Source organism: Zonotrichia leucophrys, chromosome 1 (genome assembly GCF_028769735.1).
Source record: "Zonotrichia leucophrys gambelii isolate GWCS_2022_RI chromosome 1, RI_Zleu_2.0, whole genome shotgun sequence".
Classification (NCBI taxonomy): domain Eukaryota; kingdom Metazoa; phylum Chordata; class Aves; order Passeriformes; family Passerellidae; genus Zonotrichia; species Zonotrichia leucophrys.
In genome coordinates, this window is record NC_088169.1 from 112,116,445 (window position 1) to 112,245,141 (window position 128,697).

At 41.2% G+C, this 128,697-nt stretch overlaps 1 protein-coding gene across 9 annotated transcripts; it reads left to right on the forward strand.

Moving 5' to 3' along the window:
• Positions 1-18,043: 18,043 nt before the first annotated feature.
• Positions 18,044-119,596, forward strand: POU2F1 (POU class 2 homeobox 1). Of its 9 annotated transcripts, none has more exons than XM_064727691.1 (16): positions 18,044-18,125; positions 77,972-78,037; positions 84,683-84,783; positions 87,617-87,670; positions 89,307-89,462; positions 91,085-91,264; positions 97,356-97,482; positions 104,292-104,386; positions 106,395-106,568; positions 110,260-110,401; positions 112,491-112,636; positions 113,132-113,311; positions 116,109-116,214; positions 116,637-116,982; positions 117,734-117,822; positions 118,953-119,595. In XM_064727691.1, the coding sequence occupies exons 1-16, from the start codon at positions 18,062-18,064 to the stop codon at positions 119,261-119,263; spliced, it is 2,337 nt and encodes a 778-aa protein (XP_064583761.1). In that variant the 5' UTR covers positions 18,044-18,061; the 3' UTR covers positions 119,264-119,595. The 9 variants fall into 9 exon arrangements, with proteins under 9 accessions (XP_064583761.1, XP_064583770.1, XP_064583779.1 ...); XM_064727700.1 differs by having other exon boundaries at positions 18,052-18,125; positions 97,365-97,482; positions 118,953-119,596; XM_064727709.1 differs by having other exon boundaries at positions 18,054-18,125; positions 89,307-89,426; positions 97,365-97,482.
• Positions 119,597-128,697: the final 9,101 nt, after the last annotated feature.

The following is a 128,697-nucleotide window of genomic DNA, read 5'->3' on the forward strand; positions in this document are numbered from 1 at the left end:
CAGCGATCCACCCTTTGTATCTCTGATGTTGGCCACAACCAGATTCACCTCAGAAGATATAAAGAAAGTTTAAGTGGGTAATTATGGAATAACCTGCCCTGAGTAAAATTTTCTTCCCTTCTGGCCCAAAGCCCTCCTTCATCTCTCCTCCTTGGTTAGAGTTCAACTCTATGCCCTGAAGCATGACGGCTTCTCTCCCTTCCAAACCGCTTTTCATCCTGGCCTGTCTCATGTAACTGCCTGTGACAGTGATGGGATGTATAGGTCTTGTCCACTGAGAGTCTGTGACAGATCATAGCCTTATTGGCAAGAGAGGCAGAGAGGCTGAAGAGAAGGCGAGGGAGGAGAGCATAAACTCAGATGAAATATCCATCAGGAAGATGGAAAGAAGAGTGAGTGCCCGGGAAACTAATTGCTGCCTGCTGATCTGGGCTGTGGAGATAGCTTGCAAGTGAGCATTTTTGGTTTTCAGAAATTTCAGCCTGGAGCACACTAGGAAAGTCAACTCTTGCTTGAAACTACTGTTCATCAATATTTCCCCTTTTATATATCTATATGTTTGTTTTTTTTTTTTTTTTTTAAGCTGTAGAAGTATGACAGTAGTCCGGAGAAAACAATTCCATTATAATCTAAGGGAGCTTTTTCTTCCACTGAAGTTCACTACTTATTTCTGAAAAGTTATTGGCATAATTTGGGGCTCTTAGGCACTGAACATGTATGAAAATCAGGCTATTTTTCTGCTGCCCGAAGACTATTTAGGATTCCAAAGTTAGATATTCCTGCCTAGGTCCTTATCCCTATCACACAGAGATGGCTGCTCATAATCCTGAGTAGAGCAAAGCCCAGCTTCTGTGGATTTGTTTGGCCATCGCATAGGGCATCAAAATTTGTGTGACATAATGCCAGATGCTCCCAGGTAAGGATTAGAATTGTCCAGCACATCAAGGCTCTTGACTTTTTAGATACTGTCAACAGTATTGCAGGTGATAGCACTATACCACAAAAAGCATTAACAAAGTTCCAGGGATTGCTTAAATGTACTTTCTAGATGGACACTTTCCAGTTGTATGCAGGTTCAATGACAGCTTTCACTTATTTGTCCAGGAGCTCAACAATTCCTAGGGAGAGGGAAAGAAGAGCTAGCTTTTGGATCATATTCAAGTCTCAGTAATGATTATTTTCACTCCCACACTATCCACTGTTTCCCATATCCCTTTCCCTCAAAAGTGTGGCAAAGGGATCTGGAGTTTTCCGAGTTATGGGTGTTGAAATCACACCCAGTCTCCTGGATACCACACTGAGGTGTTCAAAGCATCCTGCTGGTGTTGGCTGAGCACAGAAGATTGTTCATTAAGAAAAATGACTGTATCATTCATACTGGGCACAGCTGCAGTGAGCAGCTCAGTGGCAGTGTTCAAGGCTCTGTAATCTCCTGTTAGTTGCCACTTGCCATTAGATTTTTTTACTGGCCATAAAGGAGAATTGTAGGGGAAATGAGACGTGACGATAATTCCCTGTTCTTCCAGCTCCTTTATCAATTCAGTAACAGGACAAATAGCAGCAGAAGGTAATGTGTATTGTGGAATATTAACTGCCTTACTATGGGGTAAAGGAGCAGCTGTTTGCAACAGATTAGCAGTCAGAGATGCATCTGTAGGAGATAAACTCAGGGACAGAAAGGGTGATGTCCCTATTTCCCATTTTCCCCACGACTGACCCTTCAGTACATCCATGCCCAGTATATTAAGGGCACCCAAAAGTAAGATCAGGTGGATTATCTGTCCCTTAGACAGAATCAGCTTTGCCCTGACCAGAGGGTGGTTGGTGAGTTTCCCATTATTGACTGCTTGCAAAGCAGAGGCTGCCCTTTGTAAGTGTCCTTATGTACCGTGGATATCCGGATTCCTGTGTCAGTGAGGAATGTTGTGAGGATGGATCATTAATTTGGGACCATCATCTTGGGACTGAGATCCTCAGCAGTGGGAGTAGCACCCACCTTAGTTTCCTAAAAATCCAGTCTAGGTTTAGTGCTGGTAGGTTTGGATATATCCCTGAGCTCACAGCACTTGCATGCTCTATCCCTTTGAACCATAGGGTGTCACCCCGTCTCCAAACACAGATCCCAGAGGGTTGTGAGAAGGAAATGATGAAAACGTGTGCATTGGCATAAAAGGAAAGTTGGCATCTCAGAGACAGCTCCTTCCCTAAACGTATTTTCCATAATCTTTTACACTCAGTAGTAACTGATCACATTTCTCAATTTCTGCTTTTGTCTTTCACACGGAGGCAGGCTCGCTCTTTTACATTTTCTCTAGCTGAGGATCTCCCTTGGTTTTTACCCTCTGGTAAAACCCTCTGGTATAGTGGTATATCTGCCAGCCTACTCTGAAGGACATCTTGGAGAGTAATACCATTTAAGCTTCTCTTACTGGCCAGTTCTAAAGATTCCCATACTTCTCCTCTTCCATTAGACACACATCAGACATGTGCAGGCTCCCATATCCCAAAGGATGCAGTTCTGCTGGGAGGGGTTGTCAGGTTCTTGGGGCAAGGGATGCTGGTCCTTCTAATTCAGCTAAAATCACTGTTTTCACCATTGCTGCATAAAGGTCCTTTAGTTCTTCCTGGTACCTGTCCTGCCTACCTGGCTCTGCTTCAGTCCAATGCTGCTGCTTCCAGCACACATCAGGCCTTTGCATCAGCTGGGTTGGCCAAACCAGGAGCCTGAGTCACAGACAGGCCAATGTCTCAAGCAAACAAACAAAAACAAACAAAAGAGCTTGTTTTTATTATTATTTATCAGGAAGTGTAGTGATAGGAAGTGGCGTAACCATTGAAAAAGTGTAGATTTATATTAAATAGTGGAGTAGATTTCTATTAAATATTGCGAAGAAATTCCTTACTATGAGGGTGGTGAGGCCCTGGCACAGGTTGCCCAGGAAAGTTGTGGATGCCCCATATCTGGAAGTGTTCAAGGCCAGGTTGGATGGGGCTCTGAGCAACCTGATCCTAGTGGAAGATGTCCCTGCCCATGGTGGGGTGGTTGGAACTGGATGATCTTCACAGTCGCATCCAACCCAAAATATTCTGTGGTTCTGTGACTGTTTTCTTCTAATCCACTTACACAGTGCCACTGTCTGGTATGTACATGTCCGGTTTTTGGCTGTTTGAAGGGCCTGGAAAGGCCCGGAGTGGCCTTGGGGCAGCCCGCGTATCAAAGGATGAGAAGAGGCTTCAGTTCTTCTTTTGGTCTTTATGTTTATTAATTGTTTATCTAAAAGATTTTCTTTCGGCCCGACAGAGGTCTGCTCAGCAGTCAGCCATGAGCACACTGTGCTGCCCTCCGGACAGTCACCTATCTTTATACCCATAGTTACGTGTACAATATTTATCATTTTTCCCCAATCCTTTTTATTCTTATTGTCTGGTGCACTTTCAGTAATGACCAATCCCAAAGTGCCACCATCACCACAGAAGATGGAGGAGAAGAAGAAGAAGAAGAAGAAGGACAGGACACGCCCCAATTCCTCCATCTTACTTCTCTAAACCCCCCTGTACAGAAATCCTAAACCCTGTGTCTCACCCTCTAATTAACTAATCCCTTCACCCTTCACCCCGGTGAAGTCCTCCTGTCCTCATACAGGTGTCGTCTCCCGTGTAGGATCAAAGTCCAGCCACCAGACACTTCTGGCAACATTCCAGGACTCCCGAGCCCCCCAAGGGTGGTCTCGGTGGCTCGGCACCTCAGTTCTGAGGTGCTGAGATCCCACATGTACAGGGTGATAAGAATATTATTTCACTGAACTCACCTTATACATGTGTCCACAGCTTGGTCTGTTGATGCTTACACATTGTAAATAATCCCTTGTTTCTGTGGCAAATCTCTCTTGTGTCGACAATTAAGTACCCTTTAAAATTCCATTTTTTGGCTATGCTTACATCAACATAGCCATTACAAATGTATTGAAAATGTAAATAACTTAGCTAATATTTTTGCTAGCCACCTTTCTCCTTGCCTCTCCTTCAGTTATGAATGCCTTGGAGAAGAGATCATTCTTGCTTAGTGCCTGAAAATGCCTGAGCTTCTAGGGGGAGCTGCAGTAAATAAAAAAAATTATGCTGGATTCTATTTTCACTAAAAGAAAAAAAGAAAGGCATGTTATAACCCTGATTTGGTGTGATTATACTGTAAATAGGCCATAAACAGTCAAAGGGAAAATAACCCACAATATTCACACCTTTGAGACACTGTGAGGTGGTAATCGCTATTCTTCCCTGCTGTTCAAAATATTTTCCAAGTGTCCTCGAAACTGCACTGGCAGCAGAATGTGGCCCAATTCAAGGGCTTTAATGCTACTGCTAAGTAGAAATGATTTTTGTCCTCGAAATTTTCAGTGAAATAGTCTGTATTTTGCAAAAGAAAAAGCATAGCTATTCACTGCAAAAGCACTAAGAAAAAAGGCAGAGACCATCAGAAATCTTTCTGACAAGACAATTCCATGTTTTAAAAAAAAAATTGTCCAATTAAGGAAAAAGTACTAATGTTGAATTTCAAAAATAGGCATGTTCTATATGAAGATGACAGAGAATTTCAGAGTTGCTTGCTGAAGTTAATAGGGAGCATAATGCCCACTTTATACACAGGGAAACAGGAACAGAGATTTGCCTTCAGCTCATTTTTTCACTTTTCCCCAAGAACTGTTGCACTTTCCATGCCGCACAGAACTGGCATTTTAAATGGATGGTGTAGCTTACCTTTAAGACCACAGCCCTTCTTTACAAGCAGCATGGCTACCTCTGCCTGTCACAATGCCACAGAAGAGCTCTGCCAGAGAATCGGTCCAAAACCTTGCAGGGAGATGCTGTGCTTTTCCTGCCCTTTGTGGTCAGAATCTTTTTCATCTTATATCCATGCCCATACTCAACACTTTAAAATCTTTCACCTTTATGACCTGTTATTTCTCAGCATCTTTTTGGGCTGATAGGTAGCTAAGGATATAGATATTTACTGTCACTATGTTAATATCCAGAGGTCTTAACTAGCACCAGGACCCCATTGCAGCACGTACAGCATGCAGCACAATTGTAGATGTTCTTGCCCTAAAAGACTTGCAAGTTAAATAAATGAAACAGACACAGGCTGGGAGAAGGAGATTGCATCTGTAAGTGTGTTTGAGACCCAGAAACTGAGCCCAGTGTTGTACATGGATACTGCAGCAGCAGAAGCCTGCAGGAAATTTCAAAAGATAGGGCTAAATTCATCTTGCTAACAAACATTCTCCATCAGCAATCACTCACCTCTCTGTGGTGCAATTAAACACTCACTGGCCTCCAGAGAACAAGCACAACTTTCTAAACTGGTGATTAAGGTCGTTGTCTGTGAGGGGCAGACATATGTTTCAGGCCTTTTTCCAGAGAGTGTGTGATGTGAAAGTGTATAGCATTTATCAGTGCAGGCTTTTCCCCTCCCAAGTCATGGCTGCTGGCTGCCACCTTGCAAAGCAGCAGTGCTGTGCCTTTTTGGCCAAAGAATTTTAACCATTTCAAAAGGTAATAGTTAATTTGGGACTCTTTAACAGAATAATCAACAGCACAGGGAAAGAGCCTGATGCTTCCTTGGACCCAGATTCAGGTTCTCTTGAGTTAAAATGCTGTATTCTGAGATGGCCTGAACACTGAGCTACTGAGTTGAAAAAGGCCCCTCTCTGCCTTTTGTCACCTGCTGCTTATGGGCTGTGTCTTGTCTCTGGATAAGGTTGGCATTAGAACTGAAGGTAACTTCAGGTCTGTGAGCACAGGCTGGGGAGAAATTCCTCATTGCAGTTTCATGTTTATCCATCATAACCTAGTGTAATTGCAGACTGTCCCTAAAATATGCTGCACTGAATTTTGCAGCGGTTCAATCATCTTTTGCATCTGGGTCACACTGATGGTACAGGTGGTTTCAAATATAAATACAGGCCATCACATGGATGGGACACACTCTCCTGGCAAAACTGGGAGCTTTACCTATGTTTTTCTGTTTGAGAGGTGATTCAGAAACAATCAGATTGGTTCTGGCTCTGTGTGGCAGATTGCACTTGAGCATGCAGCAGCCTCCTAGCCAGCAGAAAGCCGGGCTAAATCACCCACTGGAAGCCCAAGCCTGCTTTAGCATTTAACACTTCCTTAGCATGTAACAGTGAAACTCAGCAAAACGTCAGCTTTTATTTTTGCCTTGTCCTAGGCTCAAAGGCTCCCAAGGCTCAAAAGATTGCAAATGCCTCTGGAGTATCAAAGCTTCAAATCCAATGTAGCCTGGCTATTATTCCCTTCAGCATGGACAGTTACAGAGATGGGATGAATGCTCCCCATCTAGATAATTTAAAACCTGTGTTTAGCATTAATTCTGTCAGTTTGGAAAGCAGGCAGCTGACAGCACAGGGCAATGCAATGCCCTGGGCTTCTGCTGGACTTGCACATGGTAAGAGACCATGGTGTGTGCTTGCTGGAATGGGAGGGGATTAGGTGAGATTAGGGAATGGGCAGAAGAGCCTGCTCTGAGGGAAAGGTCTTGCCAAGATTCATGCAGGCAATGGCATCAGAAAGGTGCTGCATGTGGGACATTACAATGGACACACTAAAAGTCTTCCTATTCCCTTATTCTACCATAAGGATTGAGTTACTGTGAAAATCATGTTCCCTGCACAAAGGGGCAGAATAAAATACTGTTTGGCTTAAACCTATTCCTGCTTGAGAATGTAAATTAAATCTGTTCTCCTTCAAATTTCTTTTGTTCTGCTGCTTTTATCTTTGTGGAAATTTTCTTTGGTGACTCCTCTGTTGTTGTCAGCGTCGCCCTTACAGGTGAAAATCGTGAACCCTTCCGAAATTAGAAGCTCTAGGAACATATCCTAGAGGCAGCATGGAGTTACAGAACCCCAGTGAGAATGCACTGGTACACAGGCTTTTCCCGCCCTCCTGTGCAGTTATTTGGGGAAAAGTTCTGTAGGCCAGAGAAACTATATTCATAACATCCACTATTTAAGCCTCTCACTTGGATTCTTTCCTTGCAGTGAGAACTGACACACTGTCAAAGTTGACAGCACTATGCCAGTTTATTGCACCAGAAGACCTGGCTTTTCCTTTCCTCCCATCTGCAGAGCTTGGCTGCTCCCATTATAGGCACCCTTTCTCCCTCCTGCCCCTAATAAAATCTCCATGCTTCACATGCTCCCTCAGCCTCCCTTTGATTCGTGCTCCCAGAGTCTTCCTCGCTGCTGACGTCGGGAGCCTGCACAGCTCTGTAATTTCCCGACAGCCCTTTTCAAACACTGCCTTTTAATCAGGTGCTGTGTTTTACCAGCACTTCCTCCTCTCACTGAACGCCTTTGAAGCGAGGCTGCCAACGCTGGTGGGGTTCCTTCTCTGCCGCCCTTTTTTGTTGTTTCCATACAGAATTCTAGGACAGAATTTTGTAGATTTTTAGATGCTCTGATTTTTAATTTTTTTTTCTGTGTTGTGATCCTAATTTCCTGCAGGATTTCTTCTTCCTCTCCTGGGAAATTTGTCTCTATTTCTGGCATCTGTCCTTCCTAACCCTTCCCACGTTTCTTCCCTTCTAAAGACAGGGGAAAAGAATCCATTTAATATTTTTCTGTAGTAACGTCTATCTCATCTGTCAATAAATTACCCTTTGCCATCTCTGGGAGACCCCTTTGTCTCCCTTCACTGACCTTATTCTGTACCTTGCCTGTTTTTTTTTTAAGGGAGGATGCAATATCCCTGGGCTGTCATTCCATGAAGAACAGCTGTCATTCCTCCCATAGTGTATGCGAATGTGTTTGAGGAGGGAGGGGAAAGGGAGGGGGAAATAGGGGAGGATGGGGTTCTGCTGTTGGGAAATATGATGGTCCTATTCAGGGTGGCAAATGTTTTTTCATTCATGATATTCCACTGCAATTCTGTCTTTTTCTTCAGTGGTTTTAGACATTCATTGTCTTATTAATCTAACACACATCTATCTGACATATAACTACAAGAATATCTATTAAACATCTTTTTTTAACTCATTATGCATGCATTTTAGAAATGTCTAATTTCTGCACAGTCTCTGCAATTGTGAATGCTATCTCACAGAGCTGCAGTCTAATACTACAGAGGTGGATTCTGATAGCATTATCTGTGCCTCAAAAACATGAGTTTGCCATATATTTTCAGTGTTACAAACTGAAATGCTCACTGAGAGGGTTAAACACGGTATAGTCCTGCATGTAACTAGCTGGTTGTGCAGACCTGCAGAAGGAAGAGACAGGTCCACGAATCCAGCAATTCCTGCCATGTTCTTATTCCTCCTTGTGTTTTTGAAGCACTGCAGACTCCCAGATAACTCATCACAGAGCATTCCCTGCATTTCTCGTGGTCCAAGGGCTTTGTGCATAGCACAGGTACAAGCTCCTTTCTACCTGCTCCTGCTCCCACACAAAATCTAACCATAAATTAGTACAGCTTTAAAAAGCAAATACTAGTTTTGATCAAATTCTACCAATGTATTTTAAGAAACAAAGGAAGTAAATCCACCAAAGATGCTCTCACCTCTGTACCTTCTGGCAATTGCACTTCTTAATGCATTTATTTTCACAATATGGGCATGAAATAAGGAAATGCAGTTATTATCTCTGGTGTGCATAGAAACACACCAAAGCGACCTCAAGGCACAAGACACAGCATATGCTGGGGCCCTTAATCTCTGAGTACCTGAATCAAAAGCCTGGTGAAACACACTGTGAGTCTTGTTTGACCCAGCCTTGGGCTTTCCTTTGTTTGGAAGCCAGCAACAGGCACCGTGTTTGTGTCACAGGCCAGGTTCAGCCATGGCCCCTGGACCTGTGAGCTCAGAGCTGTTCCAAAGGCCCAGATTAGCAACACTAGAGAGAGACTGAAGAACTTGAGACAAAGTCAAAAAGAATGTCTACATACAACATACGTGCCAAGCTCCTCACTTCCTTGTCCTGTGCTAGCAGGACATCAGCAGAACATCTTTTCTCTTAAAAGCACTATAGTAGTTGTTTCACAACTGTTTTGTGATTGATGTCCACTCTGGCCCTTTCTCCCCCATCTGATGGCTCTGGCAGTCCCTGCTTGATTTAGCCATCCCAGCTGAAAAGGTAACCCATCTCCACAGCTAGAAGTAATAAATTCTTTAGCCACCACAGCAAAATACATTGATATGATCTTGAATTAAATCACTCATGTCTGCAGTTCTCAGTCCAGGATATCACAGTAAATTGGTATCAGCTGAAATCAGATTTACATTAGTAAATGTATCAGGCTATGAGCTGAACAGTTTGCACTGGCCATACCACTCATTCAGCCACCTCTTCTTTGGGATAACTACTTCCAGCACCTTAGTAATGCAGCCAGCTGAACAGGGATACCAGACTTCTCCAGGGGGAGTCACTGGGGCTTGGCAACCAGAGCTTTTACTTCCCTAGAAACAATCTGTGTCTTCAAGGACTAAGGCTCTGTCTGCATATGGAAATCGAGTTTTTAAATGTATTCAAATGTTGGTAATACCAACCCTGCTCCAGCACCAGGAAGAAGGTGTGGAGTCTACTGAAGAATGGCTCTTGGCTACTGCCATCTTCAGGACTATCCCATGTTAATTATTCAGGTCTCTTGTAAAAAGACCTGTGGCAACTGGCAGAGTATCTGCACAAACATTAGCAGCCTTGAGGCTGAGAAACTGTTAAATAGCCTTAGTAATAGAATATTAAAACCTTGATGATGAGCAAGCTAGCGTGGGTGGAATAATTGTCTGCTCAGAAAGAGGTGCCTTTTTCTCATTCTATTCCTGTTGTTGAATCCTTATCTCCTGGATAAATAAAAACAAACTCCCCAGTTATTGTTCTCGTTCACCTTTTGACTCTTGATTAGATTTTCTGCAGATACATCCCTTTGGCAATGAAAATGGAATCAACACATTTCTGATGCACTCCAGTGGAATTCTCAGCCCCTGCTCCACCCTCAGACCACCAAGGTCCTCGTTTTCTGAATGGCAGTTAATTACCTGTCCTTCTAGCTCATGGATGAGATACAACTTTCAGACAGATCATTTGCTCTGATTAACAGACTGTTCTGTTTCACTTTGAATCTTTATTCTCCTCAGCACTTGGAGCCAAACCTGGTACCTTCCTGAAGAGAGAAACTCAGATGATACAAGCTGCCTTGCTCAGGCTGCTTCTCTTTTCTATATATTTCAGTGTTTTCCCAGATGAGGCCCCAGGATTATTGCAAACGAGTCCCAGGAAGAAATGCTGCTCAATTAGGCGAAAAGAAACTCGAAGGAAAAAAGGAGTAGAGCCAGCAAATTGCTTGAGATAACAATCTCCCCCCACCCGTGTGTCTCTGTAACTAAGAGGATTAGCTGAACTTTCTGTGTCACACCAAAACTGACAATAAGCAACAGTGACTTCCCCCCGCTGGCACTTGTACCTTCACATGTTTCATTTTCTTGCCCACACTACTGCCTTGCCCCTTGCTGATTGTATGACAAACTTGGGGATGAACATGATGGCTCTTTCCTTTCCTTTAAGATTTATGACTCAAAGCCAAATAAAACCCAACTCAAGTTATTACATGCTCTGTTTCCTCCTAACAACAGCTCACTTTTAACAGTGTAAGCTAAGCAAGGAAACATGGAAATATGGTCTCCTTGATCTCACCTGATCTATCTGCTGCTAGAGATGCAAACAGCAGCCTCGGGTCTGCCAACACGGTCCCTTGGGAGCAGGACCAAACATCAGGAATATATAAAGAAGAAGTCCCATCAAAATTCAAAGTAACTGGGGTTCTGTGTAGATACAGCACTGCCAGCAAGGAGCTGGATGTTTGTTTCAAGTTAAGATTTATCATTCTGTGGTAGGAGGACTAGCCAGGGTAGTCTTGCAGTGAAAGGAAATAAACTTTGTTAAAGGACTCTGTCGCCAGTTATGGAATCAGCCCCATGTTCCTCTGACAGTGGTGTACACATGATGAAAAGAATATGGCTTGTGGCTGAAGATGATCAAACATCAAATTATTCCAACTTCTAAAGTAAACTAATTCCTTTTGCTTATGTAGACCTGTGACCTGTGTAGAACATCACTGTAAACCTGGTGAACAGCTCCTTTCCCTGAGCTTGCCAGAGAATGTGAACACAGAGACGAAGTTCTATGAGACAAGGCAAAGGAGGAGCATTCTCCCAACCCACACGTGCTCCCTCCCTTCTCTTGCCTGAGTTTCCACAGAAGAGCACAGCAGAAGGTGGTGAAAAATCTGAGAGGTGAATGTCTCTGATACCTGAAGGGCTACACACAGGCACACTGACTAAGTAAGCACCTGTGCCAGAGGGAAGAAGGAAGTTGAAAGCAAGAAGGAGGTGGGAGAATTAGAAATGATTTCACACTGATGTAAAGCAGGTACCAGCGCACAAAAAGGAAATGTTGTGATAAAACAAGTTGGGATGTGGGACTCGGGTGATCACCACCAGTGTAAGGGTTGAAGGGAAATGCTGACACAGCAAAACCTGCAGCAAGTATTGGGGTTGGGTCATAAAATGCATGGGACTTGCCAGTTCTTGTAAAGCATTTTAGTGAACTAGGCATCTGTGCTGTGTGCCCTCTCATTGCTACACAACTCCCTGGACCTAAATTAAATCACTATGGCACTTCTGCCATGTTAAACGGTCCGAGCAGGTACTCTCAGGCCACATAAATTCAGTGAAGTAGTGTTTTGGGTGTCCCTGTACAGCTTTATTTGTGATCAAAGGGTATGGTGTTGTGGGGGAGAAATACTTCCAGACAGATTTAGACTTTTACTTCAAAAATCTGTTCAGACTGCGGCATTGTGTAAACTGCCCGGTGTATTGCCACGGGGCAAGACTGCCTTGTCACTCTGCAGCAAACCCTGTCTCGCCTATATGGAGGAGCAGTTTTAGTTCAAAGGGATCCAGGTCCATTCTCTTTCCCCATTTACATGAAATGGGACTAGAGTGGAGCGTGGCAGCCTATTAACAGTGCCCCACAGCACTGCAAGAGTTCTGCCTAGAGAGTGAAGGACACCGTGTCCAATTGAAATTACAGAGGAATTTGGGGTAGGCAGAATGTAATTACACAATTGGAATTTAAACTGTGAAATTAAAAGGAAATATTCAAGGATGAAGGGGCAGAGAGAATCCCTAATCTCCAGCCAGGCTGGGCTGTGTGACAGAAAAGTCCCTTTCTGAAGAGGGAATAAGCAAAGAGCTGTTCTGGAAGAAAGGGAGGTAGAGAATAAAGACAATGTTTTCAAAAGCACCCTAACTCCAGCTGTGTGTTTGTTTCATAGGCTATGTCTATTCTGCAGAAAACCTTGCGGTTGCTAAAAGGCATCAGATGTGTCCCTCTTGGCCCCCTCTTCACTGAGGTCAAAAACAATTTGGTTCCTCATGTAAGCAGCACCAAAGCATTCCCAAGGTCTACAGCAGAAAGCGTGCTGTACAACTGGTCAAAAAAAGGAGTTCAGCCCTGGTTTTCGTATAGCTACAAACCAGAATTTGCCCTTCTGCCTGAGTTTGTCACACTGCTGGCACTCTTGCTTTAGTATCTGAGCTTTTCCCAAATCTTAGCTGGTAATCATCCTAACAAAAACCAGGTATTTTTAAAGGGTTTTGCTGTAGCAAGGGGAGGAAGAGAAAAACGCTGAAAGCAGATCTGTGACAGTTTGGAGTGGCAACTCGAATCAGGCAATTGCAAATCCCACTCCTTAGAGATCTGAATCAAGTTGTAGGACCTCATTGTTGTCCCTCTGAGAGCAGAGAAACAGGTAAAGATGCAGCCAGCCCTGTGGGTCTCTGGGAGAGGAACAAAAACTGCTCAATAGGGTCCTTCAATCAAGGCACAACAGAGAGAACTGGGGGCTCGTCGTCTGCGGCTGCCCAGCTACACATGCAACCAAAGACAAGTTTCTGCATTTCTCTCTCTGCTTTAGTTTGCCATTGCTAAAAAAACACAGCAATCATTTTCTAAATCCTCAAAGCTGGTGATTTGTAAGATGTAACTGGTTAAAATTGGAAGGTTCAGAAGCTGCATTGATGACAACTATTGAAATGCATACAAAAAACTGAGCTAGAGCGAAAGTAAGTGCAGGCAAAGCAGCAGAGAGTGAGAAATAGATTGAAAAACCCACCTGAAAAGATAAGTGTCCTTTTAGTAATTACCTCTCCCTTTCCTGAGGATGTGTGAAGGTTCTGAATTACAGGGTTTTTTTAAAATATGATAATGAAAAACATGCTTCTTTTTGTCCATGCTCCCATTTCTTATCTCCAAAAAAGCAGTTAGCTGCACTTGGGAGGGGCAGAGTATTATGAGATGATACAACTTTCCTGCTATAATTTTATTATTTTTAAGATTCAGAGGAGTGGCAACAACTCTGAGAAATACGAGATTCAGGGTCATCCTTTCTCCAGTCCAGAGACAACAGAATAGGGTCAGAACTGAAGGCAGAAAGCAATCTGGTCAAAGGCAGCCAGAGGAGTGTGCAAGGGGAAAAAAACCAGCCAATATATGCAGTGGACAGTCTCCATTTCTCTTCTGCTGTTCGTGCTCAGCACTCACAAGGTGCGTAGGAAGGAGATCTGAAGAGGGGGAAAAGTATAATAATGGAAAGAGACAGGACTGGTGGGTCCCAAGCCTTGGGGATAAGGGTGGACTCTTTTCCATGCCTGAGAACAGGAGGAGGGTGGGGAACAATGTAGGAGAGAAAGGAAAACCAGCTTTGTGGCTAAGGTACTGAACTGCACAGCCTCCGAGCACCTGGGTGCGAGTCTGTGTCCCACTAATGTCAGCTCTGACACTGGAGGGACTAGGCACAGTCTTTACCTTGCTTTTCTTCACTTCTCCTTCTCAATCAAGAAGGTACAAATCCTATTTTTCCCTCGTTTTTTCCCTGCCAGCTCTCTAAATTGCAAGCTTTTTGAGAGGCAGTGTCTTTTGCTATCGATAGCGTGTTCACAAAATAACACTGTAGCAGGAAGGCTGCTGGTTCCTCTGTCAGGTTGTGTATGACAATGAGAAATAGGAAATGGACAGAAGCACACAGATAAGTTTAATTAAATGTGAGACAATCCGTGCAGTCCCCAAGTGAAGGGAATACAGAGATTTCTGAGGACCTATGTATGAAAACACAAGGGGTGAAGAATGACTGTTTTGAGGCAGAAGCCTCTAATTATCTGGATGACCAAAGGGAAAGCAGAAGTAAACGTGATTGTAGTAACAGGCCCTTCTGTAGGGGAGAAATCTCATGTGAAGAAAACACGATAGAGAGAAGGGGGACATCGTGTGAGAAAAGCAGCATCTGGGATTCACATCTGAGTGGCACGGTGGAATTGGAGCAGAGCAGATAAGTTTGCTCTTAATTTCCCTATACACTAGAGCTGTTTCATGAAAAGGATAATTTCCTTCCCTATGTGCTTTTTGCTTAAATACTGTGATTTGTGTTTCTTTTGCTCCCTGCCTGCCCGCCTCATGTTTCTTTTGTCCTCTGCCTCCCTACCTTAAAAAAAAAAAGGTCTGTGAAGCACTACTGAATTAATTCTAGCAGGAGACAGAAAATTCAGAAGGTCACATAGCAATCATAGAAAATTTGGGGTTATGGGCACAAGTCAAGCAGGCCAATTAGGGTTAGGAATTAAGAGGTATCTGGTTCGACATCAAAACAATGGACGCAGATACGCTGCAGAGCTTTAAAAGATCCTCAGATACCATTGCTTCCCTTTACATGTGGTGTTGATTTTGAACACTGTATTGTTTTTCACCACCAGAAAATCTTTTTAAAGCAAAATCCCTGCGAGAGGCAATTCTGTGTGGCTGACAAGTCCAGCCAGAGAACAGAATCACAGGGTGCTGCTCGCTGCTCACTGCTTTGGGCTCTGTTTCAGCGCATACTTCACCACCAGTGTGAGCCCAGTCTCACTGACTGCAGCTGAACAACCAACTTTCTTACTTATGTATTTTTGTGAAATGAATCCAGGCTGCTCAGCTCCTCGCAGGACTAAGCCTTGTATCATCTTTGTGTCCAATTATCTCAAATTTCAAGTATTTCCAGCAAGTTGCTCATGAGTAAGACACCAATCAGGCACTATGTGGCACTCACAATTGAAAGAGAGGTAAAATTTATCTGATAAATTATTCATCACTAATGATTTGGCCAGCTTTCCTGGATATATAGCCACAGGGATGTATGACACCTTGGGGAAGGCATCAGATAGAGATGCATTCAAAGAAAACTAGAGGAGAGGATGCAGACATAGATCCAGACTAATCTTTAGAGGGAGAGGGAAAGCCACCACCTATGTGGCTTGAGTGAATTAAGTTCTCTTTATAGGTGGTCAATTAGAAAACACAGAGCAGATTAATAACTCCCAGAAAATGACCAAAAAAAAAAAACATCAAACAAACAAACATACAGAAAAAAACCCACAAAAAATAAAAACACCAAACCACTAGCAAGTACTTGTTTTCAGACATCTTTTCTGCGGTAGCTGTGGGTTCCAGCTAAGTGTGCAGAAGCTGAGTGAGAGCAAAGGCTAAATCAGGTGTGGTAATGGGAGCAAATTCTCCCCAGCAAGAAGCTGCTGGGATCAGGGAAGAGGTTACTGGGAAGTGGCATGCCGGACTGAGAGGAGTCTTTGGGTGAGATAGGGAGATACGGGAGAGAATATTCAGCGTAGGCAGGATTAGAGCTGTGCAGAGCCTTAATCTAGGCAGCCCTTTCTCTCCTCGTTTATCTGTCCTGGTGCAGCCCCTGCGTGCTGCAGTGCTGGTATAACCTGGCCATAAAACTGGATTAACTGGCCCGCGAGGATCATGGCTGAACTGAAGAGGAGCACGACAATATGCCTTTGTTTACATGTTCGCTCCTGTGAGTGCAACACAGATCTTCAGGAGACAAAGTGCTTAATTGCTGGTTTAGGGTGTCAGCAAATGAATGTGCATGAGTAGGACTGGTGTTAGAGCAAAAACCTTCCCCTTTCACAGTGCAGTCCATTTCTGCTAGTGTTTTCTGCAATAACAAGAGGTTATTTTATAGGATGGCAAGAAAAAAAAAAAATCCCATTACCAGAGGACCTTATTTTTAAATAAAAATGACAAAATTACCTTTCTGATTCACCCCTTGGAGATACACCCTGCTGTCTCCCTCATTCAGCCTTTCCTTTTTGGCTCTCTCCTACCAATGAAAAAAAATCTAGCGGCTGTCTCTGATACGACTCCTAATTTCTTCAGCAACAGCATGCAAGAACAGATCCCCGACAGTTCCTCTTACTCCACGATGTTTTGCACCCCAGAAGGAAATCCAGCTTGGACTCTGACCCATCTGAGTTAATGACTCTTGGAAAACGTTGAGACCGAGTCCTTAATGAATGCCATTCTACACCAGCCTCCCTTTCTTTTTTTTCTGGAAGTACATTACAAAGCTCAGGGATAACGTGTATTTACGCAATAATAAAATGTAAGTTTTATTTTTACCCTGCCAAATCTGTCAGGAATTAACAAAGTTTTGCCACTCTGGCTAATTGCTCATCCTGATTTGGAAGCTTTGAATCTCAAGCTAATTTTATTTGTTGGTCCCTCTGGTCTCATATTTACTCCCCTTTAACGAGGGAGGCATGAAACCCGACTCCCTTTCCAGGACAATTTGACGCGGGAAGTGTAAGAGGATAAAGTATTTGAGAAAAGCACCCCAGGAGCATTGGGCTGCCCAGAACGAGGGAATGTTGGGGTGGGGTTTTTTGAACAGAGGAGAATCGCTTCTGTGCAATCGCTCTTTTCTGGAGGAAAACCAGACCCTCGCTCAGGCACCCTCCTCCACGGGAACTGCAGGTTCTGCGATTCCATTTTCCGTGGATGCAATTCCTCTTTATTCACAGGGGCTTAGCCCTGCCCAGGCTGGGGCAGAACCTGGGTGCAGGTGCAGTGCAGACGGGCATTTCCACAGCACCACTCACACACACAGCGGGGTTCAGCGGGAGGCTCCTGACAGGCACCTGTCCCCCACTGATTATTCCAAGCTTAAATCCCCCTACCTGGCCACTGCTGATTGCCTCAGTTTACCTCAAAATCTTCCTTCTCTCCCCTATAGATTAGCTCAGATTTTACCTCCAAAATATGAATTTTGTCCCTGACAATTATCTAGATGACCCAGCATGAAAAGCCAATGGCTACATTTATCCCCAAATTGTTCATTCTGGCCCTAAAGATTCAGTTAGATTTTTCCTGCAAAATACTTCTTTTTCCTTACAGATGACCTTAAGATTTCCCTCCAGATTTTTCCCTGTCACTAGTGATTACCTCATTTTTACCTTAATATGTCCATTCTCTCCACTAGAGATCATCTCAAGCTTTAGCCCCACAATTTTCCCTTCCCATCCACTACTGACAGCTTTGGTTTTACCTCAATATGTCACTTCCCTGCCCTACAGATTAACTCACATTTTACCCACCAAATTCCCTCTTCCTCTCCACTACCGATTACCTCAATTTTACCTCAAAATGTTCATTCTCTCCCATCAAGTTTTATCCCCAAAACCTTTCCTTCCTGCCCACTACAGATAAGCTTGTTTTCACCCCAACATATCCATTCTCTCCCTCCTACTTCATTTGCTCCCCAAAACATTCATTTTGTCCCCTGTAAATTACCTAGATTTTACAACCATAAAAAAAAACTAATGACCACGGGGTGGACCTTTATTTGGGGGGGGGGTGTCGGACCGCCCCGTGCCCTGAGGGGGCGCGCGGGGGGCGCCTCAGTGCGCACGCGCCTCCCCCATCGCCCGCCGGCGGCTGAGGGGGAGCGAGACGGTCCGGCCGCGCTGCGCATGCGCGGCGCCGCTCCGCGCCCTCGCAGGGAAAGCGGCTGAGGAGAAGTGAGGGGAGGGGGGAGCGCAGAGCCCGGGCCGCATGCGCGGAGCGGCGGCGGCGGCGCGGGCAGGGAGGGAGGAGAGAGGGAGGGGAAGGGGAGGGGGGAGGGTTTATCGCGCGGCCGATTTTTGGTTAAAATATTCAAAATGGCGGACGGAGGAGCAGCGAGTCAAGATGAGAGTTCGGCGGCGGCGGTGGCGGCGGCGGCAGGTAATCATTACTGCGTTTTACATATTCATATTCATACTCGCGCGCGCGGGGCGCACCCCCCCCCCCGCCCGCCCGCCCGGCCCCGCTTAGCATAATTTATTAGTACTCAGGATTATTATAATTAACGGCACAGGAGGGAGCGGGGGGGGGGAAGGAGAAGGAGAAGCAGAGCAGCCTCCCCGCGCTGGGGAGACACACACACACACGCACACACCGTCCCTCCCGCACACGGAGCCCGCACGCCGGGGCACCGGCCATGGGGGCGATGGGCGGCGGCGGCGCGGCGAGGCGGAGGGGTCGGGGCGGGAGGGAGGGGGGACACACACGCCGGGAGGGAGGGGGAAGGCAGCCCCACACCCAAAAGCGTTCGGGGGTGGCTTGGCCGCCACCCGGCCCGCACGCCCACAATAAACCCGCTTTACATATTCATGGAGTGGGGGGGGGGAAGGGAGGGATGCTGGAGGAGCGATCCCGGCGGGTCGCCCGTGTGGGGCAGGGTCCCCCCGGCGGCGGGGCGGAGGGGGCCGGGGGTGCTGGCCCCTGGCTGGGGCCTGGGGAGGCAGATAGACTCGGTTTCCTTAACGCTGCCCTCGTTGCCCCCCTTCCCCGCAGCACACCCCCCCGCCCCCCCCCCAAGCCGGGGTTTATTTCCCCAGAGCCTGGGCCTTGCAGCGTGGGGTGGGTGGGTGCGGGGAGGGGGGCAGGAGGAGAGCGCGGTTCGGCTTTTTCATTTAAAGCTCCCCCCTCCCCTCGCAAGGGGCGGGTTCGGTGGGGGGTGGCCGCGGGGTGCACGGGCAGAGCCCCCCCGAGCCTTTCTCCGGCGGGAGAGGCACCCCCGAGGGCCGGGTTCGCCCCCCGCCGCCGAGGGCCGCGTCCGCTCCCCCTGAGGGCCGGATCTGCCCCGGCCGTGTTTGCCCCGCTCCCCCTTTGCCCCAGGGCACGGCGGTGCCGGTCCCGTCCCTCTCCCCCGCGCTCTCCCTCTCTTCCCTCTCTCTCCTTCTCATTTGAATAATGTCTAATTCGGGGAGGTTTATATTATTGAAATGGCCGCCCGGCTTTCCCCGCCTCTCATGTTTAGTAATTCAGACCTTTAATAACAGCCACTCAGAGCCCAACGCCGTGTTTATATTTTACATTCGCCCCATGTGCTTTTGTGGTTCAATATGATTCTTCTTTCTCGCTCTCTCGCTTTTTTTTTTTAAATTTTCTTGGCAAACCCACAGGGCCCCGAGATCAAACCCAGGCTGTGTGAGGAGAGGAGGGGGAGAGGCAGGCCCCGGCTCCTCTGGCAAGCGCCTAGGCCTCACTCTGCTGCTTGATTTATTTACTAATAACCAAAATGACCCCCCCATCTCCGCTCCACCCCTGCCAGCAAAAACAAAACCCTCCTGGGGCTTGAGCAGCATCAGATCTGCTCATAGATTCTCAAACACTCATGTCTTTTAAATAAGGAGCTTATTTTTAATTTATAGCAACTCAAGACTGTAAAGCTGTTCCTTTCATATCTGCTTTTCAGAGGCTTGGGCATTTTTGGTCCCTTTGTCCTTGATTCTTTTCCTTAAAGGAGAGTTGCTTCTAATTTACGTTTCCTGGCACTGAGAGGGCTATAGAAGACACACTCAAAATCTAAACAGCTTTCCTCCTCCCTCTGAACACAAACAGAATTGAATACATTGAAGATAATCTTATTCACCTTCTTTTTGCTTAATGTGGATGAGGTCTAACAGTGCACTGTGTCAGATGCTTTTGTCACTGCTTGTATCTTTGACTGTTCTGGGTTGAGGCTTTTTTTTTTTTTCCTCTCTCTTTCATTTAGATTTTGCTTTCAAGACAGAAGATACCACTAGGCAGTGCAGGGTCTAGAAAGGAAGATAAGTTTTCTGTGATTGTGCCATAAGAACGCCAAGTGAAAATTGAAATTAATCCTCTTAAATTGTCTGGAGTAATTCAGTTTTAAACCAGATATTAGTCTACTTAGAAATAAAACAAATGGGCTACTTGATTAGGGGGCGGCAGTAATTTAAAATAGAAAATATTTATGCGGGGATGTGTTTCAAATAAAACTGTGTAGGTTTTCATTAGTGACCATTGTTTTCACCCTGTGGAGAAAAGCACGGAACAGCAGGGTACTTGAGGGTAGCAGTGCCAGATTAGCATGTAAACATCTCTGAAACACTACTAGGAGGAGCGTTCACGTGCAAGTGCAGATGGTGTATTTCGTAGTTTGGTTCTAAATTTAATTTGTCACAAAATACTGCACTGCAGCTAATGAAAAGCATTTTGATTTCAAAAATAACGACTCTGATATTTATCCCTTTTTCTTCACCCTCAGCCAAGACAGGCCTTGAATACAAGAGGAAAAAAAAAAAAGCTGTAGAAGCTGTAATGAGACTGTTCAGGTGACTGACTGTTTCACAGACCAACAGCACAAGGCTGGCTGGACAAAAAGCACTAATATGATTTCATGCCTTAAATAGCATATGTTTTTGCACTCGCTTCACAAGATGTGGTCAAGCCGATGATGTCATTGGCCAGAGGACAAGGTGCAGTTAATTTGATTTATTGACCTGGGGTGAGGTGTAGCACTGAAACCTTCTCATAGGGAAACCATTTATCTGAGGACAATTTCCTTTATAGCAGCAATTTAACCACTGCTGAGACTGTAGATATTTTATCCAGCATGATAAAAATGTACATTGCATCTTGCGAGCAAAATTTCTTTGTCACTGGTGTTTTAGTAATTTTTATAGAATGGAGTACTGGACAGTGGCCTTGTGCAGTCTTATGGCTGAGCTGGGGTTTGTAACGCTGAATTCAGGTATTTACATGCCAAAATACATATCTGTTTCTCTCAAATATGTACCTGTGTTGCAGTTTAAAATTTCACTGGAATGTGCTGGTGGTAGAAATGTGTCTTCACCAGTGAAGCCCATAGGTAACATGTTAGCAGAATGCACCTTTTCCCAAACCTTGGCATCACCTTCACTTGTCAGAAGGTGCCCTGACTGCTGTGTGGGTATTACTGCTCAGTCTTGAGTGTTTGTCTGAGTCTCAGACTTCTGTGTTACTTTGTCACAGGCAGGTGTCAGATTTTAAGCTGCTCCTTGAACCATCTATGTGTGTGTTGGATCAGAGAATAAGAGAAACTTTTTTTTCTCTATTGTCTACCTGGCTGTTGTGAGAACGGAAGGTTGTGCTACTGTTACATTGCTTCCTCTTTTTTATCAGGAGAATATACTCTATTTTGGCTGTCTTTTCAGCTTTTAATTTATTAGAGACAGAAGGAAGTGTCCTCCTGTGAAACAGTTCCACTGCCTGATTACATCTACTCAGTTATTAAGGTGATGCTGCATTTTTTGTCTTTTTCTTTCCTTCTCTTTTTCAAAACTGACCAAGACTTAGCAGTCTGACACCTGGCTGGAAAACAAGCCAGGCTATGCCAGTAGCCATGCTGCTGCATGTGAAGCAGAATTGGGAAGGTGTGTGTCAGGATGGTTTTAAAACAGGAGAAGCTGGAGCTTCCCTCTTGCTTCCCAGAAAGAAATGAGGGAAATCTATGCTTCCCACCCTGTTATTTAAATAAGAAAAAAAGATCTCAGGTTTGCTGTCAGTATCAGTTTCTCCAAGATTAGCCTGCAGCCGTAATTGAGGCAGTGAATTGCCGGCTCCCTGTGCTGGCTGTGATACCTGGTGAGCGCGGTGGCGATGGCTGGGGTGCCTCGTGTGACAGGGGCAGTGAGGTTTCCTTCACCTTGCTCTGCCTGCTGAGCCCAAGGAAGCGCCAGCACGCTCTGTGCTGGGAGTCCCTTTTGTGTGAGGAACTGCTCTTCCTACTTTGGCTTGATCATAATAATTTATTGCCCAGAAAAATGAGCTTTGGAATACCATTGTCACTGAAATAATAGTTGTCAGATTTCAAGCGGTAAATTCCACATTTAGAGTAGCACGCTTTTGCTGTTTTCTTTGTATCTAGATGTGTGAGGATGCAAGGAGTTCTGGAGTAAATGTTTTTCCCATGCTGTTCAGGATGTTTTTGTTGGGTTGATTTGTCATCCAGTGTGTTGCTGTTAAATAGGGTGCAAGTCCCTCTTAGGCAGGTTTGTTTATTCTCCTGGTTCTCTGGCAAATTAGCAGTAGTTATTTGTAGCATGCACTGAGTTTTCATTTGCTTTCCTTAAATTTTGACTCCTGTGGAGTTCAAGATTTCAAAACAGGTTGCAGCATCATCTTCTATTCCTCTTAAATTCTTGTTGCCCTCAGGACAATAATCTCGATATTTCTACTTTATACAGCTGACAATTAGGCAGCCTCTGCTCCTTGCACTTACAGCTTTATTATTTTTATCTGGAGAGAATCAGTGACAGTCCTGGCAAATGACTGTCTTTTTTGACATACGTATTTTGAGTCTTGGTGACAAAGCTGTTGTCAAAAGAAGGTGTTGAACAAAATTAAGTATGACTTGAGCGTCCCAAATGTGATGTGCTTAAGCTGCAGTGTGAATGAAAGACTATCTCGTGTTGCTGGATAGACTTACAGTGCTGGCTGTTCACTGCTGCAGAGATTTGCTTCTGTTTAACAAATCCCCCCCTTTTCCAAATGTGCTTCATTGTTATACAGAGCAAGTTAAGTGTGGGAATTGTTGGGCTAAGTGTAGGAGATAAATTTAAGGGAAGATACTGGTCTCAGGGTGTATTAAATAATTGCTGGCACTTCACATGAAATGGTTTTACAATGGAAATCTAAAGGAAAAAGAATCTGTAGATGTATTTTCCTTTCTGTAGCTCTTTGCATTAAATTTCTTGAATTGTGTGAATAGGCCCTCATGCTGCTTCATGTGCACTTATTTTTCTCTATAGAAAAGGAAATAATTACTTAAGATCTCAGTATTATTCCTTTCCCCAGTTTCTTATTTCACAACTATCTAGGAAATACCTACATTTGTTAACTGTATTATATATGTGAACTTTATAGTGCATTAGAAAGTCTTTGCAAAAGGAGTTTTTTATGGACTGCTACTGACTAATTGAATTCATTTAGGGTTAATAACACAGTTGAGTGTTGAAGTGTTGGTTTGGTGTAGAGGATTTACTGGGCTCCAATCCTGAGTTTGTCACCAATTTTGCTTGCTTTGCTGTTCTGGGCTAAATCTGTGTAATGGGAATTATAGAGCACATTTTCACAGGGGTGTTGCTGGGAGAGAAATTAGCTAATGTTTCGTTTCCTAGTGTCTCTGAGGGTAAGAGAGCTGTGATTCTTGCGCTTTTCCATGCAGTCATCCAGGCTGGAGCCCGGGTGGAACTTTGCCGGGGATGTGTGAGCGCTGGCACTGCTGGCACACTCCTGTCAGCGGCGGAGGCCTCCCGGTGTACAGGCCCAGATTACTGTCAGTTCTAACTATGCTGTGATGCAGATCTGCTCCAGGGGATGCGCTGCAGTGACAGCTTAAATCAGCCCCAGCCCGGCCTCATCTCCCTGTGTGTTCCTGCCTCCTTCCCTGCACTGCTGCAGATGCTCGCTGGATTCCTTTGCTGAGCTAGTCCAGGGAATTAAATTGGCAGAAAACAAGCCTAGCCAAAAATAATGAATAGGTTTTTTGATGGTTTAGCTCTTTGAACTGGCTTACAGTAAGATTAGACAAATAGCAGTACCAATCAAGGAAGGGAACAAGAAGCCCATGTGTTGACCCAAGTCTTCTCATAATTCCATTCTCTCTGATGACTTTCCCATTGGCATAGATGGGGACTCATGCTCTCAGCCATGTGATCCTGCCATTTACTTGGTGCCTGTCCTAGGACTTTACTGGATTCCAGGATGCCCCAGGTTAACTTGCTAACCTGGTGGAAAACTAGCTCCAGATCATTTTACGTCTTTGCTTTGTGAAATTGGCTCCAGAAAGACCTTGAAGTGCAAGAAAGGGGGTAGGAAGAACCACTGAGTGAAAGTGGAGGAAAGGAAAAGAAGGAAGGGAAAGGAAGCTTCCTCCTCTCACAAGCAGCAGTATTCTGGTTTAGCTTCGTTATAGAGCTTTGCTTTTAGATTGCCATAAACCACTGTGAGACCACAGTTGATTGAGCTGATGAGCTGCACTTGATTTAAAATGGTACTGGCCAAAGGGAAGCAGTGGGAATGTACAGCTGTGGGCACTATGCTGGCCAGTAGGCTGTGTATGGATGATGGAACTGCACCTGAGTAGAATAGCAGCTTGGAAACCAATAGATGCTGAAAATGTGGTGTGGTTTGTACTGTCATAGGTGTGATTGCACTAATGGTAGCAAGAGCAGAAACTCCAATAAAAATAGTGGATGAGACTGTTAAGTAGTTCCCATTATTTTAGTGCTGCTTATAGTGAGACATCTCTAGAAGGGACTGTGGCTTTAAAGGACATGCTGACAGAAGTACTTGGGAAATTACAGACACCATTACTTCTGCTAAATTTTGGACTGACATCCTTGTAAAGCAACCTTAAAAAAAACCCCACCAAACCGAAGCATAAGTGCTTCAGCCATTTAATATGATCACTCTGAGGCAGATTTATCTTTTCTATAAATTGTAATATTGTGACAAGAAACCTTTTGCTCATCATTCCTTTTATTTTTTTCTTCCCAGAAATCTGATTTGGCTGTATAGAGATGAAGTAGCATATACAGCATGTTTGACACTGTATGACAGGGCATGAAGCTTTGGAAAAGGAAGATATGAACATCTGAGTTACTAAAACAGTAAATACAGTTGAAGACATAAAATTAAGTGTAGAAAAACCTGTTGAATCAGGCTAGAGGTGCAGCTTGCTCCTTTTTCCTCCTCCTTTTCGTTGAGGGCTGCTAGGAAGTCACCATCTTTTTTGCAGCGAGCTCCTTCGCTGTTTGTTCTCTTTGTCCTTTCGATGATTCAGTTTTATTTGAAAAATACCACGTGACTTAGTAATTTGTGCCTGACCATAGCAGTGTGAAGTTGTGGCTTTATACTACTGGGCTGCAGCAGAGGGAGAGGAGTGTACAGTGAATACAGGTAGAAATGATTCACGTTTGAATCACTCGTTTCTACATTATTAGTTAATGCAGTCTGCTGAATGGGAAATGAGATTCAAGTTTCTTTCAGGAATTCTGTTGGCAAAGATTTGTTTCTAAGTATTCATAATTTTGTTTCTTACCTGCTGATCTTTAGTAGGTTATTGCTTTTATTTGAAATTTCAAATGTAAGTTTAAATAGACACTTGAATTTTTCTAAGGCTGCAGAGAGATGGATATGCCAGTAAATGCTGCCTCCCCTCCCTGCCAGCTCCTCTGGGAGCATTTCCCACCCCATCTTCCCATGCATGTACACACAGCTGCATGCACATATGCTTTGGAAAAGGTACCAGAAAGCTTGGGCTGGGGACAGATTCTTCTAGCTCGGATTGGAGTAGTAGAAGCCCTTACTGTTTCTGATTGTTGGTGTTTTCTGTTCCTCTGCACCTGTTAGTAGGTATTTCCATTTGGGTACTTTGCAATCCATTTCAATGAAAATTGGCTCAGTTATTAAAGGCTGTGATTTGAAGTGTCTAAAGTAGCCCAGATCATTCAGACTGAAACCTGTGAGGGATGCTTGGAGTTGCTTTGTCCTCACACCTGAGGGTGCAGTTCATGTTGCACTTAATCCAACTGAGGGGTGGGCTGCTGCCCAAAACCAGAGGGAACATGAGCATGGGAAGTTTTGGCCATGGCTCTGTGGACTGTTGCCCCTTTGGATAGGGGCTCTGTAAAACTCTGTCCTGGCTTCTTGCAGAAATGTGTTGGGACTGTGTGAGGAGATGGGAGGTGGGAGTGCAGAGGGAGCAGTAGCTTTCCACTTGGAACATTTGTTTCTGAATGAAGGTGTCTGTTGACTGTGTTGGAAATATGCGGCCCTTTTAAGGTATTATTGACTTTGCAATGATGCTTTCCTGGTTTTAATGAATTTATGTTGATCTGAACTACACATTTTAAATTGTTTTATTTCCAGTATCCCAAGTGAAGCATGCAACTTAAAAGTAATTTCCCTAAAATGGATTTTATAATAAGAGCATCTTTACCTGCTGTTCCATCTCAGTCCCATTACAGATATTTTAGACAGCTTATGGCAGCAAAGTTAGCTAAACTTTGGAGTTCAGAAGTATCTTTTGGAACAGTGCAGAACTTCTGCATATTTGGTCTGAGATTTAGTAGCTTGTGACTTCAGATCAGTTCACAGTGTGTCACACATCCCAGCTTGAATCTCTTCATCACAGACCGCAATTCAGCTCCTGGTTTCCTGCCAGGATGGCTTTGCTTTGGTTGGGAGGGCTGTGCCAAGGTGAGGAAGAGAAGGCAGCAGCTGCCAGGCTGCCCTGCTGCCCTAGACAAACATGGCCATGATTGTAGGACAGGCTTCTAGCAAAAGTTCTCATGGGAGAGCACATCAGGTGGAAGAATGTAAGCTAGAAACCTGATTGTTTTCCTGATTGGTTTTACTCACTTTTGCAGAAGGTGAGTCTCCTAAAGTTGCAGAATTTTTTCATGTATTTGTTCACCCTTTTTTCAGTTTGTGCAAGGAGGTACAAAGAAGGACTAAGCACGTTGTTCTTTACCTGTCTCAGTCATGTGTTGGGCTGCAGCTTGGCTTTTGGGAGTGTAATGAAAGGAGCTGTCCCTGTGCTTGTCCTGTTTTTATGGTCTTTCATTGTTGCCTGTTGTTGGAGGAGAGTCAGGTAGATAGATCCCTGGTCAGAGCCAGGATGTGATTTCAGTTCTCTTCCAAACAAAAAGAAAATACCTTCCCCATGTATTTCCCAGTGCATCCTAAGTTTTGTACCTGGCTCCTTTCCTAAATTGTTCAGGAGCACGGTGAAGGAGTTGAAGCAAGATGATGTTCCTTGTCTGCTCTGCGCATTTTCAGCTCTGGGGAACCAGTGTGAGGGTGCTCCAAGGGCTTTCCTAATCATTTTTGATTCCCTACCAGGGAGTTGGAGAACTGGCAGCTCCTTTTGCTCTCAAAGCTTGTGCATATAAGAGGGTGTGTGTTAAAAATTCAGTGCCTCTGTTACTACTTTATGTAAGAAATAGATCCACAACTGAGCAGATTCTCAACTCCTTAAGACAATTTGAGGGTCTTGAGTAGGAGAATTATCCTACAGACAGGGACTGCAGAAACCTGTAGATTTTGAGTTATTTTTATTTCCAAACAATTCCTTTACTCATTACACTGGGAGATAGTGACATTGTGAAGAATATCTCCTCTCAGTTCTAAGAAACGAAAATGCTGTGTTTTATTGTTTTGTGATTCAATTTGGTTTGGAACCCAGTTGCATTGTGGGTGCATCTTACATGGTTCAGTTCAGTGGTGCATAAGGGACTGGTTCTAAATGTACTAAGGTGTGAATAAAGGCCAGTGCCTCTAAACTTCCTTTAGCCATGCCTGGTTAGAAAAAAAATATTTAAATCATTCTCAGCACAGTTAAAATTGAAAATAGATCCAGGCACATGTTGTAACTCATATTAATGGTATTTAGAGTAAACATAACTATTTCTAAACTACCAGCTAAATTTAGTGTACATAGCATTGTATTTAAGTGCTTTTACACTCAAGTTTCTTTTAATTGTGGATGATGGACTCCCAACAGTGGAAAGAATTTGCTATATGGAAGTTTGAATAAAGGAGTTATAATAGTTGTTGGCACCTTAAATCCCCTAGCCTTTCTCAACTGGATTTCTGGGGGAGAGAGGTGGTGTTTTTTGTGTTATGCTGTCTCTAGTTAGGTTTCCAAGTAGTTTGGGCTTCTCTACAGATCCTAGCAGGACATTTGTAGTTGTTTAGTTATTTTGTTACAATAGTGATACATGATAATAGTGACACAAGAAAAAATACCACATGCAGAGGTGGGCCAGCACCTACATCTTTGTATTCCCCTATCTAGTATTAACATAAAAGTTAGACTTAACAGAAGGACTGTTGGGGAAGACCTAATTTAAGAAGTTCATTTCAAAGTCATATAAAAAGCTTTGTAAAGTCTTGAGATAATCCATAATTTTCTGTGTGCACTCAGAGAAGACACGTTAGTTGCTTAAGGGATCAATTAATGTGTCAATCTTTCAAACAGCAAAATCAGCTGCAGACACAGTGGGGTTTTTATTACTTATTAAGCAGTGATTTCATATTGTGTAAGAGCTGGGAATGCAGTGTGTACTAATGAGGAAGGGAATGCCATTGCCACTTGTCCTGTGTTTATATCACAGCTAGGTTTGTGAATTGTATAATACAGACACTTCAGTTTGTACTCAGTTACAGAGAAGGGGGTTCTGCATTTGTGATGTACCTTGCTTGAGGTTTTATCAACTTCCTTAGTTTTCTGCATTTGTGGCAGTTGTTTTAACTGAATTTGTTGTATTAAGCTGTGTGGTTGGAATCACAGTTGTACTCACCAAAAGCAGCATCTGTTCCTAAGGTTTAAAAAACCTGTGAAAGACTGTTCATTTCCTCACATTTCTGTGGGAGGGAGCACATTGGCACACTCCGTGATTTCCTTACAATGTGTTGTCAACTCTAATAATTTACCAAGTACACTTGATATTGTGGAACATGAGTTAAACTTGGGATTGTTGTGGTGTCACCATTCAAGCAGCAGTCACTGTTCTTGCTTGTGTGAGGTGTCATTAAGAGAACACTGAGGACAGAGACATATGGCTTACAGCTGTCTACTAATCCTCAGTATCTGAAACTCCTGATTTTATTGTTTGTGTTCTCTTTGTCCAGTGCTCATTTGTTGAGACAGTCCTTAGAAAGAGGCTGGAGAGAGCAGGTTACTGCAGTAATTCTGGCCTTTCTTGTTGGTGTCATCACTGTGCTTGCTACCACTAGAGAAAGTGTCCTACAAAGGTACCAAGGCAATGTGGAAATGTGCTGTTAATTGATAACTAGGGCGGTTTTCTTTTCTTAGAAGCTGAGAAAACCCCATCAATGTGTACTGAAACGGTTTAGACACACTGACTAATTACATGTAGTTATGTATAAGTGTTCTTTGGTCCAGCAATAATTTATAGATTGCTCTTTAAGAACCGTTGAGGTAGCAAATAAGTATACTTTACTGTATAGCGTGGTCTGTTTGTTAAAATTTGTTTTGAAACAGTTTCTTTGGGGCTAATCAACCATAAGGTTGAACTGTGAAACACTATCTGCTATTACTGACCTACAGCTCTTGACTTGCATTCAGCAGGTTAATTTGAAGAAGTTAATTTTCAGATGTGCTTTCCTTCATGTGCCTTTTTAATACTGATTTATTCCCACGTTGCAACATCAAATGGGTCACTTGCACATTTTATGTGTAAGTGCTACTCCAAAACATAATTGTGACCTGATAAATTGGCAACTGCCTCTTTTTAGTTTTTGGAGCTTTTTTATTGTGAACGAGGAGGAGCTGGAAATAGCAGATCTGCCTCATGTGAAATAGGAGTGCTCAGAGGAAAAGGGCTGAGGGTTTTTATTTACAGGGAGCTGTTGTGGGAGCCCTGCAGGTTTGAAGCTCTGTGTTCAGTCAGCGAGTGAAAAACCATGACTGGGGTTTGAGGGCGCTGCTGGTGCACTCCTGAAACAAAGGGAGCCATGGGCTCCAAAGGTGGAATATGTTCTTTATCAGTCACTTCTGCTGCTCTGTGGCAGGTGCAGTTTGCCTATCTCTGGCTTGTTGAAATCAGAAATGGAAAATGTTGTTTACTGGAGGATTTTTGATTCTTTTTTCCCCTCTGTTTCGTGTCTAAACTGAGTTTTGTTCTATATGACTGCAGTCATATGCATAGGAGAGGAAAACACAAGAAGAACTACTCTTCTGGAAAAACTGAGCAACACTGGAGGAAAACCACAGTTTTTTCAATTAGACTCTTTTTATCATGTATATCAGACCTCTTTATATGTGCCATTGTGTTAAAAAAGTCTCAGACCAGGTGAACAAAACAAGAGGTATAGAAAAAGCAGCCCACTTGCAGTAATATCTTATTTCCTGTGTTGTTGACTGGATTTTTGTTCAAATAAGAGCATTTATTTTTGTGGCAGCACGGGTACTCCTTGATTCTGCAGTGAAGGCAGTATTCTGTGCTTGATACTAGCTAGTTGCCATGGCAACAATTATGATGTCATGAATTCAGTACAGTGACTTCACTGCAGTGTATTTTATCTCTATTCTCAGTTTTCTTCAGATCTTTCTAGCAAGCCAAAAAGCACCTACATGTCATAGTGTGACTTGTTTATAATGTGATTCAGCCCAGAAAGTTTGCTGATAGGCAGGAAGAGTAGAATGCATTTTTTAATCACTCAAATGTGGTTTTCATCTGAGAGAAATGTATTTTTAAAACTGAAAACATGAGAGTAGCATTGTCCTGTTATGTCTTTTCTATCAGAATTGCTTGTTCAATCCTGGCTTGCCTTTCTTGTTCCTGTATTCTGTAGAAACAGGTGAAATGTTTTCTTAGTCTCTTTTTCACGGGTTTGTTGACCAGCAAATTGTAGCTGGAAACTTCCTGCCCATCAGCCTTTGGAAATGGTCAGCTGCTTTCAGCCCTGTGAGCACTTCCATTTATCACCAGGTTGTGTACCTCCATTTCAAGGTAGCAGAGCTGGCTGTTGAGTGCATGCTCTGTCCTCTATTGCTTTCTGATGGTCAAAGAGAAGTATTTAGCTTTTTTTCCTATTTCTGAAATTGATACAATTTCCAAATTTAGCCCCAGTAAAAATGCCAGTAAAAACACCGAGTTTGACTAGCCTGCATTTCTTTTGTTGACTTAACTGTGTGTCTGTTTAGAGCTGGCTTATTGGCTTAACTCAAAGGTTGCCTGAGACTTCTGGGCCATCTGACTTTACATTATCAGTGAATAATGCAGAGTGTGTTAAAATGGTATGCCAGGTATTTTTTGTATGGGTTTTTTTCTCCCCCCTTGGTATGTAAATAGTTCTTCACCTTTGGCTTAGTTTGACAAAGATAGTGAGGCCTCATCTATATGGAGAAACTATGTTGTAAGTGTCCTGGAAAGCCTGGAGAAAATGTGGGATGTGCTGATTTTTTTCCCATAGCTTCTTGCTGTAGTGCTAATTTGCATTAAATTATATTGAGCATAAAGCTGTTAAGGCAAGGTTAGAATTAAATGGCCTTTTCACATTTTTCTTCCTCTGAAGAAAGAAGATTTGAAAAGCACCCAGTAGGAAGGATACTTCCACTCAGAGTATGGACACTGTATAAGGGAGATGAAAAACAAAGTTGCAGTTGTTTTTGTGCAGAAGAGAAACAGTAGCCTGTGTAGCCTGTCATTTGTGATAAACATATCACTGGAGCTGAGCTGTGACATGCTGCAACTGCAGTTGAGAATATGTGATTGAGATGTTTTTGTTAACGAGCTACTGACAGAGCAAACTACAAAGCAGTGTCACAGGTACTGTTGTTCTCATCACCTCAGTGCAGAGGTCTTGTACTCGAAGATTTCCTGCTTTTTGTTGCTAACAGCTATGCTTAGTAGCTTTTCTTTAATCAGCATAAATGTGCTGCTGATGGAGTAACTTGTGTTAAATTCTCTAAATGATTTTTCAAAATTATTATCTTGTTATAATGTCTGTGCACATGGAGGGGTTTATTTACGTACAAGAATGCCATAATTTGACTTGTTGAAGTTTTTTGTCTTTAGACTCCTTAGTCTAACACTTTATTGAGGTATTGGAGGTTTTTTTTGCTTGTTTGTTTCTGTAATTTCTTTTCTAAATGTATGTTTTCAAGATGTGACTGGACATGGAACTAGAGAATCTTATCTAGGCTTTCCTTCCCACCAAAGGTTGGACCAGGTGATTTCTTGATGTTCCTTCCAAGCTGGGCTAGTCCAGGGTCCTAGGATTGAACTGATGGAAGGAAGAACATCTTTCTTCATGGCAAACTGACATAACCATGTGTGAGAAAATTGCTAACTCAAAACTAACATTTTAGTCATGAGAGAGAGATGAGATCATTCAGTTCATGGCAGCATTTGCATGAATGAATGTTGCATTTAGAAACAGTACTGTGGCAGTTCATACCAGACTGAGTGTATATGGAATTTAAAGCTCTGGGCTGTTGGCAATGGCACTTTCTCTGAAGGGAAGTTGAGAAGAAGAGTTAAAAGAAGTGTAAAAGTTTTTTGGAGCATTTGGGAAAAGTGATCACATCTACAGTGCTTCAGTATGTGAAAATGAAAGGAAACTTGGAGTGGAAAAAGTAAAACCAAGGTTTACTGTGTGCATCCCTTGTTCTCTTTTGTGAATGGATTGGCACATGGCCTGTCTGTTCTAGATGGAGCAGAAAGGAGCCCACTTACTTTTCTTAAACTCAACATTTGAGAGACTGTTGATGATGATGTGGTGGGGAATGACAACAAGAAAACACCACCCCACCATTTTCTTTTAGAATTATTAAATATAACAACATAAACTTACAGTGCTCTCTCTTATTCCACTCCAAATGGTTTTATAAGAATCAGTTATATTCTTGCCCACTGGGACTCAGAAGATAAATAAGCAAATTGGAATTGCCTCAGTTAGTGCTCTGCTTCTACTTAAACATGCAGCATAAAGCCAGTGTGGAGGCCTGGCTCCAATTTCACATGACAGGCTTTTGCATGTTCTGTTTATACAGGGCTGCTGAAACCGACCTTTGCAGTTATTGCCAGTACTGGCAGTGCATGGAAAAATGGCAATATTTGTGAGAGTATGGGGAAGTATTTGTCTTCATTTCAGGATACAGTGACAGATAGTGGCCTGAGTTTGTGTTTAATCAGTCTCTAATGTTTTTAGTTGGGCACTTCTGTGGTTGCAGCTTTGAAGACCTTTTCTGCAGGTCAGCGAGGAGGAAACCTTTCCTCAGTTTGAAGAGGATTTCAAAAGCATTCAAATGCTTGGATGGATCTTCTTCTTCATAGTCCATAGCCAGATTTGATTTGGAGTTGGAATGTGCAAGATGAGTCAGCTGAAGAAGGTGGAGCCTTGAAGGGCTGCTTGCTGCTGTAAATGAGTTGGGAGGCTGGAAGTGCCAGGAAGGTGTTTCAGTGGCAGTTCCTGGTGAAACGCTGAGCTTCTAAACTTTGTCCTGCTCAGGGGTCCCCTGGGACCTATTCCCCTGTCCATGGGTTCAGCTGGCATCTTTCTGGATATCAGGTGACCTAACCCACCCATTCTTTCCTGCTTACAGTTTCCTGACTGTAACAGCATCACAGGTAGATGTGTCCTGTCTTCTAATGAAAACTCTGTCCTCTTTAGAGGACGGGGTTTTATTGAGTTCATAAATTGCTACATCTCTTGCAAAGACTTACTTAGAAAATTCTGCATATCACCTTCAAAGCAGGTTTGAAATTTATTGTTTTGAAAGCAGTTGGGATAATCTTCATCAGGACAGAGGGGCTGGTCTTAGCAAGCAATTGTTAAAATCATTATAGGTGAGCTTTGAATTAAAAATTGGAGTTAATTGGGAGCAATGTGAAAACCTCCATGCCAAATTGGTAAATGGAGATGGGTGCTTCCCCCACAGGCAGGTCTGTGACTGGGAGTGCAGTGGGATGGGGTGACATGGTTATCTTGGCCTCAGCAGGCTGCCTGGTTCCCTTTTGCTGCAGCTCTGATTCACATTACCCAGCAGCCCCCGTGCTTTGCCATGATCAAACGATAGAGCCCTCACGGAAAAATGTGCTACTCAAAGCTCTGTGTGGCTCCTGTAGCCAACTTGATCTATACAATGGGAAATAGGAAAGCCTTCTTTATCTGATTAAACAGCCGACTTTGGCATGAAATCTCCTTTTTAAAATCAACTTGCTGGAAGTGCTATGACAATAAAAATGCCTTTTTTTCCCCTTCTTGTTGTGAAAGCAAAAAAATTGACTGACGCTTCCTCGTTTCATGTATTACTGCCAGAGCATTCTCTGACATTCTTTGAGTTTAATCATCAGATGTGATACCCTGGTTGTACTTAAGCACAAAACTTTTCAGTGCTCTAATAACTGCCAGTGTCTGTGCTGCATGAGGGTTTCTTCATGGTGACCTCAACTATTGTTTCTTCTTGCTTGCTGTATTGGTGTTAGAGGGATCAATAACAAAATGAATTATGTCTCAACAGTAATCATTAAATTAGAGACATCAACTCAAATAGAAATAGTTTCAGGATGAACATGTTTGAGTCCTGAATTTCTCTTTAAAACAAATGTAAATTTTGGGAAATAACTTTTAACACACAAATAACATTTGAAATGTAAAATATATACATGGTTAGCAAGAAAAAGTTTCATAAAGTTGACTGTTTATGTAAGGAAAAAAAGGGGCAAGTTAATTGTGTATCCTGTTTTTTTAGAGAGCTCCATGAATGTGTGTATCTAATTTGAACCTACTGGGTCTTGCCTACTGAAGCTTCCTCTGCAGTTGGTGTAGCTGATGAGTCAGATGGTGAAGTTGTTGGTCTTTGCTTCCAAATAGCCAGGAAACTGCTCCTTGTGTACCCAGTCACCCTGCATAATGAGTGTCCATCAACTTTCACAGATTAGCCTGGTTTCTGGTTCTGCTCTGGTTTCTAGTTTTGGCTCCTCTAGATAATTTTGATTATTGGCGACTCAGGAAAGGTGATATTGTTTGGACACTTTTCTTTTTGATATCTTGTGTAAGGTTCTCTCCTTGCTTACCAAGTACAGACATTCTTGATTTTCTGCAGTGGTAGAGGAAGGATTTGGGGGAAAGGGAGAGGAAACACAAAGGCAGAGAATAATCATTTGTAAATGGTTTGGAGGAAGATATGGAGAGAACAGCTCTGTAGGAAAAGAATACTCTGCATATTCTTGATAAATAATGCATCATGTGGGTGAGCTTCATGTCTGTTCTGTGCTGTAGCAAATAGAGATTCTTGCCTGGTTGTAAATGCCAAGTGTTGTTGGAGTAAATGAGAGAAAAGTCCCAAACTGTGAAGGAGAAGTTTTAGCATCAGTGAACTTTTCCTTTGTCACTCAGTTATCTGTCAGTACCTGTAATTAACAAAGAGTGGTTGGAGTCAGAGCAGTGTTCAAGTTATGCAACCTTGAGATTCTAGGCAGAGATTGGCATTTCATCTGGCTCCCCAGATTTGTGGGTTTTGCATTGGCTTCTGCCTCTCAGATAGCATTAATTCAGTAGAAGAAAGATGTTTACAATAAACACAGTCTTTCATATAGTGTTTGTGAGCACTGCCATTAATTCTAGGCACAATTAATGATAAGATGAGGGTAATAAAGAAAGTTGATGATAAACAAGGTTGGTATCTAGTCAGGCTGGAGAAGAGTTTCACTGAGATGTTATCTTGATAAAAGCAGTTGTCCACAGCTCTTACAGAGGAGGGAGCAGCATTCTTTGGGCTCTGAGGGGATCTCAAGGTTCCATGTAGGATTTCTAGGGATGATTTCAGTTTTGAGAGCATGTAGAGCATTACATGTGGGACATAGCTCTTCCAAGCTAAAGGAATTTACCATCATGTTTTACTAAACACACATTATAATAGTTTTGTTCTTTGACCCAGAATTAAATTAAAATCTAGAGACTATACAACTCAACTGCTTGTGCTCTCTTGGTGGGTTTGTATTTTAATTTGGGCAGTGTCTCCAATGGGGAGAGGACATACAGACTTCTTAGGAAGAGCATGGATGTTTGATATTTCCTGTTCCAGACCCTTTGCTTGAGAAGCTACATTGGGTTTATTTCCCTTTTAGATTGATAAAAGCTGTCCTGAACACTCAGCTGTTTAAATACTGGTGTGATGTGCCACTGCAGAGGCGTTTTACTTTCATATTGCTTTCATTCAATAAGATGCGCATTTTTCCTGTATAAATGAACTCATATTCACTTGTGCAATTGATGATTTCTCCTCCTCTTTTTTTCCTGCTGTAACACTGGCAAACAGTTCAGTTCATCCAGGTGTCAGTGCTTTTAGTTGTGTGATCAGAATTTTCTAATGAGGGGAGGAAACAGTAAGAACTGGTTTGAAATCACTTTTCAAGGTCCAAAAAGAAAAAAGAAAGCAAAGCCATCTTAAAATTAACAGCTGGAGTATTATTCTTTATGGCCTTTCAGAAGGGAAAGAATAGAGCTGGGGGTTTTTTTTTGGCTCATATAAGTGCAACCTTACACAGTTTTCCTCTCATTTTTCTCTCATGTTCACCCCTCATCTTTATCCTAGAAATGTAATTCCTCTTCTGATGTCTTTCCTCTGAGGTTTGTCCTCTGTGACGCAGACTTAGCTCAGTTGACACAATCTCTGATTCTGTTCAGTTCTGCTCTTTTTTTTTATCATGTCTCACGTTATTTTTGGTCAATTAATTTTAATGATCTTTTTAGAGAAATTCTTTATTTCAAGGTCTTTTTTTTTTCTGAAGCCCAAGTGAATTGAAAGCAAAAATAAAGCCATTCCAAAGGCTTTCAGGGTGCTTAGGACAGAGTAGTGTCTGCACAAGGGCACTCCACCCCATCTTGTAAATAAAAAACTTAAGTGAGACACGTATTTGTAGGCTCCAGTTTCTGTTTTCTCTTGGCAATGGAGGTGGGATTAACCACATTTAAATAGTATTTTGAATATTTTGCGGTGGACTCCTTTTTTTTTTTTTTGCTGTGAGGATGTTTCTACAAGAAGAGTCAATAATTTTTCTTTCCTATCCCCAAACAAGACAGAAAGGGGAAGTCCTTCACCATCCAAGCTTGCTGGATCATAGATGAAATACTGTTTTTTCCCCTTGATCCAGGATGCTTGTGTCCTGTTTGGAATGACTTCCTGGGCTTTATTGAGGTCCACTTGGACAACACTGGAATATAACACTTCCTCTAGGCAGCTTTTATGCAGTTGAGTTGTTGAGTGGTTGAGGCAGAGGATGTCTTCCATTTAACTGGTTTCCATTTAACTGGTTTCCATTTAACTGGTTTCTTCTTCTAAAGCCAGTGGTTTGGATGGCTTGGAGCAGCAGCACTGATGAGTATTTCACCTATAACTGAGCATGGTGAAGTGGGAATTGGGACAGGAAGCTGTATCATAATTGTGTGTGATTTCTAGACACACACAAATTCTGCAGACACAGCTTGGTCAGATGAGGAGACTCAAGTGTGGGAGGAAAAGTGTTATTCAGGCTGCTTTGTAGCATTGATGCTTCCAGTGAGCAGAAACAAATGTTTGGCATACAAACTCCTATGACTCTTTGATTTCAAAAGATAGTCCAAGTTTACTCTAATAAAAGCCTATTTTATATTTATAGTGTTCTAGGAAGGAAGTTATTTTGCCCTTAGAAAGTCCCTGTAGGAATAGAGAGTCTGTAAATGCATTACAAGTTATGTCTGTAAACTGGCAGCACAGTGCAAAGCTGTAGTTGAGTGCCAGAACTTGCATTTGTAGCAGAAACAGATTTTCCTAGGCCTTTGCTGCAAAATGGTGTGTTCTAATATTTAAAACTGTTGCTTTGAAGTGCCTTCTCTGGGTTTTCAGAGGATGGCAGTTGGATCACTTTGCAGTTGAGTGGCAATTTGAAGGCACCCTCTTCCTTCCTGAAGTCTTGGATGAGAAGTTAATGCTGCAAGAATGTGGTCTTATCAGCAGGGTGGGCTTTAATTCAAGGGAAAAGTCAAATATTCAGGAATTATGTGACTCTTCCAGGCTTTCTTCCTGAGAAGCCAGCTCTTGGTGCTATTCTGTCTCAAAGGTAATTCTGTCTCTACCATAATCCATGTTCCTCACATCAGAGAATAAATGAGGATTCTCTCTGAACTTCTCTCTCATTTGATGAAGTTTTAGATGTTTCATGGAAAGGCTGCTTGCTCTTACACAACAAATATCTTACTAATTGTGCTGTTTAACAACTATGGGGAAATTATATGACAGGTCCTTTTATGAAGAAGCAAGAGTTTCAATTACTTTGTTTCGTTTTAGAATAAGGATCTTGTCATTATAAAATCTAGGATTAGCTTTGGCTTCCTTCAGCACCATGCTATGAATGTGTCTAATCCTGCAGAAATGTGGAGTACACACTTGATCTTCATGTAAGAGGAGAAAGTATTTCTAGCTGTAGTAGCTCTAATTAATTTAATGACATCGTGCCAGTAACAGAGAGTCTAAGAATGCTATTATAATTCAGTCATATAATTCATGCTATTATAATTCAGTCATAGTTAAGAACTCATTTTTGCATGTAGATCTTGGGGCACAGCATGTCCATTCATCAGGATTCTGGTAAAACTTGAAGATCTGTAAGGATGAAAGAATAAGAGCTGGTGGAGGGATGAATAGGGATATTTAGAAATTCCATTTGTTGCACTGTATAGGAGCTCTAGCCAGGAAAATAGGCTGGATGTTACCTTCTTCCAACAAGAAATTTGGTGTGCTTGTGGAAATTTGTTGTAAAGTTCAGCTTTTCAAAGGGACATAATAAACCAAAGGTCTCAGCATTGTCTTTGTGCATTTCCAGCCAGAGACTTGCAGGTCTCTGAGCTTTGATCTTGGAGCCAGCAGGGAGAGGCGCTGCCCATTGCAGGATCATTGCAACTCTTGGCACCATCACCAAATCTTAATTTTATTGTTGGTTAGGGATTCTTTTGTCTCAGCTGCAATTCCTTGAGGGCTGTTTTTTCATAAGTATTAGCAGATCTTCCCTGTTTCCCTTGAACATAATTCTGCCCTGAGGTGTTGCTGTTTCTTCCCTACATTAAGGTTGTGTGCATTTACTTTTAACATATTCAGCTCAAGATATTTCATATCCATAATGTACTTCCTATTTAAGGTTTTGGATGTTGTGAGATAGGAAATAGGACTACCTAGGAAATAATGTTTACTGAGGAGCAAAGAAATCAGATAGAGAATATGTAGTAAAATAAATGGTTTGCAGTATTGTTTTGGTAATGAACTTGTATCTTGACAGAGAACCCTGGAGGTGCTGGGTTCCATAACAAAGGTACTTGGAGGTCAGAGAAACTTGGAGGTACTGGGTTCCAAAACCAAAATGAAATACAATCCTTAAAATAAGGCTTGATTGCCAAGTCCAGTATTAGGGTGCTGCTTTTCAATATGCCACTGTGGGTAAATTCAGTCAACTGAGGTAGGGACTTGAGAGGTTTTCACTGGTTTATACTGCCTCCAAATGGTATCTTAAGCAAGTTTCCTTGCTTACATGTTCCTCAGTTTCTCAAGTTACAGTGGTTTTGATTTTCTTCTGTTTCAAGTTTAAAAATCCCAAACAAATAAAATGTCAAACAAATAGAAACCAAGCAAAAAACCACCTCCAAACCAAAATCCTAAATAACTTTCCTTGTTGGGTACCTGAGGTTTTAACATTTGGGATGTCTTTTGTGACCCTTGGGTAAAATATACATTCCCTTCTTCCCACTTGAATTGAAGTACTGCTGGAATAAATAATCCCTAATGTTGCCCCACTGATAAAAGATACTTCAGACCAGATAGGGTGCCACAGACAAAGGTATATTCTTTTACTTTTCCTGCCTAAGTAAAGGCAAGTGGTGTGATTGCAACTTTAAGATTTGAGTTCTTTTTCCTTGAAATCCTGTCTGCTTTATGTTATTCAATATTCAGTTTGTATTTTTCATAGTGTTATTCAAGCCACAGCCCTTTGCAGCAGTTGGCTTATTTTGCACTGTCTGTTCAGGTTTTGGTCTTCGGATTGTGGTCAAATATCTGCATTGTGTTATTTGGTTCGTTTTGGAGTTAAGAAGTCATAGATGTAGTAATCTAGCACTGATCAAAAAATTTGTATTTCAATAAGAGTCTCAAAAATAAGAATTGGTAAGAATAGAAAAGTATGGTTTTCCAAGGAAGCTTTGGCTCTGTTACATCAGATTCTGAAAAGGAAAAGCCATACAGATAGAAAAGCAATTGTAGCAGCTTTTCTGATTGAATTAACAGTGAATGCTCTTGTAAAAGCAGCCTCCATTATTAACCCAAATCAGTTACTCATACATGGGACAGCTGAGTGAGGAGTCACCAAGAGTGCACTGAAGAAGGTGAGTAATTGTAAGGAGGACTTAAGGAATGCTCTTCCTCCCTGGCCTGGTGTGAGCTGCTGCTGTGCTGAGGCAGGAACCAGGTACCTGTGATATCTTAACCCCTTACTGGTAAAATGAGGGTGATGGCAAGTATTTGCTGTTGGCATTTCAGTATGGTAAAAGAAGGTTGAATAAATGGAAAGAAAATAAACCAGTCTTTGCTTAAAACTCCTGAGTGTGTGGTGCTCAAAGCCTTGTCATGGGGGAAGTTGTTTCCTCTACTTTGGTTTCCTTTATGAGTGTCTCAGCTTCTCTAAAAGAGGCATGATGGGTGGCTTTAGTTACCATGGAAGTTGTGTTGTGCCAGAGCAAGAGGAAGAACTCTTCTGGCAGAGTAATTTTAGTCAAGATAGAAGGGAGATAATGTTCTTCTGTGCAAAACATAGACTGTGGTGTTTTCAACACAGGGTTGTTAGAGCACCATTTAATTAAGCTGAAGCCTTTGAATTACACTGAAGCCATAGGTCTCAGACCTGCTGCTTTTATAAGCTTCATTTAACTGTGATAAGGATGTGATTACTTGGTTTTACCAAATAAACCAGATATAGGAAGCTGATACCAAAATCAGCCAGGAAATAAACGAACACAATCTGAAGTATTAGAAAGCGACATTCTTTACTATGGACACATCCAGAGGTTATCTCCTCTAATCAGATGTGTATGGTGAGGTTGTACAACTGGGTATTTATTCCATCCTCATCAAACACTCATCACAACAGATTTCCTAGCTAATACATAAACATCATTTTCTCCTAGCATTAATTTCCATGTATCCACCTCCATGGGAAGTCCTTTTATGGTCCTGGAGGGTCATTTCAAGGGGTCTCTGGTGGTTGTACTCACTGAGTTCTTCAATATTAAAGGTGACCAACCTTTCCTTGAACTTCTTTGGGCAAGTGCTGTTGCTTCTTGTTACAAAACTTGCCAAAACCCCCACTGTATTCCTCATTATCTGTTTGCTCATGGTTCCAGCTATGTTTATCATCCTGTGTGCATACTTTTACCTTCTTTTATCTTGATTTGGGTTTTTGTGCTACTTGGTCTTAAGGATCTATCTAGCAACCTCAGGGGAACTGAAAATGTCTGTTCTCTGTTATTTATCACTTGCACAAACTCCTCCTCAGAGCATGAGACTACTTCACAAGCTGTACTCTGTATGGACCAAACCTTACTTGGGAGAGAAGCCCTATCCATTTCTCTGGATGTGTAAGCAGTAGTGTGTCCATCTCCATCATTCAAACAATGGCTTCTGTTTACCCAGCAGCCACAGCTGCTGTTGAGAGAAGGATGCAGAGGCCAAATAAAAGAGCATGCTTACAGCTCTCACAGATCTGAGCATGTGTGCCAGTGTTGGCTCAGGGAAAAATCATGCAGCAATTCCACAGTGTTTTCCTACTTCCTTGGTGTCAGGAACAAGTCTGTCTCAGGGTAAGAGTATCCATACAAGAAAAGCTGAGCTGCCTGCACAGTATTTCCTTCTTTAAGAGAAGGAACAGTGGGAACAGCTTTTGAGCACTTGTTCCACCATACTGGCTTTATGTTGATTTTTGTACTAAAATAACGAAACTGGTTTAAGATTGCTGCAGAACCTCATGATCATTCAGGACTTGCTAACTCACAGTGTCAGGGACAGAATTTGTATGTCAAAGGGTCTTGGGCCAACCAAATTGAAGGGTTTGTATTTTGGAATTTGATTACAATGTTGCCTTTTTTTCCTCTTGATACTCTTTTTAACCTATACTATGCTCCTATTATCACATTGGCTCCTATTATCAATTGGCAAATTCTGAATAAAAGTTACCTCTAGTGCAGTTTCATGTTAGTTTATCTGATATCTGGCCCTTGATGAAGCAGATCCCCTTGCCTCTTTGTTAGCTTTTATACCTTTCCTCACTGAATATTTTATTTTGTAATTGAACAGTAAAGGTGTAGCTGTTTAATTTGTTAATTAAGTGAAAATCTGTCCCTCATGTCAGGGTTGATTTTTCACTGTATCAGGTGGAAGAACCAATTCTCTTGGTGCCACATAGGAACTGCTGGGAGGGAAGGAAGCTGTGGGAGCATTTGCTCTTTGGGGTAACTTGTCCCTTCACTTTGGTGCAGCCAGCTCCCACCCTGGCTCCCCTGTTTTGGGGAGCATCAGACTGGAGCACCATCAGTGTGATGGCCAGCTGTGTGATGTGTTTTGCTTCTTTTTTTTTTTTTTGTGCTACTGACACAACAGTGGATTGCTGCTGGACAGAAAGGATCTCGTGTTTCCATTCCCTTGCAGCATTGCTGTTATTTGTATTGCCATGTGCCCAACTCCAGGCTTCTGCTAGGCAGATTCCTGCTGCCACTGGGAGGCAAGTGCAGGGCTGAGGTCAAGTGTGCAGAGGCCAGGGGAGGATGGAAAGTCAGGAACTCTGTGTAATAACCCATTTGTAGTTCAGTTTGGAATGGGGCTGTTCCTGGCCTGAGTGAGGCTCTCTTTAAAGAAGCAATCTGATATAAGTAAAGTCTCTTTGCAACAAGGAAATGCTTTTGCCTGATTGCTTTCAGTTCTGGTTTGATGCTGTAGTCATGCTTTTTCCACAGACACCTATAGGAAGTGGGGCTGTGGTTTGACTAGGGAGAAATGCCAGAAAAGTAAAAAGAGGATGAGAATGTGGAGGGATGATGATTGTTGTGATTATTATTAAGTTTATTTTTGCTTCTTGCTGTGGGTCTAGTATAGCCCTGAAATCTGATGTGTCTTAAAGTAAAATAAAAAAGTGAGAGCAATTACCTGGTTTTGGTAGCATGGCAACATTTCTGGAGAGATTCTCTGAAGTATTCCCAGTGGATATGCACAATTAAGGGAAGTAAGTAGTCTGGGATAGAATATATAATCTACATAGTGACTTGTAGAACAGAAAGCCTCTAAGTAGACAGGTGATTACTGTGTGCATCACAGGAGAAGGAGGGCTGGATGAAAGCTATTTATGCAATATACATATTCCCTGTCTGAAAGCTAAGTGAGCCTATGCCTGGGAGCTGCAATAACAAAACAAACAGATGAGATTTCTTTTTAACTTTAAAATAATACAACTGCTGCCTCCAGTCAGCGTGAGGATGAATGACTTCTGTATGCTGGATTAATGCAGTATATTTTATTTGGGTTGCTTTCTGAACTGTTTCTTGATGACTGGTTCAAGTGTGGTATATGACTATGCTCTGCTTGTTACCCCAAATATTAAGGGATAGCTGCACTCTGGAAGTCTTTTCTTAAGAATCTGTGCTTAGCACCTTGTTCTCCTGTGTGCATGTGAAAAAATAATTCAGGATCTGTCTACTGAAGGAGTGGTGACTCTTGTGTCAGTCAGTACCATCATGAGAAGTGTTGCTTGCTAAGTATTTGATATTTTCTTTCCATATACTTGAAATTTTCTGCTGCTTAAAATTTGTTTTTCAGTCTTTTGTAAGAGAATTGTCAGCAGTCACTTGTTGGAACTATTAGGCTTAAGCCAGAGGAAAGGTTTTGTACAAATTGAATCTCTTTTTACGGGAAACAATTAATTTTCTAGTTTAGAAAATTAGTGGTGGTGTATGTTTCCAGTTCCCTGATTAGCTTTCTAATTTTGGTTGATTTTGAGCAATTTGTCAAAAAGGCAGATGTGCTTTTTCTGTAAGTTCCATGAAACTGAGCTGGAGCAGGAGAGGGATCTTGGGAATGCTAAGAGAAGACAGTGAAATGGACTCATGTTACAGGCATGGAGGAGTTAACACCAATAAATCTGTCTTTAAAAATGTCCCAAAGATAAGCTGTGGTCAAACATAATATATGAAAATTTAGCATTTGAGCATTAGTGTTGTCATAACAAAATGTTGAGGTGGTCAAAGCTCTGGATTTTGCCAAAATAAAAGTAATTTTAACAGGTTTCTGTGGGTTTTTCAAAAAAATAGATGAGAATTCTCCTTAGCAGCAGCAAGCCTCTGTAGTCATTCATGTGTTTGCTTTGCCAGCTGTAGGAGCTTAGGTGCTGTCCAGTATCACCAGGGACTTGTGTCTGCATTTCTGCTCAGGTAGGTGTTCCAAGAGAGCATGGTAGAATCTTTGAATTCAGCTATTTTATACAAAGTTATGTTAGTGCTTGTCTCAAGTATTTCACATTTCTGCAATTAGGACCTCAGAAATGCTCCACTGCTCTCTGCTTCATATGGCTGTAACACTGGCAGTATTCAAAGGGTTTTATAAATTTAATTAATCTCAAAGACACTCCTGTATACAAAACAGATGGAGGGGGTTTTTTTGCAGTTATTTTAATTGCTCTGTAAGTTCTCTGCTTCCATCTTTTTTTTGTTTCTGTTTAGGATCTATAATGTGAGATACATTCAGCCTGATTTGTAAAACTGACTTAATAGGTGCAGGTTCTGTAGTTCTTTCTAGTGGAATTCCCCAATTTATTATTACTAAAAGCCCAAACAAAACCCACATAATTACTTCAGAAACACAGTTCTTAATCATGAAGGAGCTCTTGAAAAAGGAAGGTTTTTGCCAATTTTATTTCACGGTGTTTCCCAGGTTACCTTCCAGGTGGTGTAACAGAATATAAATATGCTGCCAACGTGAGACAGAAACCTCCCTCAAAAACACAACACCTGAAATCTGCTGTGTCAGTGGCAATCTGCTGGAGATGGATTTGTCTGTCAGTTTATGACCTTGCATTTTTTGGTAGAATTTTCATAGTCTAACTATGCATCGGACTTCTAAAGAAAATTAATTGTGCAGGCTAATGAAGATTCATATCCTTAGAACTGAGTGTACTTTATATCCCTGTTTGGAAAAGAAAGAGAAATTAAGTTATGGAATTAATTTGAAACTCTTGATTTTGGGTACTGTTTTTGTTCAGATGAAGAAAAGATCTGTCCTCAGAATAGTCAGGAGAGCATTATCAAGTAGCAAAGTTAGATTATTTAATGTTCCTTTCTGCACTCTGGAAATAGTTGCTCTAGGTAGATGCTTATGGTTGTCAGAAGATGTAAATCAGGATGGAGATGGGTTAATTGTTGATAAGGGACAACTTAAGATCATTATGCATTAAAAATCTATTATTGAATTAAGTTAAAGCTATTCACTATTAATAATTTATCGTGGTATTGACACAAATCAGTACATTTTCCAATCTCATGCTTTATTACAAATACTATTGGCAAACATTTTCAGCATATACATCAGAGCTAAAAACCCACAAAGGAATATATAAATTATGTGTAAGTAGTTGATGCACAGTATCAAGGGGAGGAAGTGGTCTAGAGGACAAAAACTGCTCGAGAGCAGCACAGTCTGCAGTTATGAATTATTTCATATAAATATTGCCTATGGCATGGATATTTAAAGGGGGCGAAAAGCCGAATATATTACACGGAGCTCATATCAGCCGCTGTGGGAGCGATTCCGAGAGGAGGGCCGCAACTTGGGAGCCTCGGATGGAGCCGAATGTTTTGTGTTCGGCTGGGCAGAGCTCGGGGCTGGTGTATGAGGGGAACGCGGGTGTTGCGGGCCGGGCGCTGAGGGGACAGCTGGGACACGGCCCCGCAGATGGCGCTGGGCCCGGCGCCCTGGGCAGAGCTCGGGGCTGGTGCACAAGGGGAACGCGGGTGTTGCGGGCACGGCTCGGACACGGCCCCGGCGCCCTGGGCAGAGCTCGGGGCTGGCGCACAAGGGGAAGGAACGCGGGTGTTGCGGGCACGGCTCGGGCACAGCCCCGCAGATGGCGCCTGGCCCCAGCTCCGCGCTCCCGGCGCTGTCCGGAGAGCCGGCAATCGCTGTGCCGGGAATTCTGATGGATCCGTGCACAACCCGTGCCTTTCAGGTGACTGCTGGAAACCAGATGGTTTTGATAAATGTATTGGGATCCACTGAGAATAAGATTTAACATGAAAATAAATAAAAAGCACCCAGGGGAGTAATTCTATTTTATTTATATTCCTTAGCTCGGATAGATTTATTTTGTAAAATTTTTGTTCCCTTCCTTTCTTCTAGCCTTCTTAATAAGAGCATCGGACAATTTGTCCCCACGATGAAATTATAAGAAATGTTTTTTTGCCCTTTTTTTTGAATCTAAAACCTTCAGCAATGCATACAGCACAACTGAATTTTCAAAAGAAAACTCTTTGAAGTCCTTTTTTCTTTTTTCTTTCTTTGTGTCTCTGTCTCCCCCTTTCTCCATCTCTCCCCCCTCCTTCTCTCTGTCTGTCAAGTTCAAGAGCAGCTCAGATGCCATGAATTAAGTGAAGCACAAAAGGGGAAAAGGAGACCCTTTTGAAGAACAAAGGCCTCCCATTAGGCTGCCGTGTTCTTTCTCTGACCAAAATTGCTCCCTACATGGTTTTTATTGCTGTCCACATGCTTGGCACATAAGGTAAATACAGTAGGACCCTCGTTACCTCACACTCTCTCTTCCTCTTCCCCCTTCAATAAATGTTTTGTCTCTTTGATGTCCCTAGTAATTCTTATACTGATTGTTCCCACCCTCATAAAAGCCCCAGGGGTAGTCATGGTGGTGGATAGCATTAGATACTGTGTAAATGCTTCCAGAAAAGAAGACAAACTGCAGCCAAAGAATTTATTTCAGGTGGAAGAGAATGGGAAGGAAATACAGATGTTTTCTTTTCAACATGTTGCCTCTTTGCCCCAGCTACGCTTATGTTTCCCAGGGAAGTTCATAATTTCTTCCTGTGTGTTTCAAAAACAAACAAGGAAATAGGGCTAAGTCAGAATTATGAGAAAATGCATGCCACAAGAATTTCAAGTGATAAGAAACTTCTCTTAAGCCTTCTTGATTATTTATTTTTCTTTGGTTTGGACAGCTCTCTGTTTCCAAGCTCTGGTGAAAAGTACCTGCTAAGGTTCAGACTCTGGTGGATTTCAAAATGTGAACTGTTCAGTGCATGCCTTTTAAAAATAAATCAGTCAGGCCCTTCCTACTGAAGAGAAATTTAAAAATAGCACTGAAATGTATGCATGCATACAAAAAACTGGAACCACTGTAAAAAGCTATCTTAAACCTAAAATTACAATGGAATTTTTAGTACTTGAATGATAAAATTTGCTAATGGTTTCAAAGACATCTTTTGGTGAGTTAATTTTTATGGCAGAGTCCTGAAAGGTGACAATAATTGATGTGAGATAGCATAATTCATGCTGAAGTTGTCTGGAAATCGTAAAGTATACAGGTATTTCTTGGAATTTGAAATTATGTTTTTCCCAAATAAATTGCATTCAGAGATATTTGTTTTGTTATTTGTACTTGTTTTCATCTTCTGGTTCTGCATTTTCAGTGGCATGAAGTAGTTTTATTAGGTTGTGTAACACAATTTAATATGTAATGATTAACAGAACATGTAACTGTTTTTATTTTTGGCACTGCTTCTTACTGCTATCACCTCATCTCCTGGAGTATATGCTTTTATGAGCATCTGCTGTTATGAACATAGTAATTCCACAGAAAATGTCAACAAGGCTACTTAAAGAAATAACAATGACTCTTATCAGTCTATTTTGTAGATTACAAGGCAGGGAAAATCCACCTTGAAATCTGACTTTTCATGGCAAGCTTGATATTTTTTTAAAGCTTCTTTTTTTCCCCCATGTTGCACAATAAATTTTAAAATAAATTGTTGGTTGTAATCAGTTGAATATTTCCTCACTCTGTGTGAGCAAGGTTTTACATACACATCTCTGCAAAGGAATTAAATTTGCTTCCCCATCCCCTTGTAATTAGCCTACTTAGCTTCCTGCTGTGTGTGTTGAGGGGGAGGTGATGCTGGCACTAACTGAACTTTCAGTATGTAATTGGCATATTTTGCTCCATATTTCATGCAAGGATGGGTTTTCCAAAGTGGCATCTGCACCTTCAGGTGTTGCCCATAGGTAGCAGTGGTGCATGTGGGTGCTGTGATTAATGGCAGTGGCTCCAGCTGCCTGAGAGTGGAAGATGAACCTTTGTTCTGCCTTCCCCCTCCCTCCTGCCATGGCCCATTTGTCATGTGGCCTCTCCTGTTGTCGTTTAACCTGTGTCCCCTTGCTCTGTGGAGCTGTACCTGCACTCAGAATCACAGAGATTCTAGGTTGGAAGAGACCTTTAAGATCATCGAGTCCAACCCCTGTTCTAACACCTCAACTAGATCATGGCACCAAGTGCCACATCCAGTCTTTTTTTAAACTCTTCGAGGGATGGTGACTCCACCACTTCCCTGGGTAGATGATTCTAGTATTTGACCACTTTTTCTGTAAAATACAGGCTGGAATTAAGGAGGAAGTATCTCCCTTGGTGCAGCTTGAGACTGGCCGGGCTCACAGAGCTGTGCCAGAGCTCCCTGCCCCTCTGCGGGCTTTGGTCACAGGTCAGAGCAGGAGCTCAGCCCATCCTGAGCAGCAGGCACAGGGCCAGGCTGTGCCAGGGCAGAGCAGGCACAGCTGCTGCAGCCACACTTCAGCCCCAGCAGTGCCTGCCTTGTGTTACCTGCCCACCAAAAATTGGGTGGAAAATTCAGTGTTGGTCTTCGGACTTTGGGGCGGCCAGAATCGCCAAAAAAATGGAAAAAAAAAATCAATTTTCAATGGGTGGAAAATTCAGTGTTGGTCGTCTGACTTTGGGGCGGCAAGAACTGCCAAAATATTGAAAAAAATTGGGTGGAAAATTCAATATTTATCATCTTGCTCATATTTATCATCTACTCTCATATTCACAGCACCGGGATGCTTTGTGGGGAGCTGGCACAAGTGTGGGAACCTCTGGGTTCAAAGGCTCCATGTTGGGCAGAGTAAGAGGAAGACTTTCTGAGGGAGGTGGGGCTGTGTTGCACAGAATCACAGAACTAACAAGGTTGGAAAAACCTTTGAGATCACTGAGTCCCACCTATGGCCTAACACCCCCATGGACTGAATGCCACATCCAGAGTTTTTCTAAGTACCTCCAGGGATGGTGACTCCAACAGCCCATTCCAATGCCCAGTCCCTCTTTCTGTCAGGAACTTCTTCATTATTTCCAGCCTAAGCTCCCCCTGGTACAGCTCAAGGCTGTGTCCCCTAGTCTGTTGCTGGTTTTCTGGGAGAACAATGTCATGCAATTACATAACATGATTTTAATGTTACTTGGAATTTCTATGAGGATAAATAAGAACTAAAATATAAATCAACTTTACCAACACAATACAAAGTGAGTGTCAGCTTCTGAGTATTCCTTTCAGCAGGAGTAAAATGATTTTTCCAGGCATGTCTTGTAGGTAACTTTTATTGAATTTCATCAGATTATTCTTCCTTGTGCTTTTTCTTTAAGAATATGTAATATACACCTGAAAGAGAACATTGGGAATTTTCAATTGTATGTCTGCACAAAACAGACTCACAGCCAGAATTTTGAGTTTTACTTGACAATTTCTGTATAAAGACCAGTGACATAGTAGACATAAAAATTTGATGGCTTCCATTGAAGACTTGTTGAAATAAGTAATGAAAGAATGTGTTAGCAAGAGGCTTAGTTTTAATTATTCAAAACTCTGTTCCTTCCTTACATAGAAACTGCAAATTTGTGAGAATAGTACCTAGTGCCTTGGAAACACTGCACAATGAAAACCACTTAGATTGCTACTGTTGAAATAAGCTGAACATTTTAAAGAAATGATGATGTCTTCAGAATGATTTTATTTCTTTGGCACTGATGCTGCCAGAATTTTTTCAGGTTTGTCTTAATTTTGAACTCCAAGACATTGAGGAAAGGCTTAGCAGAGCTCTGAAATGTGAGGTTGGTTATTGTAGTCATTGAATAGTCATATTCACAGTGTAAATCTAGGATAAGGGGTTCAGTGCATCATCTGTTTCTTCCCAAAGGACTAATATTTCTTATTAGATTCTTACTAGAGCCTTGAAGCTGTGTAACTACTCTCATCTTCATCACACAAAATGTAAAGTCTCTTGAGGTAAATAAAATTTTCTGCTCTTATATTCTTTCATTTGCAGCCAGCAGTAAGCAAGACTCCTTGTACTTCAGGTTGTAGCGTGCATTCTGAGTTCTCTGCCACTGGCACATGCTCTTTTTCACTAGCTTGCTTTAGGTTATAATACAGAGATTATTCTTTTTATGTTTACGTTGCTTGTTTCTTGTATTTAGCATTTTTTTCAGGCAGCAACATAAAATGGAAACTTGTGCAAAAAAGACTGTGTTGCATGTTGAATTTTGAACGCCGAGTAAAACTTTGAAAATGTATTTCCCTTCCTCTGCAGGAGGAGATTTTACATACTGACACTTGATGTTTTCTTTTTTAGGGGCTAAACAAAATGTTAAATAAGTCAGAAATTGGTGTTGCAAATTCCATTCAACCACATTCAGTAAAGAGTGTTCTCTGGTGGGTGAATTTCTCAGGCTGTAGTGGTTTAGGAAATGATGACATGTTTTGCCATGATGGTGTGGGCTGCCCTGACTGGCCATTAGAGAACAGGAGACAGGAATTTACATGCAAGTGACCTTATGGTAACCACTTGCTCTGAAGGACATCTAAATTATTCTGAAGGCTGATCTAAATGATTCTGAAATATTTTGTACTCTGCAAGCACACACCACAGGTTGCTGACACACTGTAACTTGTGCTGTTGGAGACCTGGCTTCCTTCTTTTTTCCCCCATACAACTTTTGGATAAGGAGTCTGTTGAATTGATTTTTGGGTATGTGTGTAGTGTTCAAGTTTGGGCAGATCCATTCTCAGGTGAAAGTTTTAGATATGGAGGACTTCATAAGATGTAGCCCTGAGATGTGAGGTATCTACACTTACCTGTTTTCCATGGTTTAGATTTAGGGACCACCCCCCTGATTTTTTTCTGAGATACCTACAAACTTATATGAGCATAAATTGTAATATTGTGTAGAAGCAACTGTCAGTATTCTTGGTGAGGTGTAGAGAGTTGTGTAAATGGCTTTTTCACTGGGGATGAAATTTGCCATGTAGGATTAAGCACTCTGATCCCAGATTCTGTTTCTGGCCAGAGTACCTACATTGGAGAAGAGCAGCCTTCAATTTTACATTAAAGTCTCACAGATATCTTCCATGTCCATACTTGGAGAGCTTAATTAACAGCACTAATTACTGTTCCAGATAGATCTACATGTCCCAATGCAAATTAACATGGAGTTGAAGAAAGTAGAAGGGAAATGAAGCTGTCATGTGTGTGGCTGCTTATCAGCTCTTGAGTCTGTGTTAGGAGTGCTCGCTGAGGGCTCCTGTGATCCTTGGCAGCTGATAAACGGTGTCCATGGTTGTGCTTGGCATTAGGAGAAGCACAGAAGCCCTTTCTGAGGCCAGGCTGCTTTTCCTTTTGCTTGCCTCGTAGCCAGAGTGTGGCTTTGCTTTGTCTTCCTCGGGAAAATTGCTGCTGCTGCTGCTGCTGCTGCTGCTGCGCGGGTTTGCTCTGCGGCCACAGGCTGGGCGTCTCGGGAGGAGAGAGACTCGCACTTGTAATCTCTCCTTGCCTTGCCTCTGGTCAGGCAGCCCATTGTTTTGCTGGTTTGGTTCCTCCGGGTGGCATCTGTCTTCGGGAAAAATTTCCTTACAGCCAAGTGTGGGCTGCTGAGCTGTGGCTCTCTCAGTGCCGCTGTTTCTGACTGCTACGCTGAATTCATTATGTGAGCAGTTATGGTGTAGGTGCTGGAAATGTTTGTGGCTGTTCAGAATGGAAGAGCTGATCTTAAATGAATTTCTTTGTCATGCTCTGGAGCCTTTTTGGGTTTTTTTTTTACTTTACTCTTAGAAAAAAATCCTGAAAGATAATATTTCATATATGTAAAAGTTGGGTTTGTGCCACTTAGAATGCCTTTCCTATCCTGTGATTTTATTCTCAGTATTATGATATGCCTACACTGCGTTTCACTCCCATCTCCTAAGCTTTATCTTCTTGTAACTTTGTAGATGTAAATGCTTGTTTAGTACTAATCAACTGTTTCTTTGTTTCAATGCATTATATTTTAACTGTGTGTTATTGACACAGTATTACTTGATGGCTTCTGTTAAATGCCTGTTTTAACAGTCTGGAAAACAGCGTTCTTTTAAAGATTGGGTTAAAAATTGCTTGTACAGAATTAAAAATATGTGAACAGCGTGGCTGTACACAGCCAGATGTTGCAAGATCAGCATGAACCTGACAAAGCCTAGAAGGGATTCTGCTCCTGCTAGGTAAAGACTTGAACAAATACATGGGACCTGCAGTGTTCCCCCAAAGGCCAAAAGAAATGAATTCTCTCGAATCAGAATGTGATTTCTCTGGAAAAGTTTGCTCCACTGAGAGCACCTTCTCAGCATCTCCTGGGACTTGAGCCATAAAGGTCTTGGGTTCAAAGCAAGCTGGAGTTTGCACAAGGCAAGTGTAGAGAAATAATTAATCTAGTGAAGGCGGGGGTACTCAGTTCTCTTTTGTTTCATGGAGAAAATGTGGCTGTGTTTTTGCTGTATGAGTTATTCAATTGTTTTCTGTTGCAATATTTTCGTTAAGAAGGAAGAGCTTTAAATATTCACTTTACTTTTCATGTTTAATTTTTAAGAAATCAAGGGCATAGTGATTGATGCCATTCATAGCTGTAAAACTGAAGTTCTTTGCATTACAAGAATCAAACTTGTGTAATGGCAAACGATTTTCCAAATACAAATCAAATGTGTATCATGCAGTGTTTGTGTTGCTTTGGCACCAGTGAGGTGCCCTTGCTGCTGAACAGCTTTACTGGTCAGTGGCTGAGGAAAATTAATGGGACTTGCAGGCAGCAGAACCTCTTTAGGTGTTACACAAGAAAAGAGCATCACATTCATGTTGTTGTTTTTCTTCCTAGGGAAGCCACGACTAAAGACACAAGTTAAAAGTATAGAAATGGCAAAATAACAGAACTGTTTTTTAACATTTATCTGTGTGTAAAATATGCGGTGTAATGTCTGCTCTCAGAGATAACAACTGTATTTTTTGTGGTGAAAATGGAACACAACTGAAGACAATTGTTCAGCAGGTACTTAAAGCATTACTGGGACAGCTTTGCCTACTCCACACCTACTATAAATTTATGTAAACTGTACCAAAATCTGGATTTCAAGAAAATATGTGTGCTGAAGTTTCCAGTATTGTTTTTTCAGATGTTTTGAGCTTGTCTTATGTGCATAGAAATTCCTAGTGCCAGTGCTGATTTAAAGTTAAAATAAGTCTTTTGCATTTCAGCATGTGCTATTTTAAAATAGTATAGTTCCAAATAAAGGGAGGGAACTCCCTTATTCTATTTCAGAGTGTTCCTTGAGGAGGAACCTGTAAAAATGCTGCTTGTGTGAATTTTCTCCTCTTCATGGGCAAGCTGGGGAAGTAGAGACGAGCAGCAGTTGGAACTTGAAAATGGATATTTCCGTATAACTAATAAAATTACTCTTCAGGTCACCAGGGCTGCAGAGTCAGCTGTTGTGTCCAGTGGATTTTGATTAAATTGGAGCGCAACATTTTCTTTTCCCCTTTGTGTGAATCTGGCTCTTTGAGGCATGCCCTCCTAGAGCATGTACTGTTTCAGTCCTTATTTCAAGCATTTCCACTCTTTGTACCTGCTTTGAGCCCTAGGATTTTTTGCCTTATACCTTGACCTTGGTGTACTGTGCATTTGTGAAGCTAATAAGGTGGATTTAAGAGAATAGCCTGTCCCTCAAGTTAAGGGTGAGAGGCTAGGAAATAAACACAGCGTGCTACAGAATGGAAGAGAACAGAAAGAGGTATTTAAGAGGAGATTAAATCCACCTTTACATACTTTCTAGGTGGCAGGGAAAAAGATGATGTACTGACAAAAGGTTGTATTTTCCTTCTTTGGTAATATATTTTTGTTGTTTCTTAACCTGTTTACAAGCTCTAAATTAGATTTTTATACAAAAAGTCTCTGAGCTTTATTAAACCTCAAAGGGTGGCAGGAGTATTTGGGCAGGGGGATGTTTAATCCGCTTTTTCAAAGAACATTGAGATTATTAGGTTATGCTGACTGTTAATTCCATTTCTTTCATTTTTTTTTTGCATCCACTGTCCAGTTGGTTACATTTTTCAGGGGCATGGAAGTCTCAAGGAGAATGGTTTCTTAGGGATTCCCCAGTAAATGGTCAGGTACAGGAAATATGCTGCCATTCACATGGAAGGAAGGAATTCAGTAAGAACATGAGGTGCCTCAATTGTTAGAAAATTAATGCAGAGAGGAGATCTTTATAAACATGCTTATTGCAGAAGTTCAGTACATCAGAGAAACCCATCTTTAATCTATCCTATATATATATATATATATATATATATATATGTATGTATGTATATATGAAATGCCCTTAAGGTAGACAAGTATTTTGTATAGTGAGCTGTACAGTTACTTTTAATCTGTATCAATTCTTTGATTGTGTTTGTGGGACACTGCACTGTACTGGTGAAAGTGAGGGTGTAGGGTAGGGCTGGAACAGGGCAGACACAGAATTGGGTTCAGAGGATGTGGTTGCCAAAAGAAGTGCTTGCCAAAAAGGCAGATTCACTGCCACGTGAATTCTGGTTCAGAGGTAAAACAGATTTTTAGCTTTTCTGGAAATGACTGTGCAGAACAGCTTTTTGTGGGTTGAGTCTCTGACGTACCTGCCAAAAGGGGCAAACTCTTGCTTTAATAATCTGGTTAAAAAATTTCCAAAATACATCCATTGCAAGATGCAAACAATGTAGGAAAGAACCTTTAGTAGTTTTGATGCCCAGTGATTTACATTTCCACTATCTGTGTTCTAATAACATTTATATCTTGTGTTCTTCTAGAGGAAAAAAGTTTTGGCTAACTTTTAACTGAAATATGAAAACAGTATAAATTTATCATGTTTTCTTGGAAGTTTCTGTTCTGAGAAAGAAGGTAGTGTTTAATAGATTGAGATAGTAAGGAAAACTGAAATTGAGCAGTACTATGCCAGCTTTTTTTCTGGGAACTTCCTCTATTAGTCTGTTACACATATCAGATACTAATTCAGTCCAGAATAAGGTATGGTGTGCTCTGTCTTGTTCTTCATTACCAGGCAAGTATTGGAAGCCCCTGGAAAAAATGAAGGGTTTATTTATGTTCTTTTCATTCTCTGCTGCTGCTAAGAGAGTTGATAGAGCTCAGCCATGTTATTTTTCAGTCAGACAGCCTATCAACTAATTTTTAACATGCTTAACTATGAACTATTCAACAAAATCTAACTAGTAATTCTAAGAGATGAGGATTGCATTGGGTGTCTTGAGTCACTGTTGACTAAAACACGTCCCAATTCTGTGGCTGCAGCTTCAGTAGGTTTCTCTTGACAATGCCTCATGCATTGCATTTTGCACATTGCTTTGGATTTGAAGGAAGCTGAGAACATAAAGGTGCAAATGTGTTTGGCAGTGTAAGACTTTTGGGTGGTCACTGCTGAATGTTTTGTTTAAGGGGAATGCTAATTTGATACAATCACTAATGTACTGGAGAAAAGCAGTAATGATGGTGACTTGAGTGACTCCTCTATGTGTATATCTGATTACAACTCTTTTTTTAGGCACCTTACACTATAACAATGCATCTCTTTCGGAAACAGAACTGTCTATACTTTAGTCATGGTTCCAAGCTTGGCTAAGCCAACTTAGCAGCTCTCTGAAGCTGAGATGGGACTGCCCTTGCTCCTTACCTTCAGCTTCATTGTCTTGTCTTTGCTCCTCTTCCTTTGCAAAGTCTTCTACTGTTCTGACAAGGTAAATACCCTTCTGGAGGGTGTAGTGACAAAGCCAGCACAGCAGAGCCAAAAATGGTGGGAAATCCAAGTGTGGAGTGTGCCCTCCTTCCAACAGTGCTGAGCCATCACATTGCTGTCCCTGGCTCTTCACACTCATGCTGAAGCTGGGAAAAACCTTTTTAAGTTGCTGCCACTGGAAGAACTGGGCACTTCTCCTTCCTTTCCCACTCCTTCATGATTCAGCCTCTGCCCTTGTATCTGTTTTCAGTCTTTGGCTACCACACACTGATTTAACTTCCTTTAACTGAAAGGAAACAAAATTCCTGTTAGGTTTTTATGAAGTTAGTTTTCGTCTGGACAGCCAACTAAAATGGTCTCCTCCTCTGGTTAGGTGAGCACCAGGCAGGGCAGTGTGAGGGAAGAGGGAGAGCCAACTTGTTGTGACTGGGGGATGGAAAGAAAATGAAGCTTTTCTTTTTCAGTGCTGGACAGTCCTAAGATTGGCTTTGTCATAAAATCTGAAAGTATTGTATTGTGAGGCTGTGGTTTTAACAATTCAAACCAAACTAGACTGATTCTGCTTGGTCCCAACCTCAGTGGCATTTTCTCCCCTGGACTTGTCTGGTTTTGCAGGCATCCAGGCTGGGAGCTGAGCTGCCAGAATGGTTTTTCAGAAGGGTTAATTTTCTGATTAACCCTTCTAATTCTGATAGTTCTGTGGGCTAATCATGCCAGCCATGGGGTGAGCTGAGTGCTGGTGTGACCCCATGGGAGGGATGGCCAGGAGAAAAGGGGGTTGCCCTACAACTTTGTCAACTTTGGTTGTTTTCACTATCACATTAATAAAATGTTTCAACTATTTCTACATCTACATGTGTTTTGTAGATGGGATAATTGCATACATGATGCAAACAAGAGGTAGATGTTATGTCAGTCAGACAATGTTTCTGCAGCCCTGAGAAAGATTGAGTTACAGTGAGAATAACCAGGGGTTTGTGAAAAATATGAATCAACAAAGGAGATAAAGGAGGCTCTTATGGATAGAAGGTACTTGACTGGGGCTTCTGGGAGTCAATATGAGACGTTCTTGGTATGTTCCTGGCAGTCATGTTCCCATGGTGATAGGAAAGCACTCAGTTATCTGTGTCTTGTTCTGGACTTGTATTGGACAGATGGAAATCAAAATACAGATCTTCTACTTCTTGCATAATTAACATTTGCATCTCACTGCTGTGAGATGTAACGGAGGCCAAAAGATTAACAGGATCAGGAAAGAAAAGGGATTATTCATTTACAGTACATTATGCTAGGTTAAATGAAAGCTTTGTAAAGCCTTTGTAAAGAATTGAAAAACCATTATACAACAGGGAACAAATAAAGTGCTAAGCAAAGGGGATTAGGAAGAAACTTCTCTGGTAAGTGGGCTATTCCATGGGTGTCCACTGTGAGGTTTCTTGTACCTCATATTAGTCAAGGCAAGTTTTAGGTTCAGCAGTTCATCTCTTTGCAACAATTCTTATGACCATTTAAACAGATGCTATCTGTTGATTTGAATAGAAATAGTTGGAAAGACTCCTTAGGGAAGCAAAGTTTAAATTGACTTGTGCACGAGATGTCTTTGCAGGAGAGAGTCTCTGGAGAAAGGCCAGGGTCTGCCACCATCACAGTGTAACCAGAGACCTGACAAAGAAATCACCAAAGGGTGATTATTGGCAGTAGGGGTGTGTGGTGAAATTTGTAAGTGAGGAGCATGTGGAACATCAAATTGGTGCTGGGGAGATTTAAAAATTCAACTAAAATAGTGGGCACATGATTGTGAACTGAATGTATGTCTGATTTCAAGTGTGATAATTGAAAAAAAAATTATTAGTAAAAATTGGTGCTCTAACCAAGTAAGGTGGTCTCAGCAGCAATAACAAGAGCCTTTATAGTGTGATACATATGTTTCTGTAATTAGCAGGACAAAACCCCTAATAAATTAATCATTAATTTGATTGTTAATTTAATAGGCAAACGGATGATTCATTGCACACATAGGGTAGATTATTGTCAACTGAAGTAATACTGAAGGATTTCAAACTTGCATAGTGAAGTAAAATATGAGAGAGGAATTATGAGGAATGTTGTTTAAAGAGACTTTCTGATGTTGTAGTCTGCTTGTTGACTCTTGCAGCCAAATAATCTCTGAAAGAACAGCTCATGGTGGATGGACAAGTATTGATGGCTGGGATTTTAATACAAAAATGAGGGAAATGAAAGAATAAACTCAGATGACTTATTTAAAATTGTTCCTCTGCTACTGGGTATCTACTATCCATTAGCAAAAGCTGCTTGATAGACAAGTAGCTGTCCATGCTCTGCTGTTTAGAAGGATGCTATAGATTTTTAGATACTAAAAAAATAATTTAAGAATAATCATAATAAATACCTTATATGGCTCCCCCCAAGAGGAGTCCAGATGGAGGTCTGGCCTTCAGTGTCTTTCTGCTGGCTGAGGAGGATTCCAGCTCCAGCTTTGTCAGTTTGCTCTCTGTACTCTCCTTCTGGTTTTTTCCCTCCTCACTGGTCATGTCCTGGTTAGCAGATAAGGAGCAGAGGCAGTGGCAAGGCTTGGGAAGCTCTGGCTGATGTAGTCATGTGGAATTGCCTTTCTCCAGCTAATGAAATACAAGTACACAGGGAACTGTTTGGAATTTTTCCTGATGGTGTTTTGCAAGCTGATAAAGCTCAAGTATTACCAGTGAATGCCTTTATTTCAAAATTTGCATGCAACACCTGCTATGATTGCATGATGTAGGATGAATGTGTCTGCAGATAGGATTGATGAGCCAAAGTGAGCCACCACAGCAGCACCTCTCCCCATTTATCCATTTCTGCAGTACTTGGACACCTCTCTGGCCTGATGAAGTGGTTCCAAAAAGAGGAAATAATGGAATTTCCACTCCCCTCTCTGGTGACAGAAATTGTTAGGCTGACCAGCCTGTGGAGTTGTAGTCCTTGGACACTTTCTGAAATGTGCAGAAGGATGAAGACCTCTGTTCTTACACAGATCACCACCTGCTCACCTGCTTTTGAGTGGCCTTAAGTGTTTCCTAAAAATGGGGAGAAAATGGCATTCTCAAAGTAAGTGGGAGTGGGGAGGAGGAGGAATGCTGGAGAGACTGTATGAGTTGGATTTCTAAACTGTGCAAGACAAGGCAGCTTGCATTTAGTAGTTTAGACTGACTGGAAAGAAACCTCTCTAATTTGTTGATTTTATGTGTTTGTTGGTGTTGGTAAATCCTAAGTGACCAAGGAAGCTGTAGAGAGAGGGTGGAAAAATGAGTGAGTCAATAATGTCAAAAACGGGGCAGTTTTATTTTAAAAGCTGGAGGTCAGTTGCACTCGCTTGAGTAACTAGATAATTTTATTTGCTGATAGACAATTTTTGGTCAATAAAAATAATCTAATGTCAATTCATACAATTTTCTGGGGCAGGAGAGAAAGTCTTTTCAGATGAATTTGCTGTAAGCCTTTTCAGTTCTTGTTAAGATTAAAGCTCTGTTTTGTAATTGTATTGATAAAATGCACTCTTTTATAATGTATCTGATTTAGAATGGCTTACTTCATTGATTACCAAATTAAAGTGATACAAAATCAATAGTAACACGTACTAAAAGGATTAAGGACAGGACAACTGAAAAATTTCAATACAGTTGTTAATGGAAAGTCAAAATCTACTGGCTGTGTCTTTTTCTTCAGCAAGTGCTTTCTGTATCTGCCAGTGTAGAAGAAGCATGGAAGTTTTAGTGGTGAAGTTTTCATTGGATGCAAATACTGGTGGAGTTGCTTCTCTCAGGTCCATTACTGCTACACCCCAAAGGGGTCTAAGTCACCAGTTTTTTTCTGGGAACTTACCCATGTATTTTAATTCAGCTAAATAAAGTGTCTGCTAAACACCTAGCAAAAAAAGATGTAGGTTTCACTTTTGGTGGAGGAGCTTGTGCTCTGAAGCACGTACACTCTAAAAATGAGTTGAGATGAATTAGAGTCAGGAAATGGCTTTTGGAGTGAGGCAATACCTGTGATAACACAATACTTGAGTTACTAACGTGGTTGAGTCCAACCTTATGGTGCTGCTAGGAAATTTGTAACATCAGGAGAGTTGCTAACAGAGCCAGAGATGTGATGGATTCAGAATGTGAAAAGCCTGTCAAACTGAAATTAAAATTCAGAATTTTTGGTTACACCAAGTTTGACCTAGTGAACAGTGACTTGCTCACTGAGTATAAGGGGTCTTATGGTTAAGGGAGCCTCTTTAACCAGCCCAAGGTGCACAGAAAGGTGCAGTTACTGGAAACTGGTGCTGGTGATTTCAGTCCTAGGGCATGCCTTATAAAAAATGAGCTGCCAGTTAACACTGAAGCTAAGAAAATGGTTTATAGCTCTGTCTATTAGAGTGTGTTAATGAGACTGTTCTTAATCCCATCCATCACCTGGAAGTTGAGGCTGAAGTTACACAGGAGGTGCTCAATGGCCTCCTTTTATGACAGAAATGTTGTGTTTGTCTCCAGATCTCATCAGAAGGCAAAACCTTCGCTCCTCCCTGTGACCTCCTCCCTTCCCCTCCATCCCCTGTTTCAGCTCTTCATAGCAAGAGCCATGTGTAGGGGTAGAGTTGGTCAAATGACATTGGAGTTGCATATGGACAATTTCAGTGCAGGTTTGTCCTCGGCATGCAACAAATATCATGAAAGGAACCACAACACAGAATCAATATGTACTGAAATCTTCTATATTTTTCAGATGTACAAAACTTGCCTCTCTGTTGGTGTAAGGGCTATATATGAGTGAGAGCTGAGAGCATGTGTGTGTGTGCTTGGGTAAATTTGCATTTAGAGTGTCTCCTCCTTAACACCTGACATTAAATATTTATTTGTTATACCAGTATTAGCTGATATTACTGCTAATTCTTTCAAAATTGCATGTTCACTTTCAGTATAAAATCTCTCCATTTTTCAGCCTCTCAGGCTCCAGACTCTGCCAGTTTTATTCCTCTTTTGTTTCTTCCTGTAAAATGTGCAATTTTACTGGCTTGCAATACAGACTGAGTGCCTTCAGTTTTTAAGTCTTTGGCTTTTATCAATATGCAGTGGACTGTCAGTGTTAATATGGTGTGGTTCTTAAAGTGCAAATTATGCCAGGTGAATAGGGGAATACTAGTTTTTTTCTTCCTTCTAATAAATTGTGATTTTTTCTTTTTCCCCCAGCTGAGTGGGCTTACAGTCATCATTTTTACCACTAAATGGCATGTTTCTCTTGCTCAGTGGTTGTGCCCTGCTAAAGCTTTGTGTGTTTCCCTGGTCATTTTAATGCCACCAGCTCAGCTGTTTCTTTGAAGTGCTGCTGATTAGAAAAAGAAAAGAAATCTGGAAGGCAGAAAAGGTAGAGAAGAAAAGCAAAAGTACTTAAGCAAATGAGCAGCTTTCAAGTTAGTGATGAATTCAAGTTAGTTCCCACAGGTGGGATAATGGCAAGAGCTCACAGGTATGCAGTGTCTTGTAAATGTTATGGAGGAATAAAATTGATAGCTAAATGTCCAATATGCACTTTGAACTGCTCCTGGTTGTTTATATTTCCCCTTTCCTAGATAAATGTACATTCTCATATGGGACAAGTGGCATAAAGGTGGCCTCTTGTGAAGTTACAGGCTGAATGTTCCTGGGTAAGCTTGCCATGCCCTCCTGGAAGGGTAGGGATCACTGAGAGATGATTGTGCCAGGTACAAGGACAGACACGTGGTAAAGTCAGCACAAACAGGGGACACTGATACTGAGCCTGTTCCTTATCAACCTCCTGCTCTTTTGGGGACTGATAAGCATCATGTTGTTATTTTTACTTAACCAGATTTCCAAAGGAAATTATGTCTTCCTGACTTTCCCTTTCTACTCTCTCAAAACCTGTTGTCCAATTTTAACCAAATTGAACAGATGTTTCAATGATACTAAGTTCTTGTTGAACAAGAGATAAAGTCCTGAGTTTATGTGCAGTTAATATAGAGATTCCTAATGCTTCATGTATGAGATCTTTTATTTTACAATTTTTCATGGAAATAGCTGCTGTATTTTCATGCTCAACAAGTAGTCAAAAATCCAATCAAATGCTAGGACTTAATAAGAAAAGATCAGAGTGCAAATATAAGAAAAAAATAGCATTGTGCCACAATCCATTAGTGCTTCTTTCTCTTAGGTACTAGGCTGTGCAGCTCTTCTCCTCAGACATTAAAAAAAATATGTAGAAAAGCAGTATTAGGAATTATTTTATGGAATCCATTCACACTTTTAATGGACAACTGTGTAGACTCTATCCTGGAAGACAGAGCTAAGGGGGAATATGGCAGAAGTCAGTGAAGTGCCATGGAGGGGGAAGAGAAGCTTTCAGTTCATGGATTCTTATTGTGCAAGAAGTAGGGGACATTGCAGTGGTGCTGCAGAAGAAAATAGATTCAAAGCAAAATAGAAAAGAATGTTCTTTATTGTATGCTTAGACTGTAGGACTCCTTGCTGCAAGTTGGTTCCTCAGAGTTTGCAGGGCTTCAATGGGATGTTAGGGCAGATTCATGGCAGAGAAAAATCTGTTGAGGTTACTTTGTGTTTAGTAACATCCTCTGCCCCAAAAAGTCTTGGATTTGTAATTGGGGCTGGGAGAGGGTGGGCAGTGTCTTGGCTGCTGTATTCCTGCTTCCCATAGGATATTAGCAGGGATACTTGGGCCCATCCTTTCCCCTAAGCCTTGTTCTTACCTGAACCCTCAGTCTGAGGAGAGGAGAGATTTCTTGTTTGTGGCTGTGCCAAAGGAAAAGCAGGGAAAGCCTGGTCCTTCTCTGTATGGCTTTTGTGGTTGACATGTGGCCAGTCAGCCCTCCCTGGTTCCAAAGCAGCCCCATGCCTTCTCCCTGGTTGTTCAGCCAGCTGGGTTTGGTGAGAAATGGCATGGAAACAATGACAAGGCTGGGGGGAAGAGCTGCAGGCTAAAGTAGAGAGCTGTGCATGCAGGATGCAGAAAGGCATGGAATTAACAGAAGGAGGGATCTGTGTTTGTAGGTAAGGAACAAAGGGCAGGTTTTGTATGGAGTGAACAGCTGTTTGTCAGTCACAGTAACTTTGGACTTCTACACTGAGACTTAGAAAGCTGATACGGAAAGAGTACAGTAAAAATTTGAAATATTACAAAGCACTTGTCAGAGAGGTACTGTCTTGTGAAAGTCTTATAACTTGTCCAGAAGGATTTCAGTTTCTGACTTTTCTCTTCCAGCTATGTTTTTTCTTGATGGCAAGGTACAGAATGACAGGCATTTTCCAAATGCTGTAGTGTTTCTTAAACTTCAGCTCCTTGCAGCAGAAAAGAGAAGCCATTTCCCTCACAGGCATCGCCTCTTCTAAATAACAAATATTCACTTTACATGCTGAGCAATTGCTGGACTAGGAACATATCCAGAGGTTTATTTTCCTGTGTTAATCAAGGAAAAATGGATGTGCTTTTTAGTAGATGTTTCCTTTACAAGATGCAGTAATTGGTGTTTCACTTGCTGAGTGTTTAAACTCTGTAGCCAATATGAAGCAGATACAACCTCTTTCTCGTGGCCAGCTGTGCAAGTTGCTATGGGAACTCGGTGGGGACTATCTGCAGATTACTGCTCTGGGGACCACACCTGGCTTATTTGCATTCAATTTAAGTTGGGGAAAATTCAAAAGAAGAAAAGAGGAGTGTAGACTTGCTGGTAGGCAGGCAAAAAAGGGCTTGTCATTTTGAGACTGTGACATTGGATGGAAAAGATGCTCGTATTCACGCTTCTTGCAGGCTCATGCAGGGCTCTGAATTTTGTAACCTTTTTACATGCATTTCACCAGTGTTGTGAGGCTTGTTGGAACTGGAATGTCACAGAGGATTTTTTTTTAATTGCCTCTGACTTAGTTAAATCCCATAGAATTTGCTAACTTTCTCTGCATTTTTAATGAGTAATCTCTCTGTGGTGGGGAGGGATTGTGAAAGCAATGTGGAATACAGGTCCTTCTTTTAAAATGGCATGTTAGATCAACTCAGTGCAGTATTAAAATGTCAGTGCAATATTGAGTGTTGCTGGAGAGCTTAGCTTGAGGGGGTTTTTCTGAATACTCAATTGCTCTGCTTTCAGTGGTGACTGACTTCCTAAGAAGGCTGGGGAATGATTTTCATTCAAGTCAGCAGCAGTGGTCAGTTGGCAGCTCTTGGGCTGTTCCTGGCTGGATTTTTGGGGATGATGGTATCCTGGCACTTAGGGGCTTTCCTTTTTTTCTTGCTTCTTCATCCTCACTACAGCAACTTGCCTTTTGATCACAAAAGTGATGAAAACAGCACTGTATGCTGACTTGCTCTTTATGTTATTTCTTCCACTGGGTTGGCACTGTTGTGGTACCTTTCTGCAGGAAAACAGAACATTTAAACTATTTTCAGAACAGTAGGCTTAGAAGCTTTGAGAAATCTGAGATCACTACCTTATTAAAAAAAAACCCTAATAAAAACATGCATATTGTATATGATATGATATGATATGATATAATATAATATAATATAATATAATATAATATAATATAATATAATATTTTATATAAAACATAAAATATGCATAAATAAAAAGTACATATGTTTATATAGCATATTCATATATACCTATATATATACACATTTTATATATATATATATATATGAAGAATTCTGAGGGTTATTGTGTGGTTGCTTGTAAACAGCTTCAGTTCTGATCTGTTGTTAATGTCACCAGAGCTGTGGTGTCCCTGGAGAATTCCAGTTTTCAGCCTGGCTTGATGCTCTAGATCAGCCTACAGGGGTTTTATTCAGAGGTCTCAGATGGTTATGAGGTGTGCTTGTTTAATTTCTGTAGATTGGTCTACTGACATTCTAGAGTTATTAGTGGTTATTTTTAAATTCTTAGGTGAGCAGTTCCTTGAATTTGGGGTTTAGTGCTCTAAGCTGTGTCTGTGCTAAACTACTTACTTGTATAATTGTATTTGTTATTCTGCTGCTGCTTCTCAGTCAACAACTCCCCATTTTCTTTACTTTCAAAACCTTGCATTTCTAATGCCTTTTTCAATGCATCTGATGAAATTAAGTGATTCTGTAGTTAAATTTGACAGTGTAGGAATCACATTTCCATTTTTGAGCATGGAAATGGCCTGTGTGAGACAGAAATCAGAGTATTCTCCAGAGTGGCATTGGTGGGGTGTGTGCATATGCAAGTGTACTTGATAAAAGTTGTCAGCATTAGTGCTGAGAGTCAGTGTCCCAAAGAGGAAATAAATAGCTGTTGTGAGACTGTAATTTTTAATTTCTTCTGTTTGTCACACAATTTACATGCCAGAATTCATAAGATGGGTGTGTAACACAGGATGGACTGAAGCTGTAGACAGTGGAAGTTTTGAGGCAATATTCCTGCTGGAACCATCTTTCCCATTTGTTTGTTTCTGTGACCTTGCTGCCTGTGTGTTTCACCAGGGTAAACATTTCTCCCTCTTGGATTAAAAAACAGATTTGGGTTAGTATTTCTCCTTGCAGCTGGAGTAGTTTTAAGGCAGACCAACTCTCTTGTGTAGCTGTGTAAGAGGCAGCAGGGCAGCAATGCTGCTTTGTGCTGCCTCAGCATTCCTGGCCCATGGTTGTGGTACTGACAGGGCCCTAAATTCAGGGTCTTGCTTTTAGTTTTTTATTTCTCTGTGGGGGAAAAAAAAAGAAATATGCATATATGAGACTTGTGTTTTATTGAGAAATGGGCAACTAAAAATTTAAGTATTCTGTGCATCACTTTTGAAAATTTTTAGTTAGATCTTTTGACTTAATCTTTTCAAATGTCTTCTTTTAATGTGTAATTTTTAAGTAGATCATGACTTTTTTTTCTTTTGAGAGGATTCTGCACCTGTCAAGCTAATAGTTCCAATCAAAATAAATTACAAAAAGTGAGGCAGTGTGCAAAAGTTTACCTCTTCTCTGATTTGCTGGAGAAATGAACAAGACATCCCTGTGTTCAGTGGCCTGCAAATCCAATGTGCGTGTCTTGCCAGCAAATCCTCTGCAAACACAGCCACAGGTGTCACTCGTGCTGCCCTTCAGCATTGTTTCTAGTAAACCCCTTCTTTGGTTATTTCATGGAAAAGCTGATCAATGCCTTTTCTGCTTTAGCACAGCACAGGTGCTAAAATGGGCAAAACCAGGCTTGTGAACATCTCGTGGAAAAGCTCTATAGGTTGTACTTTATGTGTGTAGTTATCCCGTGGTTCTCACTTTCTGCTGTTCCTAAATTATTGCAAATTAAAGACCCAGATGCCCAAGCACTCTGTATTATATTTTTTTTTCCTGGCTGATAGCAAATACAGTTTTATGTTAGCTCTGAGCAGCCAGGATGATAGATCCTTGGATACGTGTGCTGATGGATGGAATCAGTGTCTGCACTGTGAATAACTCTGTTTCTTTCTTCAGATCTTGCATCTGGCAATTTTTTGTTCAATTTGTAACATACAAAGCAGCTTGTCTGGAATTTGGCCTTTTCCTCTTTTGAGATCAAATAATTTAAGCTTCAGAAAGAAGCATTCTCATGACATGTCTTGTGGTTCCTACAGGTGTTAATAGTGTCTGGATCAGTGTGCTGAGGGCATTAAAGCAATATCCTTCCTTGGATTTGAGATAGTTATTAAGGAAGAGAGAGCAAAAGCAGTTCCTGCAAAGCGTGGGCACAACAGCCGTGCAACTTCAATTCATAGGATGAACTGCAGAGATTTTGCATGTGCTTTTTGCTATTAATTTGTTTGTCAAACACTCTAATTAGCTAACTAGAGCTAAATACTATCAGGGCTGTTGGTATTGATGAATGCACTTGGCTCCAGCAGGATTCATTGCAAGTTAAACCCATGACTTTGATTTCTGTATTTTGAGAGTGACCTGTAGTGGAGTTAATGACAATGTTGGAGGCTCTGGGATTTGAGCAGTGCTGTGTGGTTAAGCCATACACTGAATTAGTCTCTTCTTTGTAGAGCCCCTGCTCATCAAGCTAGACTTGTAATTGCTGCTTTGGCAAAGTGGAGAGCAGGGAAACAGTGTGTTGGCATAAGGCATTATGTTTTGATTTACAGGTGAGTTTGAAAATAATGTTTTTAAGCTTTGAGGGCCTATCCCTGTTATGTGAGTGGACACAGGGAGGCAAAATTAATGCTTTTGGAATGCACATACAGTGATGCTTCCAGGCTGTAATAATTCATACAGCTGCTAAAATAAATATTTCTGTTCAATATTTGAGCTTGGCATAAGTACTCTTCTATGTCAAGGCAAGTCAATTGTGTTGTGATTTGCATATTAGATAATATTTATCTTTCTGAAATATTTGGTATTTTTAGTTTGTATTGCAATAACAATTTGAAACTACCTCATTGCTTGGTGTTTTGGCAGTATGACTGCATTTACCTTTCCCATTCAAATGAGTGCATGATTTCAGTAGAATAGTGGGGAAGACACATTCCCATAAATGTCATTTGTGGGAACAAATCACCCACCTTAGGTCCAGGAGGTACATGAGGATTAGCTGGTGTTCCCTGCCAGGGGAAATTTGGGCTCACCCCATTCCTCATGGGCACCTGATGGTGCTCCAGGTTCTCCAGCTGCCCCAAGGTGCACCATCCATAAAAGCTTGCAAGCTTTTCATGAGTTTGGGTTTGGGTTTTGTTTGGCTGAGGAGGGAAGCTGGGAAGGAGGGGGAAGTAATATGGCTTCTTTTTTTTCCTCAGTACTACTGTAACATAGACATGCACCCTTACATCCCTTTTTTCCTAATTCTGATAAATGTTGAAGTTTTACTGATCTTGTTCTCCAGCCCTCCCTTGTGTTTTGTTCGTGCAACTTCACATCAGTCTTCTCTTCTGACTTTATTTTGTCCTGCAGTCGTTTTTTGAAAAGCAACCTGAGGCATGCAAATCCTGTGAGTGTAATAAAATACAAGAGGTGTTAACTAATATACAAAATATACCTACCCAGGGTGCTCAGTACTTGTGAGTGTGCAATATTTTGGATTTGACAAACCAATAATTTTAAAGGAGAATGAGACTCACATAAGTGGACAAAAAATTCCAAACAGGTGTTTCCCATACAATAGTCACATTTTAAGACATTTTTGTGTGTGTGTTTTTAAAAAAATCCTGTTCAAGTTTGCACAGATTTTTGGTTTTTATACAAGTTTTCTAGAACAATGAATATGTAGTGGTATTGCACCATGCCTGAAGTGTGGAGGAATCAGCATGATTTGTTCATTTTCTATTCTAACTTCAAGTTAAATTGGAAGGAGGTGAATGCCCTGAAGACAATAAATGTGCTAATGTGCAGCAGCTCTGTGGCAGGTGGAACATGGTAGTTAAACACAAATTGGTTTTCAAAGGTGTGACACTTCAGGTTGGTTCTTGAATTTAGTTCCTGGAGTCAGTGCTTATGGTGCATGTAAATAAACAAAAACCCCACTAAAAACAACATGAAAGAAAAGTTTCAAGCCATTATGAAATAGTCATGAAATCATAATGAGTGGAACAGGAGAGCTTAATTCAGAACATGTAAAGACCTAACGTTTACTGCTCTTCAAAATATTCTATAAATTTTAAGTAAATGTTATGACAATAACATTTACTTAGATAACAAGGGTTGGCTGCACTGAATTTGTATCCTTTGCTATTGAAAACATTCAACAGGATGGAAGAAAAACTTAAATGTAAATATAATATGGATGCCTTCTTACATGCCTTGGTTTGTAGGCAGTGAGGGTAGGGCAAAGTGTTCAGATTGCTTGTGGACATTATAATTCTATATTTTTTGAATAAGGATATTTATTTTATTTCTCTCATCATATCACTGCCCTCCTTTCTTCTTCCCTCCTTGTGTGGTGGTATTGTAAATTTGTCATCAACACAGTTTTCTTTCTATGAAAAAAAGACTTAATCCATGGTAGTTGCTACCTTCTGTGGACAAAAATAAGTTGCATAAAAAACCAAACCCACAAACAAACCCTTTTATATTAATGTGTCAGGTGCTTACAAGTATCTGCTGTCCTGCACTGATAAGATAAATTAGCATTCCTGCTTAGCTCTCCACATGCTTAATTTCCTTCAAAAATGTACACAAAGGAATTTTGAAAGGCATTTTGTGTGGTTGAAAGTTTTAAAGGATGTTTATGATTTGAGTTTGTGGGAAGTAAAATTAGATGTAGACTAAAATTCCAATTCATAGCAATTGCCTAATGACTGGTAAGTCTAAACCAGGCCAATTTTATTTGACTTTTCCAGACAACTGCTCTTTCTGGCTCTCAGAGCAAACTTACCAATTTTCAGATAAAATCAATTCTGTTAGCCACAGTCAAAGGTAGTGGCTAAAATTAGAGTTAGCTTGCAGCCCTAGCTATGAACAGACTGCTGTCTGTCCGTAATTACTCTAAGAGGATTGTGCCAACTTTAATAACAGTTTATTTTGTTGAAGTATGTGATTTTTACAATTTTTTAAATAACACATTGGGGTTCTGTTTGTTGAATTTTTTTTTAGGTTTCCCTTGGGTTGTGGGATGGAGACTTGGAAATGTCTTGAGTTACAATGTAGTACCTCCAAGGTAGAATGTCCTAAGCATTGATACACTAATGAAAGCATCATGCTAATGTTGCAGTTATTTCCTTTCCTTGTATTTTGTACTCCATTTGTATGGATTCCTTTGCACTCCACTGTTTAAAAGGGAAATAATGAGTTGGCTTATTGGGTAATCTCATCAGAAAGTGCAGCCCTGAAGTTTGCAAAGGTCATGCTTGTCACTGAGCTGGATAGGGGCAGAAATTTCTTAGCTGTCATGGAGGGCATGTAGTAAATGACATTTTAGTAATATATGGAAACACATCCATATAAAAAACCCAAGAGTTGCATAGTCTACAGGTAAAAATGATGCTTCCCCTCCAAAACCAGAGTTCTTAAGGAATCAGGTATTGTCATTATAACTGAATAAAGAAAGTGACATACTTGTGGGGCAGACTGCAAAAGGAAGACATTGATTTGAAGTGGTATGGTGTGGAAAATACATAGAAAGTGACAAAATAAGTGAATGGGGTAGAAAGAGTCTCCTGAAAATCCACCTTTGTCATACCTGGCTCTGTGTTAGTTCCTTTGGTTTTTAGGAAGAGTTTGAATTGTATTATGGGGGAAAAATCATTATTGTAAAAACTGTAGAATTGGCTAAAGAGGAGAGACACATTTGTTGAGATATCTGTATTTTCATGGGATGTGGTGAGCTTTTTACTTATCACAAAGGGCAGCATTTTCTCTTCAAGAGGTGCCTTTGGAGGAAAAACGAAACTGAGCAAGTTTTGCTTAAACATGAGTTCCAGAAGTATGTTCTTAGTTCAGGATGTTAAGTAACTTTTAATAAGTAGCCAGAAAGAAAAGAATGGGCAGTGTTGTGGCAGAACCTAAAGAGAGCATTACACTAATGTATTCCACCACTGGTTTTGGAGCAGAATGATAGGCACCATTCCTCCCCAGATATTCTCTTTCTCTACTAGAGCAGAGATTAAAGGACTGTCAATGGTAAATTTAAACAAACAAACACAAAAAAACCCAGAGCATAACAAAAAGTGGATGCAACATCCCTGGAAGTGGCCATGGCCAGGCTGGATGGGGCTTGGAGCAACCTGGTCTAGTGAAAGGTGTCCCTGCCCAGGGCAGGGGGCTGGAGCTGCCTGACCATTAAGGTCCCTTCCAGCCCAAACCATTCTACGGTTCTATGAGCTTAGATAAGAGCTAAGGTAATAAAATTGTCAAAGAATGAAGTGGTCACTGAAAGAACCATTTGGTTTGGGTTTTTTGTGCTGTTTGGTTTTGGTTGGCTGGTTGGTTTGGGGAGGGCTTTTGTTGATTTGTCTTCTGTTTTTTGGCCAGTTGTTAGTTTGACACAACAATAATTGTTGACTCCAGTGAGGCTGTTGGTGGGTGTTAGAGCTGCAGGGAAGGTTTGTGTGGGGGTTGGTGTTTGTGAGCAGATCAGCCATGGCCGCACGCGGGCCCGACTGCAACGGTCACTTCCTGCACGCTGGGGCTGCACCTGTGCCCCAGCAGGCAGCCCCTCTGCTCTGAGGGGAGCTCTGCTCTGCTCTCCTGCTCTGCTCTCCTGCTCTGCTCTCCTGCTCTCCTGCTCTGCTCAGCCCCTTGCTTTGCCAACTGCTTGCTTTCCTACACCATTGATGTCCAGGCTCTTCCAATAAAGCAAACGGATTATCTCCAGTGCACTCCAAAAGTAAGTGTGCAGGAGTGAAGTTTACTGAAGGTCTGTGAAGCATGAATGTGTGCCTCAGAGGTCTCAGTGGGACACATTAGTGAGTAGAAAACCAGGTATTAGGAAAACCTATTCAGCACATGCAGTTGTCTCCCTGTAGTAGGGAGCACCTTCTCCCTCTCTTCTTGCAATCTTTTTCAAGTGTAGATCACTCATGTTAAATATATAGCTGGGAACATCTTGTGTTAAGTAGAGATATGAACCTGAACAGAAGAAGAGGTCAAGCGTGGAAATAAATTCCAGTCAGTACTGGATGATTGAGAAGTCCCTTTTCTCTCACTCCCTCTTGTTTGTAGAGGGGGTGCTTGAATTCACTTGAGAAATGAGGAGAAGAAAAGTACAGCTACGGCATTTTTAAAGAAAAGAAAAAGAAAAAAACAACTTACTCTTTAAATTCACATTAGCACCTGGAAGTGGGTGGCTCAACCCTATAATCATCTGCATCATCATACTATCTTTTCCTGATCAGAATATGGAGTGATAAATTTTGTGATGGCCACATCATGCTTGAATTTATATAAAAACGTTCTTGCTGTTTAGGACATGAGTTTTTGAGTGGCAAACAAACTATTTGAAATGGTTTAATAGAGCCTCATAGTTAGTCCACTTACTTCTGTGGACCACTTTTGGAAAAGAAGATTGATTTCTCCATAGACCAAAGCCTCCTCTCCGTTCTCCAGTGCACTTTGTGGTCACAGCGGCAAGCGCGTTCTGGTTATCACTGAGTGCTTCAAAGATGCAACGTGGGTGTGACGTGCCCCTTTGAAAAACCATAGCTCTGCAAATAAGCTTTCTTTAGCCATATTGTGTACATGCTTGAAGGGATTAGTAATAGATTTTTGGGTTTTTTTCTTGCAAGTCATTGGAAAGCAAAAGACTAAATCTATTTTGATTTCACTCGGGATAGATTAATGGGTGTCAAATGTTACACAATACTTGACATATCCACTGCTGCTAAGTTGGCCGTGGCAAAGGGATTACCCGATAATGAATCACCAAGCTCTTTAGCCGTTTAAAGGGAATCGTGCCACTTCCTTGCCCTGCCAGGGCTCCCTTCCCTGCCTGGGACCGTGCTGAGACAGTGCGGGTTCGCGTGTGGAAAACTCCACGCAGATGTGCGAGGCTTGACAGCTTTGTGTTCAGCTTCTACCTTGCTAATTGTTTTCGTGGGATTATTTGGATTGTGTGGAAAGCTTTTTCCAAATCCCCTTTATTACTGATGTTATTGTTGCCAGCAGGAATAAGATTAAAGGTGCTTAAGTCTGTAGAGTTGTTTCTAATTTGTACGTGTCATTTCAGTGGCATTTGAACAGAACTCTGTCTCTTCCCCTCCCTGATCCCCTGTGGTACTGTGCTTGAGTTAGGGCTGAGAAGCCAAGCTATTGGAAGAAAATTCATTTTGTTCCCTAATTATTATGCTGGCACTCGGGAGATAATTTTTCCCTTCATGCACTGCCAATTAATATGCAAATGAGCTGATAAATATTTATACCGTGATTTAAATTATGCAGGGAGCGCTTTCAGTGTACTCTGCAAATGAATTGTTCATGGACTTCAAAGTGCTGGCTGCTGTGCTAACGAGAGGAGATTTGCATAAGGCCCTAATCAGGCGCATACTGATTAAGCTTCATTATGGAAACTGCCAGCTGCAATCTTTGTTTCTATTTTATTACAAAAAGGGGAACTTTTCACGCTTCAGTCGCCTTGACAATGTCAGACACAGCTAGTAGGAGAGACTAAAACTCCACACAGCAACTGAAGTTTCCCTGTTCAGTTGAAGATTGCTATGGTGTAACTGAAGTTGTATTTCTCCCCCCACCTCCCCACTCCCTTTCATGTTCAGTGAGAGCAGTAGTGTAGATTTGATAGAAATTGCCATTCTCCCGTTCCTTGGACTATCTGAACCTGTAGAGGATACCACAGCAATGCTGGACTGCAGCGACTACGTTCTAGGTGGGTACCAGCTCAGCTCTTTCTTGTGGACACCGAGGCTGGGAGATTGCCTATGCAGAGGCTTCATCACATATGCAGAAGGTATTTGTGGGGCTGCAGCTCAGCAGTGCATCGGCAGCAATAGCTGCCTGCTAGGTGCATGGCTTGCTCTGTACCAGGGAAATACATCCTTTGGTTGGTTTGTTCGTTCCTTTGGTTGTTTGCCTTCTTTTCCCTGGCTCCAGGAGAATTTGTTTCCTTTGCACAGACTTGGGTGATATTAATACAGACCTTTTGCTTTTAGGATTTCAGTCTGAGAAGCATTTGCCTTCTAACAAACACTGGGCTTGACTTGCATATCTGTGTGTTATGCATTTTAAAGCATTAAAATGAATGAGAGGGAGCCTAAGTGTTGAAGGAATTTAGTAACTGTATTGAGCCATTCCACAACAGAATGTATGTTATGTCTGTGTGTTTTTAATATAGCAAGGTTCTTCGTGTGTAATAGAAAATAAGGGGGAGTGCACAGTGGTTGCCATTGATACCGTTGCAAGCTGTGCTTAAGGTTACTGGGATAATATATTTCCTGCACTGAGATTCCATCAGGACTGCAGAGCAGACATGCCATAATTCCTTCTTCGTGTCTTTTAAAGTTATTTATAGTAATGGATCATCTCAATTTTACAATAGGCTTTATTTATTTTCAAGGCTTTTCCCCCCGAAGCTCAATGTGTGTGTATATATATATATATATATTTATTTATTTATTTATTTATTATTATTCTTTTCATTCCATCATATAAGTTCATGTAAGAACTTATATCTCTAAGTAAAAGAATATTTTTTAATGGTAAATTTTAAAGCAGACATTTGAGTATGTTTGTTTCTGAATATGATGTGGTTTTTGAAAATGAGTTTCTAAATAATTCTTGTCCTGTTTTCACTCACATTAAACTTGGTTTTTCCAATGCACTTAAATGAATCATTGTTGCTGGTGCAAATGGAATATTAGGCAGTTCCACTTTAATGGGTGAAAGGAAACAGTTAATGGTTTATACCATGTTAAGATTTTCTTTGCTTTGCCAGCTGTGTGCAGTCTTTATAACGCTTCAGGTTGGTCCGGTGTGCACTGCTTCTGTCCCCTGAATGCCTTTGGAAATGTTCCTGAGGGTGTGTGAAAGGCTGGCACAGCACTGCCTGGCGACACCTCAGCCCTGCTAGCAGAGCAGCAGCATGGAATGGATTCACTCCTGAGAGTTTGATTTCAGTCATGCACCTGCTGCTTTCGATCCTTCCTTCTGGGGAGTTTGTTTTTAGATAATGTTGGCAGAAGTTGTAGCCCAGGGCCTTTATTTAAAACCCAAGGAAGATCTAAAGGAAGAAAAAAAGGTGAAGGCATTAAGGCTTGGGGTTTTTTTAGCCCACTTCATTTGTTTATTCTTTTAAGTTTGAAGCAGAAATGGCACGAGCACATATAAACCAAGTAGCCTTTTTATTCGACACAGAATGAATCGGTGGTTAAGTATCCCGCGGACACGAGCCTGTTTTGCTGGTAGCAGTTTTGTGCTTCAGATGGATGTCATACCATTTGCAATGGAAATAGCTGCATTGTTCTTGATGCTTTACATGCAGAAGGCCCACAGATTGAACAAGAAATAGTCAGCTGGTGAAATAATGGATGCTATCCTTCGCTTGAACCTGAGCACTACCAGAAAGATGTTTCTTCTTCCAACTTGCTGCTTTTTTCTATAGCAATGTTTGAGGTCTTTGTTAAGGATGGATCTTTACAATAAAATATTCTTCATTTAGACAGGCTTTTGGTAGTTAAGTAAACTTTGTGTATGACTAGTAGTATAAAACCTATTCTAGAAGGATGTATTTTGCAGCATAGCCTGACAGAAAAACGTGTCCTGGCTTGCTTTTTGGAAAGAGGTCTGTACAGTTATAGCTCTGTGTGACTGAGCAAACTTGCTCATCATGTAGGAAGGCTTCTTGTGTGAGCTTCCTCATGGGACAGAACAGTGACTGTCCTGCTTGTGTTCTGTGCACAGGACAGCTGTGTCCCTCCTCTGGGTTTAGTTTGTTTTGCTTATTCTATCATTAGTAGCCTGCACCTTGGCTCTAATATTTTAATTCCTGCTACAAACTGGCAACAGGAGGGTCTCTCATGTTTTTCTAGCATGAACTTTCTGAAGTGGTTCAGCAAATGGATTCTATGTTTCTGAGACAACTTTCTCAACCCGTGCTCTTCCCTTTTGTGGTCAGTTGTATCTTGGGTTCAAGCTATTCTTCTGCTCTGGGCTTAAAAATTACATCCTATGTCCAGCAGCCTCCTGAATTAGCCTGGTTTCCACAACCAAATGTATTTGACTTGTAACAACTCTTTGCTCATTTTCCTGTTGGATAAGGACTCTTCATATTTACTTCCAAAGCAAAGGACTCCCATTTGGTGTTCTCTAAAGTGAAATTTCAGTAGCCATCTGTGTGTAAAGGAATGAAGTAATGCTGCTTATCAAATGCATGTTGCCTGTAATCACTCTAAACAAGTGTGCTGTTGCCACAACAATAAACTCCATTTAAGATATATACAATGTCTAGATAGAAACACAGATCTGTCAGCAGAGAGGGCCAAGTCCAGAGCAGACATTTCTCTATAGTCAGTGGAACCCGTGTTCTGTTTCTAGAGTGTGAATCATGCTATCCAAATGTGGAAAATGACAAAATAAGGAGCCTGGAAGCAATAGGTTCTGTACCTGCAACCTTAGCAGAACTCTTGTTTTTCAAGACTCTGAATTTGTAGCTTGAATGTGCTAAGGAGAGGTTGTGAAACACAGGGCAAAACTTGCTGAAGTGTGGGCCAGCAGCACTCAGCTGCAAAGTTTCTCCTCATTCCCTCCCCCTTTCCAAAAGCAGTTTAACACATCTGCCTTTATACTAAGGGTAACCCTGATAGTCCAGATCTCTTGTACATGTGGCTGAACATGTGAAAGATGTAAGAATAGGCATAGGAATTTTCTGAGAAGAGTTGAGGCTCTGGAGATGTTGTGTTAGCTTGTCAGGGGAGGTTTTGTGGTTGTTACAGTCCTGGATTTTCACGACTCTCTTGGGTTCAACTGCCACAGTTGTTCATGTGGAAAATAATATTAGTTTTAAAAATATTGATCAAAGAATCACAGAATGATTTGGTTTGGGAGGGACCTTAAAGATTATCCAGTTTCAACCCTCAACCCCCCTGCCAAGGGCAGGGATACCTTGCTCTAGATCAGGTTGCTCAGAACCCATCCAAACTGGCCTTGAAAACTTTCAGGGTGGGACATCCACCACATCTCTGGGCAACCTGTTCCAGTGGCTCACCACCCTCCCAGTAAGAATTTCTTACTAATATCCAGTCCAAACTTGCCCTCTTTCAGTTTAAAGCCATTCTCCCCTCACTACATGCCCTTCTAAAAATTCCCTCTCCAGCTCTCTTGCAGGCTTCTTTAGGTACTGGGAGGCTGCTGTGAAGCCTTCATGGAGTCTTCTCCAGGCTCCACAGCCCCAGCTCCCTCAGCCTTTCCCCATGGCTGAGGTGCTGCAGCCCTCAGACCCCCTTGGTGGCCTCTGAACTCACTCCAGCGGGTCCCTGTCCTTGCTGTGCCCTGTGGTAGCAGGTGGTGGCACATGGCAGTGGTCCATCTTCTCATTTCCAGCTGTCATGGACTCCCAGGCAGTCTGGCCATTCTTCTTGGAGATGCAGCACAGTTAATGCTGCTCCTGTATTCTTCTTCAGCCTGGTGGTATTTTGGAAATCACTGCTTTGATGAAAGTACATGACAGAGGTAACCTTTTAAGCACCTAGGAAGAGAATATCCTGGAGTAAAGGGTTCATTTTAAGCTCATTGAAGTTGCTTTTAGCTCATTATGGGAATGGAAGAGTGTGCTCAAGGATTTGCTTACACTTCTTTTTATGAGCTGTTCTGTCTTGAGATTCTTTTTGTAATTTTGGTTTGTGATAATGTGGCACACTGGGGTCGGTGGCAAGGAATGAGGAGGTAATAAGCTGGCAAGCTGATGCTGTACACAGAACATCTGTATAGATTCCTATATAAGGAAACTATATTCTCTGTCTGCCATCTGGAGAGGCCCTCTGCATTGCACTGTATTCAGCTGACAGGCTTTGAAACCAGGAACAGACTTTTCAATGCATTCATCCACAGGGAGAAAGAAGAGGAATTATTTTATGTTTGTATGGTTTTGCCTGAATATATAGGAAATATAAAATAACTTAATGTCAGTGACATTCCAGTAAAATAGAAATGCAGTATTAGGAAAATGGCATCCATTTAATTATAATGACTGAATTTCCTTTCTTTTGTTGGGGTGGGGCGGGGGGAGCAAACACAAGAATAATGTAGGCCATGATAGTCAGACTTAATGTTTTTGAATCTTGGTGTAATCATTGTTCCTTCTTCCCCCCCTCCTTTTTTTTCTTCTATGACTTTCATTGTATTGAAAATTAAGTTTCTACCTATCATTGCCCTCCAGCATGCTGTCTTTTATTCCCTTAATACCATGTTTTCACATATGGGAATAATGTCATAGAAAATTTTGAAATAATATTTATCTGGAAGATTCAGTATTGTGTTCTGATTTTGCTTGTTCTTTTTTTTTTTTGTGTGTTATAAATCTGAATAAGGGTAAAGTACATAGCAAATTTCTTCTGTTCTGTATTTCCCTTGAACAAAAAGGTATGAACAGATTTGGGGATTTTTTGCTGTATTGTTTTATCTTTCTTTCTGTTTTAATGCAGACTCAAGAATGAACAATCCGTCAGAAACCAGTAAACCATCGATGGAGAGTGGGGACGGGAACACAGGTAGGAAATGATCAATTGGTGCAGATGTGTTCTGGTGGAATTGAATGGATATTAAAAGCAAAATTTCTTTACCTATTTAGTGGGATTTTAAAAACCCACAAAGCCAAACAAATAAAAAGCTACACCCTTTGATTTCAGATTCCTGGGAATGCTTTTGTCATTAACCCTACTGCATACAGGGCTTTATTCATACCTACTTTATTGGAGCACCATCCACGCTTTTTATATAAGATTTCCCTTCCCCATTTTTTTAATCTGTAATGTTTCTGGTACTACCAAAGCTCTGGTGGCACTAGCTCTCCATAAATAGTCTCATTTTTTCCTGGCAGAGCATACCTTTGGCACTTCTAACTTCATGGTTTATTTTTGGGTTGAAATTTTCCCTGGCAGATGTGGGCCACTGCCTGATCCTGTTTCCATTTTAGATTTCATTCAAGCTGTCACAACAGTTCTCAAGAACAAGTCAAATGGAGAAAGCATAATATATCAATTTTTTTTTTTTTTAGTTTTAGTCAGCTTTTCTGTAATTTCTTAGCGTGTTAGAAGAGAACCTTGAAATTTGGTGGGGAAGAACAGATTTTGTGTCAGGGCCACTCTTAAGATGTGACCAATTCTAAGCCATTGAAGAAGCTCATTGAGCCACTATAACTTAACCATGCTATCTCATGCTTTAGTTCCTTTCTGGAGGTAATGTAATGCTCATTCTGAGTGTAAGAGAAATGACAGTTCTGAATGGAAAGTAAGTGGTTTAGCCTAGCTCAGAATCTTTTCTCAGCTCAGAATAGCATTTGGGAAGAGAAAATTCTGATGAGAGGGAACTTGTTGCTTTGAGAGAAGTCTGGTTACCTTGTATGAGGAAAACAAGTTTTCTTCTTCATGGTTTGATAATAAGAGTTTTATTTTAAACTCTGGAGTTGTGATGAAGTTGACATTATTTAATTTTCTTTTTCTGAGAGGTTGGATTTTTATGCCAATGTATGGGTTCAGTGAAAAGGAATTCTTCCTGCTTAATAATCTGTGTTTTGTTGCTGGCATCTCAGGTTTTATAATTGTCATTGTATTTTAATGAGAGTGGTATCAGTTTTTTTTCTGCACAGAAGTGTTTTATTATGTATTTAAGGGTCTAAGATTATATAAAACATTATTTCAAAAACATATGGGCCATAAATATTTCATGATCATAAACAGCATCAAGGGAACAATGGTTTTAAATATCCCTGTGGACTCCTTGTAGCTGGGGGTTGTGTGTAAACTTCTGAAAAAATTCAGATTTCCTCCCCTGTGTGGCCACAGTTCCCTGCATGTGCTTTCTCCAGAGTGCATTCCCAACACATTTCTTTTAGTGCAACTTTAGCAGTTTCACCTCAAGTGAGCTGGTAAGGAGGAGGATTTGTTTTATTCAAAGGCAATCAGTCAGTTATCACAGGAGCATTGCATTTGCTTCAGCAGATGCTGAATTCTAAACAATTCTGCTCTCTTAGGCAAATATTTCATCATTGTGAAGGTGGGGGTCATGACATGAAATGGATGGATTGTAAAGCTGCATGTGTAGATCCTTTCATGTTAAAAGGGATACAATGACTGTATTTTTTTTATACTCTAATATTATGTTAAAGTTCATTATTACAGAAGTTTGACTCTGACTGGTGTTTAAAACTTTTGGAATTTTGCTTCTTTAGTTTAAATGTTTCCCATCTTTCCTTCCAGTTTTGTATCCTGATTTTTAAATTACATGAGCTAAAGTAATCTAGAATTTTTGAGGACTCTCTGTTCTGCAGTCATTGCTTTGTTTTAAAACATAGTGCTCCTAAACCCCTAGAGATAGTGATTGATGGCATTTGTGATGTTCTTTGGGAGCTCAAGCATCAGTTGTATTAGTCAACTTGGCAGATGTTAGGCTCTGAAAGGAATACTCAGAGAATGTAATTTTAGGCTTCTGATCGGGGTACTTAGATTATGGTTCTGGGCTCAGTGCATACTTGAGTGAAAAGAAGTCAGCTTTCAGCTCGGATGCTGAGGAACTGGAAGTGCCATTGATTTTCTGTCAGTGCTTGTGCTCCCCAGATAATGCCCGATGATGATTTTTATAAACACTCGGAGTTCTTATTTTTGTAACTTTCTCTAACTGTCTGCTTCCCAGTGACATTTGTAAATCACTTGAGTCTGCTGTGTAAACACTAATAGTCTATCTTTTAAACTTCAGTGGATGCTTGTTTGGGTCATTCTTGTTTTAAACTGTAGTGAGATAATGTGACTTGAAAATGTTAAGAGAAATTATTGTGGAGCGTGAATTTACATTTGGCAGAGCTGTTGTTCTCAGGGAAAAAAAATAACACCTCTGGTTAAAGATGACATCAGTAGTTCTCTGAACTATCAGCTAAGTTTCATGGAAGTTAACAAACTTGGTTTTTTTTATTTTGAGCTCTGACTATTTAAGAAACATCATAAAGTCCCCCAATTATGTTAGTCACAATACAGTGCCTGAAATATGTTATGATTTTAAATTTTTTGTGCTAACTGGACTTCCCTTTTAAGCATCTGAAAAACGAACCCATATTTCAGACCAATTAAAAACAACAACCAAAACATTTGAGTACAGGATCTGTTGAATGGCTGTTTTCTTAAGAACATGTATTGACCAACTGGTCATCAGTATTGCACCTTTGGAGAAATCTTTTCCAGGCTTCAGTTGTGGGCAGACAGTCTACATAGTATCTGCTGGAGAAAGGAGAAGTAAGAAAAATATCTTACCTTACAGTAAAACCCTTTTGATCTCCTTTTTATAGGCAGCAGAAAATTTTCCAAAACACCTCAACCTTTTTGTTTGTTTAATGCATCTTCTCTTGTAAAAGCTGTGTGAATGCAGAACTGTGAAAAGTCAAGGTTATAATGACTATGGAAACTGTACTGTTATGACATTTGTTGACATAGCAGCAAAATAATAATTATTGTAAGTGTAGTATTTGGAAGGATTCTAAGGATACTTGTTTGCATTGCTTCATTTCCAAAGATGGATATTTCCAGTTTCCATAAGAAGGATGTCTGTAGGAGGGAGACCATGAACTATTCTTCAACTGCTAAAATCAGGCAATTATCAATGCTGAACTTGGTGTTAGGAAATGTGGATAGGGAAACAACAATTTCTGAGTATTGGGGGTATCTCTCTGTCTTTCAGCAGAGGTGGGGAGAGAGAGGTAACCTAGGAAAATATGGTTGTGGTGCTGGGAGATGTCTCCCAGAGTGCACATACCCACTCCAGCTGGCTTTGAAATCATCCTTCTCCTTGGCTGCCTTCCCTTCCTGAGTTCTTTCTTGCACCTGATTCCACATCTCCCCTGATCTGGAGTTCCTCACTCCTCTTCCTTTCTAATGCAGTTTACAAACTCAGGCTGAGGTCTGATGATTTTAATCTGAAATTTTGAGAGTAAGTTTTTCTCCTGAGTGCAGGTGCAGTGTTACCTTGCCTGTTCTACTTTGTCATGCCTTTACCCTCTGCAAGTACAATTCCAAAATGCCATATAATAATCCCTGTTCAGTATCTATAGTTCTGTTCCTTTCCCTGGAGTAGCACTGTATTAGTCTTCATCCAAAGCAGCTCTGTGAAGTAGCTGAGCACATGGCTGAATTTATGCCAGAATTTAAACCTGCTTGGGTTACACTGGACCTCGACTGTAAGGGTGAAATTCCATCCCATGGCTGGCTGGGGGTGGAGCACCCAGACCAAAGCAAGCTCTACTGGTGGAATACCAAAAGGGGCAGGAGAGGGAGCTGTCCAAGATGGAGCTGGAACCAAGAAGAAAGGAGAGATGGAACATGGAGAGTTCCCACTCTTTTGGGGCTGTTTTTGGTGTTGGCGAGCTCTAGCAGTTATTGAAATTGGGATGAAGATGGAAAATGGATTAATACCCTGAACTGTTAAAGTCATGCTGCGTGTGATTGTATCTGCTATGGCTGTTAATCATCACAGAGTTTTGTATGTAACTCTCATCTTGAACAAAAGTGGCATTCTAGTCCTTTCTGTCCTTACAATATGCTGACCTTCTGCTTTTGACAGCACCATTTTCCAGCTCCTTTTCAGATATCTTAGATTCCATGGGAGTGGTGCCACATCCTTCTGAGCACCTTAAAAGCAAGGCCTCTCATATGCTGGACTCACTTCATTTTCCTTGCTGTTCTTCAAAAGACATGGACATCCTGTGATAAATGCAAGCAGCCAGGGTAGCATTCCTTCCAAAATTAAGGCTGCATCCAGGGGGGAAGAGACATTGTGCTTCTAAACCAAACCTAACTGAGTTTAAGCTGCAAGTAGTAGAACAGAGAGTGAACAGGTGTGATGTGCATTTTTTCACCCTGAGGCCTGGGGAGAGGGAGTTGATGTCTTTCAATTGAAATTGATTTAAATTTCAACTTAAACTGATCTCTTTGAATTTAAAGAAAATGTTGTTTTCTCTCAGTGCCTAAGTTGTTTGTTGGGAGCCATGAAGATTTTAAGCTCAATCTTGGAGCTTGCTTTGTTCTAAACTATCACCTTGGAGGCTTTTTTCAGATTTCCATATTAAGAGTCAGCAGAACTGATAACTGGAGCATTTCTTCTGCACACTTGCACAGTAGTGCTCTTTTAACATGGTATCATGATTTTTGAGGCTCTTTTTGGGAGATAGCTAACTAGAGCAGCTTCACTTATTTACCCAAGGTGAGGCCTGCAGCTGGTTCTCTCAGAAACAGATAAATTTTTTAACCCCCACAAGTTTCCTATTGGAATGAGGAGTATTTGCCCTCCAGTAGGTTTTCTTATCTGTATTTTTTTCACTCCTTGACCATTGAAAAGTAATTCAAAACCTTTGATTAAATGAGGAGGTGGTAGGTTGTTTCCTTTGACTTATGGTAGCTATTTGTCAGGAATTATTTTTATATATTTACCCAACTACTGTTTCATTCCCTTTGTATTCTACATGGAGAGAATTCTGTAGTTTACTGGAAAGAATGAAGATAGATGAGATTCTTCTGGTTCTTTCTAGCAGACCTTCTTATATACCATTCTTTGGAGAAAGGCAACCAAGTTGCATTCCTTCAGGAGCAATTCAGACCAGTGAGAGTCCCTGTATTCACGTTGAATGGGCATTTTAGACTAATTAAGCAAAATCATTTGATGCAGTTGAAAATTGGAATATTTTTAACCCATCTGTGGATCTTTGGCTGTATGTATGTCTCTTAAGTTTGTAAACCTTGGCCCAAAGCATGGAATTGAAAACTTGGGAGTCAACCAAATCTTCCCACACAGAACCCCCACCAAAGATGCATCAAAGGGCCACCTTAGGTATACTTTACATGGATGGTAGAAAGTTTGATATTATGTCAGTGTTCAATTGAACAGTGGCTCAGTCTTTGGAAATGTGACCTGTGTAAGCTGTTTACAGGTCAAAACAGCAGAGTGAGCTATTGGACAGTCTGTTTTACCAATCACATTTTATGCCTGTTTGCAAGGAATGGTAACCACCTGTTGTTGTTCAACAACAGTGACTCTTGCTCAGTAGATAACCTAGGTTTTTATGGCAGAGAATGTAGATGATGGAAGGAATTTTGAAGTTATTATGTTACTATGCACACCTGCCTGTGGGCTCTGAACAAAATCTGATTGTCATGATGAATAAACATGCAAGTCTAAAGCTGGTTTAGCTTCATTTCAGTCACGCTATTTTAAAGATTGCATCATCTGTTCTAGAAATTCCCTGCAGCCTAACACACTTGGAGTCTCCCTTCCTGTGGGTTGTAACAAAAATGCCTCCAAACCCACTTGTTTTTGTTTTTTTTCTTCTCACACCCAAATTATTTTGTGATAATTGGGAGGTTTTCATGTCTTCTGAGCAGTTTAGGGAAAGATTGCAAAAATGTAGGAAAAGAAGCGGGTTTTAGTTACATGAGAGTAAGTGAAGAAGCAGAAGCAAGCCAAGGCAGTTATCTTATCTAATGAGACCTCTGAAGAAACTTTAACAGAAATGTAGAGGAGTAATTTCTGGAAAGAGTAAAACTGTGGCCCATAACTGCTGTATATAGTTGGGACTTCTGTTTTCATCAAGTGTTATTTTACCTGTCCTTTAGGAGAGGTGGCTTTTATATGAGCCTTGCTGTTGGCACTTTGTGAATTTAAATTTAGTCTTCAACTGTTGAATAGGGGGTGCATGGAGAATGGAAACACAGTTTAATCACAGCAGCAAGCACCCATTTGGTTCTCAAGCTGTGTAGAGTGATGGGATAGCAGAGTACATGGAAACACAGGTCATAGAATTGTTTAGGTTGGAGAAGACCTTTAAGATCATCAAGCCCAACTGTTAATGCTGCCAAGTTCCCCTTTAAACCATGGCCTTAAGTGCCACATCTGCACATCTTTTAAATATCTTCAGGGTACACAAATAGATGATGGAGGCTAAAGAAAATATGATGTTGCTTTTGTTCAGCTGACAAACGCTCTGTTACTGAAGCTTGGACTCTGCTTCCCACCCCACTAAAAAAATGCAATTCTTGTTACTTTCAGAGTGTTTTTTTACTATATAATGTTGAGAGAATAGCAGGAAAGTTGGAGTGTTAATTGTTATTCCACTCACTAAAAGCAGTAATGAACAGTTTCCAATATCTCTCTTTCTCCAGGCACGCAAACGAACGGCCTGGACTTTCAAAAGCAGCCTGTGCCTGTCGGAGGAGCAATCTCTACAGCCCAGGCCCAGGCCTTCCTTGGGCACCTTCATCAGGTAAGAGAAGAGACATTTCAGACAGAGGAGCTCAGCTGCTCTATTGTGTTCCATGTTCTCTCTCTCTGTGGATGATGGAGAGTCATTTGTTGGAACATAAATCTGGGTACACCACCTGGTTAATGAGCGTGGATGGGAAAAGTCCTAATTGTGGCATTCACTTCATTGCATTAGGCTGCAGAACATGTCAAGATAGGGTGAGACCTCTTGGAGAGAACTGCAAAACACATTTTTGGTGACTTGAGAATGCCTAATTGTTGTGGTGTGGTTTTGAGTTGGTTTTTTGTTTGTTTGCTTTGTTGTTGTTGTTTTAACTTAATAGAGTGACCACATTGAAAGGTAAGAAAAAATTTAACATTTTTAGGAAAGGATTGTATTGGCCCAATGGCTGCCAAGGTTCCAAAACTGTCACTTGCCTAGTTAAAAATACTCTTACAGATGAACTACAAGGAAAGTTGATTGTACTTACTAAGCATAGATGCCTTGTGAGGTTTTCTTTTTTTGCAAAAAAGTTATTTCGGTGACCTGTTTGTCAGATGATATTCAGACTTCTAATACTATCCCTCTGTTCTGCTGCTGCTGTGTTTAGGGAATCAAAGCTGAACTTCAGATGCAGGCTGAAGCAAAATGGGGCATCCCTAGGTGAAAAGAAGTATAAGGGGCATTTTTTTGTAGTTTTTTTATCTGTTCGCACTTGATGTATGAAAACAAATGTCCTAATTTCTTTCCCTTCCTCTGCACCAAGTTAAACTTTAAAATACTGTACCTAATTGGATGACCTTGAATGTTTGAGGTCTGAGGTTGCACAGTTATTGTGGTATAATTGAAGTACTGAAGCTTTTATGCCCTCTTTTAAGAGCTCTGAACTGCCGTTTTATTGTATGGAACATTCCACACGTCTTGTCACATAATTGCAATTTTCCTAGCAGATTGGTTTATATAGGACTAAGGGAGTGCCACTGTTTGAATTTGCTGAACCAATAGGCTGTTGTAGGCTGCCTTTATGTGGAGAGAAGCTGACTAGTTTTTATGGCTTGCCAGTGTGTGTTTAACATGGAGACAGATACAGCTGTTCTGCAGAATTCTGTGTGTTTGTTTTAGACTTCGTTTTGTTCCATAGATTGACCCAGGACAGTAATTGAGTTTTGCACGGTGCTTTATCCTGCTTTGGAAATTTATTTATTTAAACAGTCGTCAGGATCTTTATAACTTCATGTTTGATAAAGTGTGATTCATTTCTTGAAACTGGTTCAAAGGAAAATCTCAGGTATTCTTTTATTCACCTGCAGGTGTGTGGAAATCTATTGTCAATCTGTCCTCTGGTAGTGAGGCTGCTGTTAGTGGGGTGTTATTCAACCTTAACACACAGTGCTTTGCTCTAGACTAATGCAAAATACTGGGCTGTAGGCAGCATTCAGCATTTCTAATTTGGAAATGTTGGCTGTGTGGTGAAAGGGATGTCCAAATTGCATTCACAGAGATTTTCAGCAATGTGCTGGCTGTACCTGAGCAATCAATATGTATTTGTAGTCTTTTATGTGGTGTTTGTGTAATTTTAAAGTATTATTTTGAGTATATAGTTTGGATGTCAGGGTGCTATTATTTAGGCTATTCTCTGCTGTTAATCCATGGTAAAAGCACAGATTACATGGACTGTGTCAAACTGTATTTTGCTTCTGATGAGGAGGGGCTTTGCTGGGACTGTTTGCTTTGATGTAGATCATGCTTAGTATGTCCAGTACCTTCATCTAAAGCAGTAGGAAATATTTCCAAGGTGACTCTTCCAAGGTTGCCTGTTCAAAATATTCAGTTATTAATTTCATGTACTGCAGTTTTTCCTGTGCCTGAAAATATGTGGACTTTTCTGTGTGGGGAGCATATAGAGGTCCTCCATCTAGAGGCAAGAGTGCTACATTTTGCTTTGCTTTATTGTATCCTTACATGTCACCTGGTTTTCAAATGAGCAGCGGTTTTCAAACATGTCCAGAGATGGAATTCTCTGCAGGCTGTTACTCTGACCTTTGAAAGTGTTGGTAATTAATTACAGAACATTCCTTCTTCATAACTAGGGGTGCTGGTAGAAACTAGGCGAGACTGATTCAAATGGGTTTCAGTAAATGAAAAGATAGCATTTTTTGTACATTTTCCTCATTAGAGATAAAAAGCACTCCAAAAATCTCACTTTCTGAATCATCCATTTTTCCTTGCTGCTCACCCACAAGACCACCTTTGGGCCTGTTAATAACAAACATCAAATTCAAGTTTTAAGTGTACCTGAATCAATACAGCCTTTGTAAAGTGTCTCCGGTGCTCTGTGTTGAGATGTTTTTTTCAGTGGCTGAGGGCTGCAAATACTTGAACGGGTTAATTTTAGGGAGTGTGGTCGTGCTCTGGGTTCTGTGCTGGGCACGTGCTTGCTCATGTCAGAAAGCTGGTGAGAGCAGTGGTGGGGTGAGACCCGTTCTGAAATGGGAGTAGGATGTCAATGAGTGGAGCTTAATGCCCTGCCCTGGAGCCTGGATTTTTCCAGCAGGAATAGGACTAGTTGGCATGTCCAGTTCAATATGCTCTGTTTCAACTCCATCCATAATATCTACATCCTTAGGCAGGGATACCTTCAGTAAGAGGTAGATAAACAGCATCGTGAAAGAGTCTTACACATCTGTTTCAGCCTGGAGTATAACCCCTGTTCCACTGATTCAAGTCTTAGAGGGTCATGCTCTGTTATAGGGGGAGTTTTTTTGGAATGTGGGTGGGGAGATTGTTTTTTTTTTACATTATTAGTTTTCTGTGGATTCTACATTATTTCATTTCCATTTTTGCACTGTTGTAGGTCCAGCTCGCTGGAACAAGTTTACAGGCTGCTGCTCAGTCCTTAAATGTACAGGTAAAGACAGTTACCTTCTGCTGCTCATCCTTCTCTCATCCCAAACAGCATCAGTAGAGATAGTTCTTAACCTGTGATACATTACTCAGTTTTTTTCAGTCTGACTAGTTTGGCAAGTGATAGGTATGCAGGAATAACATTTCTACAACTGTAAATCAGGTTCAGGATTCGTAAGCATTCAGGCTCTGGAGTTGTTTACAACTTGGAGTAACCATAACTTTATGCTGAATTTTAGTTAGTGTGGTATCATGCAAACCTTAAAACTCCAGGAATATTTCTTGTTCTTCTGCTTATTAACTTGCTTTAAACATGTAGTGAGTATTACTTAGCAATCTGTCCTTACTTCTGGTAACTGTATATAGGAATACAAGGTAGCATTAACTGTATAAATATGGCTAGTTCAGACTGCTTGTGTAAATAACACACAGCGACTTCCAAGAGTAATTGTTGTTTAATAATGTACGTGAGACAGCAAAGCTTTCAAACTTTGCTATGCTGCTGAACACTTCAGTTTATCTGTTAACATTCTACTTCCACTCTGTACTATATTAAGGGGCAAGGGATGCAGTTTTATTGAAAACTGGTTTCAGTATTGCATGTTATTAAAGAATGTAGGTAGTGCATTACATGAAATGCAATAGAATGTGGACCCACTTATACATAATAACAATTTGGAAAGAAGAGGAGGTATAGTGACCTTCCTTTCTAAGAGGAAGGAGGCAGAAAATTGCCTTGGTTGCCATGGTAAACTTCCATCCCTGAGAGAGATGTTGGCAAACAGGCTGTATCTCCAGTGCAGAATGTTTACAGTCCTGTGCTGTAATTATCGCTCAATGACTGGCAGAATTAATCAGAGCCTTTATGTTAATTAGCCCGCTCTGCAGTCCCCAAAACAGGTGGTGGAAAATATGCAAATCTATGCAGAATTGTAATGTTCTGCATAACCAGTTTTAATTATCATAAAACTCTCTCCCCCTCTTCATGCACTTGAATTTCCTCCCTCATGTCTTCACAATTTCTTCTTTTTAAAAGAAACAAACAACCAAACCACAAAAATAAATCAAAATAAACTTGAATCTTTTAAAATAAAGCAGTATTCAATTAAATAAATGCATTGAGTATTTAAAAGCACTGTATATATTATATATCTTGCTGTAGGTAAAGAAACCTGTGAGGATTTTTGAAAAAAGGATCTGTACAAGCCAACAGTATGATGACTTAGAGGTACAGGATGGAGACAGAGAAAATGGAAACACAATCTCCTTTCCCTCGTTCCATTGTTCAGGATTTTAGGCAATGAATAATTTTAACAACCTTCCCTTTCTTCATGGCGAAAGGTAGCGTCAGCTTCAGTTGCACGGTGTAAAATGAAGTGAGACCTGAAAATAATGTCAGAGAGTTCCAGGAGACCAGAGAGCCTCTTTGTTTTCTTTAAGCTGCATTACCTACAGACGTGTCTCAGCAATCGTAGCTGAGATGGTGGGCACACAGAGCCATTGCTTAAACACACTCTTAAAATAAACCCAAGGGCTTTTCGTATGCAGATGAAAGATTTTTATTGTGCAGTGTTGAGATAGCAGCGTCATACATTAACATCTGTTTTACACTATAAAGAGTTGTATTTTTTTTTGACTAGTCTAAATCTAATGAAGAATCTGGGGACTCTCAGCAGCCAAGCCAGCCTTCCCAGCAGCCTTCAGTGCAGGCGGCCATACCCCAGACCCAGCTCATGCTGGCCGGAGGACAGATCACCGGGGTAAGAGTTACCCAGGGATGCTGCAGTCCCACACAGGTATCATTGAGGGCATTGCTACTGCCTTTAATTCACTATGAACTTCAGTGCAAGGGGCAACGGGAAATATTTGGCTACAAAAATAAGGAGACTGGAATATTTGGGGTTGGTCGCTCAGTATTTGCTTCTGAACATTAACAACAAAGAATTCTTTCTCTCTGTTCTCAATATCCCTTCTGACCCTGCAATGAAATTAAAACCTGTTGTTTTACAACAGTTACAAATAAGACAGTCACTGATGTCATAAAGGCAATTTTTTTTTCAAGATTAAAATGAGGCATGGGAGACCAAGACTGAATCTTATAGCTGAGTGAAGAAGAAAAATTATGGGAATTGTTAATTTTTCCTCTTCTCTAACACATTTCTTTTTAAGTAACTCTATTAGTACTTTCCTTAAGCCTGTTGAACCCTTTTGTTCTAACCTAATGATTTTGAGGGGGTTTTAATTACAGCACTTTGGGAGCAAATATGGGATAAATGTTGTTTTAGACTTTCTGGTGTTTCTGAATTGTTGTAAAGGCTTTCAGTCATTTCAAAAAAGAGCAAGTTTTGTGAATGGGCTGGCTAAAGAATTTGCTTCCCCATAATCAGCTTTGCAGTATAAGAGTTTGTGTGTTAATAAGCTTAGGGCAATTGCTCTGACAATATATTTATGATTTCAAGTGTTAGGTTAGATCATCCCTGCACTTGCATGAAATGACTTCTTAATCTCAGGCTCAATTGTTAAATCTTCTCCTATGTTACTATGTAAATAAACATCCTATTTAGTTTTCAGTTTAGCATTGAAAGTTTTAAAAGTGAGACTGTTTCAATGTGTTGTTAAAACCTGGCATATTTTATTATTTTTTGTATTCTCAGAAAATACTGGTTTGTTTTAATTCATGATTGTCTGCTGTAGTGAAACATTCAAAACTCCAGGCCTATGCAGATACGGGTTGTAGTAAATATGGGCATCAAGATTCATTTACATGTAAAGGAGAGACTGCTGCCACCTGTTCCACAGAGATAATGTGTGCTTGGGAAAGGGAAGGGATGTAAAGTTGCCAACTCTATTCTATTAAAAAAAAAAAAAAGGCAGATGGGGAGACTTGGAGAGAAACAAATGGAGCTCATGTTCTTTACTTATATCTTAGGGCATAATGGAAATGATGGAATATGGCAGGGATTCATGCTAATGTGAAGCAGCTGGGGCGTTATCAGTTTGTTCAGTAGCCATAGCCAGCGTTCCTGCTTCACATTCATCTGGCTAATCACTTGCTGTTCTGGGTGTAAATTTCCTTTCAAATCCTGGCAATACCGATTCTTTTCTTTTGCTTGCTACTTAATTGCTTTTTCCCTGAAACTCCTGGTAGAGTTGTGAGGAAAACTTCGGAGCAGAGTTAGGTTCTGTAGGTTCCAGTAAGCGCAAATGTTGGTGGTGGTGCAGTTTGGTTTGTGTCAGGCCTGTGGTAGGTTGGTTCCCACACTGTGTTGAGTAGCCAGCTGTCCTTCATTAAGGCCAGAGCCAGTGGAATAGCCCTAGGATTGCCTGGTTAACATAAGTAGTACTGAGCTATCTAATGACTTTGTAGCTGAAGTGGCTCTTCCCATTATTAATGGCTGTGTTTTCTAATTGTTTATAGCTCACGTTGACGCCAGCCCAGCAACAGTTATTGCTCCAACAGGCGCAGGCCCAGTTGCTGGCGGCTGCAGTGCAGCACTCAGCCAGCCAGCAGCACAGCGCTGCTGGTGCCACCATCTCGGCCTCTGCTGCGACGCCGATGACGCAGATCCCTCTATCTCAGCCAATACAGATTGCACAGGTGAGCCTTGAGGCTTGAGAGGGTGGAAAACAAAGGAGGTTTTGGACTGATTGCACCATTCGAATGAAATCTGTTGTTCCTCGCTCAGTGAGTTGCTAGAGTCCTCGAGTGTTGGTAGTCTTTCCTTGTGCATTGTTGGATGGTGAGGTTGGAGTTTGATAGTCTTAGCGAGGAATGTGTGCCAGCTGCTCCTCATTTCCACTGGGCTTCTGGGTTTGTACCAGAGTCTGAGTGGATGCTGTGTTTGCTGAATTTTCCTCCTTGTAGTTAGCATGAGGAAGGAGAAAAAAGGGTATGGAAAGCTGCCCTGTTGCTTTCTGATACAAGGCTGGCGACCTGGTTTCAAGGAACAGCATGGCGACCCAAACTCTCCAGGGTCGCTCGGGCCTATGAAACACACAGACACCAATGTGGTGGACGGTCAAAAGGCTTTTATTATCTCTTCTCGTGGGGTTTTATAATCTAGGGGTTTTCTACATCATAAGGGGTCTGTCTTTACTATCTATGGTTAGTAAGGGGTGGAAAGTTACTGGCATCTGGTTTAGGGGGCTGCATTCTTATGTTAATTTTCTTATCTAAGGGGACAGGGGCCCTGCCTTCCCATAACATCGCAAAATCTTCCGAACACCTGACCCTATCTACCACAGCCCACAGAAGTTGCACTTGTTGAGACCTGCATGGATGAGAAGTGATGCCTGTGTATCAAAAGGATGCTTGTCAGACCTAAATGGTGCTTGTTAGAAGCAAAATGATGGAGCTGAAGAATGGCAGTTTGACTTGACCCGTTTGTGTGCTATTTTGGCTTGGTGTTTAATGCTGCAGGTTCCATGACCAAGAACGGGCACTCCTGTGTGTCTGGAGAGAAACTTGGACAATGAGTCTGGTGTTGGAGTCTCTCCAGTCTCATGATCTGGTACTAAAGACTTGTCAGTTCTGAAGAACTGCTCTCTGTGGATGTTCTGCTTACTAGAAGCAGGAAGGGACCTCCTGGGTCTTCCAGGGCTGGCTTAATTCAGTGTGGAGATTGCAGTGGCACTAACTCTGTACTTGAGTACTGTGAGCAGGGGAATGTCTTGCTGATGCTGAGGTCCATCTTTCCATAGATTAAAGCTCTTGGTACACAATAATAGTTTTCTTAGTCTAGCTGTGCAAAGTGTGTGGGGTATATAATCTTCTAAGTTGCTGCTTCATAGACTGACCAAGTTCTTTAAGACTTGTCTGATGCTTTCTGTTCAGGCTATTTTTTCTTGCATTCAGCTGGGATGAAGTGTCCAAAAAGTGGACATAAGGTCTGATTAAGGACAAGAATGGAAATGTTACAATTGTCTGTGAAGTCCGGTGGTGAAATGTTCAGTCCTTTACTGTGCTGGTCCACTAGCTGAATAACAGCAGCCTGGCTGTGCTATCAGGTTTCTGTTAGTTGAAGTGACAAACTTTTGTGGTGTTGGTCTAGAAGTTCTGACCTCTGTGGCTGTCCTTGGAGAGGCCAGAGTGGTGCCATCCTGTTTTTAAAAAGCAAGTGCTGATATTGCTGTGTTGGTGAGATTCCTCCCACTAAAGCTCTTGTTGCACTGAGGGAAGTCACATCACCAAGTAATATCTTTTTTAGCTAAGGAATCCACTTGACTGGCATGATGTAGAGATGACTGAAGGATGTAGCATTCAAGGAAACTTGTAATTCTCAAGATCCTATCTCAATTTTGTTTCTTCCTACTTCCTACTATCTGTAGGCGATAGTACACACAGATTTCAAGAGGATGGGCAATGTCCTTGTCAAGGAAGTTGTTGGTTATAGCTTCTGACATCTTCCATGCACCTGCCACAGAGTTCCCACTTGATGGGATGTGAGTCTTTTAACATATATGTATGTAAGCAATCCACAGGCGTGCCTCTCCTCTTCCAGATGTGCAGCTTAGGACAGCAAGGTCTGCTTCACTGAAGTCTGGTGGGCTAAAATTTCCTCTTAACAAAATCTGTACCTTGAACTGTCTGGCCTTAGGTTTGTCAAACAGGCCACCAAAGCAGTGGATACCAGTGTGATGTGTGTGTGAGATGTTTCTAATCCTGCTCTCCTACCTCAGTGCAAAGCTCTGAAAATGTGTGAAGCATTTACAATTACTAGTTTTGTACTGGCTTTTTCTCCAGAACTTAGAAAATCTTCAGAGAAGTGTTTGAGAGGAGTTGAAAATATCAGGCATGTGCTGTCAAATAAGAGTTTCTGAAGGCAGCATTGTCTGATTTGTGCACAGAGTGAGCTAAAGGCTCTCTGAAAAATAGTGTGTGATCTTGTAGTTGCCATGTGCAGAACAAATTAAAGTTGTACTTGTTTTCTGACGTTTCTAATTACTTAAATGTTTGACTTTACAATTAATGTCTTTTAGGATAAGTTATTTTGATACATAAATGAGCTTGCTTGAATCTTGTTAACTGCTCCTCATGATGAAAGAGCAGGGCATAAATTGTGCAGGTGTTGGATATAATTTGAGGTACTTATGAAAAACATCTACCATCTAGGTTCATGGGTAGATAGCACCATGCTTTTTGATCTGTCTTGGCAAGGATTTGTAAGCAGTGCTCAGCTTTGTTTGTGTTGCTATTGTAAATATATAGCTGATTATACAAATAGCTGAATGTTTGTTTTAATTGATGGTTTTTGAATAATTGATTAACTGGCAGGTCTCTGCAGCAGGGGGATTACCATATTTATTTTAATTAACTAATTGCAAAAGCATTACTTCTTTAATGTGCACTGCAGTTCACGTAAGGTATCTGCTGCAGCAGCCTGGTGAGGAGCTTGTGCTGCTCCTGCAATGACACTAAACAGTTTTGTTTCAACTTTTGGGGTTTTTTATAGACTTCCTTGTTTTCAGCATCTAGGCTCTGTATTTATATGAGGTAAATCTCAAAATGGGTCAGATGCTTAAGTTTGTGCTGAAGCTGTAATTGGAAATAATGGTATTGAATTTAGAAATTTAGATTTTTTTTTTAAACAAAAAATCTTCCTCACAGCAAGACATAGCACTTGACAGATTATTCTGCTGAGGTAGGATTTGGATTGTTTTGATCTTTCTAAATTGCTAGGCAGCACCAGAAGACATGCATGTCTCCCTGAAAGTCTTTCCATCTCTTTCTATGTGCTTGTGCTAGCATACAGATTTTAACACTGAGGAAAAAAAAAATCAGTATAGGAAAACAGTGTCAGGTTTGTTTGTGTGTTTGCTATTGGGAGATTTATTGTAATGGTATAATTAACTGAATAAAAAAACTTTCCCAAGGTGGAAATAAAGTTGAATTTCAAATGCATTTGAGAGGCTGGTAGGGCTACTTAGGAGTGATTAGCCTTGGAGGTATCATTTTCATTTTGCGTTGCAGAATTATATTTCTGTATTTAAACAAGACTTAGCCAACATACCATTTACCAAGGCAGATGCACAGAATAAGATTGCTTATATCAGTTCTCCCTGAGGCCTCAATTTAAAAACAGTTTTCTCATATTAAAGTGTAAGAGCCTGATGATAAGAGCTGTCATGTCTTGGCTGGGTAGCCAGTGTTATGAATACCATAGTCTTAAACAAAAAGCTCTCCTCTTCCTTTGATCTTACAGATACACTGCCACTGTTTCTTTGTATTCTTTCTTGCATGTAACTCCATCTCCTGTGGGGGTGCTTCAAATCATCTGAGATCTCCTTGGTCATCTGGGGTGATTTCATTTCTTTGCTTTTGATTGGGAGAGGTCCTTAACCTGTCTGTTTTTCCAATGATACTTTTTTCTTCCACGGTGTCTTCCCAACTCTTCCTTTTGTGTTTATGTTTTTTTTTCTTTTATATACCTGTATTTTCATCCTGCAGCCTCTCTTCATTTCCTTTTCTTCTGCCCAGTGTTCACAACCTGAGTCAGCTTGCCCAGCTCTTCACATTTCTGTTTTCAACTCTGCATCCAGTCCTTACATCCATTCCAGTATGAGCCCCCTCTGAGCTGGAGGGTCAGCACAATCTGCAACCAGCTGAGCATTGAAAATCACTGAATAAATGAGTGGAGATCTGTGTTGTGTTGAGCTCAGGGAGTAAGAGGTTTTGGTAGCAGTTCTGACCCATGTGATGTTAAGATATGAAGTCATAAGAAACATGGAGTTCCAGGATAGAACTGAAGTAATTATTGCTCTCTTCCAAGAGGGAATTTTGCCTTGATTTCTTTGGAATAGTTGCATTATTTCTGAAATTTTCTGAAAGCAAACAATACTATTGACTTTAAAACCACTTTTTTTGGTCATGAACACTTTTTACAATTTTAGCATTCTCTTATAAAATGGAAGTTTCCATTTCTTAAAGAGCATTGCTTTATCAATCCATCTGGTGTCTGTCTACCATATTATTACACTGCATGCTTTTGACTTAACAGGGCTAAGTAGCCCCAGTGATTGATGACCAGTGTCTGTGTAATGCAGCTTAAGTAGTCGTTTTCTTATAAAGCCTGTCTATGATCTCATAAATCAGTGGACTCCCTATTTTTTCCCTCCCTAGTCTTCCTTTCTGACATTCCCCACCCCTCATCTCCAGAAGGAGATTGTTGCAACTTCCAAGTTACAGTTTGAACAGATTGAAAATAATGCATTGTGTAAGAAAGAATTTCTCTTTGTCAGTCTGTCTTGACTGCTCATCTCCAAATGCACTGCTGGCAGTGAATGTCCTGTCCCATCCTCTGGCTGAGCAGGCTGTGGGAGTGCTCAGTAACCTGCTCAGCCCAAGGAGCAGCTTAAGGAGCAGCTCTTTGTTCCTCTGGTTCACTGAACTCAGGTGTGTTTGGGGCTGTGGGAGATGAGCAGCTCCAAGCAGCCACACAGGCACTGCTGAACATTTCTCTGCAAGCAGGGACCTGAGTGCCTTCCCTGAAACAGCTTTGGGGGAGTCTGCTTGGTTTGCTTTGTGTAATGGGAGGTTGCAAGTGTGGGAAGTATTTCATTCAGGCTTTTTTCCACCTGTTTGGTGAGGATTTTGAAATAGATTCTTCCTGGAAGGATGGAAAAAATCCAATAAGTGTTGTTTAGATCGTTTTCATGGATTACCACTGTTATGTTGGCTGACTTCACAGTGTGTTTTTTAAATTTCAGTTGCTCTTGTTATTGTGTTGTTTGGAGATGAAAAGAAAAAGGCTGTTTAGGGGGGAACGATTTTTAAGCAGTTTTCTATGTTTTCATTCTCCAGATAAATGTCAGGTTGAAGTATTTTTCTTGAAAACCTCAGTTTCTCAGAGACTAACATTTTACATTGAGACCTGTCATTTAGAATTATAGAAAATTAATTAATAAATATAGAAAATTAATAGAAGTAGTGTTCTTCAATAATGCAGTGTTTTGTATTATTCCTTTTAACCTTTCATTATAGCCATATCTATTAAGCTTATTGTAATTTGTTTCAGAACAAATGGAATATATTTACTAATTGAGTTAGCTACTTTCTGAAATTTGAACCAAACAACCAGAGTGCAAACAAGGAATCTTTAATATTTTGCTTCCTTGTTGTTGATTCGAATGGTAATTGCAGACTGTTGTTACCAAAAAAAAAAAAAAAAAAAAAAAAAGCTCCCAGCTAATATGCTTGATTTGTAGCAGGGTTCCATGCTCAAAAAATAAGTTTGAGAGATCTTTGTGTTGATAAGTTTAATGGATTTGAAAACTCCTGCATTTGTGGAGGAAGGAAGATTGATTTGTTTGTTTGTGTTTTGTTTTTAAAGCAGAACAGTTCTGGATATACTTTGCTGGGTTATTTAGTAAATAACTTTGGTTTTATGAATGAAAGTGGAATTCAAATTGCCATTTTAAAGGATGTTCAGTAGCAGGACTTCTGCTGTGTTTTACATCTACTTTTTTCTCTAAATGTTGGAGTATAGCTGGCTGATAGGAAATCTTATATTGGGAATTATTGCTGACTTACATGTCTAACACACAGCTCTTTCTTTTCTTTCTTTTTTTTTTTCCTTTTTCTTTTTACTTTTTTCTTTTTTTGTCTCCTCTCTTTTTTTTTTTTCTTTTTTTTTTTCTCCTGGTTTTTTTTGGTCTTCTTTTTTTTTTTTTCCCCTTCCCGTTTCCTTAAGGATTTGCAGCACTTGCAGCAGCTTCAGCAGCAGAATCTCAACCTGCAACAATTTGTGTTGGTGCATCCAACAACCAACTTGCAGCCAGCACAGTTCATCATCTCACAAACGCCGCAGGGGCAGCAGGGTAAGTGCTCCTTGCCACAAAAGCAAACCATACACAGCATTTTTTAGGGGAAAAAGTGAAACTCACGTGGTTCATACCAGTGCCCAGCCTGCTCCCAGCCAGCTTTTTCCCCCTGGGTTTATATCCTGAGTATGAGACTGGGTGGTGTGGAATATCTTTGTGCAGTTTGGGTCAGCTGTCATGGCTCTGTACCCTCCCAGTCTGCTTGCTGGTGAGAAGCTGAAAATTCGTCCTTGACTCTAAATACTGCTTGGCAATAACTAAAACATCAGTGTGTTATCAACATTGTTCCCATCCAAAATCCAAATCACAGCACTGTACCAGCTGTTAAGAAAATTAACTCTATCTCGGTCAAAGGCAGGACAGACTGGGAAAAGATTACAAAATCAAAAGTCCTTGTGGGAGTCTGGAAAAGTGCTAAGCCTAAAGAGCAAACAATAAATTTTGTCTAAACTGAACTAATAATTAACACCTTGGGAAAAGAGCTAGAATGCTGGATTTGTGTAACAGCTCTTATAATAATATTTTGGCAATGCACTGGGTATGACTTGCATGCCAAAGACAAGGCAGTGGTAGGTGGTGCTGTGCCAGAGCAGTGAAGTTGTTGTACAGTAGCTTTGTTCTGAGGACTGATGTGTTCAGGCTGCAATGCATCACAGTGCTGATTGCACCCCATTTGTTGATGCCCACAGAAAACTGCATTTAGCCATGGCTTCTTATGCTGATATACTCCAATGGCCTTTTTTCCCCCCTTTCTCTTCTACATGAACTCTACTCAGTTGTTCAGGTCTGGTAATCCAAAGATTCTTGCTCAGAAGGCAAATCCTGTTATGCTTGAAGAGTCCTGCAGAGCCTGGCTGTCCTATAAAGCAGCTCTTTGCACCTCATTTTTTCCTGTTCTTTTCAATTTTTTCATGCATCATTCCTTCTTACATACTATGACTTGGATAGAACTGGCTTTCCATTACACTGAAGGGCTCTTACTGTCTGAATGCTCTCACATTTGAATAAAGGGTTAGTCAAAATTACCTTCCTTTTAATAGGACTTGATTTAGGAGAGATTTTATACCAGCACTGGAAGAAAATGGCTGAAAGGCTATTCTTGAGAGCATTTAGTGATGGACTGCTTTCTTAAAATGAAGCAGAACTTGTAAACTTAACATACTCTACTAGAAGAAATCAAAGCACTAAAATTTACTTCAATAATTCTTCAAAATAGGTGCTTGGGGTTTTCTTTTTAATATATTTTTTTAAGAAAACAGCAAGCACAAAAGCATTGTTTTGAAAAACTCGTTGGTATTGTTGTCTGCCTACATTTTGAGATAAATTCTTGTGATTTTATAAAATACCTTTGAAGATGCTTTACAGAAAGGAAAACTAAGAGAAGCACATTGCATTCATTCCCCAAAATGAGTTGTTTGAATTACAGAAGGGAAGACTTTCTTGTTTGCTTAAAATCTTCTGAAGTAGAATAAGTACTAAATGAGATTTTCACAGCACCTTTTCCAGAGGCCATCTCTGAAAAATCATTTCTTCAGTACAATTGAAGAGCTGCATATTGCTGTCCTCAGTGACGCAGTGGAGGTACAGACATCATGTTTTACTGGTAATGTGCAGCCTGGACAACTGAATAGCTCAAAAATGTAGGAAGATTTATATGCTGAATTCTGACCATAGGCCATTAGTGTGTGACAACCTTCCAAACTGAAATGCTTGAATAGATCTCATTTTCTTTATGAGCACTCAATGATAAAGCAACATGTGTGTCATAATACCCCCTATATCACTTTTTGATATGTTTTTTTTTGCAGTGTTTCATGGTTATGGTTAGAAGATCTCAAACAGTACATTATTATTTATGAGAAAGATTGAGAAAGTGTGTATTGTTATTTTGTTATTTCCTGTTGCATCTGACTTTTCCATGTTGTTCATGTCCTATTGCTCCATTAGTCAGCTTCATAAAATAATAAATATTCTAAAGAAACTAGCATAGAATTTTTTTCAAAACCAATGGCATTCTTTTTTTCTTTTATGCTTCATTGGTATTGCATGGAGATTTATATATGTACACATTTAATAATGAACATAAAAATTCAGATTTGTGTCTAGATTATGTATTCTGGAAGAAACTTCTTGCTTTACAGACTATGCTACATATTTTGTGTATGCCATGTAGTCATGTAAATGAGAAACACTGTTTTTAAATGAGAAAAGTTTTGAGGGAAATAAGTGAAAAATAGTGTATCTAGACAAGATTATAGAAGATGTAAACATTTGGTGAAGAAAAATGTTTTACTTCAAGAGGCAAAGGGTACAGAGAAATGCAGTTATCAGCAATTGTATTTAGATTGTTGAAGGGATTTAACATCGTGAGCCGAGATTCAACTTGTGAAAAAATTTAGGAAATTCAGTACCTAAAATATTAATCAATAATTGGGATGTTATTCTGCTATCTTTCTTCAACACACACATTATAGCTCCCAGCAGCAGATAGGAAATTTTCCCCATAAATCCACTGCCGTATGTCTAACGTAGTCACCTTCCCTTTCCACACGATTTCTGGCTATTTAGGGGCTTATATGAAACAAATTTTAAAGTTCCCATTTTTCATGGCTGGTAATTGATAACATCATAACTGAAAGAATTGTTTCAAGCCTCAGCAGATATGGAGAAGATTGAATGGAAATAGAAATTTGGAACATTTTCTTATTCAGTGCAACTGTTGTTCATATTATTGTTAAAGTCACCAGCAGGAATGTAGCACCTTGTAATACCTTTTTATCTCTTGTATCTGCTCTTGTATCTAATAGAGCTGTCTCTAAAATAATCAATTTAACATCCCTTACTACAATTAGAGCTGCTTCTTAAAAATATTACCCTCATGAGGTGACTGTTCACCTTTTTACTTGTGAGATATTGCTAATACAAATCGTATCAGTAAAAATCTGAACGGAGGGGGAAATGGTGCTGTGTTTAATATAAATTAATCTTGCAAATAGGAGTTGTTGAGATCTAAGCAAAGACTATATCACAGTGGTGTTTAGAAATAGTACTTACAAAGAAAAATCCAGAAAGGAAAATGTGGAAGACAAGCTACTAATTAACTATAAACATTGAAACTGGATCTACCTAGTCTCAAGTTATCGCTATTTATTATTAAAGACTGCCTTTATGATTTTTTTTTTTTATTGTGAAGTTGCCTGGGCCAAATCCTATCCTGTTTTCTTTTTTCATACGTGTTATACAGACTTTGAGACCTCACTCATGTGGAAGTCCTTGTAATGGCTTTGTCTTGCAAGCTAACTTCCAGTGAGGGGATGAACAGCTTTGGCAGAGATAAAGCAGTCAAGTTCTTACATGAAAAAATTCACTCTTTTGGGAGATCAGTTTGGGATGAATTATGCATTATGCTTCTGGGCCAACTTTTTAAAAATTATGCTGAAAAAGTCTGTGCTTGAATGTTTGTTTTATCTTTTGTTTAATTTTAGATAGAACTGAAGCCCAGATCAGTCCTGAGGGACTCTTGGCTGGCAGGAAGAGTTTTTTGGCTTGGACCATTATTCATGCTGCTCTTAGACATTACAGGAAAAATCCTGCATGACAATAGATCTATTTACTATAACTATTAAAAAAAAAGACTCTAAACTATCATACTTCTGCACAGATCCTTATCTGCCTCCATGCAGTCATTCTTGTAGAGTGCTACCTAGGTGATTTGTGTACCATATTTAATGCAGTAATAGCACTAGACTCTTTAAACCCAGGACAGAGGATTAGGAATATGACCTATGTAAAGTATACAAGTACAATGGCAGCTTTTATAGGTTCAAAAATATCATGTGGGTTGGAAGGGACCTCTAGAGACCAGGTAGAATTGTTCAAAGCAGGTCCCATTACAGCTGCTATTCAACACCTTAGCCAGCTGAATTGAACATGTCCAATAATGGAGTTTCTGCAACATTCTCGAGTAACTGCCCCAACAGTTCACTGCTGTCATGGTAAAAAAAAAATTTAAATGGTTTTCCTATATCTAGTTGGAGTTTTCCATGTTCTGATAGCCATTGAATCTCATTACAGTGTACCCTTGAGCAGAGTCCCTTTCTGTCTTTGAAGAAAGCAGTAGGATCTCACCTTAGTCTTCTCATCAGGCTAAAAAACCAGCTCACTTACCTGTTCCATCCTGTTACCCTGGCTTCTGGCCTGTTGACCACTTCCCCATCTTGGGCATTGTCCACAGACCTGCTGAGAATCTATTTTGTCCCATCAGCCTACTTGGTAATAAAGATGTTAAGCAGTATTGGTGGCAGTGTGAGTCTTTAAGGAAACAGCATTGTTTGAAATGCCAGGATCTCAGCAGGTCCCTACAAGGTGTGTGTTTACTTAGAAAAAGCAGTGCTATGTGCTCTGTGAGTTCAGTCACTGAAGTTACTTTGGACCTCAGGGATTTCTTCTCAGAAAAGTAATGAAGGAGGAGCTCAGACTGGTTCAAGTCATGTCTTAAAAGAGCACAGCTGCAGCTGCCCACCCCTGAGAGCCATGGAGTGCCCAGTGTGTGTGCCTGAAAAGGCTGTGATCAGGGGGAGAGACATTTCCCAAATATTCCAGCTGCTTTCCCCATCCCCTAAAGTCAGCTGCAGGTTGAATTGACTTGTTCTGTCTCCAGTTTCTGCCTGTGACACCTTCTGTCAGCAGCTCTTACATAGGATAAAATTATGTAAAAACAGAGTCGATTAAACGTGTTCAGATTATTTTATACTGGTAATTCTATTATAATTACTTCAGACCATGTGAGTGAGAATAAAATTAGGAAGAGTGTAGTCATCTTGTGCTCTTTAGCAAAATTGTTAATGCCAGAAAAACATCCTCTGGGATTTCTCTGGGGACAGAAAGTCACAAAAGGCCAGTCCTAATTACTCTGATTGCAGTCATAAGACAAGTCCAGTAACTTGTAATCAATGGTGTTGCCAGTGACTAGAACTCAAATGTCATCACTGTTGGCTGCCTGGTTTTCATTTGTTTGTTTACAGCCCCTCTGTAGTGACAGTGTGATGGGTTTGCTCCTTTCTCTTTCAAGCTGTCAGTTTAAAACTCACTGTCACTGAATTAAGGTAAAAAACTGCACTTAGAGGTGACTGTTTACTAATTAATATTTAGATTTGGGCAGCTGAAATCATCTTTCAGGTGAACAAATATTTGCATTGTAAAAAGCAGTGTTTGGCTGTAGTAGGTGGCTGTCTTGGAAGTTCCTTGAGCAGCTCTGTTCCCTCACTGTGGTTTTTCAAAAACACAGCTGGAACACGTTGATTATGTGGTGCAGAGCAAACTTACATTGTTGTCTGTGGTGTGCTATTATGTTACATAAGCAGCTGGCTGTATTCTGTAGGTCCTGAGCATCTTGATAGCCACAAGATTGTTTAAAATACATATTCAGCTCTTTGTTTAGCAAATATCAAGTATTGCTGTCAGATGATAATTCTTCTATGCTTGTGTATCCCTTACTGAGCATACATTTTCTCCTTCTTAACCATAGTAATCCCTCTTTCCATGTCTCTTATGGCCTTAACCTTGCATAAAACATCCAGTTCTTCACTTGGTATTTATCAAATCCTAAATTCTGTTTCCCCTGCCTTTATTCTGCTAAGAGGTAGATCAGGCAGCAGATGATGTTGAATTTAAGTGCTGCATAGTTGATGGTGGCATAGCAGTCCATCCAGCTGTTGTTCCCCCTGGGTTTTAGGGACTAGGTATATTGAAATGTAAGTTTAATTAGTTGGGTTCTTAATTATTTTAGTGGAAATTGATAGTTATAGCCAGGAGGTACCTAAAAAATAACAGTTAACATTTTTCACAGTAAAATTGAGGGATTTGACTAACTGTAGGTATATTTTTGTCAAGATTCTGTCCCTTAAAAATAGATACATTTTTGCATTAGAAATGAAAAAAAAATTGATAGTTTCTAGTTAAAGTATTTAGAAATGCAGGCATGTATCTCAGTTTCCTCAGAGATTTAATAAACTGTACAATTAGTGGACTGTAAGGGAATTTATTTGTAGATTGACACCTTATTATACATACTGGTTCTATCAGTTGCAGCTGGTCTTTGATGTTGGCACTTTTTCATAGTAGCAGGGTTTTCCCATATTCATTGTAGTGTTTATTCTATTTGTTAAATTTGAGCAGTGTTCAGTATCTTACCTAAACTTTAATTCCAATTACTTTTCCAAAAGATTCCTACTTTATTTGACCCAAGAGGGAGTTATCTAGGCTTGTTGTGTCTTCTGGTGTGGTCTGCTTAAGTGTGCCAGAAAGCTTCCTTCTTGTCAGGCAGCTGGCATGGGGTGGTTTGGAGAGGAAGGAGGGTGATCAAGAAGCCAAATTTGTGATTTTAATTAGTATTCAGTTGTTGAATTTGATCTCATTAGTCTCAGTATTTTATATGGCTCCACAATTTGTGGTCAGCTCTTGGTTACCAGAAGAGGTGCATCCAAACTCTGCATGCTGGAAGGGGCAGTAAGTGATTCCTGCACACAGGACTGGGATGACCTAGATCATTACCAGCTCTTTCTGCAGAGGACACTTACACACACCTCTCCCTCTTTCCCTTCCATCACCACTTACACTTCAGAGAAATGCAAGGGGATTTGGGGCTGAAAACTCCAAAGTCTGAACTTAGCTATGCATTGATGAAACAGAAGCTCATATCTCTATTTTTTTAACCTTTGCCTCATTTGGCAAGAGCCTTGTTTTACCTCATTTCATGTTGTAGTGTTTTTGAATGACGAACCAACCACTCCCTTTTCTCTCTGCAGGTCTCCTGCAAGCGCAGAATCTCTTAACGCAACTACCTCAGCAAAGCCAAGCCAACCTCCTGCAGTCTCAGCCAAGCATCACCCTTGCCTCGCAGGTCAGGCTTTTCCCTACACTTCTTGACTTGCTTTGAGGGGATTTAAACTATGGCAAGTGAATGGACCCTTTGTGTTAGTTACCTGAATAGGTGTTGTAGCTATAACCATGCATTTGTCTTTCTAGCTCTAGCAGTGCATTTGTAGCTCCCACCTCAATGTGCCTCTTTCAGGTTTTAATATTCTAAGGTGGATTTTTAGCTGGAAATTTTCCTGATTGGTACCTTGAGTTAATGGCATTAGAGCATTGTTTCATTTCCTGTAAGGTTTTCTTGAAAATTCAGAGGAGCAAGGTGTGAGCTCCCTCTAAAGCTTCAAAAGGGGTTCACTGACAAACCTCTTTCTGAAGACTGCAGTGGTAACCTATCTTTATTTTAGTGTAGTTATTTTGCAATCACTGCTAAGTCACTGCCAGTCTTATCAGTTAGCATCTGTGAAACTGAAGAGATTGTTAGAAATGAAATATTCGAATATTCTGATAGATGTATATTAAAGTATTAGAGCTCTGTGATTAAGTTTTCAGACTATAAGAAAAGCAATTTTAAGGTTGCATGTGCCTGCAAATTTAGTTGTGCTTGGCTCTGGGTTTTACTGTGCAGTTGAGTTTCATGGCTGCATGCTGTTTCTCAAATGCCATGTAATATCACACAGTATCTTCCTGCCACCTCGGTTACATACAAGAATTTTCTAGTCTGCAGTAAGGTGCCTGAGTCTATCAGAGTCTTAGAAAACTACATTTTCTATTATACCACCTCTGGTAGTTTTCATGCACCATGTGGAAAATGGAATTTGTCTCACCTCTAGCTCATACCTCAGCTTGCAGGATGATTCCACACTAAAGATTATTCTTTGATTTAAAAAAAATATTAAAACCACTAAGAAAGAATAAATTATGTTAAGTGGGTGAAATCAGTGAAGACATATTGCAGTAATTACCCACTATGATTAATATAAATTAAAAAATATTAAAAACCTTTAAGTGTGACACATGTATCTGCAATTCTAGAAAAATCATATATGATTACATTATTTCTCAAGTAATGGAATTATAGTTCTTGACCTCCCTCTACCATCTGCTGTGCGCTGCAAAGCACTGCACTAACCCAGAAGGAAAACAACATAAGGAGTTATGTAAAGATGTAAAGAATGAGCTACAACTAGGCCATTTCTTTTAGAAGAGCCTTTTCTGAACCTTTGCATAGACTTTGTATAATACTCTAGTGCTGCCTGGACTTGTGGCTGTTCTTGTTTGCCCTGAAGGAATCCTGAGTTTCAGAACTGGGTGCAGGACACAGAGGCATGAAATCACCTTTACTGAAGAGCCCCAGCTAAACTGACTAGAAATTAACTGGAGTAGATGATTTGTCTCTGCATCTCACCTGATCATGGCATGAATAATTTTCTGCAGATTGCCTTTGCCTAATTTCTTGTGTTACCAGAATGTTCATTTTATTGTTGCAACTGTCAACAGAAGGGTTAGAGGTAAATCTAGTCTTTCTTCCCTGAACAGTTGAGTCAGTCACAAGAGATGGCATTGGAGGAAACTTGCCATGTTTGCTGCATCTGGATCTGCTCACTCTTCCAGAATTAAATAGGGGATTCGCATCTTTTGGGCTGATGACAATCTGCCACCTCACAAGACCAGTAGATTCAATTTTAATTTTTTTCAAAAGGGATGAATGCCAAGGTGTCTATAAGTGATAGAAGCATATCAAGTAGAGTGTATTCAGCCTTTACTTGAGCAGCTTCTGCAGCAAGTGAAAGCTGTTGGTTACCATGGAACATCTCTTACAACAGAACCAGTAAAAGCCTGTGATACTATTGTAGTTTTCTGGATTGTGTTTACTTCTTCTGGAGAGGAATGTTGATAAACGGAGGAACTTCCAGATTTCAGGAAACGTCCAATCCACTGACCTCTCTCACAAGAACATCACATAGCTTTTAGGAATTTAATTTCTGTTGATTATCTTCTTAAGTCTGATTTTCATCCTTTCCTTGCTGTCTCAACAGCCAGCAACCCCAACACGCACAATAGCAGCGACCCCCATTCAGCCACTTCCACAGAGCCAGTCAACACCAAAGCGAATCGACACTCCCAGCTTGGAGGAGCCCAGTGACCTTGAGGAGCTTGAGCAGTTTGCCAAGACTTTCAAACAAAGACGGATCAAACTTGGATTCACTCAGGTGAGACTGCGTGCCTTAGTGCCTGCCAGTGTGGAACCTGAGGTCTCATCTTTCAAGTCTGGGGGGAGACTACAATTCCATCATTTCCTAGGAGAACCTGCTTAAATAGGGTTATGCTCTGGCCTTTATGTGGGGGATTTCTAAGAAATAACAGAAAAAGCCATACATCCATCTTACTTCCCTGTTGGTTTTAAAGCATAGCCATTTTCCCAGCAGGGGAAAACGTGCATTTACCAGCTCCAGATGTCATTGCATGTGCACTATTCATTCCATGGGATGTGACATGAATGGGACAAAGCACTTTAAAGCTGCCTTCAGAAGTACAAAGTTCCAAAAATCATACAGTACAATTAACTGCTCTGTGTGTTTAAAAAGTGTATCACATCTGTGCAGTTGCTTTGGATGTCAAAGGGTTTTTATCTCTCGAGCGTATTTTCCTATTAAACATCAATGATTTCTGTATTTAATGCTTTTGCTAAGGTTCCTAAACAAAACCTGAAAGGACTGTCACCTTTGAAGTTTTCTCCTTACAAGGGTGAACTGGAGTTGTGGTTTGTTTTGGTTTGTTTAAAAGCTCAGAAATACCCATAGAGCAGAAGAAAAATAATCTTGAACGTAGTGAAGGTGGTTGAATGAAGGCCACAATTAAAAGTACAAAGTGTATTTATATGTTTCATTATTCTGTTGAAAGGAACTTGGTTCCAAGAGTCCTTTCTTATTAATATCAAAATTATTTTTTCCCCCTGCAAAATTAAAACATCTCCCCAGGTAAACAATTAGTTTTGGCAGGAGTCCATGGTTAAACATAAGCATGATTTTGCTAGAAGAAAGAGCATGCAAATATCAAAGTATTTAAAAGTCCGAGCTCAGAGCAGTCAGTCCAACATATGTGATGGAACAGAATAAGTAAATCTACGCTAGCTGAAAGTATGTGCTGAATTCAGATTTATTTTTCTGGCAAAGTCCTAAATTGAAAAATCAAAGTTGATAATGAGAGTTCCTGGCAGCATCTTAATTATAAGTCAAGAACAGACTGTTCTTAGTCAAATGAAGTGCATTTTGCTGGCATGTGTGTCTCCTTCCCTCCCTTCTTTCCACTAGAGGGAGGCACAGAAATACAAGTGATGGACACACACAAAAGCTCGAATAGAGCAGCACAGAATAGGGTAAAATACAATAGCTTCCCTATAGCCTGACAGAGGAGGTTCGTGTAGATCTCTCATTATTATGTTTAATCTGCCCTGCTGTGAGATGATTATAAAAGCTCAACTAGACTTTTTAAGCTATGTGTTAACCTTTCTTTATTGACCTGGTTATGAATTTTCATGGTGAGGAAAAATGAACACAACTGCTCAAGCTTACATTTTAGTATTTGCTTTTCAGATTAAAAAAGGGAATCTTGAGAATGTGATAAAATTGCATTCGGTCATTCCTATCCTGCTCTGAGTTTGTATGTGTGTAATTAGGCTGTTCTAATAACTTTAACCTAATTGCATAATTGGATGATAATTAGAGACCCTGATTACTTTGGTTTCCTATAGTTGGATAAATAGACTGCCTTTCAGAGGATAAAAGAAATTTATTTCCAGCAGTACTGTAAGCTTTTTCAGACTCACCCCACCCCTGCCTTTCAAAAAATAATTGTAAGATTTAGTTTGCATTGCAAACTAATCACTTACTACATTCTGTCGTGTGAACAATAAAACAGGTTTTGAATTTCAGCAGTTCTGCTTCTTCTCCCACCCTGAAATGTGGGTGATGCATTTAAATCCCTTTGTTTGTTTTCCTTAAAAATACCTCCATGTTTGACACACAGGGACACAATGAGCAAACTGCACCTTAGCATCATTGCAGGCCTGGGACTAATTGCTCAGTACAGGTTCAAGAGACGTGAGTGAACATTTTAGAAAATGTTATTTTTATTCTGTGAAAGGTATTGCCTCTGCTAGACCATCTGAGCTTCTTAACAGACCAGTACACACAACAATGATGCACCTTATAATCAGTTGCAGTGCATTACCAGAGCTTCAGTCAGCCTACAGAGTAGATCAGATGTGTATAAAGTGCCTTTATGCTCTGTTCCATCCTATCTGTGGGCCATCCCAATATATAAAATTCTCATCCCAATATGTAAATTCCTTTGCCTGCAGCTGAAATGCTGCCACCTTTTGGCATTGACAAAGAAATGGTTAACTATTCATTTTAAATCAGAAGGCAAATGTTTGTAAGAACAACATAAGTCCAGAATTAAATTTAGTTGGGCGACTGGAGCAAATTTCATAACTCTTTCCTGCCAAGACATAAATCAACTTATCTCTAAAATGGTTTACATAGCCAGGTTTTCTTCTTCATAAACCTGGAAGAGCATCCACGCTACTCCTCTTGGAATGATTTATGAGTTTTAAAATGCACAGAATCCTGGCATATGAGTAGAGGCATAAATGTGAGTTCCCACGTGTTTCCTCTGATTGAAGGGCACACAAACCAATTGTTCTGGTCCTTTTCTAGGAAGGAAATTGTTTTCTTTGCTCAACCTGCACAATTTACTAAGCTTCCCAAAGGTTGTTTTCTTCCTGGCTTGTGTGTGGCCACTCTGCATGCTGTCAGTGTACTCATACCCAGCTGTGGTTGTGGAGCTGACCTCAGAGAAAAGCGAGCTTTATGCCCAGTCCAACTAACCCATTTGCAATTAAACTCCACTAACTGTGCTCCAGCTTTTCAGCCTCTTCTTCCACGCTTCTCATACCTCGTTTTGTGCTTAAAAAAGTAAAAATCTAAATAAAGCTGCTTTAGAAGTAGTATACTTGAAATATAAGTGCTTTTTTTTCCCCCAAAGGGCAAGATCTTCCAGCTTTAAAGCAAAGCATGAAAATACTATGGTGTTTTTAATGGCCACAATCAGGAATGGATTGATTTCTTTTTTTTAAACACCACTTTTCAAGTGTATACTTACACAGCTATATAATATATACATAAATATTAGGATAAGCAGAATGTCTGCTAGCAGAATAGCTAGCTAAAACTGAGTTTAGAAAGCAATAACAGATGTAAAGAGATGATAATCTGCCTGTAAATCTCCTGGATAGCTTTCTGGCAGATGGGTAATGATAGTCAAGACTGCAGTTAATCATTACTTGAAATGGTTCAACTTCTTGTCTGCTTTGAAATTTGTATCTATTGGGGATAAATTTGGTTTGAACCTCAGAAGATACTTGCAGTTCAGATAAAAATATTTCTGCATCTATTTAAATGTGATGTATGTTTGCAGACATCTTGTCCTGAGTATTTTCTACAAATTTGGGAAAGTAAATTCATTGCATTTCTGCTTATTCGAACTTCCAGTGTGAAATATGCAGAAAAACTTAAATCTGCTCCCAAAGAGAGCTTGGCCTTTACTTATTTCAAGAAATTACAAGTTAACATTTAGTGGAATGTGCTGCTCAGTGATAATGCTAAGAAGACAAAGCATCAGGGATTTCCTGGAAAGAGTTGCAAGGTTAAACTGACTGAGGTTTGACATTTCTTTATGATTATTGCTTTAGCATGAATCTTGGTAGCGCTGAGAAAGCCTCTGTGAAACTGCAATCCCACACAGCAGTGGTGTCACTAAGAGAACACCAGAATGTGACAGGATTCCTTGCTTTGGAAGTGCCTATGTCAGTGAATCCCTTTTTTCTCTTTCTTTGTCCAGGGTGATGTTGGGCTCGCTATGGGCAAACTCTATGGAAATGACTTCAGCCAAACTACCATCTCTCGCTTTGAAGCCTTGAACCTCAGCTTTAAGAACATGTGCAAGTTAAAGCCACTTCTGGAAAAGTGGCTCAATGATGCAGGTGAATGAGTCTGTGTATTTCTTCACCAGCCTACCAAAATCAGTAGGATCCTGAAAAGCTGCTTCGTTTGTGCCCTTATGGTTTTATGAAGCTACCAGCCTTTGTAGCTGCCCGTGGGACAAATGAGGGTGTAGAAATAAGGGTCCATAGTTCCCTTTCTATGTGCCTGTATGCATCCAAAATAGTTCCAGTATGAACTTTCAGAAGTGTGTTCTCTAGACAGCTGAACCTTTGCATGGGATGAGGTACAATACGTGTCATGGTTTTCCTCCTTCGTGTATGTTAATGCATATAACTTCTAATCCTCTTCTAGCTTTCTTTTTCAGATGTGTAGTAGAAAGAGGGTTGCATGATTTGTTGTTTCAGTAGGCAGAGCTTATTGCATCCATCTCCTTCCATATCCCTGTGTGCATTCCTTTTATCTCTCTCCAGTGGTTCAGATAAATAATATTTTTCCCTGTAGGAAGAGATTTTGTGGGCTAGGTTTTGCTTTTTCCCTCCCATATTAGCTTTTTTTTCTGGGATACAAGTTATTCACTATGCCAATGTTGGTAGTGTTCTTTTTTTTTTTATTTCCCACCAGGAAAAGGAGCTTGTATGGTGGTGCTAGATGTTAGGAGAGAAAGTACTTGAGAGTGCTGTCAGCCAGATTTTTCTTCCAAGTATGCAATTATGCATAGCATAAAACTGATGGATATGTTAAGCAGATGGCAGGGATGGTGTGTGCCTTCCTATTTTTACCAAAATGGAGAGAGCTTTATGCTGGCACCTACAACATTCTCTGAAATTTCGAAAGTAATTTCATGCAGCATTGAAAATTTGTCCTGCATTGAGAAAAGGAAATTTCATTCTGTTGTGCTGACAGGAGTTATCATTAGGTGTTGTAGGTCTGTGATAGAAAACATAAATACCTCCACACTGAGTGCTCAACTCCACAGGACAGTGATCCCCAAACCTTCCAGCAACATTGTAGGAGTCCAGTGCTGCAAGGAGTGTCATAGGGGTTATTTCTGCTGCTGTCCTGAAGAAATTATTGTACTTGTCTCTCTGAAGTTGAGTGAACAGTGTCATGGTTCTTCACTTCCTGCAAGCCATTGTCTTTGGCTCTGACTCAGTTCCATGAAAATCTTTGGAAGAAAGATTCAGGTGACTTTAGAGGCCACTGTTTTACTTTCAGGTAAAAGTAGGCAGAAGAGGCATACTGATGGTTCCAGAATTTATTGCCATGGAACTCAGCTGGTTCTCAGTGAAATTTTCTGTCTGAGGAAGAGTTTCCACATATTTGTAGGTGCCATTACTATTTTTAAAAAAATCTAGAAAATACTTGCCCATTTGAGTCTATCAGAATAATCATGGGCATTGTGAACTTTGACACCTGCTTATCACCCACATGCCCCAGTGCAATGAAGGAACTCCAGCCATAATGAATAATTTGGTTTAAATTCCCTGCTGAAACTTGCCATTTGGTTAGATTGCTCTCCCTGCTGCAGAGTGGGGTTAAATGTTCTCTCTTTGCTCCTCTGTGAAGCCAGAAAGACAGGATTAGAGGTTAAGAGCCCTGGTGAAGTTAAGAAGGGGGAGCTGCTTGCTGTGTGGAGTGGTTGGTAGCCCTGAGCGTCTGCTGAGATGTCCAGAGAGAAGAGACTGAACACTGTGGAGCTGGTTATGAACTTCTCTTCCTCGAGTGTTTTGTAGAGTGGGTAAAAGAAATTTCAGGCTCCTCAGACTTTTTTCATAACTGCCTGTGACTTTCAGCTATGGCCCATGGATATCAAGTACTCCTTTTTCCTTTAAACTGGGGCTTGCAGTGAGTCAGTGGGGAGTAGAATGAGATATGGGAAACAAACTCTGTATAGGTACTGTAAAAGGGATGCTGTGGTAGCACACAGGAGCAGAGGGCATCCTCTGGGCATATTTGTAGGTTTTTAGTTTCAGGTATATGTTGTAATTTGTAAATACAATGATTAATGCATGTGATCTTCATAAACCTCTGTGAAGAGGTTCTTCACCACAGGTGAAGAACACTTGCATTAGACTGCACTGCATTCAGATGAAATCTCCTGATTTGTATTACTTTCTTCTTTTTCAGAAAACCTCTCATCTGATTCAACTCTCTCCAGCCCAAGTGCCCTGAATTCTCCAGGGCAAGGGATCGAAGGCTTGAACCGTAGGAGGAAGAAACGCACCAGCATAGAGACCAACATACGTGTGGCCTTAGAGAAGAGTTTCCTGGAGGTCAGTGCTCCTGCTGCTCTTAGCCTAGGAGAAAATGGAGAAACTTCATTTAAGAATTTTATGTGTTAGAGTGAACCTGTTACTGTTCTGTTTAGGAAAGTGCTAGTATTAAACAAGGGGAATACAAAAGCCATGCCAAGAAACGTGCATGAACATCTGTTTCACTTTAGAAACAAACACAAACCCCCCTCAGAAAAACTCACTGGTTCTTGCACTTCACTGACTTTGTGATTTTGCATTCCACTATACTCAGACTTAGGTTTAAACAGTACCCTTCATGAGGATGAATAAATGAGGCAATAATCTAAGCACACATAATTTGAGGTTTTTAGATGGAGGGCAGAAGCATCTACTGTGGTTTGTCTCTACAGTACCACTGACCAGATTCTGGATCTAAATCACTAATTCAGATTTCTGCCTACTGGAGAAGAAGCTATGATGCAAAACTTCAGGAGGTAATTTCAGAGCTTTTCAAATGCCATTTTCTTTTGTCAGAACCAAAAGCCTACCTCGGATGAGATCGCCATGATAGCTGACCAGCTAAACATGGAGAAGGAGGTGATCCGCGTTTGGTTCTGTAACCGGCGCCAGAAGGAGAAAAGGATCAACCCACCCAGCAGTGGTGGAACCAGCAGCTCGCCCATCAAAGCAATTTTCCCTTGTCCAACCTCACTGGTAAGAGTCAAGAGCTGTGTTGACAAAGATCACTGTTGGAGGTAGTTCTGCTGTGCTCACTGTGGAAGCTGCACGTGCTGCCCATTCTTTGTACGGCAGACTTTTCTCACATATTTATGTTTTACTGGCATTTTGAGCGTTCCACCTGGATACTGTCTCAGAGGGATAATGCTTACAAATCAGGCACCAGTCAGCCCTTCAGTGAGGGTGTTTTATTTAGTCAGCTCATGAACAAATATTCTGACTACCAAATTTGCATTTGGGGTTGTTGCTTTGAACTTACTTCAGATAATGCCTCCAGTTCATATCTGGACTTTCCTTCTTCTACCCAACTTTTAAAAAATAAAATAATAGTAATTTTTTTAAAGTGCTTATTAGCTCTCCCCACCACCTCTTATTTTAGCAGCTCTGCTCAGTAAATGAGCAGCAGTAAAATGTGTCTTGCAGTGGAACAGGTTGCCCAGAGAGGCTGTGGAGTCTCCCTCACTGGGGTTACTCAAGAACCATCTGGATTCAATTCTGTGCCATGTGTTGTGGGACTGACCCTGCAGGGAGATTGGACCCAAGGACCCACTGTGGTCCCTTTCAGACTTACTCATCCTTTGATTCTGTATCATTTGGAGACTTAGGTTACACAAATCCAATGATACCGTTGTTGTTATTTCTAGTCAGAAATTATTTATATAAAAGAAAGGCATGGAACAGAAGAACAGTTTAGCTAATACTCATGTAATTAATTTCCCACACTTGTATTTACCTCAGGTAAACACAAACTTCATGAAAATAAGAGTAACAAAACACATGCATCAAGGTTCCTTCAGCACCTTTGCTACCAATGTCCATGGAGGTCTGTTTTCATAAATAGAAACAGTAGCTTTTAGATTTCATAGTAGCTATGCTAATAGGAATGTGGTGGAATTTATGTAGCCTGTAGCTGTCCTTTTGTAGTATTTATTCCACCCTCATCACTGTAGTAGCTAATATCTTCCAGTACTTCATTAAACCATTAATTTTGGTGACGTGTTATTCTCTCCCCTCATCCTTGTCTCAGGGTGTGTGCATGCAACCTTTTGTTTCAGGGGAAGGGCTGTGTTAAGTGTACCTAGTCCTTTTTATTGTTATTTTGGTTTGGGATTTTTTTTTGCCCAGTTACAAAGCAAGGTTGCATGCCTTGCTACCAAAGCAGAATATAGTGAGATTTATGATAGTATGTTTTAGGAACTGTGCAAGTTCCCTCAGACTGCAACTTAAAGGAGCTTTCCTAGGGAAATTTTCCTGTTGCTATAATCTGCCATTGTATATGAGAAATTGAGGTGTTAACCACAGTCTCCCTTTCATCAGTGAAGTTTCACGAGTGTTTTCACTCATTCTAAGCCTCTCTTAATACTGTGCTGCTACTCAAATGGATGTTCCAGCCTTGCTGCCATCAGCCTTCAGTGACTGTGTGCTTTGTTGATTCCTTGTGTCAGCTCTGGAGATTGTGTCCATAGGATGCTTGGGCTTACTTTAGTAGTTTGACTGCAAATTAGCCATGTGAGGAGCAATGATGAATTTTCAGTGTGGGTAGATAACCAGTGTGACTTGCAGCCTGGCTGCACGAGGGCAAGGGCTCTGCAGCAGGATTGGAGGGGAAGGCTCCTTTTGGGGGCAGCCCCCTCTTGCATTGGCTGGAGTCACTCACTGGAACCACGGGGTGAGCTGTATTAATTCCAGGTCATTCTCTGCCCTGAAATAGGGATGGTGACCTTGGCCTTAACTGCTTGCTGGACAGATGACAGATGTGGTGGCTGGGCTGCATTAGTGGGAGGTGTACTGTGCATCCAGCTCCTCTTAATTTCATACACTGTTTGAGATGGGCAGAAAGCTTTCAGATTTGTCCCAGTTGCCCCAGTCTTGTTTAAAATGCGTGAAGCATTTGATTCCCTCTAAGAGGCAGGAGAGATATTTCTCTGATAATAGACTTAAGGTAAGAGAGTGGAAAGGAGGAATGTTTAGCCTATATCCTTGGCTATGTTCTCTTGGGCAATTCTAAAGGATTCATTTCTCTCATTGATGTATAACAGCCTTCAAATATTACTGCTGGACACCATTTCTTGTCCATAAAAAGTCCTTTCCTTATATTTCATTTTTCCTTATAAGCTGGTTTCTCCAACCTTAAATCTTTGGTGTTTGTCTGTAATGTCTTCAGTTTATTGTAGCTTTCTTGTAATAAGCCATCCACAATTGAAAAGTCCATTTGTATGTTTTAAAATTCAGGGATCCTTCCTCTGGCACAAGGAAGCTTATCAAAGTAAAGTTTATAGTTTGGTTGAATAAAAGTGAAATGTTTTTCTGCTGCTCTATATAAACACACTACTCTAAATACCTTTGTTAATGCTGGGGCATTTACATAATTCTGTCAGAGAAAGATTTGGAGCTGAAAAGATGTTAAAAAAAGAAAAAAAAGTAAAAATAATATATTTTGTAACTCCTTCTTAAGAGTGTCTCTATTAAAACAAGATGCTATCTTTGTGGGGTGGCAGAGAGGGCCAACTTGCAGTCTTGAGACAATATGGATGGGGTGTATCTGCTTTCAAGTACTGAGTTATTAGGAATAAACATACTGCTTGTAATTAGAGAAGATGCTATGTTTGTTTCATTGAGTGATAAAGTAACCAAATTACAAAAAAAATTTAGTTTATATGCAGTGTTTTTGCTGATAACTTCCTCAGCTGAGGATGGAAAGAAAGAAATCAAGGTCTAGTGTGTAACACTGTCTTTGAGCAGCTGAGCAGTTTTATTCGTTTTTGACCTCCAGGTGGCAACCACGCCAAGCCTTGTGACTAGCAGTGCAGCTACAACCCTGACTGTCAACCCCGTGCTCCCTCTGGCCAGTCCTGCTGTCACCAGTCTGTCAGTCACAGGTAAGGGCTGATCTCTGCTGCCACCACATCAACCCCTGCCGTTTGTCCCTTTTGAATTCTTAAAAGAGTCATTCACTATTGGTCACTGCTATCCCAGGACATTCCTGTCATCCTTCCTTGTTGCTGCACTAAGAAGCTTCAGTTTTTGTGACCACTGAGTTGACTTTTCCAGGAATAAAATCACAGGTGGCGCTGAAACAAAATATACAAATGAAACAAAATATTTCATTGCTGACTTCTGGAGCTCCTCAGCCCCCCGCATTGGGAAGTGTAATTTCATTTTTTCATTTGAACTCTCGGTACTACAGAAATGTGTGCTTGTGCCCCTTCCAGCTGGACATGCAGTTGAGATCAGGTGGGCAGGAGTTTCTCTTGTCTGGTGTCCCTGTTTTGTACTGATCTGACCAGAGCCATTCTTGCAGGCACAACAGAAACCACCTCCAACAACACGGCAACAGTGATTTCAACAGCACCTCCGGCTTCTTCAGCAGTGACATCACCCGCCCCGAGCCCTTCCCCTTCTGCCTCAGCCTCCACTTCCGAGGCCTCCAGTGCCAGTGAGACCAGCACAACACAGACAACCTCCACCCCCTTGTCCTCCCCTCTCGGGACCAGCCAGGTGATGGTAACGGCATCAGGGTTGCAAACGGCGGCAGCGGCCGCCTTACAAGGAGCTGCACAGTTGCCTGCAAATGCAAGTCTTGCTGCCATGGCTGCTGCAGCAGGGCTAAACCCAGGCTTGATGGCATCCTCGCAGTTTGCAGCTGGGTAAGGATCCATTTTGCACACCCTTTTAGGTGATAAAAGAGTGAAGGAAAATTTTTGGGATAAATTGCTTTTTTGTATCGCTGTCATTTATCTCAGATTCTGACGGTTTACTCATAGATGGGAATGGACCATTCCCATCACAGTACACAAATACTGTGCTCATTTTAAAGGTGAAAAGGCTGTGTTGCAGTGATGTTGTTTGATAAATCATTCATCCCACTGCAGAGCTTGACTTAAAAACTGCAACTTGCCACTGAACCATAGAATCTGTTCTATTAATTGTAAAATGGAGAGATAGCCTAGACCCACTTCACACCTCTCTGTTCATTTCTCCATCGTGAGCAAGAAGTTCTTAAAAATGGAAAATGATGTATTGTTGAAGTTACAGTTTTAGAAATGTTGCTCAGACAGATGTTTAATTCTTCTTGAATTACATATTTCTTATCTGCATTTGGGAGAGGATGATAGTTCTCTAACAATTAACAGTTTTCCCCAAATACTTTACAAGAATATTTTACACCAACAATCACTTGTAATGTATTTACAAGTGCTTGTACTTTGGGCATGTCATGAACCCCTCATGGAGTTAAAAGTAAAATAATCCAAAAATAGCCCTTGATCTCTGGTCTTTCCTCCCGCCTTGCCCTTCCCCCCTTTTTAAAAATATGATGGTGTACTTTTGAACAATGACAACCTTTTCTTAAAAATAACACTCTTTCTCTTTCCCACTTCTTCCATGATCGTGCTGCAGAGGTGCCTTACTCAGTCTCAATCCAGGGACATTAGGTGGTGCTCTCAGCCCGGCCCTGATGAGCAACAGTACACTGGCAACTATTCAAGGTCAGTAGTGTTCCTTTTAATGCATCTCCATCACACAACTTCAGTTTATGCACTCTTATTTTGTCTACCAGAGAGCACTGACTCCTCAGCACTGGGCATAAATTCTGTAGGAGTAAAGGCTTTACAAAATTAAATGTGCAAATACATTTTGTGGGTCACAGAGATAAGAGCAGGTACAACTTCAGATAGGGAATCAGAGCTGTGTATGATTTAAAGGAGGCATTTAAGATACTGAATTCAATCTGGAATTTATTTTGTTGTGCTTGCCTCATTGGCCTGTGTCTTTAGCAGGTTAGAGATTTGCTTTTTATAGCTCTTCTGTAGTCTGCTTGAGCAGACTTGCACCATTCTGAGGTCTCTGGGAAGGGCAATTCTGAGCAAATCTTGATCCTGAATTCTTGTCTTCATATGTATTAGAAAAGAACCTGCAACAAACATCCTTCCTCCTGAAATCCTTACGTAGAACTTGAAATACGTAAATCCACATTCAGAAGAGGATATATTTATTTGTTTTGGAAGTAGCACAAAGGCAAAAGTTACCACTGGCTTCAGCAAGAGTTGTTCATAGTTTGCCACCTGTAAAAACTGGATGGTACAAGTGTCTAAAGAGCTAGGTAAAACCTGTGTGTTCAAATATCCTCTAAACTAGCTGAACAAATCTCGTTTCTAGGTTGCAAGAAAGAACCATTTCATAAAGTGTCACAGATAAATTTAGGAGATCATAATCTAAGGCAGACTGAATGCTGTAGACCCATGAGAGTAAGTTGTAACAGTGGTTGGTTATATGTCAACATTTAAAATGGTACACTCAAGGTTACATGACCTTCTCCATCTTGTGATAGCTGTCATTTCACATGAACCCTCATCTCAACCCTTCCCAGTGCAAGACTCTCTGTGGCAGAAAACATAGACCAGTATTGTACTAAAAGAGCTGAGGAAAGGCACAGTGGAATTAGTTTAGCAGCAAATGAAAGATGCATTTTAGTATCTGCAAGATCTCCAACAAGCGATTTAGAGAGCACACGCATCAGAGAAAGGCAAATGCAGAGACCCCTTGCTTTTAGGCTCATTTTGCATTGTTGCTTACTGTTAACGTTATCTCCTCCCTGCTCAACTTTCCCTGTTTTTAGCTCTTGCATCCGGTGGCTCTCTTCCAATAACATCACTGGATGCAACTGGAAACTTGGTGTTTGCCAATGCTGGAGGTACCCCTAACATCGTCACTGCCCCTCTGTTCCTGAACCCTCAGAACCTTTCTCTGCTCACCAGCAACCCAGTTAGCTTGGTCTCTGCAGCTGCAGCCTCCGCAGGGGCCTCTGGACCAGTCGCCAGCCTTCACGCCACCTCCACCTCAGCCGAGTCCATCCAGAACTCTCTCCTCACAGTGGCCTCTGCCAGCGGGGCCACGTCCACCACCACTACTGCCTCCAAGGCACAGTGAGCCGGGCTGGGCTCTGCTCCAGCAGCCTGGGTCACTGTGCGCTGGGATCGGCTGCCAGCCCGGTCGATGGACTGAAAATGCCGTGGGCATCCTCTCACCGTGTTGCTGGGGACAAGAGAGAGAGAGAGAAAGAGAGAGAGAGAGAGAAGGAAAAATATTTAAAAAAAACAAAACAAAACAAAAAAAAAAAACCAAAAAAAAAGGAGAAAAAAAAAAAACAAAAGCAAAACAGGAAGGATTTAAAGCTGGGACAGACATTTGCCTAATTTTATAATAAACACTGTCTTTTCAGGATCGCTTCATGGATCGGAGAACTTTCTAACCAAAAATGTAAAAAAAAAAAAAAAAACACAAAAAAACTAAAAACCGCAAAAACACAAAAAAAGTGAAAGGACTACTTATCATTTCCAGCAGTCACAATGACAAGTTAAGGTGGGTTATCAGTTCAAACATAGGAAGGGGATTTCTTGGTTTTTTTGGTCTAAATATCTTTCTTTTTTAATTATCATTTTATAGGTCTGTTGTACAGGCCATTATGTCATACAAGGTGTTTATAATCGTATCAATCATGTTGGGGGTTCCTTTCTTAACTGGTACAATTTAGGCAGGCCTGTATTACTGGTGTATCTCTATTATTATTATTATGATTATTATTATTATTATTTTTATATATATAGTTTGGACGCGTTTGTCTTTTGCTCCTGGATTATTTTCAGCGAGCTCCCACACCATGGGGGGAGGGTGGGGGGGTGGAGAGGAAGAATGGAGCACAAATAGACTTTCTATCCTAATCTTCTGGAAATGTTCTGAACAGTTTCCTCATCCTTGAATTTGTCTAATGCCTACTTGTAGGGATCAGAAGAATTTATATTCATCATTTGTGCAGGAAGCTCAGTGCAGCAGCAGAGATCATTGTGTGCAAACTTCCAGGCTGGTCTCTGCTTGGTAAGCAGAGGTAGGAATTTACTCCAAACTGCCGTTCTTCTCCTCTCAAATATTTAGACCAAACAGCCAAATTCTGCTCTTAGCCTTGTGTGCTTGGTTCCTTTTACTCCAGAGAGCAGGATGTGACCTCCCGAGTGTGGATTGTGTGACAATACTGATGGCTCTTCTGTTCCATAGATTTCATTTTGCTGTGCAAAAGCACACACAAATATTTAAAAACCATCATGACCCAGGCTAATTGGCAGCATGTAAAGCAGCATCTAGAGTCCTAGACACCCTCTAGGTGAGTTGGTACCAGATTTCAGAAGGTCACATTCTCCCCATTCATAGCAATATTCCTTTTCTGATGCTTCCAACACTATTTAGAAGAGCTTCCTAGTAAAACAAAAAGTGCTTCTGCCTGCAGAAGACAGGAGCCAGGACTATGGGAACAGAAGGTGCCATTGTTAATGCCAACACAACAAAGCCACTCTGGGGCCTTGCACACCCCGGGCTGATCTCGTGTGGGCTCTGAGCTGCAGGGTGAGCGCGGCTGTCGGCGCCTCTGGCCAGGCCTGGCACTGCAACTCACTCTTTAAGGGTGATTCTGATCTGTGGAGCAAAGGATATTTTTGTGGATGAGGAAAGGAGTAATGAACTGTACAGAAGTTAGATCCGTATATTCTTAAATATACAATCCAGTGTCTGAACCAAAAAAGAAAAAAAGATTTTTAAAGAGAGAAGACTGGATCGCTGCAATGCAGTTCACGTTAAACTTTCCATTCCTGATGGATTTAAAGGTTTCTGCCATGTGTACAAAACTAAATTACTTTTAGCTAGTAAGGGTATTAGAAGAGTCCCTTTCCCACCCACCCCCTTTTCTTTTGTCACCAGAGTGTCCTAAACTAATGAGCTGATGCAGCTATGTTCGTTTTGTTGATGATTCAGGGGGATCCTGGAGTTTCTCATCCAAGATCCGGAAGGCAGCAACTTTAAACTCCACACATGGTCTGGTCTGTGGCCTGAGCATGTGGGAGTTGTGTTTGCACTCAAGTGGCAGAACCCCTTATCTCTCCCCCCACCACCATGGTTTTGCTCTGTTCATCTCTAACTCTCCACCTTCCTGTTTTACTGATATTTAAACCAATTACCCCTAAAACTTCAGAACTAGTGAACTGCAAGCAGGGAAACTAACAAATGTCCGTCCACCGTTTCTTATGTGTTTTTGATTTTTTTATGTTTTATTTTTTTAAAACTAAGCTTGAACCAAAGTCAATTTCTAGCAAGCTGCTGTACTAATGGACTAGTTTGTGTAAGTGCAGTTCAGATGCAGAGAGGCGATAGATGCTACTGACAATTTCTTTTTCATTTGTCTTTTGTTTTTATTAATTTTATATAAAAGTTGCTGCTTGTTTTTAATCTTTTTTTTTTTTGGTTGGTAATTTGTGTTATCCTTGGGGCAGACTCTTAACTTGATTTTAATTTGTTTTCTTTTATTTGATGTGTAAATAGAATGGCAATGTCAGAGGATTGTTATCCAAGAGGTCCCACCTTTATCCCCCCAGTATGGATGAATCTCTGTATTTTTGATACGTCTCTACATCTTCAGGCTGTGCAGGAGACTTTTAGGGCTATGAATAATACTGCAAAAATGGCAATGGCCCACAGCAAAAGCTTCAGAGCAGCGACAGGTACAGCTGGGTGAGCTTCAGGGAGGTAGGGAAAAAGTAGAAGAGAAGATGCTGGTACCCACTGTGCTGGTCTGGAGGCCACAGCACGGTCTGTAGTTTCTACCAAAGGAATGCAAGTCCTTGGACTTGCTTTGGGTGAAGTAAGAGGATGGGGAAAACCACAGCTGTGGCGTTTGTTCCTGACTCTGAAAGTCCCTGCTTACTTTCACGCCTGTGCAAAAGTACAATTTATCAGGAAGCTTCTTTTGTTGGGGGGAGACCACCGGGCTCGTCTTGGATGGATTCCCTCCTCCCAAGGGTTTTGTGGTGGGTGGGGGGCGTGGTCCTTGCAGATATCTAGGAAACACAAAGAAAGGTGGGCCTTAAATCAGTGGAAAATCCTCTCTCCACAGTTCCAGGAGACTGTGCCATTAGCTGTCTGAATGAGTTTTCATGTCCCATTCTTGCTGGTTTGTGGTTGGGAGAGGGTCTTGTTGAGTACATATCTGGAACACTAATGCAGCTTGGATGGTTTATTTATTATAAAAATCTGCTTTTTTTCCTGACTACCTTTGCATTGGTCACATGGCTTTGGTGTGAGCACCTTATACCCCTTTCTTTACCCTCCTCTTCTCTACCCCATCACCCTATCTGGGGCCCAGATTCCAGGGAATTTCTTAGCGATTTTTTTTTTCTGAGAGAAACTGGAAACTCAGAGTAGCCACATATCCAAAAAAGCTTGGTTTTGTTTGCAGAAACTGACATAATACCCGAACAGCACATATCCCATGGCATCCATTGCCAGTGTGCTCTGATTCATTGTCCCCTAAAACATCCCTGTGACTGACTGGCTGTTGTTCCTGCAGCCTACCTTTCATCCCTATCAGAGTTTTTCCTCATGGATGCTGGCTACCTCCAGTGTTTAGGTGAAAGACAGAAATCAGACTGGCAGTCGGTGTACATCTCCCAAGTTAGAGTGCATGTGCTCCTTCAGAGAATGAAAAGAATATGAGATCATGTACCAGAATTTAGCAGAAGTTTCTTTTTCTAAATCATCATCGTGCTGGCAGCAGAAATTGATGCATCTGAAAAGAAACAATAACAATTGTGTACAGACCCAGTAAATATGATCACAGGAAGTTTGGTGGTGTGTTGGAAAGGGATAATAGCATCTCTTTTTCAGACTTCCATGTCTCTGTATTTAAAGGTGAGAGGGTTGCTTTTCATAGTTGCAAGCATGTCACAGTACCCAGGCAAGAAAAGATACGGTGAAAGCTCTCCCTGCAGATAGGGATAGTTCAAAAAGCAAAAGATTTCCAGGAAAACAAACACAGATATGCCCAGAAGGTCAGAAACAATTTAGAGAATGGCTTCAGGAGTTGGTCTTGTAGCTCGGTGCTGACATTTTTTTCTGATCTTAAGAAAAATGTGTTTTGCTTTAGCACACTTTGGCTTTAGCACACTTGGTCACCTTAGAACCCACTCTCCACAGTCACCGTGGAAGGATTCACAAACAGCCCAAAGAAAGTACACACAGCCAGGTGTGGCTGCTTCCACTTGTTACATCTGCTTAGATTTCCTCCAGAGCATTTATTTTGTTTCTGAGTCACTGTACAACACCTGTTAGTTGAAGTATGTTTTTATCAATCACTGTGAGGTGGTGTGGATGTGACATCTCTTAGAACTGTGACCTAATGTTCAAATGCCATCTCTGTAAGCCTCACACATGGTGCTTTGGCACATTTCTGTAGCTGAGTTAGTGAAGGACACAGGAGAATTAATTCCTTAACTCTGTGCACATTCCTGCAAAGCAGCGTTCCTTAAAACGGGAATTCCCTCTTTTTTTGTTGTTGTTGCAAATGGAGCAGCACAACTATTACAGCTGGAGCCATACCACAGATACTAAACCAAAGCAACATCTAATTTACCTTAAATATTAATTCATATTTTCTTAGATAAAGAAATATATAAAGATAAAAAATTATCTAAAAGAGACAGGTAGCTTCTCATGGTCATTAGAGTGTTCTAGGAGGGATAAAATAATGCATGGTCCAAACTTTCAATGATACGTGGTTTTAAACTGGAAGTTTAAAATGTAGATGTTTATATTGCCACATTAACTTTACAAAGAGTCACTATTCCCTGTTCCTGTTCTACCTGAAATGGTTAAATGCTTTTTCTCCACACCCTGTACCCCAGCAGGGCCTGTGTGTCCCTGTTGGATGATGCCTAGGGTGGAGTATTACCAAAGGAATAAGCTGGCCTGCTGTTCCCCACTTCATTTATGGCTGTCAGTTCTCACACAGCCAACTAATCCCTTTCTATTTTTGCAACCAGGACAGCTGCCCTCTCCTTCCCAAAGTACTATAGCAATATAGAATTCAAGATACTTACCTTGCACAAGTTCTGCCCTTCTCACTCATTAAATCTCTTGTTGCTGCTTGTGAGTTTCTCTCTTCTTTCCAGAGGGGACTCCCCTAAAATACTTTAAAGATATTTGACAGGATATTTTTGTCAAAAAGCTGTTGGCTCACAATTCACAGTTTCTTAGGTTCATATCTTTGTCTCCATGTTGTGAGTGGTACCTGGTTCCCTCTGTGTCAAGGAATTTCAGTGCTTTTGGAACGATGAAAAGCAATTCCTCTATTTGCATATCTTCACACATGGACATAGTAATGCACAGAAAAAAACCCTTGATTTTTTTCAACTTATCTATCTGCATTTGATCTGTCTGCCACTTCTCCCAGGATACTTCAAGTGCGGACATGCTCTGAATTTTTACCCCTGTTGGGATGCTGTTACAAGGGCGTTAGGGAGATTGCACTGAAATGACAAGTAGTTTAACTGTGGGAGAAAAGACATCTTTTACTCACATGGACAAATAAGGTCAGCATGTAGAACGTATCAGGTACTTATTTTCTGACCAAATTCCTTAACATGAAGCAGCTACTGAGCTTTGTCTTGGGGCAGCTTTTGGGTCCATCAGTGATGCCCTGCTAAGAACCGTCCATAACTGGAATAATCTGGGCCCCCTTTCTCCCTCCTTGTCTCCATCCCTCTGCCTCTTTCCCTCCTTGCTCCTTCCCCTTCTTCCCTCAGTGAAAGGTAGCACCATACAGCTCTGAGAACAATACTTGTGGGTAGCAGCTGGCTTCTGGCACCTTCATAAAATACCTCAGCATAGCTTAGCATTGTCGCAGAACTGGTTTTAAACTGAAAAAATCAGAAGAGAAAAGCAAACTTTATAAATAGTGGAGATAATTCTAGCTGTAGAGTTTAGTTGAACTGATGGTTTATTATGATTGATAAACATGATTATGCTGTATGTATTTGAGATCCTGTTTATAGGTTACAACTTTATAGGGTCGGGTGGGGGTGGGTGGATGTTGAGGGCAGAGAAGGGGGTTTGACTGTGTTAGAAGGAAAATGTTTGCTCATAAATTTTTTTCCTTGTATCTGTCTTGCCAAAGGAAACATTTTGTCGCTCCTGGGTTTGGGATTGTTGTTTGGTTGGTTTATCTGTGGTCTAATCTGCAGCACAGCACGTGGTGGCATGCAGGTTACTGATGGGGTTGCTGTTCAGGGTCCTTTCGAGTGTGCGCACACTTCCCTCCCTCTCGGCCTTTCCTTGTCCCTCGCTGGGATCTGAAGATGAGGCAGCAAATATCGGGGAGGCTCGAGGGAGAGATGGCTGTACTGGGCTGGGATCGACCTCGGGGCTGGAAATCCATTTTGGTTGAGTTGAGTTGCTCCAGAGCTGAACTGGGTCCGCTGTGTTTAACTCCAGGGAGGGACAAGAATGGTTGTCGCATCTTAATCTATCTGGGAGAGCAAAAGTGAAACAGGTTCCTTTTATCCCCCTTGTCTTGTTACTGAATGTAGGGCTTGTAGTGCTTGATAATAGGTGGAAAACTTTTTAAACACTTCCTTTTCTAATAGCAATGCTAATCCTGTCTAGACCAAAAACTATGAAAGAAAAAACCAAACTGAGAGAGGTGAAAGCTAACCTACTCCTAACACCTGGCTGGTCTGCCTGAAAGGGTTGAAATACTGTGAGAAGGTTGTGGGAGAGGAGCTTTGAGGCGTTGTTGGCGAGGGACCGGGTCGTTCTCCTGGCCGATGTCTCGGTGTTGCGGTGGCAGTAGCAGAAGAGCGAGTGGTTCTTGCCTTGGGAGGGTGTTGCAGCCAGCTCCGTGCGGGCTCCAAGGCTCCCTGCCCGTTTCCCCCGGGGTGCTGGAGCGGGGGAGGAGGGCAGGGTGTGCGTGGGTGGGTGTGTGTGCGAGTGCGAGTGAGCGCCGGCTGCGCGCGGGAGCGAGAGCTGCGTTTCTAAAGGAGCTCCACTCCGCTGGGGAGGGAGAATTCCCAGTGGCCTCGTAGGGAACCAAAGGCACTGATAAGTTGTCAGCTCTGCTGTTCTCAGAGCGGGTAAGAGGAGAAGCTGGGTGGGGTTTTTTTGAGCTTTGGGTCAGTGTCCCTTCCTCTAAGGACCTCATCTCTTGCGGGTACTCCCACCTTTTCTGCATGGAGTTGCATCGGCTCTGTGAAGACAAACGGTGTCTGGGGTTTGCCCAGTGCTGCAGGTCTTAGGCTGATGTTGGGATACAGTCAGGGAAAACTGTTTCTTTCCTTCAAATGTGGAAGCAGTGTAGTCCAAGGTCAGAGTCTGTTCAACGGCTTTTGCAGATGGTCTTTCTCTTAAGGGAGGGACCTTGAAGACTCCTTTCTTTGCTCCCCAAAGTAGCCTTGTACATGTTCATGTATCGTGCTATTGGGCTGAGCTGTTTTATCAGTGAACTTGGTGAGCTCTTGTGAAGAAAGGGAGGGAGGAAGGGGGAGAGCGGGTTGTCCAGCTACTCTTCCTCCGGACACCAATCGGGTTGCAGAACTTCACTGAAAGCTTTACTAATAGAATTGTTGTTCTGACATTATGTAAAAGTGGTATTAATATTGTGTGACTTTTCAAAGAGCTAGTTAGATTTATAGATAGGTAATAGGGATATTGAAGAAATGACTTCTCAAAGAAAAGAGCACTTGGAACAAAAGAAGTGGAAAACAAGGTGTGCTTTATGGAAAACAAATCTGAGGAAGGAAATGAAACAGCTTGTGGGAGGCGAGGGAAGATGATACCTTTGGCGTTCCTTAGTGCTGCTGAGGCTCAGCCCCAGAACTGGAACATACCCCCTCTGCCTTATTTCATCTCTCTACCAAACAGGACATTGTCAAGTAGCTCAGACCAAAACGCTGATCTGTCTTAAAACTGTGTCGGTCTGCTGGGGGATATTCTCCGGCAGAGCTTTACATAATACCGTAAGATACTTAATTTATCACGTTAGCTTCCCCTTCCCTCCCAAAATTGTCTTATCTGTTGTAGGCCCCACTTCAGGATTCACACTGCCTTTGGGGAATTCTGTGGCAGCAGCTACAGAAGCCCTTTTCCCTGAATGTCATAACTTCGTGTGCGTTCCAAGCCGGCACGTTGCGGTGCTATAAACCCCTGAGATTATTTAACAGTAGGAGTCCTAAGACCTTAGGGAATGGCATGCCAAGGGGCAACTCGCGGAGATCGCACAAGCCCCTTGAGAAACGATTGAGGAACAAGAGCACCCGTGACAGTGTCCTGATAACAAGGCAGTTGAGACAAAACCTTTAGTTCTTCCCCCATTCACTCTCCATGTGTCGGCCTCTGTGACCCCGGTGCTCCCTGCACCCGAGCGAGTCTGAGGGGAAAACGCAAAGGGAAAGGCTTGGAGCTCCAGGCCGCTCCCGGCGAGTTCCCGGGGAGCCGGGCCGCGCCTCCCTGCAGCGCGGGGAAGGGAAGGGAAGGCAGCGCTGCGGGGCAGGGCTGGAGCAGCTCCGGCCCCGAGTGCCCCCCAGTGCCCGGGCAGGAGCTCCTGCTGCGTCCCCGCCATGCCGTTGTTCCATTTCCTTCCTCTGTGGTAGTATCTAAGGCTAGGTGTGAGTAGGTGTGGGGTGTTTATCCGCCACAGGTACAGGAGCTGTCGTATACCTCATTTCTAACTCGTAACTGAGTAACTTGCTTTAACTTTCTCCAAACCCCACAGAGTTGCCAAGTCTGCCCTCCCTCCTTTGATTAACACTGAACTCTGGCCTATAGCACCCCGTGACCTGCAACCTGGGGAGTGACCCCCGAACGCCTCTGAATGTCGCTGCTTAAAAGCTACTGCAAAGTGAGGGCAAATTGCAATCTTATCTTATTTCCTTTGGTTACAAGGGGTCCTCTTGATTAGTCTGTGAATATCCACCCCCTCCCCTCCACTCTCCATGGAAAAGGGCCACCCACGCTGCCTTTTCCCACCCCAGAGCCACGCTGAGCTCCAGGGCCAGGAGGCACTCTCAGCCCAGTGCTGCATACATGCTACTCACTTTTTACCATGACCAAAAAAACAAAAAAAAAAGGAAAAAAAATAGAAATCTCCAAATACTTAATTTTCTTCTTTATTATTTGACAATCCTGTATCCCTTCCCCACTCCCCAACCTGGCCAGAAGCTGCATCCTTAACCCGGTCCATCTTTATTTGAATGTAGTTCCCCTACCCCATGGGAAAGAGAAGCTTTGTCAGGTCACGGTGGCTGCTATAAGTCGGGAGGGGGCGGTTTCTTTGTTTTGTTTTGTTCTTTTAAAATTTCCAGCCAAAACCAAAGATTTCCTAATGATTGTATAAACTCAAAACAAACAAACAAACCAAAGACAAAGGGCGTCTTCAGCACCAAGCCCACCTGTGAGGCCGGCCTGGCCTGGGGCTCCAGAACGGCCCGGGCAGCATCTCCCGGCCCCAGGGTGAGATCTGGGGCACAGGCTGGGAAGGGAGGCCGCGGCTT

Excerpts from the sequence above, each read along its gene's own strand:
- POU2F1 (XM_064727655.1), top strand. The coding sequence starts at position 73,086 with ATGTTCAGTGAGAGCAGTAGTGTAGATTTGATAGAAATTGCCATTCTC. Across the intron at positions 97,483-104,291 it reads AACGCCGCAGGGGCAGCAGG|GTCTCCTGCAAGCGCAGAAT; the intron begins GTAAGTGCTCCT and ends TTCTCTCTGCAG. Across the intron at positions 110,402-112,490 it reads AAAGTGGCTCAATGATGCAG|AAAACCTCTCATCTGATTCA; the intron begins GTGAATGAGTCT and ends CTTCTTTTTCAG.